This window comes from Thermobia domestica, chromosome 12 (genome assembly GCF_964235325.1).
Source record: "Thermobia domestica chromosome 12, izTheDome1.hap1.1, whole genome shotgun sequence".
NCBI classification, from domain to species: Eukaryota; Metazoa; Arthropoda; class Insecta; order Zygentoma; family Lepismatidae; genus Thermobia; species Thermobia domestica.
The window spans coordinates 30,862,159-31,006,337 of record NC_137465.1 but is presented as its reverse complement, the minus strand read 5'-3'; the positions used below and the strand labels follow the sequence as shown (position 1 = coordinate 31,006,337).

General features: G+C 36.6%; 2 protein-coding genes across 3 annotated transcripts; one reads left to right on the top strand and one right to left on the bottom strand.

Annotated features, from left to right (window-relative positions):
* Positions 1 to 4,342: 4,342 nt before the first annotated feature.
* Positions 4,343 to 5,041, bottom strand: LOC145665918 (uncharacterized). The gene has a single exon (XM_081733023.1). It carries the CDS (start codon positions 5,039 to 5,041, stop codon positions 4,343 to 4,345), a length of 699 nt encoding a protein of 232 aa, XP_081589149.1.
* Positions 5,042 to 52,313: 47,272 nt separating this feature from the next.
* On the top strand, positions 52,314 to 140,738 carry Impbeta11 (importin beta11). Of its 2 annotated transcripts, none has more exons than XM_081733588.1 (20): positions 52,314 to 52,465; positions 62,716 to 62,857; positions 67,410 to 67,510; positions 68,765 to 68,878; positions 72,131 to 72,362; positions 79,670 to 79,835; positions 80,496 to 80,759; positions 81,361 to 81,516; positions 86,885 to 86,925; positions 89,059 to 89,241; positions 91,913 to 92,245; positions 97,651 to 97,815; positions 99,104 to 99,296; positions 103,115 to 103,194; positions 105,497 to 105,654; positions 107,562 to 107,658; positions 115,571 to 115,728; positions 119,061 to 119,153; positions 135,128 to 135,269; positions 140,580 to 140,738. In XM_081733588.1, exons 2-20 carry the CDS (start codon positions 62,720 to 62,722, stop codon positions 140,682 to 140,684), a joined length of 2,919 nt encoding a protein of 972 aa, XP_081589714.1. In that variant the 5' UTR covers positions 52,314 to 52,465; positions 62,716 to 62,719; the 3' UTR covers positions 140,685 to 140,738. The 2 variants fall into 2 exon arrangements, with proteins under 2 accessions (XP_081589714.1, XP_081589713.1); XM_081733587.1 differs by having other exon boundaries at positions 52,316 to 52,470.
* The last annotated feature ends 3,441 nt before the right edge of the window (positions 140,739 to 144,179 follow it).

Genomic DNA, 144,179 nt, shown 5'->3' with positions numbered 1-144,179 from the left:
AGAAACTCCAGCCTCCACACTCCGCATAGTTGGCCTTGTTCTCTTCCGTTTCTGTTTTTCTTTTTTCAATTTTCTTTCCAAAGGAATGTAAATTTACAAACATATGCATCAGGCCGATATTGATTAGGCCTACATATTACACAAAATGTGAAGTTACAAACGAACGTGTGTAGTATACAGAGTACTTAAGATATGAAAAAAATACAGATTATATCCTTACACATTATAATATCAATTACACAGCATTATAATATTGCCTATAGTAATAAACAGTTCATACATGATTTTACTGATTATTAAAAAAAATACACACACACACACACTTTTGCTGGTGCAGTTGTTAAATGCAACACATTTAGAAATTTGTTTTAATCCTTTCTCGCATAGTTTTCTTCTCATTGATCTGCATATCCTTCTTGTTGCCTCCACAGTTTAATTTTCTTCTCTTCTTCCTCCAGCTCCTTTAGTTGTTGCTGAATCTTCCGTTTCTCTCTCCTCTTCTCGTCCCCAGCATTTATTTTTCTTTTCTTTTCCAAATACACCTGATATTATCTCATTGAACTTCTCACTGAATTTATCATACCTCCGATGATCCATATATTCTCGTCACAGAATCATATATGATCCGTTGAGCCACCAGAGATTCTTCTTGTAAATTGTCAACAATGAGAATTTTATTTATTGTGAAACCACTTTCAAAAAATGCGTTTCCGTGAAAGAAAACAAAACACAATTTCATAACTGACCATAAGTCAACGAAGTTCTTCCCATTTCCTAAGACTAAGTAAAAAACTCATCAAGTTCAATACCATCTCAATCATTGGCTATGAATTCATTCGAGTGTTCCTTAAATTCTTCAGTCTGAGTTTTCACTGTGAGCTGGGATTATATTTCTTCGCGTTCTCAGCCACTTGTCCAGATATCCTCGTGACACCATGCAGTTCTTCTAGAACAGCGTCTACTCTTTTGAGCAAATATGCCAGGATGCAGTTAGATATGCTTTTTCCCCAGAAAATTAGTTTCAACAACTATATCAGAGAACACTGCCTCTCTCAATATCATCATTGAGAACACTACATTTTGCATCCAGTAACATGAAAGAAATCAACCCTATTTCATAAAATAAGTAATTGAACAATGGACCTAAATCGATTTTTCCCTGACTTTCCCTGACCAATCTGCCATTTTCCTGACTTCACCTGACACATTTTTTTCCTTGACCTATCCCTGACTTTCACTTATTTTCTAGAATGTGGACACCCTGGTAAAGGTTTTGTATGTATTACTGTTTCATAGGGAAAAAATGATGCCATATATTTGCCGTTGCGTGAGTACGTATTGGATATTTGTCTTCCCGTGGAGTTACGAAAGCTACAGGAATTGCGTTTTAATTGCAATTCAAAGCAATTAATATTCCAATTGCATATTTCCTTAAATGTCATAGCATATGCTTGCAGTACTTACTGTATTTCATTTTCTAAGAGTAAAAATATTCATTTAATGGCATGTGTGGAATTAAAAGTATAAGTTGTTCGTTAATTCCCAGTTTCAATGTAACTTCTGCAAAACAAGCATCATTATTCATTACTATGATTAATATTATCCTCTCTATTTATTTGTTTTGCAAATCTATTAAATAATCTGATCACACAATTTTCCAGACAGAATTTTAAGATGTTCATGAGCAAGAACTCAAATCTCTTCTTACACTTTCCTTGTTTAAGAATATAAAGGGCTACCTACATGTATTGCTCTTACGAATTTACTTAATAAAATAGAAATACGATATACGACATTTTAACTGAAAAAGATAGTATCCTATTAGGTATGCAACCTTTCGTCAAACATTGTTAGAAACAACCAGAAAATCTAACATTGATATACAATTGTTAAGATCATGTCTTGTCCCCCCACTTTTAACGTCCAACCGCCGCCACTGCGCAACACACACACATAAACAAAGCGAAAGAGAGAGAGAGAGAGAGAGAGAGAGAGAGAGAGATGAATATACAAAAGCATATTCAACGTATTCGAATGAGACTCTAAGTAACGACATTCCGTTCTAAAGAGAGTTTGTGTTTCTTCCCGTGACGTTAAGGGGATCGGGAAAAGTTATGTGTCTTGAAGCAGGATACGACTTTGGATACTCTGTTTATACACTTTCTATATCCGTAGGAATATATTGTATTTTACGAATGTAAATGACATGCTGTAATGAGAATATTGAGAAGTTACATCTGTATGACAAATAGATGCAAATAAATACACTACATAACTTATTTATTGCTATTAAATGATTTTCCTAACTTGTATTTACATCCTCATATATACCGACCTACTGTGAAAATTATCTCAGATGTTATATTTTAAACATAATAATTACTATGTTTTTCAATGATTATGTTATATATACAGAACTTATGTATTCTAATGTAATTATTTTATATAATTTTTCATGCATTGCGGAAAATATAATTTAAAAAAAAAGGATTGACCTAGGCAGGATTCGAACTCTCAACCTTATGATTTGAAATCCGACAGCTTACCAATGAGCTAACACAAGGACTTCTAGAACTATGCTTCTAGCGATGTATAACGGATCTCAAGATAATTATGACATTCATATCCATTACAAACGCTGTTTCTGTTCTATTTTGACTTTTATTTTAGTACTCAGGCGATAATTATGTTCTATTTCTTAACTTTGAGCATTCTTTTACATATGGAAAGATTCTTTAACGTATTTAAATGTTCCATTACGTATGGAGAGCTAAATGACAAACAAGCATGTGCTGACATAAAAAAAAAAAAAAGGTTTCGAAATATTGTATCATTAAGTATTTCAATCAATGTTGCTTTTTTTAAACACTTGGTAACAAGTCTTATTATATTTAAAAGAAGAAAAACAAATCTGCAAACTTTTTCCCGATTGCAAAGGCTGGTTTGGAGGTTCGAACCTTGCTTACTTTTTCCCGAAGATACCCGAAGCTGGACTTAGAAAATTTTTGCCTCAAAACACCAATAAAGAATGCGCTCAACCTTTTTGAGACAAGGTGTACATGTTCAAATATTTTAGGAACGTTTTGAACCTCTTCAGTTGCAGCATCAACTCTGGAGACGAGATCTTCTTCGGAGCCAATGGGGCTATCGTACATGGTACTCTTCAAATGCCCTGATTAATGAAAATTAATGATTGTAAAATTTAAATGTGTGATTGTTAAATTTCTCTACTTTCCCACCAGGAGTCTAACCTGGGTCACGTACACTAATAGCACACACACTAGGTACTAGACCAGTGGAGAGGATAGGATACCATATACGTGCCTGTTCAAGCAACGAGGTCCAATCAAGTAATGTCATACTGTCCCTGACCACATATTAATAGAACATCTTTGCTGGTGCTCGTAGCCATGTGGTTTTAAATGCTCCCACACGCAAGTGTTGTTATTGTTAAACAGTTTCTCCCGTGTAAGTGTACTTTCATTCGTGAATAACATGTTTAAAAAAAAGTGAAGCTGTAGAGTAATTTGTTGCAGGTACCAACGAACGAAATCTCTATGATCAGGTTACTCATCCACTCTCAGCGCCTGCACACTACAACTAAATGAGATGGATGCTCTCGTTGTCCCATTTATGTGAATGTCTTAGACTTACGCTACCGGAAGTAGCTCTCGTGCTTGTGAGTGGATATCCCTGAACAGCACGTAACATATTTTGTTCTACCCCAGAAATTCTGGTTGTTTGCGCCGACCGGCCCACATTTCGTCTAATAGCACCGACAAATCCACTTTTGCAAAGTTGCCGGTGCACTTGTTTGAATATTTACTGATTTGGTAGTTGTCTATTCGGGAGAAGTTGCCCTTGTAATCGTTGATGTTCGCTCCCCATATCTGATGGATGTCAGCACTCTTGGAATTCGTGTAGTGATTTATATTGGTGGAGTGTCAGCAGGGACTGACGCCTCACGTCACTGGCAGCTAGTATCGACTTTCACAGTATCATCTACCAGCGTTTAAATGCGGAATTTCTGATGGTACTGTTGGTGATAACTTCGTCGATTATGTGTTTAAACAAGACAAACAGCTTGTTACATTGCATTTGATCTTTCCCATCTATCTTCGCCACCAGCGGTTAAACGCGACATTTTTTCAGACCCACTTCTATGGTAGTAAATGTTTATTTTGGAGCCCTCTATCACCTCTTATAATTGGACCAGATACAGGGTGGCGCACGAAATGATCCACCATTTTTTTAAATAAAAACTTTATTCACAATCAGAACAGAAAGAAATGCGTCACAAGAAAGAGTGTACTGTGGAGAAATGTTCTAATTCGAAACATGTTCAATGTGACCACCATTGTTGATCTGAACTGCATTTAATCGAATACAGGCTATTCACTACTCGACGACACATGTTTTCATCAATTTCACTGCAAGCCTGAACAAGAAGTCGTCTGAGCTCTACCAAATTTTTGGGATGTTTCGGAAAAATCTTTTCCTTCAAATACCCCCACAGAAAGTAATCACATGGGTTGAGATCAGGAGTATGAGGTGGCCAAGATTGTCCAGCATGAAACCGGTCTGAAAACCGATCAGAAATAACGCGCATGTGAAAAAATTCGTGTAAGAAATCCACAACAACATTCGCAGTGTGCGGTTTGGCTCCATCTTGCATGAACCACTGCGTGTTGATGGGCAAAGCAGTAGCAAGCAACTGCGGGACAAAGTTATTCCGGAGCATAGTCAAGTACCGCTCACTGTTTACTGTTTCTTCGAAGAAGAATGGCCCAATCAATCCATGACTGGAAATGGCAACCCACACTGTAATCCTAGGAGCGTGGTGTTGTTTTTCATGAATCAACCGTGGATTTTCATTGGCCCAAAAACGCACATTTTGTTTGTTGACCACTCCGTGCAAATGGAAATGCGCCTCGTCAGAAAACCAAACGTTGTGAAGGATTCGTTGCTTACCCTCTGCCCATTGCGCGAATACTAATCTCTGCTGCTTGTGATCATTTGTGAGTCGTTGCACAACGGTCATTTTGTATGGATAAAAATGGAGGTCACTCTTCAGAATTCGTTGAACCGAACGTCTTGATATGCCAAGTTGCACTGCTGCCTTTCTTGTCGACTTCCCGGGACTCCTCTGCATTGCAACTCTTAATAGTTTCAATATTCTGACGTGAACACACAGGCTTCTGTCGAGGACGCTTCGGCTCCAATATTGTACTTTCCCTCTGAAAGTTTTCATATAGTCTGTGGATGGTTTTGTTGGAGGGAGCCGATCGGGTATTAAACCTCATTCGAAACCGTCTTTGAGCAACAATAACACTTTTTGATTCATGGAACAAAAGCACGATTCTTGAGCGCTGCTCTGTGCTCAGTCTGCTCTTGTCAGCCATCTTGAAAACTAGCCCTCTAGCGGCGGCAGGGTGAGTTAGGTGTCAATTTCTTCCTAAACTGTTTCTCCAAACTGTACTGCTACTGCTGTAAAAGTGTACATTGCGATTTCTTGTTCCTCTGAAACGATAAAAAAAAATTAAAAAATGGATCATTTCGTGCGCCACTCTGTACTTTAAATTTAATTGCAATTGAACTTTACAATTTATAGATTTTGCGATATAGTCATGTTATTCCTGTTTAGTTAAAATTTTACCTAGTCCTTATTTATCAGTTTAGAAGACCGTAATATTCCATATTTTATGAAAATAATGTTAAAACTTTACAATGAAGATTAACATACAGTGTAGCATAGGAAAATTACAATGAAGCCACCGTAAATATTGTAGGAGGTTACTACAATTTCCTCGGCTGCTCAGAAAAGAAGAGAAATTGTTGAAATGAAGAAATGTTCCCAGAACTATTTCTGAATGGAAACAGTTTCTTTTCTGAAATCCGAAAATCTTTTACAGGAAAACGTCTCGGAAATCACATACCTTAAAGTTAAAACAAAATGAAAATCCATAAAATAAAAATTATGGAGAAGAGAGAGATTTTTGATTGTTACACATTCTTGTTTCGTTTACGTGAATATAGATAAATAAGTGTCTTTTTTTCTCTTTTCGAATAATACAATCTTTATTTATAAATCGATCCATTAATCAAACGAAAAGCGTTTTATAAATGGGCATAAAATCAACAAATATCTTATCAACTACTGAAACGTTTATAGGAAGAAAATATTAAAAGTTTCAAATTTTCAAAAGTATTCAAATTTTACTTTAATGTTGTGACTAGCGTTTTATGGGAGAAAAGAAAATAATCAATAATGCAAATTTTGAAGATTTGTAATTAAAGGTTTGACAGCCTATTAATACTTGGAGAATACAAGTGATCTTTTTGTTTTTGCATCATGTATAATAACAATTACAATTGTGACATCAAGAAATATCAAACTGCTATTCATTCAAAAGAAAAGTACGATATATATATGAACTTGTATTAAACACAAATATATAAAATATACAATGAAGATAACACATTTTTTAATACAAGTTCTTATTTCCAACTACACGTTTGAAGTCACAAGAATACGAGTAATATATATTTATATTTGTTAGCATCGTGTTTATTCATACAGTTATTTTATAAATTTTGCCAAAGCATCGTCAGTTCTACATACTCCCAATACTTCTATAAGTCAAGAACGTTTTTCAGTTTATTGAGGCTGAAAATTTCGCAATAATTCTTCCTTTTTTTTTTTTTTTTTCGGAGTACAGTTGAAAACTTCAATGTTCTTTAGGCTTTGACAACCAATGGGACGTCCAAAGAATAGCTGAATTATGGGTAATGCATTTTACATAAAATGGTCCAGCAAACGTGTCAAAGAACTTGTGCGACAACTGCTTGATAGCAAACAAGAGGGGTGGATCAACACCAAATCTGAAGACTTCATAATCACTTCCTTTCCCGTTAATTTAATCTTACTTCTCTCCTTCGTGCGTAACCGAATATCAACATGGATATGTCCATTTTGTGAATCAGCTGAGCTTGCATCCTGTGGCCAGGAGTGTTACTTGTACTCTTCTGTCGCTGAATGAGGTAAAAATATTTCTGCAGGCGCTCGCTGTACGGCTTCCTATCACACCTCCCTTGGGTCTCACAATCACCAGATGTGACCATCATTGAGCCATTGTGGTCTGAGTTAGAAAGGCGTGTTCGGTCTCATTACCCTCCACCAGCATCCCTTAAGGAACTGGAGCATGTTTTGGAGGAACAATGGTACAAAAATTCCATACACCCGATTCAGGAGCTGTATACGTCCATTCCACGTTGGATCCAAGCTGTTTTGGAGGCAAAAGGAGGCCCCACACCATACTAGGTATAATTTTTACACTTTTGCAAACGTTTCAGATTTTTTGCCCAACCTCGATATATATACAGGGTGACCGCGTGACTATGTTACAAAATTTAAGGGATGATTCCTGACACGGAAACAAGGAAAAAAGTTCAAATAAACTTTTGTCCAACGTACATAATTTCGGAGCTACAAGGTGCCGAAAGCGTGGGAAACTGACATTCAAAGCTCTATAGCTCGACTATGGTGAATGATAGAGCTAATGCGGCATGGTCACGTCAAAGACACCGAAGCTGCTGTATTCAAAAATGCTTAGGTCGAGATCGTGCAATTCGTGCACAAGGGATTCCCCAAAGGAGCGTAGGGATTCCCGGATAATCTGTCAAGAAAGATGGGTCGAAAAGGATACGGATGAACAGCTGTCCCAACTGCTAGCAATACTGCGTCTGTACTAAGTCGATATCTCGCACAAGCACAAAATGGCGAACAGTTTTATACGTGCCATGTGTGGTTGCATAACGCGCACTAAATAAGAATGGGAAACATAAAAGGAAAATGTGAATAATTTAGTACAAATGTTAAATACATGATATTACGCTGTCCTATCATTGAACATACGCATTTAATAAAAGGCAATAGTCATGAAACGTTCTAAAATGTTGTAAAAGGATCACACTATTAGTCTTTCTTCCATGTAGTTTTGTCATTGAAAACAAATAAACAAAACAGCGAAACAACCATAATGCAAAAGAGGTTGTTTCCTAAAAACAAAAGTCACAAGAATGGGAATAATGTCTTCAATCAACATTTTACAGCAGGATTGAATGCAGCCAAGAACATCATCAATTACCTCTAAACGAGACAAATCTCCCAATTATCCTACAATAGGTGATGGACATGGCGTCCCTCTACTTCAACACAGGCGTTACAGCGTCGCAGTAAGATCTGACGCATCCGCTGTAACAACCCAGGATCTGTTCTTATAGTATCACAGACAGCGAGTATTCGTGCTAAGTTCTTCTGCGTTGTCTATAGACGTTTCATAGACAAGTGTTTTGACATGACCCCACAAGAAAAAATTAAGTGGATGCAAATCTGGGGAACGTGCATGCCAATTACAAGGACTGCCTCTTCCAATCCATCTGTCACGAAACGTTTGATTCAAATACTCTCGAGCACTAGCTGAAAAGTGGGCTGGGGCGCCATCATGTTGAAACCACATCCGTTGACGAACACCGAGAGGGACATCCTCTAATAACTCTGGAAGTATGTCTCGCAGGAATCTCGTATACACTGGTGCAGTTAATCGTGGTGGTAGTAAATATGGACCTATTATCTGATCACTGATAATACCCGCCCACATATTTATGGCGAATCGGTCTTAGTGGCCCCTTTCCACAATTGCATAAGGATTTTCGTCTGCCCATACATGAGTATTGTGACTATTAAATATCCCGTCTTTCGTAAAACAAGCTTCGTCGGTGAAAAGCAGGTAGGAAGCAAACTGTGGATCAATTACAGAGCGTTGGAGAAACCACTCTCAAAACCGAACGCGAGGTTGAAAGTCAGTTGGACGTATGGCCTGAACCCTCTGCGGGTGATAGGGGTGTAACTGTTGCTCGTGTACTACTTTCCAAACAGTATCTTGTGCTACTCCCCTTTCACGTGCTACTTTCCGGGTACTTACTGTTGGGTCTTGGGTGAAACGGTCAAGCACTTGTTCTTCAAAGTTCGGAGTACTTGTGGTTCTTCGTCTTCCTTGGTCGTAGTATTGAGGTTGTAAATTCCCCGTGTCTCGTAAGCGTTGAAAAAGTCTGGCAAACATAGTATGGGCTGGATGTCTTCTTTCTGGACACTTCAGTCGATATAACCTATTAGCTTGTCGACTGTTGCCATTTGCTTGACCGTATACAAATATCATGTGCGCAAGTTCTGCTATCGAATACTCCATTTGATCTCACATTCGAACAAGCAAAGCACAAACTGCACTAAGGAACTCGTACGCTACGAAGAAAACCACATGAAGAATGACCTTCCACCTTCCACAACACCTTCTAGTAGGGTTGTCTTATACTTTCCTTACCTTCGATTGTTTTCTACGACAGAAGGAAGAACAAATGCTTGTGATCGAACCTGCAAACTGTGGTGTACTTCAGGTGATAGCACCGTCTGTGAAAACAAAATATCTTCTAAACGATAACAATACGACATGTTAAGCATTCTAGACAAAATCTCGGAATTAGTCCTGCAAAACATCGGAAGCAGCGACTAAAACAAACGTCCTGATAAATTGTTTTTCCTTGTTCTTTTTCAATGTTCGGGTAACGCACATTACGGCTAATGATAAGAAACGGATATTTTACTGTTGTTCTCTGGCAGTGGTCAAATTAACATGGGATGGCGGAAAAATCCCCCTCTCGTAAAAAGTATCCTCGGCTCGTATCATCAAATGAAATAAAGTTTCTGCCTGGAAGAAAGCACCCATATCCCCCGGTTTTTCCCCTTAGTTTTACTTGCTTTCAATGACAAAACTACATGAAAGAAAACAATGATAGTGTGATGTTTGTACAACATTTTAGTACGTTTCATGACTATTGCCTTTTATTAAATGCGTATGTTCAATGATAGGACAGCGTAATATCATGTATTTAACATTTGTACTAAATTATTCACATTTTCCTTTTATGTTTCCCATTCTTATTTAGTGCGCGTTATGCAACCACACATGGCACGTATAAAACTGTTCGCCATTTTGTGCTTGTGCGAGATATCGACTTAGTACAGACGCAGTATTGCTAGCAGTTGGGACAGCTGTTCATCCGTATCCTTTTCGACCCATCTTTCTTGACAGATTATCCGGGAATCCCTACGCTCCTTTGGGGAATCCCTTGTGCACGAATTGCACGATCTCGACCTAAGCATTTTTGAATACAGCAGCTTCGGTGTCTTTGACGTGACCATGCCGCATTAGCTCTATCATTCACCATAGTCGAGCTATAGAGCTTTGAATGTCAGTTTCCCACGCTTTCGGCACCTTGTAGCTCCGAAATTATGTACGTTGGACAAAAGTTTATTTGAACTTTTTTTCTTGTTTCCGTGTCAGGAATCATCCCTTAAATTTTGTAACATAGTCACGCGGTCACCCTGTATATAATATCTTGGTCTGCCGGCAAGTATATAATCATTAAGTTTCTCTATAATCTAATTAAAAATATCCATTTTTAATATCGGTTGAGGGGCTTTTCGGAAAATAATCCTTGTCAAAACAAAATTTCTCTCAAGAATGAAGAGAGAGCTTTCTCCAGTAGACACTATGAAAAACTGCAAATATGTTTCTTTATACGTGTCTCTGATACCTTCTAAAACATGCACAAATATGTAGCTTTCTATTAATTTTTCTGAAAAAAAAATCTTGTTTCGACAAGGGTTGTTTTTGCTACAAGTCCTTCGATTTATGTACTACAATGATACTGAGCGAAATAGAGCAGAAACAGGTGCATTTCGCCAGCCCCCCCCCCTACCTTGGAGCTTCGAAACAAAACCTATGCCAATCGTTTGTGCTACGTTTGTGCCGGAATGTACCGCAAAAATTTTCGTTTGTACCACTTCCGGTACGAAGTTATAAGAGTTTTAAAGTGGGGGGCTGGGAAAACGGCAGCCCCGCACCTAAGAATTCGAAATGAAACCTATGCCCACCGTTTGTGGTACGTTTGTGCCGCAATGTACCGCAAAACTCTTTTCTGTACCACTTCCGGTAAAAAGATACGAGAGTTTCAAAGTACGGGGCTGCCGTTTTCAAAACCCCCTCGGAATTTCGAAACGAAACCTATGCCAATCTTTTAACAACATTTGTATCGGAATGTATCGCAAACATTTTTGTTTGTATCACTTCCAGTACAAAAGTATGACAGTTTTAACTAGGGGGCTGCCGTTTCCAGAACCCCCCACCTTGAAATTTCGAGATAAGACTATGTCAATCGTTTGTGGTACGTTTTTACCGGAATGTACCGCAAAAGAAAAAAAAACGTGCCTGAAGGTGGCCCCCCACCTCTCCCAAATTACACCAATCGTTGCACATCGTTAGTGCATTTAGAACTAACGTTAGTGCTATCAGCGTTTACGAGATATTGAAGATTTTGGTGGGTGGCAACTTCATATGAAGTTAGCTCCCCACCCATCTTTATGCAGACAGATTTTCACAAAACTTAGTGCATCGTTAGTGCACTTAAACACACTAAGCACTACCGTAAGTGCTACCATATTTTGGGATTTATTCAAGATTTTCGGTGGGGGGCCAACTTCAGAAATATCAAATTCTATACCAATAGAGGTAGAAACATGAGGTTAACGGCAATCGTTAGTGCACTTAAAAGCACTAAGCTCTAACGTTAGTGCTACCAAAATTTGGGATTTATTCAAGATTTTTGGTGGAGGCCAACTTCAGAAATATCAAATTCTATACAAATAAAGGTAGAAATATGGGGTTAACGGCGATCGTTAGTGCACATAAAAGCACTACGCACTAACATTAGTGCTACTATATTTTGGGATTTATTCAAGATTTTTGGTGGAGGGGCCAACTTCAGAAACATAGTGTTAATGGCAATCGTTAGTGTACTTAAACGCACTAAGGACTAATGTCAGTTCTACAATATTTTGGTATTTATTCAAGATTTTTGGTTAGGAGTCAACGTCAGAAATATCAAATTCCATACAATTGATGTATAAATATGGGGTTAACGGCAATCGTTAGTGCATTGTTAGTGCACTTAAATGCAATAAACACTAACGTTAGTGCTACCAAATTTTGGGATTTATTCAAAATTTTTGGTGGGGGCCAACTTCAGAAATATCAAATTCCATACAAAGTGTCAGTATTTTCAGGAAGCAGTAACGAATGCACTAATTACTTTGTTAGTGCTTGAAGAGGGCGCAAATTCATGCTGACCAGAAAAGATATTTTACTTGTAGCACCTACACTAATTAAGCACTAACGTTAGGGGTTGGTGCACGAAGAAGGACTAAGGATTGTACTAGAAGTGATCATTAGTGCTTTTTAATTTGGCAGAAATTTGACACAGTGAAAAACTTAAATTTCTTATGTGAGTTTCCTGAGATGTAACTGGCCATAACTACACTAATAGTGAAGCACTAACGAAAACGGCTCTATTTTTTTTCGTTATTGGTTGAAGTGGGGCGCCAAGTTCCTGAAAGCTTCCAATGTTTTTTTTTTTTACTTGTAGGACCTACATTAATGAAGAACTAACGTTAGGTGTTAATGCACTAAGAAGCACTAACGATTTCAGTAGAAGAGGTCATTAGTGCTTTTGATTATGGCGGAAATTTGACGCAATGAAAAATTCCACATGAATCTCTTATGGGATTTTTGTGGCATATAATTGGCCATATCTACATCAATAGTTAAGCATTAACGGAACTATGAGTGTTTTGCAGAAGCGCTAACGATACATTAACGAATGGACTTATTTTTCGTTACTGCTTGAAATGGGAACCAAGTTCACGCTGGCCCGCAAATGTTTCTTACTTGTAGCACCTACACTAATGAAGCACTAAACTTACTAGGAAGCACTAATGGTGTTGGTGCACTAGGAAGCACTAATGTTACAAATAAAAGAGAACTGTAGCGCTAATGTTACAAATCATTTAAGTGCACTAACGATGCAATAACGATTGTCTTGAACTGCATGTTTCTACCTCTATTTGTATAGAATTTGATATTTCTGAAGTTGGCCCCCATCTAAAATCTTGAATAAATCCCAAAATATGGTAGCACTAACGTCAGTGTTTAGTGTTTTTAAGTGCACTAACGATTGCCGTTAACATTATGTTTGTACCTCTATTTCTATAGAATTTGATGTTTCTGAAGTTGGTCCCCCCACCAAAAATCTTGAATAAATCCCAAAATATGGTAGCACTAACATTAGTGCTTAGTGCTTTTAAGTGCATTAACGATGCACTAACGATTGCCGTTAACCTCATGTTTCTACCTCTATTGGTATAGAATTTGATATTTCTGAAGTTGGCCCCCCACCGAAAATCTGGAATAAATCCCAAAATATGGTAGCACTAACGGTAGTGCTTAGTGTGTTTAAGTGCACTAACGATGCGCTAAGTCTATGATGCACTAACGTCATATGAAGTTGGCCCCCCACCAAAAATCTTCAATATCTCGTAAACGCTGATAGCACTAACGTTAGTTCTAAATGCACTAACGTGCACTAACGATGTGCAACGTTTGGTGTAATTTGGGAGAGGTGGGGGGGGGGGGCAACTTCAGGCAAGTAAAAAAATTTCGTTTGTACTAGCTCAGTTACAAAAGTATAAGAGTTGGGCTGTAGAAACGGAAACTCCCACTTTCAATTTAGAAAATTGTAGATTTTCCCAATCGTTTGTACTACGTGTGTAACGGAATGTACTGCAAAACTTTTGCTTTTACCACTTCTGTTAAAAAGACATAGAAGTTTTAACTAGGGAGCTGCCGTTTCCACAGCCCGCCATCTTGGAATTTTGAAACAAAACCTATGACAATAGTTTGTACTATGTTATTTCTGGAATGTACCGTAAAAATCTTCGTTTGTACCAATTCCGGTACAAAGATATAAAAGTTGTAAACTAGGAAGCTGCCGTTTCCACGCCCCACCCCCCATTGAATTAACAAACAAAACTTGTCAATCCCTTTTACCATGTTAGTACCGGAACGTACTGCAAAAAAAAAAAAATCGTTTGTTTCCATTTCGGTACAAAGATAAGGGAGTTTTAATCTATGGGGCTGCCGATTTCACAGGCTCCCACCATTGAATTTCGAAATAAAACATATGCCAATTATTTTTCTACGTTTGTAGCGGAATGCACATGAAAAATTTTCGTTTGTACCACTTCCGGTACAAAGATATAAAAGTTTTAAACTAGAAGGATGCAGTCTCCACAGCTCCATATTTTAAAACTTCTATACCTTTTTAACGGAAGCGGTACAACCAAAAAATTTTCCTGTACATTCCGGCACAAATGTAGCACAAACAATTGGAATAGGTTTTGCTTTGAAATTCCAAGGTTGTTGGCTGCCGTTTCCCCAGCCCCCACTTTAAAACTTTTATAACTCCATACCGGAAGTGGTACAAACGAAAATTCTTGCGGTACATTTCGGCACAAACGTAGCACTAATGATTGGCATAGGTTTTGTTTCGAAATTCCAAGGTTGGATGGAGGCTGCCGTTTCTCCAGCCCCCACTTTAAAACTCTTATAACGTTGCACCGGAAGTGGTAAAAACGAAAATTTTTGCGGTACATTTCGGCACAAACGTAGCACAAACGATTGGCATAGGTTTTGTTTCGAAATTCCAAGGTTGGAGGCTGCCGTTTCTCCAGCCCAACCACTTTAAAACCCTTATAACTTCGTACCGGAAGTGGTACAAACGAGAATGTTTGCGGTACATTCCGGCACAAACGATTGCAATAGGTTTTGTTTCGAAATTCCAAGGTTGGAGGCTGCCGTTTCTCCAGCCCAGTGTTGGGTAAGTTACTTGTAAAAATGTAACGCGTTACAAGTTACTTTACTTTCTCTTAAAATGTAACGCGTTAGTAACGCGTTACTTGCCCCCAAAAAGTAACTGTTACTTTACTTCGAAAGTAACGCGTTACTAACGCGTTACTTTTAGGTCCGAAACTTTAAAAATGTGAAAAAAATATGGCTTCAATTTTCCGTACTACTATTACTATCGCTATTATTATTATTATTATTATTATTATTATTACTGCGCGTTCTGAATCGCTTTATGTAAATGCAAGGACAAATTTTTACTTGATATATGAACATTTTCATATAATGTAACATTGAAAAATGCCATACTGCGTTACTCGTAGGGATGGACACGAGCGAGTTTTCTTTGACACTCGATTGGATTAGAAACAGACATCTTTGAGCTCGACCCGAGAATTCGACTCGAAAAATTTCCTCCCGCTCGACTTGAATTGGGGTCGAGTTTCGAGTCAACTCGAGCCAAATCCGGTGTGTAGTTTCGAGTACATTCTTCAAGTATATTACATAGACAGTATAATTATTACCAATTACACTACTACTACTACAACTTATTATTATTATTATTATTATTATTATTATTATTATTATTATTATTATTATTATTATTATTATTATTATTATTAATTATAACAACATTGTATATAAAAAGAAAGATAGGCTGTTTGTATTTGAATACTAAAAAACTAGTTGATTGCCAACCTCGGTAGCCATGAAGTCTAGGAGTCAAGGACATTGTTCACGAGCTTCTGAATTTGGGTTGAGGGTTTTGAGTATTCGGGCTCGAGCCAAACACTGTTAAAAGTTATAGGGCACTGGCCAAATATCTTCAAAACTGCTCGGCCTGGGTTTAGAATTGTCAATGACTCGAGCAGCTCGGCTCACAGCTCATTCACTATCGACCCGAACCGAGAAGTGAGCCGATCCAACAGCTCACAAAACCGACTCAGCTAGAGCCTTAGGCTCAGTTGAGCCGAACCGAGCAAATGGCTCATCCCTACCAAGCCAGCTCGAGCCGATGGTTCACCCCAAGTGAGCCGGCTCGAGCCATCTTCTCAGTTGAGCCGAGCTGAGCTGAGCTTGTTATAAAAAATCTCTTATGGTCTCGCTATCGAGACGAGACAAGATGCAAGCAGTGTCCCCTCTCGTGAACAACACTAAAAGTATTCCATATTACTGTTTAGCTTACATTTCTCATGGCTTTCGTTTTCCAGTATAATCAGGCCATGATTTCAAGACGACTTAAAACGAACGAGCCATTTATCAAACTCGACTGGACTCGAAACTCGATGCGAAAACTGAATCGGCTCGGAACTCGACTCGAGGATATTACCCTTGACTTGACTCGAAACTCGACTTGAATTCGAGTCGAGTCGAGTTTTAGCTTGACTAGTGCTCATCCCTTAGCGTTAGAAAAAAATAGTTGCTTATTATTATTCTGCTAAACTAATTATATAATAATAGCAATGTTGTTATGTAAAATTAAAAATAAAGAATATAGAGGAACATTACACTAGTCTATAATCAACGGGACTCTAGGATAAGCAAACTGATATGAAAGTCTCCAATATTACATACCATCAGCAAACTATTTTCAAGTAATAAAGTAGGCCTGCTCATCAGAACACAGCTTATTCATATTAACCCCTTACTGTAAATCGTTAATGATGGCACCCTAGTCAGTAAGTACGCCAGAAATTTTTACTTGGGGGGGTGTTCTCAGAATAGTGATATAATTTTTAAACAAACTCAAACAAGAAAACAGTATATTTTGTTACGCAACTATTGCAACACCCCCACCACCACTACTACTACTACTACTACTACTACTACTACTACTACTACTACTAATAATAATAATAATAATAATAATAATAATAATAATAATAATATCAGCTCTTCGCACTGGTAGGTTCAATAAAGTAAGTTCACACATTTCAGCATTTATTATTATTGTGAAACTAAGTAATACAGTGAAACCTCTCAAAATGGACATCGGTGGAACACCATTATTTGCCCGTAAATGAGGGGTGTCCCTAAAAGGAAGGGTTCTCTTTTCACCCCAGCAAGTTTTAGTGGGTGATTTTTTTCAAAAATATTAATTAGGAAAAATTCCCTCATCCCATGATGAAATCACATTCGTTTAGTAATTTATACCGTACATAGTTCCAATTTCATTATTTTAATATTCTAACGCTGTTGTTAACGTTAATTGTTGTAATATTATTTGATCTCTTAATGTCCGTTCCTGCCCCTTCCTGGCTGCGTTATGGCTCTGAATATCTTTCATAGGAAAATTATTCATTGATTTAGTTGTTTTCCAGAAATCCAGTTTTTCAATTTACAAATATTTTGTATCTTTCTGTTTTGTCTTCTTTAATATACCCTAATTTTAAAAATCCCAGGGCTCATAGTGGTCTGGTCTCTTGTAAATATTTGAAAAGACCAAAAATGGGCAAAGCACACGAAAAAATGACCAAAATTTCATCATGCCCCTTTTTTGTTTTGTCAATTTCTCCATCACCTCTCTCTCTTTGTTTGTTTTGTTTCTTCTTTCCTTCTTCTTTTTGAGCTTCCTCCTTTCTTAGGTTTTCAGAGTAAGCTTTGTAGTTATGTGGTAAGCAGACTATAAGCACAGGTAAAAAGCTCCTGAGTAAGTGGAACCAGTTCTGGCCTATTTCCGAATTTCTTCGTCTCAGACATTATCGTTCCTCTCAAAAAAGTATCTTTTAGTGACAATTTTTTTTAAAAAAAGTAACTTTTAGTGACCAACTTCAAAAAAAAGTAAATTTTAGTTAAAAAAGTGACTCGTTATGAGCTCTGTTCCACTCAATCAATTTACGTGAACAAAAATATACTTTACAAAAATTAAGCTAGCGCCAAATGCGTTCCTGCATAACACTAGACTCAGTCTAAAATATATATATAATTCTTAATTCGATCGATCTCCTCATTTCTAAAAACGTTTTGGCTACACCCTTCTAACGTCCGCCCGTTGATACACCACTTACAGAGCAGGCTCAAAACCAGCCACAGAGCTTTGGGGAGCCACGAATATGTTAGGAGGGGCCAAGTCATTAAAACTTTTATTTTCAAATATCTAAATTGTGCATGTTGTATTGAGGTCTGGAGGGGACATGAAAAATTAAGGGAGAGCCGGGCCCTCCATAGCCCCCTCTGGTTGCGAGCCTGTTACAGAGTAGTACTTACCAACTGAATCTGGTATAGGCTTATTACTATATTGTCACATTTTTCCTTGTTGAGGAGAAGGTAGGTGAATGACCTCTCAAGACGTTGCCAATTTCAGTCATCTGCATCTGTACACCAATCTCTTTTCTCGGAAACGACCGCGGAGCCCAGGAGGGTAGGTATAAAGCGGGTCTGTTTTGTCAATTGTTTTGATCGAAACACCGCCCGAAACAATGAGGTCATGTGGTTCTTGAAGCCCGTACATGAGAACGAGGTCGTTTCATATTTTGAAGTGAAATAAATAAATAAGAATATTGCCTTCTTTCCTAAACGCTAAACCTTTTTTAACTTGATGTAATAAATAACCTATATGATACTGATTGATACAATTGGATTTGGGGGAGTATTCCTTTTCCATCCAGGGGTGTGTGTAAAGAAATTTGGAGGGGTGTTAGGGGGGTGTTGGGGGGTGTAGATTACTCCCTGACCCTAGTTGTTGATAAATATTTTCCGCCGGGGCACTTCAGACACTTTACTTTTAAATTCTGTCCACCATCATCCTCAGCTCTTAAGAAAAAAGCATTCTTAAGAGCTGAGTAAAATGTTCGAACGATAAAATATTTTCGTTCTCCATCTTTATAAAAACAACACCAATCAAAGTAAAATAGACTACCGGTATCATTGCACTCCTAGTTCACTCACTGAATGTATTGATTTGGAGCTGTCAAAATCTACGACAAAATCTTCCGGGTGCTTGCAATCAGTACACGTGATTTCCCTAAGGTTGTCCTCATCTTCAAAAAACAGCAAGTGGCATTACGAACATATCTGTTTCTCTGTGTGTCTGTGACCGTTGGTCACTGACATACGTAGTTCCTGCTCGATTGTTTCATTCTGAGAAATTCACTTACAGGAAAGAAACATTTGTTTCCGAAAAAAAAAAATATATACATATATTGTAGTTACTCATCCGAAATGTAACGCGAAAAAAGTAACGCAAACTAGGTACGTTACTTAAAAATTTGTAACGCGTTACCGTTACAGTTACTTTGGAAAAAATGTAACGCGTTACTAGGAAACGTTACTTAAAAAGTAACGCGTTACTTGCGTTACGTTACTTCCCAACACTGCTCCAGCCCCCACATTAAAACTAGTGCTGTTGAATTTTTGTGACATTTGCGGTTTTCGGTTTCTGAGAAAACCGGTTTTCTGAAAACCGAAAACCGCAAATGCGGTTTTCAAAACCGAAACCGCAAATGCGGTTTTCAAAACCGAAACCGCAAAAGCGGTTTTCAAAACCGAAACCGCAAATGCGGTTTTCAAAACCGAAACCGCAAATGCAGTTTTCAAAACCGAAACCGCAAATGCGGTTTTTAAAACCGAAACCAATGTTTTTAATTACACCTTTCAACAATTGTGAAAGCATCTATCGATCGAGACAATTATATTGATTTATGTCTGTGTTTCAACTTTTTTTATTTGCTCCCGTTTCCTCCCACTTTCTTACGGTTTAGAACTCTGTAAGTACTGATGTGAACTTATGTGTTACAAATACTGACCTGGGATCATTTGCACTTTTTTTAAGTTACTTCTTTGATGACACTTCCAAGCTACTTTTCGGTTGCAGGGAAGTAAACTGGACCCCACCTGATTTTTATATATTTTGTAAAGTAGAGCACGAGGAACACGAATCTTAAGGAATTTTGACATTCCGACTTCCCGAACTCGAGATACTAGAACTTATACAGTAGTTTTACATAGTATGTATAAAATTAATGAAGAAAGTTCTGTCGCTTTTTGACCTATCACCTTAGAACATCGATATGTCACCTAAGACCAGGGGTGTAGCCAGCAGGTTTCTGTAGGAGGGGCCCGTCGTTTTTGAAGGGGGGCAGCTACAATCGAAAAAAATGTGTTACAGCTAGTGTTTTTGAAGCCTGAAAAAAAAAAACTGGAAAATTTTGGTTTCCTTCCGGAAAACTAAAAACATTGTTTTAGCTTATTATTATTATTATTATTATTATTATTATTATTATTATTATTATTATTATTATTATTATTATTATTATTATTATTAATAGTAATAATAATAATAATTTCATAAATTATATTACAGATAGTTTGTATTATGTTTAACCAAGAACTACTGCCCCCGACCAAACATTATACCTTTGTGCATAACTATTTCAATACACAGAACCGATCTATATAGGTAAACAAGAAAGTTCTTTCGCTTTCTCACCCACCACCTCCGGACATTCATATGTCACCTAACACGTATCTGGAAGATCAAGAATAGATCGACAACCTTCTGCAAACGTTCTGGAAGGCCATTTATTCCATCGCGGTAGAGGTTGGTGTTCCGTGAAGTGAAGAAGTTATCAAGTGCATTTTGCACCTCTATTTGGGATTTGAGCTGGCATCCTTTAAAGTGATTGTCCAAGGAAGGGAACAGATGATAATCGGACGGTGCAATGTCCAGGGAGTATGGCGGATGCAATAGTGTTTCCTATCCAAGGCGTAAAATGGTGTCCCGGGTCATCCTAGCCACGAGGGGCTTAGCGTTGTCCTGCAACATAAGGACCCCTTTGGGATTCAGAAATGCTGGCTCCAGAGTTTTGAGTTTCTCTTGAACACGGCTCAACTGCTGACAGTACGCAGTTGGATTGATGCGATGACCAGCTGGTAGCAGTTCCCGATGCACGATGCCACGAGCAGTTCATCAACACACAGGAGGACTTTCTTCTGGTGTAGTACTGGTTTCGGCTGTCTTGGAACCGTTCATGGGATGCTAACCAATTATGGCGGCGCCATGGAACTTCGTACAGGACCCATTTCTCATCACATGGCAACACCTTGTCCAGAAATGGCTCCTTCCTCAGACGAGACAGCAAAGAAACACAGGTGTCTGCTTGCGTTGCCTTTTGACCCGGAATCAAGTTAGGTGGGACCCATGGACCCAACTTCTAGTGTTTCCTCAGTTGATGAAGGTGCTGCTGAATGGTTTCGCCACTCACACTGAATTGTCCCCATGCCGTAAGCGTCGGTGGACCACAAATGGGCAATTAGCGACATCACGCCAAACATTGGCGGCGCCGCAGCGACGATCCCCGGTGGCCCCTCTACCGTTTTGAAAATTATGCCACCAGCGGCAGAGATGCGACAAAACGGCAATGAACCACAAAATTACTCCCCCAAAATGTTAAATTGGCTATATGTGTGATTTAGTTACATTAAGGTGAGTCTAAAAAACACTTTTAAAAAGTACCAAAAAATTACCCCGAAGGGGACTCAAACCACCAACCTTATGATTACTAGGCAAGTGTTCTTCCTACTTTGCTACGATAGCGATGAAGGAAACGTCGCTTGTAAAGGGATAAATCGTTAAGATCTTTTTAATTTGGTCAATCACAGTGCTCCTTTAACAGTGTATATTCGACGATAACTGTTTGGAATTAGATAAAATGTGTTCGCCATGTAATTTTGTAACAAAATGACGCGTGTCTATTTACTTTATTTCATAGTTCTCGCATACTAACTTTCTAATGATCGACGACAGTTGTCATCTAAATTCATACAATTATCGCACTTATCTCAAGATTTTTCACGTCATGATGTTGAGGCAGAGGTTATTCTTGACCCTCGGAGCTCACTTTAGGAACAATTCGTCAGCAAAAAATAAAATATAATAATAACCGCATGCACATGACTGGCGATAGTTCGTGTTGGTCCCTTCACGATTCTCCGCGAAGAATCTAAGAAGTGCGGACCAAAACAAAGTTCTCGCTGGTCGCTGCTACGCGGTGGTAACTTCAACACCCCGACGCGAGATATATGTTTCGACTCGACGAAACCCGGCCGCCAGTGAGGGCCAACTATCGCAGACCTACGCAAAAAGCGACAGAACTTTCTTGGTTACTTTTATGCATAAGACTGATTTTCTTTGAAATTGCACTTAATTTATTTTAAGATTTTCTGAAAAAAATGTTTATTTATTATTCGTGACTAAAAAGACATAATTATTTTATTAACAGCTATATCTCACTTCCTGTTTTACATGAAATAGCATTTTAAAAAGCGAATGAAATCCAAACTGAAAAACTGAATAAAAACGTTGCTTTTCACCAAATTTTCCATCTGATAAAAAGTTTTCTTGAAACACTAATTACAGCATATAAATAATATAATGTACTTACGATTTAGTATAGTACCATTGTTTTATGATAGAATCTATAGTGGGAGCGCGGTGGCTCAGTGGTAGAGCGTTCACCTCCGGTGCTTGGGGTCCCTGGTTCGATCCCAGCTCGCGCCGTGTGGACTTTGTGGTGGACAAACACCGTGCTCATGGATTTTCTCGGGGTTCCGTTTCCTCCCACTTTCTTCACTCCACTATTTCATTCATTTCTCATAATCACCGTCTCCTTTGGCCTAACCGGCATAGGCGTGGGACGTTAAACTCAAAGATTTCATTTCATTTCATAGAATTTATAGTACCTTGTCAAAACGTTTGTCTTCAAACTGTCAAATACAAATCGCCGTAAATTGTGTAATCTACTGTCACAAAAAGTATACCATATTATTTTCGGATCGCTATAAGGAAGAAATACCATACTATTTTGTGATCGGTATGGTAAAATACTATTTTTCCATACTATTTTACCGTAAATTATTAATTATATGTAAACATTGTTATTTTTAAATGACTGAAGCGAAGTAATCTCACGATGATGTTTTAACATCTGGTCATTAGGGGGGCCAGGAAATCATTTGGGGAGCCTTGCCCCGATGGGTCCCCCGTGGCTACACCCCTGCCTAAGACGTACCTGGAAGATCAAAAATAGTACCCATCAGTATCAACGACCTTCTGAAAACGTTCGGGATGGGCATGGATTACTTCGCGGTAGAACTTGGTTTGCCGTGAAGCAAAGAAGGTATCAAGTGCATTTTGCACCTCTACTACGGAGTTGAACTTTAGTTCTCTAATGTGAGTGTCCAAGAAATGGTTCAGGGATAATCGGACGGTGCATTGTCCAGGGAGTATGGCGGTTGCAATAGTGTTTCCCATTTAAGGCGTAGGATGGTGTCCCGGGTCACTCTAATCATGTGGGGCTTAGCGTTGTCCCGTAACGGGAGAACCCCTTAGCGATTGAGAAGTGCTGGCTCCAGGGTTTTGAGTTTTTCTTGAACACGGCTCAACTGCTGACAGTAGACAGTTGCATTAATGTTCTGCTCTGACCAGCCGGTAGCAGTTCCCGATGCACGATGTCGCGAGCAGTCCACCAAACACACAGCAGGACTTTCTGCTGCATTACTGGTTTCAGCTGTTTTGGAACCAGTTCATGGGATTTTAACCAATGATGACGACGCCATGGAGCTTCTCATCACATGTCAACATCCTGTCCAGAAATGGCTCCTTCCTCAGACGAGACAGCAAAGAAACACAGGTGTCTGTACGCGTAGTCTTCTGGCCCGGAGTTAATTCATGTGGGACCAATAGACTCAAATTGTAGTGTTTCCCAAGTTGATGGAGGTGCTGCCGGATGGTTTCTCCACTCACATTGAATGTTAGCCCCAGTTCCTCACAGGTCTCTCCACTGTTCGCCTCAATTGCTACCTGAATATCTTCATTTTGTACATGTGTTGGTCTTCCGGCACGTGGTGCGTCTTTCGTGAGTGTTTTGTCACCGTCCTTAAACTTTCTAAACCACCCTTGCACTGTCTGCGTAATCACGACACCCTCACGAAAGGCCTGAGATATCTTCCGCCCCACTGCAGTGGCGTTTGATCCAAGTTTGAACTCGTACAGCATACACGCCCTTATGACGCTCTGTGGAGGTTCCATATTCAGTATGTCCTCACACAAGTTCATGTTGTAACTGAGCTGCCACAAGCAGGTAGAATGTTGGATATACCCACACCAACATCTGACCTTCGCCTTTTCTCCATTCGCATTCAACTCACGGTGTAAGGATCAATTGAACACATACCTCCACAAAAAGCGACAGAACTTTCTTGGTTACCTTTATATATCTCACAGGACATAATATGTTTCGTATAGAGAATATATCTATGTTAAACTTAGTTTTAATATCTCGAGCTCCGGAAGTCGGAATGTCAAAACTCCAGATTCGTGTTCCTCGTGATCTAGTTTACAAAATATATAAAAATCAGGCGGGGTCCACTTTGCTTCCCTGCAGCCTACTTTTCAAACGAAACTAAGTTTTCCAGAGTGTACATTTTGCTTCAAACTGAGTTCTGCCTTGGCGAACATACATAAATTCGCTTCTATAAGTGTCGTTAAAGTTACACTTGAAATTGTCGTTCGGCATTCTTGTAGCTTATGAAGGCATGAATAATTCAAGTATGTTTGTCACATCTACAAAAGAATATTCATTCGTATAGAACCTCCAATACATTACATTAAAAACACATGAACTACACAAAGAAAACTATTGTGCATTAGAGCAGATCTCTTATTAGCGAATGGCCCTACACCCGCGCACTGCTCAGATAGCTCACAGCCTGAGCCTGAGCGCGAGTCCAAATTTAACTCAATCGCGATTAAGATTGTCAAAGGTATAGCGGTTTACGTTGAATATACCAACACTTTATTCACTAAGTCGTCTTAGATTTTTCTCCAATCCCCAAAAGCGGGTGGTTTTTCGTGATTAAGATAGCGAGGGACGAATATAGAACCTGACAATCGGGTGGTACCCGCAAAAATCGGGTAATATGACAACACTAAGCTAAATAGAAAATAAGGTATATCCCTATTTAAGATCACTACACCTGCAACTCATGAAATCCAATTTGAAATCTCATCCACTTAGACTGAGATCTTTTATATTATCATTACTCTTTCACTTTGTTTCTAAATAAAACTGCCACTCTTTCTTTTGTTAACAAAAAAACACCACCTCCCTTTCTTAAAAAAAAAAAGAAAAAAATTTAGATCGCAATACACAATTTTATTGTTGATTTGTTGCCACTCCGATAAATGTGAATGTTGTGGTTTTGCATGTGTTGACTGGTTTCTTATCGCAAGTCCCAGACACCTGCAATAGTTCATACATGAAGGGAACACCGATCATATTTTATTCTATATCTTTTTACTTCCCAATAACGATAGCTGTGCCTCTTTGTGAGAAACTGCAACTTATTTTTTTTTTATTCTGCCAATTGTAAAAGAATACTAAACAAGAATTTCCCTACACGTTAAGACATTTTAAGAAAAAATATCTTCTGTCACCTCTGCAAATTTTGAGCATTTTTTCCCTACGCCGGGGGAAATTTCCCTCCATCTGGCAACTGTGAGCCGAAGATGGGAAGATTCTTTGCTGTTTCCTCGTCGTTACTTGATATTAGTGCTGTCGATTTTTGTGACTTCTGCAGTTTTCGTTTTTTTTTTTTAGAAAATCGGTTTTCAAAACCGAAACCGCAGATGCGGTTTTCAAAACCGAAATCGCAAAAGCGGTTTTCAAAACCGAAACCGCAAATGCGGTTTTCAAAACCGAAACCGCAAAAGCGGTTTTCAAAACCGAAACCTCAAATGCGGTTTTCAAAACCGAAACCGCAGATGCGGTTTTCAAAACCGAAACCGCAAAAGCGGTTTTCAAAACCGAAACCGCAAAAGCGGTTTTCAAAACCGAAACCGCAAGAGCGGTTTTCAAAACCGAAACCGCAAAAGCGGTTTTCAAAACCGAAACCGCAAAAGCGGTTTTCAAAACCGAAACCGCAAAAGCAGTTTTCAAAACCGAAACCGCAAATGCGGTTTTCAAAACCGACATTTCGGTTTTATGAAATTTCACTTTTTTCAAAAACCGGTTTTCGGTTTTTTCAAAAACCGATTTCGACAGCACTAATTAAAACCCTTATAAGTTCGTACCGGAAGTGGTACAAACGAAACTTTTTGCGGTACATTCTGGCACAAACGTAGCACAAACGATTGGCATAGGTTTCGTTTCGAAATTCCAAGGTAGGGGTTGCCGTTTCAACAGCCCCCACTTTAAAACCCTTATAACTTCGTACCGGAAGTGGTACAAACGAAAATTTTTGCGGTACATTCCGGCACAAACGTAGCACAAACGATTGGCATAGGTTTTTTTTGAAATTCCAAGGTGGGGGCTGCTGTTTCCCCATCCCCCCACTTTAAAACCCTTAGACCTATAACTTCGTACCGGAAGTGGTACAAACGAAAATTTTTGCGGTACATTCCGGCACCAACGTAGCAAAAACGAATGGCATAGGTTTCGTTTTGAAATTCCAAGGGGAGGGGCTGCCGTTTCCCCAGCCCCCGCACTTTAAAACTCTTATAACTTTGTATCTTAAGTGGTACAGCGGTGGACACTTCTAAATGGTACACCTTAGCCGTAAATTTCCATATGGCTGTACCATTTAGAAGTGTCCACCGCTGTACAAACGAAAATTTTGCAGTACATTCCGGCACAAACGTAGCACAAACGATTGGCATAGGTTTTGCTTCGAAACTCCAAGGTGGGGGGGGGGGGGGGCTGGCGAAATGCACCTAGCAGAAACCAGATTTCAAAATTACCTTCAAGAGAGAATCATGAACAATTTGCCATCCACGTTTTTTTATATATATTACCGCCTTTCACTCTTAATACTTATTGTAACGGTAAGAAAAAAGGAAAAAATAAGATATGCATAACATTTTATAAATGATCAGTTTTTACTCTGTTAAATCTTATTTACAGAAGAAGCATTTGCCTATTATTAAGATTGTGTACAGTTGCTATGATAGAATAAATCTATAATAAGAAACGTTATAGAAGGAAACTATATACTTAAGAAATCTCTACACATGAGAACAAATTATTTGATTTCTAGAATTAGTTCTCAATAATATGATGTCACTCTTATATAAAGGTAACGAAGAAAGTTCTGTCACTTTTTCACCCACCACGTTTGAACATCGAAATGTCTCCTAAGACGTACCTGGAAGATCAAGAATAGTCCCCATCAGTATCGACGACCTGCCAACGTTCTGGAACGCCATTGATTCCATCACCGTAGAAATTGTTGGGCCTGATGTGAAGAAGGTATCAAGTGCATTTTGCACCTCCACTAGGGATTTGAACTGGCACCCTCTAAGGTGATTTTCCAAGGAATGTAACAGCTAATAATCGGACGGTGCAATGTCCAAGCAGTATTGCGGATGCAATAGTGTTTCCCATCCAAGGCGTAGAATAGTATACCGGGTCATCCTAGCCACGTAGGGCTTAGCGTTGACCTGTAACAGGAGGACCTCTTTGCGATTCAGAAGCGCTGGCTCCAGAGTGTTGAGTTATTCTTGAACACGGCTCAATTGCTAACAGTACGCAGTGGCAGGGGCGGAACTGAGATTTTCGAATTAAAAGTTTCAACTTGTCAAACTAAAAAGTTTATAACTTGAAAATTTCGAATTACAAATTTCGAACCAAAAAAGTTGAAACCAAATTTTAGAACTAGAAAGTTGAAACTAAAATTTTCGAAAAAAAAATGAAATCAAGATTATTTCAAACAAAAAAATCAAACTGAAATTTTCGAATTAAAAGATTCAACATGTGTCAAACTAAAAAATTATAACGAAATTTACAAATCAAATTTTTTAACCTAAAATTTTAAACCAAAATTTTCGAACTGAAAGTTTAAAGTTTCGGCCAAAAAATAATTCGAAATTTTCATACAAACTTTTTGAAAAAAAAATTAAGCAGAGGTTTGAAAGTGATCACTTAATTAGATTCAGGTCCCAGGTTCGATTCAAGGTGTTGAAAATATGCGTTTATGTTTGTTCAGTGGTAGGGATTCAGGTTTTTCACGTAGCGTAACGCCTATAACCGTTCTAAGAAGCTTTGCGTGCTTTCAAGATGATACGGAAAAGAAGTCCGATTATGGCTGCCAACTAGCTCATCACATCGACGTTATTCTGAAACAAATAAATGTTACAGTACACTAAAACGGTTCGTAAGTTAGAGCTGCTGATGAGATAAAGCTTGATTCAACTTCATTTCAAGCAATATCAATGTATCGGTCCGGTTATGGCTTACCAAACGGTTCATCGTCTCAAAAACTTAGTCCCAAATATTTCTTCAAGACAATTAAAATTTTAAAATCAGTAAACGGCTATGGTTATGCCTTATGAAATGAGTTATGACCAAACAGATCATTCCTATTTTTTTTAATTTTATGGAGATTTCTCGTCATCTGAAATGATAAACTTTTATGACTATAAAACTTGAATAGAGGATAGTTATTGATGAAAAGTTACCTTTGCCCAAAATTAATTAATCCATAACTTAACTTCTAGTTCGACCTTGAAATCCATTCATTAATTTTACACTTTGAATTTTAAGATTGCAAATGTAGTCGAAAACGTTCATTTGTTGTAAACCGTTTATTTCTAAGGTGTAATCTAATTAAGTGATCACTTTCAAACCTCTGCTTAATTTTTTTAAAAAAGTTTGTATGAAAATTTCGAATTATTTTTTGTTCGAAACTTTAAACTTTCAGTTCGAAAATTTTGGTTTAAAAATTTTAGGTTCAAAAATTTGATTTGTAAATTTCGTTATAATTTTTTAGTTTGACATATGTTGAATCTTTTAATTCGAAAATTTCAGTTTGATTTTTTCGTTTGAAATAATCTTGATTTCATTTTTTCCCGAAAATTTTAGTTTCAACTTTCTAGTTCTAAAATTTGGTTTCAACTTTTTTGGTTCGAAATTTGTAATTCGAAATTTTCAAGTTATAAAATTTTTAGTTTGACAGGTTGAAACTTTTAATTCGAAAATCTCAATTCGAATTTTTCGTTTGAAAAATCATTTCATTTTTCAAAAATTTTAGTTTCAACTTTTTGGTCTAAAAAATTGGTTTCAACTTCTTTTGGTTCGAATATTTTGATTTCATGTTTCGAAAATGTGTTTACATTTCTAGTTCGAAAATTTCAGTGTGAAATTGTTTGATTTGAAAAATTTGAAATCGAAATTTCTTTTCATCTTTTTTGTTAGAAAATTCATAGTTTTCCAAAATTTGTTTCGAAAACTTTTAATTCTAAAATTTCAGTTTGATTTTTTCTTTGATTTGAAATTTCGAATTTAAAAATTTTATTTCAATTTTGTTTTTGTTCGAAAATTTTAGTTTCAACTTTTTATTTCTAAAATTTGGTTTCAACTTTTTTAGTTCGAAAATTGTGATTTGAAAATTTCAAGTTATAAAATTTTTAGTTTGACAGGTTGAAACTTTTAATTCGAAAATTTCAGTTCAAATTTTTTGAGTTTAAACTTTTGTTCTAGAAATTTTAGTTTCAAATTTTTCACTTGAACTTTTGAAATAACTGGAAATTAGTGGACTCAAAATTTAATCGAATAGTTAAAAACCGTTTATTTGTTAATCGAATAGTTAAAACCCTTTATTTGTTAATCGAATAGTTAAAAACCGTTTATGTTAATCGAACAGTTAAAACCCTTTATTTGTTAATCGAATAGTTAAAAAACCGTTTATTTGTTAATCGAATATTTAAAAACCGGATAAGGTTTGACGGTTAACCGTGAAACAATTCCCTCTTTGCACTCACTGAAAAAGTTTGGCTAAAATATTTTGAGATGATGATTTTAACTAAACTGTCAATGTTATTTAAGATATAAATTACACGAACTAACACCAAGACCAAGAATGTAAACTTAAAATATCGTGGTTCTCTCTTATCAAAAAGCTTAAGAGGAGTGCATTAAGGTACGCATATCCTCATTATATGTAAATAAAGTGACAGTAAACTCTACTTTGAAGAGCTCACACAACGTCTATGTAGAGCATAAATCCAAAGCAGCACAAAAATTTGTTAATATCAGTCATATAAGCCATCATCGAGAATCAAACTCATGGCCTTCGGAAACTAAATCTAGACTGTGCATGCCTATAACGTAATAAAGAGAATACATGAGGTTAGAATCCTTCCCAAATTATATCTTCAACAATTTTAGGTGATCAAATACTAAAATTAGTTCTGGAGACCATGACTTTGGTTCTGCCAAATTAACCCACCAATCATGAAATTTTAGTGTTCGTTCATGTACCCATGCCCTATAAAAACCTATACTCATGACGTCATTATTATTTATCCACGAACGGAAACGAAAGGTAGTAACTAGGTTCAGCTCATCACTTCCCTCTTTTACCTTCTCTAGGAATGAATGTATTCTTTCAAAGTAAACCATTACACATATATGTTCTTGTTTTGTCATAAGAAATAACCCCTCAATGTTATCTCGTTACAGAAGTATGATTAATCGTCATTACAATGAACCAATCAGATTTAAACAAAACGTAAATGTGACGTCACAGACGAAAACAAGAGGTACTAACTAGGTCCAAAATAACATCATCTCATCCCTTTTCTCCTTCTCAAAGAATGAATATATCTTTTCAAAGTAAACCATTACACACTATTTGACAATTAAACACAGTACTTGTTCGAACAAAGAATGCAAAAATACCGTGACAACGAATACGTAAGCATATGTAACACGATATAGTTGACGATTCTTTTTCAACATATGATTATAAGTCAATGCAGAAAGAAGCTTTTTAAATCTTCCAACAGTTTTATTTAATCCACAAACGAATACAATATAAATTATTATTGTTAACCAAATCCGGGATCGCCCCTCTTTTATGCGTCTCAGATAAATGTATGCTTTCCTGGACACACTTTTTGCCAATTGAATATCGTGGTTCGAGTCCCATAAGTCCCGTGAATGAAAACTATACCTTAACCAAAAATCAAGTATTCCTCCCAAAGTTTTCGAGCTGAGTTTAACGTCCCGTTCAGCAGCGAGGATAGAACCTACTAATTAACGTGAAATCCAAACCGCTTAAACTCCTTCCGGGAATCGAACCCTGGTCTCCCACGTTAAAGATGCATACGCTAACCGACTAGCCACGGAGGAACTCCAAAATTTTCGAGTTTCATATTAATACTAATACTAATTTATACTATTACTGAGTCTACTAATTCATAATGTAATAGGTCATCAAGTTGACTTGAGTTGATTTTAGTTTAGCGTCCCTTTCAGCAGCGAGGCTATATGAGACGTGGACCTACTGATTAACGTGGAATCCGAACCACATGAGCTCCCGCCGGGAATCGAACCCGGGTCTCCCACGCCAAAGGCGCGTACGCTAACCGCTTAGCCACGGAGGAGCTCAATAGGTCATCAAGAAAGAGATCAAACCTTGTTTTAGTAATTATATAACCATAAAACTGAACGAAACAAGCCATCATAACTTCCAAGCTAAAAGTCCCAGTTCAGTGACGTCACACGAACACATTAGCTCGAACCAAATACCTCTAATCCATTCTCACCAGAAGTGACGCTGAAGCTCAGTGATAAAGCGCCACCTCTGCTGTATGGGGGTCCTTGGTTCAAACCCCGCGAAAGTAGTTTTGTGGTGGGCAACATTATGCTCGGGATACTCCAATTTTCTCCCACACTTTCATTCATTTCTCATCGTCACCGTCTCCTTTAGCCTAAACGGCATAACCGTGGGACGTAAAACTAAAGATTTCATTTGCACCAGTGTTAGTCCATCTCATCAAAGGGATAACAATCTCCAAATTTTATGCCATAAAAGGGAACGAAAAAATAAAAAAGCATTCGTAAATCCTGTACTATTTCATAACGTAATGAATCATCAAGACCATATTTTTAGTAATTTTAAAGAATCATCATAACATCTGATCCAAAACTCCCAATTCAATGACGTCATAGCCGGGCCAAGGTACCTCTGACTCATTCGCACCAGCGTGCATGGCCCCTGAATAAGCATAAGCAAAATTTCAATAGGTGACGCAATCCCGGGTCAAAGCATCCCTGATTCATTCACTACGGTCCATGAGGCCCCAATAATCAAAATTGAGATCAGGTGGGGCAAGTACTACTAGATGGCACCAACAGGGCTTAGTTGTAATATGTCCAGCTCAAAATGCGTTTGCGTTTTTTGCAGCCTGTGAACAGCTTGTTCTGCATATCGAACAAACACGTTTCTTAAAGTTTCTGTACGTGACAAACGTAACATTAACAGCGTAAACGTAACACATTTAACAGTGAGAGCACGAGTCTTCCAAAATACATCAGACCGGTGTGGATGCCTACATATCTAATAAAAGAGAATATAGTGTTAAGAAACTACTTCCTCATGAACAGATTAAGGTTGAGAAAAACAGATAGGTAATGTAACGAGTTCTTAAAGTGCTGAAACTCATTGGTAAAAGAGGGCTCGCTTACAGAGGAAAAGGAAACGTAGCAACCTATAGACTGGAAGACACAGCTATAGATCATGGAAACTTTTTGGATATTATTCTTTTGTTAAGCAAATTTGACCTTTCGCTTAAAAGTAATTTAAAAACGATCATCGAGAAGAGTAAACTAAGTCATGTACGAGGAAGTAAGCAGGGTAGTATTCACATAACTTTTAAACAACACGGTGAATTATGTTTTGGATGCTATCAGTACACTTATCAGAGAAGATATTTCGAGAGAAGTCTCTCAAGCTGGAATGTTTTCTGTTCTATTACACAGTACTTCAGATATAATAGTTTCAGCTAGTGCTCTGTTGTTTTACGGTATGTTGTAAACTGTTATTAAAGAAAGAATTGTTGCCATTGTAAAATGCATATCTGCCACAGGTTAGTATCTTTGCGGTTTACTACTGGAAATTCTGCAGAAGTTGAACCTTGATATTAAGAAGTGTATTAGAAATTCAACCAATGACGCAACTAAAATGGAAGGACAATATTCGGACTTTTCAAAACACCTATGTATGATCAGTTACCTGTGTGGTGTTACGCTCATATACTGAATCTTGTCATATGTGATCTGAGAAAAAATGCATTGATTCTTTGTCGTTTTTTTCCTGATAAATGACTGTGCGATATTTATACGTGTCTTATCTGCGAATGGACATTTAGAAAATCAAATGTCAACAAAGGATTCTTATTGTGAAAACAAGACGGTGGACCAAACACACTGTTTTGCAGAAAAACTTTGGTCATTTTTCGAACCCAGAAAATGCTTTATACATAAAATTGAGCATAACAATGAAGACAATTGCTTCTATAGAAAATATCGAATTAGAAGCTAGCTGTAAAGGGAAAGGATATCTAAAAGATCTTTTCAAGTTCAAAACAATTCTGACAGCACAAGTGTTCCTGAGAATATTTCAAGTGACGATCCCTCTGTCAAACTATCTCCAAATACAGAGTGCTGGTGTATTATAGTCGTATCGGATGGTGAAGACTACTCTGTCCCAACTGAAATGGCAGAGAGCTCATTTTGAATCCGTTGAAAATGCAGTGCAGAATGGGCCAATAACAAATCTGAAGACTTTAGACTCAAGACTTAGACTTTGAAGACAGGGGCGTCATTTCAAACTTCGCTTGGGGGGGGCAAGAGCACCACCGACATAAGACTTTCACGTTTTGTACTATTATATTAGTAGACAATCTATTAAAGTATATGTATTCCTCAAACTCTTGGGGGGGGCAATTGCCCCCTCCTGCTCCCCCTAAATGACGCCCCTGTTTGAAGACCTGACCTGTCGACAATTCACCTTCGGAGATGGAAAAGGATTTTTCCCTATGAATGTAAATAAAGATGAATCTGCTTCTGATCCAACGACCAAGTACAGCAACGAAACATTCAAAACAACACTGGATACGGTAATTTCGAGTATTTCTTCAAGATTCAAGAAGCAATATACTTTATCGATTGTTTGGACTCTAGACACTTTGACTAAGTAATAGAACTTCCAGACACTGTTTCGATAAACTTATACATCTTAAAATATTCAGTAAAGAAGTTTTTGGAGATTCTATAAATGTCTTCTCCTGGTATTTTCAAGGAAGTGGGAATCCTTGAAAGTCTGTTTTGGTGACGAGTACAGTGCAGGAAAAAATGACTGCTGATGGCGCAAGTGATTCAGAATTAGGAGAAAATACATTTCTTCACAAGGAAAGCGAGTGCAAAACGTGTTGGAAAAATTGTCCAACGTGTTGGTTTTTAATTTTGCAGAGTTGTAATTTGTGGAGTAACACTTATCCAGGTTTGCTATTAGCATAAAAATTTTATTGACTTTGTCCGTAACTCAAGTAACATGTGAAAGAAGTTTTTCAAACTGAAATACATTAAAAATAGGTTAAGGAGTACATTATGCACTGAAACACATAAAAGTAGGATAATGACAACTGCCAATGCAACCGTAATCAGTTTGTACATTCTGGAAGATATAAAGTAACTTTTTAAAGTACTATTGTTAATAACATGTTTATGTAAACAGTACAGATAGATGTAAATTCCGGTTGCAGCAAAATAATGAATATAGCAATTTAAAAATCGCAGTCAAGGGAATAATCATAATCAGAATTTGTTGCATCCGTTCATCGTCATAGAACGAAATTGGACATGTCAGTTGTATATATACCAGTATACATAAACATACATACTATTATTACATATGGATTCTTATAGATTCACTAATTTACTTACTATACATATAATTTTACGCATACGAATTATTTTGTACATATTCTTCAACCGAGTAAAAGCATTGTTCTATCAAGTACATTTTAAGTTTGGATCTAAAACTATTTACAGAGACCTGATTTTTTTTATATATAATGGAAGTAGATTGTATAATAGAGTACCTTTGTGCGTAACTGATTTATTGTATATATTTGTTCTATGTGCATGCAAGTGAATGTCATCTTAACTTCTTGTGTTGTACCTGTGAATGTCTTTGTTAACAATAAATTCTCTATGTTTTTTCAGATACATAAATATTTCGAATAAATACATTGAGGGAAGAGTCATTATTCCAAGTTCCTTAAAAATATTTCTACAAGAAGAGCTCCATTCTACCCCTGCAAGTATTCTTACCACTTTCTTCTGTAGCCTAAAGATAACAATACTTTTAGGTGCATTTCCCCAGAAAATCGAGCCATATTTTGTAACAGGGGCGCATCCAGGGGGGGCGATCGGGGCGATCGTTCCCCCCAGAAGAGGAAACTTTTTAATTTTATATATAAATAAAATATATAGTTTATTTTTGACGCTCTTAAAAGTAGCTCCAAATAGCAGTATTACAACCCACCGCCCCACCAGAAGTCCGTCCTGGATCCGCCCCTGTTTTATTATAGAATGAAAATTTCAGTAATATATACACTTAGCTGTTTTTACATTAATCTTATCTCTTACGCATCTAATTACCCAACATAGCTTGCTTAACTTACTTCTTACATGTTCTATATGTGGTTCCCAGTTGAAATCATTAGATATTTTAACTCCAAGAAAGGTAGCAGTTTCTACATATTTAACTGTTTTATTATTTATTCTTATTATTGTATTCGCTTGATTACTTTTACCATTGTGAAAATTTAAGGCACATGTTTTGTTTGCATTCATAATTAGGTCATTTTTAATCATCCAACTTGAAAGTTGGTTCATTGCCTTTTGGCAGTTTGAAACTAATTCGCATTCGTCTTTCTCACTAACTATTGTTTGTATCATCTGCATATAAAGTCATACATGAACTGTTAATACTTTCAGAAAGATCATTTATATAAAGAAGAATAGTTAGAAGAAGAATAGTGGCCCTAGAATTGATCCTTGTGGTACTCCACGATTAATAATTTCTTCACTTGATACACATTTTTTGAATTTTATTATTAACTATTCCTGTGATTTAAATTACTTGCTTCCGATCTTTAAGGTATGATTCAAGCCATTTATTTGCTAAGCCTCTAATACCATAGCAACTAAGTTTTTCTAGCAATATATTATGATTTACTAATCTACTAAATCGAAGGCTTTTGTTAGATCTAAAGATATTCCTATAGATAATTCCTTCTCATCCAGCAACTTTCTGCAGGTTTCTAGAAAATGGAAAATTGCTATCTCTGTGGATTTACCTTTCAAGAAACCATGTTGTGTGTTGGATATAAAGGAATATTTATTAATGAAACCCATTACCCGATTGAACATTATTTTTTTTTTCAGAATTTTACCTATAATGGGTAGCAATGATATCGGTCTATAGTTTTCTATTTCATTGAGTTTACCTTTTTTGTGTAAAGGTTTAACTTGAGCAACTTTTAGTTTATCAGGAAAAATTCCTGTGGCGATTGAAAAATTTGAGAGATAACATAATAGTTTAACTAAATATTTGTAACAACATTTTATCAGATTGTTAGATACAATGAGGGAGTTCAGTAGAAATCTAAAAAGTTTTCAGGTAAGAAGTTCTTTTCGTGTCTTACAAGTGTTTGCGTAGAGGTAATAATTCGTTAGGGGTCTTGGAGAAGGAATGTAAATTCAAGATCGTGGCTGGCAGTTAATAGCCGGTATTCAGCTGTAACATTTGGCGAGTGGCATTTTGACAAGTTGAGGGAATTTGTTATTGTGCGGTAAAAAAAAAAAAAAAAAAAACAACAACTTCATATTAGAGGAGATAAGTCAGGGATGAATTTACGCCATCCGCCTGGGTGCGTTGGGGAGTTTAGCGCCCTCTTCAGCAGGGAGGCTATATAGACACAGGACCTATAGCTTAAAGTAACATCCAAATCACTATCGGTTTGAATCCGAGGACTCCCAGTACGGTTTGAACCCGAAACCAGACGCGCCGAAGGCGAGCGCTGTATCTATGAGACTACGGCGTAGCCCACAAAAGTAACAATTTGTTAATGTAGTTTGATTTTGAAGAAGAGATATCTTCAATAGAAATAAGTAAATAGCTGTTTAAATCATTGGTTCTTAACTTAAACTTTTTTTTAGTATCTATTAAAGCAACTGATCTCGAATTCTTATTTGTACAATGTAAAGAAGAATTTCATGTATACTTTGATATGAATTGTACTATACAAAGAAAATTTAATGAATTGTTACTTCTCTTATCAATTTCATTTCGAGAAAGAAGGTAACTGCGCTAGAACAGGGAAATTTTTTGGAGTTATTTCTTATTTGAATGCTCGAGTACCAAAACATAACAGATTAATTTTACTTAAACATGACTTTAGTAGCAATCGTCCTAAATGATTGTTGATAGTATGTTCCAAAGAGTCTAGACCAGTGGTTTTCAAACTGGAGTCCGCGTGATCTGGCTACGGGGCCCGCGACGTTTAAAAATTGAAATGTGTTGTGATAAAATGGAACTCACAGCTGTTATGCAAAAAGTATTTTTTCAGTTACTAAAAAGAAAGCAATTAGAAATTATACCTACGTTTGTAAATTTGAATATTTTCTTTACTAAATTTCTGCCCTGAAGCCGGTCAACCGTTATATAGGACTACTTCAGGTGAGAGGAATTCCTTCTTTGTTAGGACATTTTTTCAAAAGGAGTTGTACATTAACTGCACCGTGCCCATCTTGTTTTGTTGAGTTACAACAAGGACATTACCGGAAACCTCGATCTGTACACAATTGTTCTAAGATTGGCAGCATCCAAAACGAGGAGACTTATACTGTGATTGTGTTGTTAGTGATTGTTCAAATGTTCAACTTGTTTCTACTATAGTGTGCCAACATGAGGAGTGTATATATATGCGTGTTGTGTTTGTGTTTCTTAATCTTATAAAATTTATAAATCTGTAGATAGCAAAAACCCATAAACATATCATTATTTTTTTTGAACATCACTATAAAAAACTGATCAAAAAATGTTTAGAAGTACAAGTGTAAAATAAAGCGCGTGATATTTGAAGAAATATAAAGTTTCATATCTAAGGAGATGTAAATAATAATACAGGTAAGATGTTAATTTCAGTTTTCCAATATGCATATATTTGTTTAGGCTACATGTATTTCAAAATATTGATTTAAGATTTTGAGACCCTTCTCTATAGAATCTCTTTGAAGATAGTATTAAATCTCATTACTTTCTAGATGTTTTTGAGTTTCACAAATATTTTTTCAGTCCATCAAAAATTTAAAAACGTATTTCCTGTACTAATTCTTTGGAAATTTAATGATTGGTTCGTTCGGCCAACTATTTTTTTAACAAAATATTTTTTTATTTCCTTGAAGATGAGAAAACGAAAGAAATATATTGTTGCCATAACAAATAAATAAAAAGGAAACGCATAGTATTCTAGCTTTCAGGTACAGTTGTACTAACGCTACAGGGGAAAATTTTAATAATAATTCCTTCACGCTGTAGTTTTAGTTTTAAGAGCATAAGAAATTATTCATCATCACGCACAGAGACAGACATTATATAAATATATATAATGTCTGTCTCTGTGTGTGTGCCCACCCAAATTTACATTTAGTCCCCCCCCCCCAAATTTCGAGGCTGGCTACGGACCTGGTTAGCAGTGACTTGGGTTTAGAAGTAAATGCAGAGAAAACTAAATACATGGAAGTGCGTCGGGACTGTAATACGGCAAATTATGGATGCGTTAAAATATTAAATTATACTTTTGACAAAGTGGATAGTTTCAAATATCTAGGATCAATATTAACAGACGAAAATCATATTCACGAAGAAATTAAATGTCGACTAAAACCAGGAAATTCGTGTTATTATTCAGTTCAAAATCTCTTGTCATCGCGAATTCTGTCGAGGAATTTGAAGCTTAAAATATACAAAACGACAATTATGCCTGTTGTTCTGTATGGTTGCGAAACATGGTCGCTTACTCTGAGGGAAGAACATAGACTGAAAGTATTTGAGAACAAGATCCTAAGGCAAATATTCAGGCCCAAGAGGAACGGGAATGGGGAATGGCGGAAACTTCATAACGAGGTACTACATAATTTATATGGTTTACCCAACATTGTTAGGGTCGTCAAGTCTAGGAGGCTTAGGTGGGATGGAAGAAAGTAGAAACGCTTTCAAAGTCTTGGCTGGAAGACCAATCGGAAAACGACCATTAGGAAGACCTAGGCGCAGATGGGAAGACAATATTAAGATGAATCTCGCATAAATAGGAATACAAATATAGGAGGCACACATATAGCTGTTCTATTTAGAATTTTTTTTTTTATTTCACGCGAAATTTTTGCATAATATTAGAATAATTTACATATTTGTATGTTAATTAAGAGTATGTAAGTTAGTTTAGGATAGAAGTATTTTTCTTTTCACGTATTCTTGGAATTATGCATAGGATTATATATATATATATATATATATATATATATATATATATATATATATATATATATATATATATATATATATATATATATATATATTGACAACCTGCTCAATTCGTGCCTGAATTGGGGATGCAAAAGTTGAATTGAGCAGATCACCTTCCACTCACCATCTAGAATGAGTGGGCAAGTATCTGTTTTATAAGCGAGAGGTTTCGAATTAAGCACATTTCTATTGGGGATTAAGTCGTAATGATAACACATAAATTCAATTATTAAACAACAATTATATTTCTTATTAAAAGAGTGTAGCTAGTGTAAAATGTCGTGGTTTAGAACGGATATTTAGAATCTTTGCCAGACGAGTAGTGCATATCGAGCATTGAGCATTTGTACCCTGAATTTAAAATCACACATACCTTTTACTGTTGTCTTCAGGTGACGTTCTCTGTTGATGATCTCTGGGGTTGCTACGTTGATTTCGATATCGCCAGGTTGATACCGATACGGACAGGCGTCGCTGGTCAATAGATGGTTTGCATTGGATATGGCCTCTCGAACCAATGCTCCGGTTTAACTAACGTTGGCTGTTAGTCGTTTGAAGATCGGATTACCGATGTTGTGATTAACTCCGTACTATGAATCACATTAGAAACTTTACATCGATGAACTCAAAACTACTTCGACGAAAGACGTAGAACTTCTGTCTCTAAAGCCGTAAGACGTCTCTCTCCAAAGCCGTAGGACTTCTCCCTCCAAAGCCGTAGGACTTCTCCCTAAAGACTTCCTGTCCCTTGGTTTTGTTTGGATCTCGACTCCCGGAATTCTGCGTCGTCGTCTGCTGTCAGGCACGTGTGACCTCCTTTCTTTCGGAAAGCAAATTCTTTCCTTGTTTCAAGAACAAAAACTGCAACACTCGACATGCTCTGATTTCCCGATTCTAGGCAATTTCTACATATCCGTGAATGTGTCAGATGTTCACAAACATGTTACAACTGTAACTCTAATTTTTACAGAATGTTATAAATATTATAGCCAACGCATTTCATGAATTTCCTTCCTGCATTCGCAGACTACCAATTATGTGTTTTGTTTATTTTATCTGCTGACGGCAAAAATAATACAATTTTACCAACTTGCATTAACCTCAATTGTAACAGTGTTTTCCTTCACCAAATAATTTTAATATTTTCCAAAAACCAATATCCTCAAAAATAAAGTTCATCGTTAAATTAAGAATTCTGATAAATAAAATACGGGCTCTGCCACAATATATATATATATATATATATATATATATATATATATATATATATATATGTAATGTTAGGTTAATTAGTATATAGAATAGGTGAATTAAACATTGTCATTTGAAATATAAAAATATATGTAGGAAAGAAAACATAACTTGGAAAAGCTCCACTGAGTTAAAAGAAAAAAGAAAATGTTCCGTAGCAGTTAAAAGCTGTGTACGTGCACCCAGGATTGCTATCTAAAGTTAAAGAAGAATTGTGGTATGAGAGAAATTTTATCTAGGTCATATATTTAAATCATACTTCTAACTTAGTTAGGTAGAAGTGAGCAGAGTTGCTAACGTTGCTGCAGATAGTGCCCTGGCGACATAGATCCTATCCCATTACCTTTGTGTATTTCTGCTCAGATATTTTAGCAAGTGGGTTAGAATTCTTGGGAACAATAAGGCGTTAGATTTTCGTCAAGTGACCATTTTTCACACTAGAAACTTCGATAGCTTGGGTTAGATCCCGACAGCAAAATCAGCCTATATTTTTTTTCTTCAAAGCGCGGTTTTGACAGTGAAGAGCTCCTGCTCTTCCTGCGAGTGGGTTTTCCCCCCATTGAAAATTATGAATGCAGTCATATCCTAGCATTATTACATATTTAGAATTGTAGAAATGTAAGATAATATGTAATTTTGGTCAGAAAAGATTTTTTGTTGTTACCTTAACTTTAAAACAAAAGCTTATTACTTTACTGTGCTTGATGTTGACATTGCTGTAATTGAGACGACAGCGATATGCAGTACCGTGAATGTCATAGCAGCCGATATGTGTATATTTATTGATTATTAATTCTAAATTGAATGTCACTGCTGGAATCCTATGTAAATATAATCAGAGGAATATTAGGTACAATGTAATATAGAATATATTGTTGATTCATGATAATTATTGTGAAAAGAAAGTGAAAAACCAAGAACAAGTGTGTGTGTGGAGGTTGCGAGAGATCACCGCTAGAGTACTCTGGCAAGGTAAAGAAACGCACGTGGACTGGGTTCGGCAAGGAAGGTTGTTTACAAAGAAAATGTACAGTGACGCCGGGGAAAACAATACGAAAACAAGTATTTAACATTTGAATAACAAAGTGTATGATACACCGTTTTAAAGTTTAGTATTTCCTCTATCCGGTGGTCAAACTCAATACAGATGACAAGCAATAATAATCTAAGAATAAATGAAAGATTACATGAAAGTGTAGTACCCAGACATTTTGGCGACAAAACCATTAGGGTCCGCGAAAAGGGTCTATACATTGAATTTTGGGTAGGTCAGGAGCGAGCCTTTGAAAATCGTGTTGTTTCCTCTAAAAGAAAACTGTTTGACAGGGAAGGAGCAAGTTAGTTGGTGTTAAGACGCGATATACAAAGGTCATCCTCTGTAATAGTTAGTGCAAGACTCATCGTGACAATGGTCTGTTTTGTGAGATAGGCACATTTTAAATAGCCGAATTGCGACGTTACTCGAGATTAAGTTTTTTTCTTGATCTGAAATATCAACAGTAGTAAGTCTGTCTCAGAACTTAACGTCATCTCAGAACTTAACTGTGCTTTACGGGAAACACATGTTGCGAGACGAGATGTTTAAAAAAAGGAGAGTTAGAATATTTTTTATAGATGCAGAGACTGAGTTTTGAATCTGCAGCTAGGACAATGAATACTAGCATATAACTCTCGTATGTAGTTTGCTGTGTGATATATGTATAAAATTCGAAAAGTAAAATTTTAAGTGCGTCATATGTGTCCGAAGTAGTGAGAACTTTGAAACTGGACCGTAGAATCAGTACATTTCCAGTGTCTTTTGAGGCAATACAGATGAGAATTATCCAGTAACACTGCATAAACCAGATGTCTTCAAATGGATCCAAAGATACTAAGAGAGAGACACCAGTGCAGCGAAGAAACAACCAGAACAGCCATCAGTAGCAGCAATTGATATCATCTAGGAGGTTCTAGGATGCCGAGTGAACTTCAGTGAGAAGAGAGAGGACTGAAGGAAGAAGACAATGAAGAACACGTCAAAACAATACGTGCACGAACTATGAACAGAAATATATAATGGCCAAATTTTCTTTATCGACCGGTCACTTCAATTTAATATTCGTGTGAATATAAAATAATTTTTTTATATATGTGTGTGAATATCAGTGTTTAAAATCTGTATGATTTCTGTGGAGGAGTGGAGTGTTTTTTTATCAACATTAAAAATTCGACAAAATAACATGGAAGTCTTTCTTGTACGGATTCTAGACATCAATTAAGGTATGTGGAAAATTTCGCATATGCTTTTCTTTTACAGCATGGCAAGAACATGAACAGAGAAGGGTGTATGGTTGTAATCTGACAATTTCAATGGAGCATCTGAGTTGAAGTAAAGCCACTGATTACCTGAGTTAAAGAGTATTTTGTATATTTCAAATCACTTAATTTTTAAAAAAAAGCTCTACCGAATATTTCTTTTATATCTTTAATATTTTAAGTAATCACAAGTATTTCATATAATTCATTTACATAACTTCTGTTAATTACTTAATTTAAATACTTCTTGGGACTGTCCATTCAGGGCACTCCACCATTGTGGTGCAAATATTTAAGTATTTTAATTTCAAAATTGGCTATGCCCAACACGTTCACCTTAGCCCACCACAAAATCTGGCTTACCCAGCGTAAGGCGAGATCACTTCAGTGTCACGGGTTGTAATATTTAAAAAAAAAGAAGTGGATGCTGTCAATGAAATGTTCAGGGCCATACACCAACAATGAAGTAATAAGCTTTGTGTCCGGCAACATTTTATTTACGAATTTTGTTTCTTTGTTTCCTTGTTTATTTCGAAAAAAACAGCCAAAATTACATGTTTTATTTGTAAGAATTTAGTTATTCTGATTAGAGTATTTCCATGTGTGCCTGTCGGAAAATTTAAGAGGGGGATAACATTTTTTTGCGTGTTATTTTTATAAGATACAGAAATTAGCATATCTTAGGAAGTTAGAGAGTTAGAGTATTTCTATTAAGTTGATGGTGGTCACTAGACTACAGAAAAAGAAAATGGAAGAAGACCTGGTTAACTTTCCGCAGAATCAGCTCGGCGAGTTAGAGTTAGAGGAGAGAATGGCGAATATAGAAAGCCAGGGAGAAGTTAGTAACGGAAACGGAAATCAGGGAAGTCAGGAAAACGAAAAGGATTCGATCCCTGGACCATCCAGTGTTGTGAACATGGAGACAATGGATCCATCTATGAATCCACTGTTTGTAATGTTACAACAGCTGGTAAAGAGCACTGTGAAAGAACTCGTTGACAAACAGGAAAGGTCAGTAAAGGAACTAGTTGATAAGCAGGAAAAAATTGCACAACAGCAGGAAAAGTCAGTACAGGAATTAGTGAAAAGGCAGGAAGTAAATAGCAGTAAATTAATGAACAGTATAGCTGAACTGAGTACTCGGCTGGATGCAACAGCTGAATCGTTCAATGAGCGATTAGCTGGAGCATGCAACGAGTTACGAGGTTCAATAAGATCGAATGATGAGAGGGTACAGCAGCTCGAGGCGAGTAACAATAGAAAATTAGATGAAATACAATTAACTTTAGGACAAGACATTGTGAGAGTAGACAACCAGGTAGAAAGCGTCAGGACTTGTGTAGAACAGGTGACAAGTAGGTTGGAAAGCGTTGAGGGTCAATTGCTCAAGCGGAGAATAATATACAGCGTGAAAAAATACAGTGGAGAGAAGAAATGGGTCGATTACGCGAAGAAATTGGTCACGAAAACCAGCTTGAAGAGGTGCGGAGCGAATATCGGGATGGTATGCAAGAGATACAACAGAATATTACTTCTGTTTGCACCAAATTAGAGAAAGAACTTGCTTCTTTAAAGAAATCGGTTCGAGAAATTGATGACAGAGGTGAAAGAATAAACAATAACCAACCTGGTACCTCTCGAGATGCTCCTTGTTTTGTCTTTCGAGACGAGACAGAATCCCGTGCATCGTCAAACGCTCAGCCGCCTGTCTCTACGTGCCAGCTAGCATCAGCTGTGGGACTGATTCATCGTGATCTGTCTCTTCCTATATTCTCTGGTTTAGAAAGTGAAGTGCAGGCTCATAATTTTCTTGTCGAGCTCGATAATTATTTTGATCTCACGGGAGTACCGGTAGATCGAAAGCTACAATTTGTCTCGAAATGCTTTAGAAATACATCACTGCAATGGGCTCAAGTAACTCTAATTAAGTGCAAGACGTATCAAGATTTTATAATGCATTTCAAACGGACCTATCTGAGCGAAGAGAAGTTGGCGAACTTACGTGCGACCATTCTAACGGCTCGGTTTGATAGCCATTCAAACAGGCTTCCCACGGAGTACCTTTTAGACTTGCTGCATAAAAATAGTATTTTATCGCCGCCATTAGAACCGCAAGTACTTTTAAAGATACTGCCAAGACAACTGCCATCTTGGATTTACAGGTCTCTGATATCATCCAAACCTAAAACAATCGAAGAATTGGTTGATCTTGTGGCAGAATTGCAAGTGACGTATCAAAATAATAGCGGAAACAATAACATTAGAATGGGGATTAATATGATGTCAATAGAAGAAAGCGATAATGAAAGAGCTAGCAGTACATCGTATAGACACCGCCCATATTCCCCACGAAAGAATCGCAATAATCAGAATCGTTGTGGAAATACACAGAGAGGTAGAGGGAACACGAGTAGGCAATTTGGCAACCATGGAACGACATGGTCACCAAGGGATAGAAATGGTGAGAATAATAACAATGAAAGGTCTCAGGGTCGTTCAAACAACCGAGGTTCCTTCAGGGACAGGAATAATCCCAGAGGTCGGAGGAGATCATACTCTGGTGAAGAGCAGGTTAACAATATGGAATTCAGTAGGGGTAACGGTTCTTCTAATGAAAGTGAAAACCAAAGATCTAGGTCACAGAGCCCCCGGAATATGAGACAAACAGTTTCTAGACAGTAAGAAACGTACGCACGCTGTCTAGGAGCTACAGATAACTGTTCTCTATCTGATAGTGCTAAATTTTTACCTAGTAGTGTGCGTAATGAGGATAGTTCTTATCATGCTGAACATAATAAGGGAGAATGCGAAACTCTTGTCAATTAGTTAGAAATCATGGGATTGGAACGTAATAGCCGAGATTGCATACAATGTGACAAAATTATTAATAAACAATATTTTTCGGATGATAAAAGTGCCAAAGGTAAAGATAAAGAATTATGTTTGCTTTTGAGAAGTGGAAAAAATATTAAATTAAATAAAGGTCTTTTTGATGAATCAAATGCCATTTTTCGAGATTTATTGGAAACAGATGAAAGGGAGAATGCACATACCAACAATGTTATAACGTTACCAGAAGTAGAAACTTGTTTATTTGGTAAAAAAGTATGTGCTCTTCTTGACAGCGGAGCATCTATTAGCGCAATTAGTAGTGACTTATGGGCACAGGTAAAGAATATCACCCCGCCCCTGCATTCCTAAAAGCAAACAATATAAAGGTTAGTTCGGCTTTTGGAAAATCTATAGCCAAAATCCTTGGTCAAGTGATGCTAGTAATGACATTTAGTAATCAAGAATTCTATACTGTGGAATTAATTGTACAAGGATTAAATCATCCCTTGATTATTGGGTCACAGTTCTTTGCTGAGAGCAAGGCTGTGCTAGATTATAACGTAGGAGTTTTGAGACTAAATTCACCAACTGAGGTTCAGGTTAGTTTTCAAGATGTAGAAATCGAAGAGAGTGAGTTAGTGGTCAGGAGTTTGACTTTAGAGTTTGAAGATGAAGAGAGATTTTTATATTCTTTTCCCATAGGCGAAGTGGGCGAAATAGGCGAAACGGGTATAGAATCCATCTATGCATTTCAGATGGAAGATGTAAGAAATAGAGAAGGGCATAGTAAAGAGATGACTTCTCTCAGATCCCATCTGGATGGGAGCTACTGAACTTGCCAATGTAGTGTACAGCCCGCATGAATGGAATAAAGTACAAGCTAAAGTCACACCAGCTGAGATTTCTAGCCTCGTAGAAGGGTACACCGACCTCAGTGTGGTTGAAAAGCAAAAATTAAGAAAAGTTTTAATGAAGCATAGAGAAGTGTTCGATTTAAAACCAGGGTGTATAAAGGGATATGAACCTGGGCATTTTTAAGCTACCTTTTTGTATCCAAATGGATACCCAGGCCCAGCACTTGGATACCCAGGCCCAGCAGTTTGGATACCCAGTTTACTTCATAAATCTTTAAATTACTGGAAGAGTACTTAAACAATAAATTACTTGAATTACTGTAAGTTTAAAATCACTTCAATATACTTTGGTTTTGTGTCTATATGTAATGGCTTGTATTCTGTGGGTAGGTATAAAATTGGAGAGCTTCATTCTTGAAATTTTAGATCCTTTTTCCTTCGTTTCGTGTACTCATTTATCTATTCGAGATGCTAATACTTTCATTCTACTCTAATACAGAGAAAATTAATAGACCGACTAAATAGATAGAAAGGTTGAAGCAGAACTCTCACACATAACGGTCCAAATGACGTTTGGCTTATATATCTTTTGAATAGTCTCTGAGAGAAAATAACAGAAAACAACTTGCTATTTGGATATTTAATTTTTATGAAGTGAATTTTTTACTTATTTTTAGCTTACAACACTGTTTTGGTTCGTTACAATTGAAACTCATTATTTCTGATAAAAAATTGTAAAAAGAACTTTTATCCTTTAGGGGAACACCTTGCGTTGCGACGATAGCCAGTTCTGACCTAGCAACTTTAGATAGAAAACGGCAAGATTTAGAGCAAGGAGCTGCTGATTCAGAGTGTCGATGCCGACATCCTTACTGTTTGGTGTGTTTACCACAGATCTGATCCTGGAATGGAGGACATGTTGGACTTTGTTCCTGAAATAACATATTGACTGTCAAGTTTGAAAAATGTTACAATGTATTTCAGAACATTGAAAATAAAAGCAAAAATGCTGCACCACCGCCCGCTGGACGGTAGGTTCGCTCCCATCCAGCGGGCGGTGTGCTGCACAAAACAATGGCTAATTTCCATACTTTTCTTGCCTACTTCAAGGTTACGGTTTAGTGAACACTTGCATACATTCATTGTCGCCGTACTCCACAACTTTCCTCGATGCAAGATGGTTTGGGAGGCAATTGTCAGGGAAGGGGAGAAAAAGGATTGAGCTGCTGCCAACGGAATGTTAGACGCGTGGGCCGAAAATTCCATACAGTTTAAGCTAACAGTTCTCATGCATGACATCATTAGTATCTTCCAGAAGATGCAGAATATTCTTTAACGGTCTGATTTTCTACTGATTGATGTTCTTACAGGAGGGATATAGCATTAAGGAAACTGACCTTAATGTTGGAGAATCCCTTTCCCGGTGGAAAGGAGGACTGTGTAGCTAGCGACAACGTGAGGGACGATGAACAGAAGCTACAATGTCGTACAAATCATAATGTGCATGCGACTCGTCGAAACAGAAACTGGGAAGCTGTTCGAAGAGAAACAGTGCAATCTTGCTTAAACTTCCTTGGTGTTTGACTGAACATAGAAGATGACAGCATTCTCAGCTCCAATCAGACTACTTTGTCCGAATCTCAGCATAGTCTATGGTAAATGCTGTTCGTCCATTAGCAAGAAGCAATATTTGGAAAAGAAGAAGTACATACTTTTGCCTCAAATGTATGCGACAGCTGGCTAGGAATTCAGGAAGTACCTTACTAGTGGATAGTGCTGATGTAGAAATGAAATATTTTGTGAGACTCAAGAGACTATTACCAGTCTTTGGAATGCTGCAGAAACTTCCTGGAATGCTGTCATTTACGTCCTGGAATTTACTTACAATATCACCTCACAGCATTTCAGTTGAACGAGCTGTTTCACACTATAACCAGCTTCGAAGTGATCATCGTTTGTCGATGTGTGAAAACACGACTAATGATCGACTTCTAATACCGCTAAATAGAACAGGTACTGCGAACTACGACGTAAGATCGCTGTAGCGGAGTTCTTGAAGCAAAAGGACAGATGGGAGAGCAGGCCTGATCGTGGTATCTATAAGACAAGGGAGTTTGTGAAAAGGTTTTTCAGAGTTGAACAATCTGTTATATTCAAAGTCAACATATTTGTGTCACATAGGCATTTGTTGCGATGTTATCAGCCAGTGTCCTTAATTTGGTGATAGTAGATCATGTATCAATTGCCGTGATAGTAATACAGGTGTTAAGACTGCTGATGATTTTAACGGCTCTGTTAAACCTATGGTAACTAGATGAGCAACTTACTCAATTATATTCTAAACATATAAGAAACCAAATAACGCAGAACACATTCAGATGCAGAGTGTAAAAATAATAGCAGGAGTATAACTAATAACAACTGGGATAACACGGCTTTAAAGTACTTGTGGAACCAAACAACGTGAAACAACTTCAGCTTTAAAGTGTGAAAATAATAGCAAAAGTATAATCATTAACAAATAGCCTAAAATGCTTTAATGCAGATAAGAAACCAAATAATATGGGACATTTTAAAATTTGAAGTGTGAAAATAATTGTAGAAATTAACCAGTTACAAGTGGAGTAACACGCTTTAAAAGAGGCGAAAAACCAAACAATGTGAAACAGATTGATATTTAAAGTGTAAAAATGATAGCAGAAGTGGAACCACTAACAAAAAGGCTTACATACTATGATTTAAACCATTGATAATATTTAAACCATAAAGATAAATTTTTAATACATTGTTTCTTTAAAAAATAAATTAGTAATAATATTTAACATTAAATACATGCATATATACATAAAATGATTCCGTTAGGGAAATGTTTAGTCAAGTTTACGTATTATTTACTTGCTAAGCAGTTTGTGTCTTGTATTGTGTGCTTTGTATCCTCTCCATCTGTATTAGTCGCGTTTCTTTGTCCTTGTCCTGTCTATGTCAAATTTAAAAATATGGTTATAAAAATAAATAAATAAATAAATAAATAAATAAATAAATAAATAAATAAAGGAAAATATCCAATTATGGTTTTATGTTTAAGTACCGGCCTGAAGGAGGATCTGAGCCAAAATGTAAAAAAGATATGTCCGCTCCTGTATTGATGGCAATGTGTTGAATCGGAAATGAAACGGTTTAACAGAAGTGTGACGAATACCTCATTTTGTATGTCATTATTTCAAAAGTGTACATTATCCAAAAATGCACTTTAAAACATCTCTGTGTGTTTGAATTTTGCTATGTGTGTGTCAAGGCCCCCTTTTGTACCTGGATACCCAGTAGCGATTTCTTAAAAAAATGCACTGACCCACACACGTACGTAAAAGAAAAACTACATTCCAAATCATTCGTCTTGGTTGTAAGGAATGCACGATGAACACAATATACTTCCACACGAGGCGAAACAAGGTTTATTAGTGATACGTTCTGGAAAGCATACTTTGAAAGCCACCAGAGGATCAGCATCAGGCCGGTAGCCAGCCCAAAAATCTAGGGGGAGGCCCGGCTCAACCATATCATAGTTCATCACGATATTATAGTTCATTTGCAAGCCTACCATGAAAATTTTAGGGGGGTGGCGTCCCACCCTAGCCCCCCGTGGATACGGGCCGGATCAGCATGTAACAGAAGCTAAACAGCACTGCCAGTTCTACACCCCCAAACTGGGAGGGGTCAAATACGTCTATGTAATATCGAATCAGTCTTATTCTGCACCCGAAAAGAAGATAAGTAATTAATTACTGTCACCTATATTTTTAGAAATCAAAATGATAGAACGATTATTTTTATAAGAAAAGAAAGTATATGATGAGTATAGTAAAATAAAATATTTAGCCTAACTAACTAACTAACTCTATGGCCTATGGTGTCCGGAGGTTCAACGCCGCGTTCACAAAAGCTCTCTACTGACTTCTATCCTTAGCTAACTGCATCCAGTTTCTACTTTCTATTCCTATCTCTGCGAGATCCATCTTAATATTGTCCTCCCATCTGCGCCTAGGTCTTCCTAATGGTCGTTTTCCGATTGATCTTCCACTCAAGACTTTGAAAGCGTTTCTACTTTCTTCCATCCCACCTAAGCCTCCTAGACTAGATGATCCTAACAATGTTGGGTAAACCGTATAAATTATGTAGTTCCTCGGATCGACGGATCCCTTATGTAGATCGACGGATCCCTTTTGAACAGTAATGGGGCGTTTACACTTGGTCGATTTAGTCGCACGACTACATCGATTCGCTGCATTTGTCACTAAATCGAAGCAACTAGGCCGAATCAGATCGATGAATGTGTTCAATTATTTCAACCACAGAAAATAGAACGTCTTTCAATTCAGTTGCCAGTTGATTAGTCGCTTTCGATCAACAGGCGATTAAGTTGAATTCCCGTTTACACGGTCGATTAAGTTGAAAGTGACGTCAATTCAACTGAATCGAACGCAAATCGACTAAGTGTAAACGCCCGATAAGTTTCTTATCATATAGTATTGGTGTTGAAAGTAAATCCTAAAACTCTAATCAATCGGAAAATTTTGGGGATTGTTCTCTATCAGGAGCCTCATTACATATATGTATTTGCAAAATTTGCAATCGTTACACAAAATGTTCATAAAGATTTTTTTTTTTTTAGATGAGTCGAAGAAAATTGTTGGAAATGACAATTTGCATCAATACACGGATGATCGAAAATTAAAAACTTATAGGCCTATCTTGCGTTATTGCAGTTGTATCGCAAATTCACAAAATTGATATGCCATTCAAATTATTGCAAACGAAAAAGCAAAGTTTGTATTGTTATGATGCGTAGAAAAATGGGACAAACAAATGCGTACTCATAATACCATCAAGAATGCCTTTTAAATCACTTCCCTTCTCCCTGGTTTTCTACCCACATAACCGTAACAGCTTATGTAAAATTTGATGCACGGTTGTCACGACAAGGGGATAATTCCTCACCAGTCTTCGTGAAATATTGCTTGCAATAACGATACGCGTAAACAGAGTACAATAAGTCATTATTACGTTTATTCCGATTTTCGCAAACTAAATTGCAAATCTTGTGTTGCATTGACTCAAACGTGTACGGATCTAAACCTAAGTTAATAAACTTGTCTGTAGAATGTATGACAAGTCTGTAAGATTGTATCAATGTAGATTCAAGAAAACTACACTCTGGTCAAAATGAGAAACGAATTGGGAAGCACGTGTTACCCTGTTGCCATGTCGTGAGCATTCCGCTTAGGTGTCCTCTGTTGGACGCGGTGGCTTAATGTAGAGCTTTCACCTCTGCGCCAAGTGAAATTTGTAGTGGACAAATACCGTATGCGTGGGTTTTCTCAGGGTTCTCCCGTTCCTCTCACTTTCTTCATTCCACCATTTCATTCTTCTCATCACCACCATCTCTTTCGCCTAGCCGCCATAAACGTGGGACGTAAATGTTGAAAAACATTTGTGAGTGTCTGAATAAGGGCTACAACAAGGTGCCAACATTGTAATATTGTTGTCCCTTTCTACAGAAATCCACAGTTTGCAATACCAACACGACGTCGATTGACATCTCTCTCATTGACTTGAATAACCCCCTGACTTAGCTTCCTTTTTCTTAGCATAAATTTCCACATGTGTTTTCAACTGTCATATCTGTTCTAATTTTGATCCTTTATAGTTATCATATAGCAAGCATAGCTCTTTTTCTTGTTATTTTACCAATGTTGGCTACTAAACTTGATATTTTAGTAAATAAATAAAGCATTTCCACAATGGTATTCTTTAAGTCGGAACATAGTGTAATTTTTAGTTTTTAAAATTAAAATAGCAATAATGTTATTGTAATTTAGCCAAATTAGTAAGGTTATTTATTCCACATAACATAAGGGTTTTTAAATATTTTGATGGTGAGGGTGATAACACTTCTTTTAAAGAAGAAGAAGAAAGGATACGGAGGAAATATTGGTGGAATTCATGGTAAGGTAAATTACGTATTTATGTCATTATTTTCTGCGTGTCGTTAATAAATGATAGAATGTTTAAATAAATCTGCAATCGTTTTAGAAAAAGATCTTTGTTATTTATTGGTTTTGGAAGAGGTATATAGGGATTTCTATGTGATCTTGTTATAGGGTGCGTCAGCTGCCAGTCATAGCCGGCAATACGTTGTGCTCTTCATTCAAAATTTCTTTAACAGAGAAACGATTGCATATCATTTGTTTACGTAATAAAAAAGTAAGTTTTTTAAATCCCATTTGAACAATTTTTGTCAAATATGTTATAACAATTTGTTTTCAAACTTTAACCTTTTTGACTAAATATCCCTTGTACTTTTCAATCTAGTTAGGAGTACTTCAAAAATTTAATATTTGACTCTAATTAATATAGGTAAAACTTGCGTTGATTTGAGAATACGAACTACCAAATGAGAGTTACGTATTCGTAATGTCAATTTCAGTTTAGCGCTGTTCATGCTTAAATTATTACTGAGTTCGTTAAAGACTTTTTCGTGTAGTGTACCATCGAACTTAAAGCTGATACGGTACTCATAACAGGGTGTGCTCCATTGTAACTATGTAGTTAGGATATGCGTCTTTGGCGCAGGACACTTGGGTTCGAATCCCGGCGGGAGTTATTGTTCGGATCCCACGTTAAGTTGTAGGTCCAAGACCCTCGCCAGCAGCCTCGCTGCTGAAAAGGACGGTAATCTCACTCACAAATGATAAGTCAGAAAAAACATGTCACAGAAATGTATAACTGAATATGAAATGTGATAAATATGTTCATTCTTAACCAGTGATGGGCGGGGAACATACTATATGTAACTGCTCTAAAGGATTCGATAATGCATCGGCACCATCAGGGACTCATTCGATCGCCAGCCTTTCCGAATTTTTGTTTTATCTTATAGAGGATTATGAATTAAATTTTCCTGTTTTTCTGTATATTAATGAAAGGGTCAAAATGTGCGTTGTTTCTGTGTCTTCTTCGCCGTATAACAAGTAAGACCAATATAACCGTTCATAACATTTGCAAAAATCAGTCCTTCGTTGACGACTTCGAATTGTTTTGGAATTTACCCTCTTTCGCTCTCATCACATTTAGCTCTGATTCCCGGACCTCTTCGAAATGTATTTTCAAAATGTAAGTGCATAAATAATAATAATAATAATAATAATAATAATAATAATAATAATAAACTAGGTTTACATGGCACACTCCAATTCGCCTTCATGCTTATCGAAAAGAAGAGTGGTTTAGAACTATTGGTTTAGTTTGTTGGTGTCCCGAGGTGGACTGTCTCCAAAGTAGTTCGGTGCCGCTGGTGTGTTACGTTGTCATTTTTAAATTGTTGGCCGGAGTTAAATATTCATTATAATGTTATTGATATTTAGGGGTAAAGTTCGGTAGTTGGTGTCCCGATAAAATATATAAAATCTGAAATAATTATCTGCATAGGGGGTCCGTGGTGGCTCAGTGGTACAGCGTTCACCTCTGGTACATGGGGTTCTTGTTTCGATCCCAGCTCCTGCCAAGTAAGCATTGTGGTAGACAAACGCCGTGTGCCGGGGTTTTCCCTAAGTTGTCCCGTTTCCTTCCACTTTCTTCATTTCATTCATTTCTCATCATCATCTCCCCCTTTAGCCTAGCCGGTATAACGTGGAACGTAAAACTTAAAAGATTCATTCTTTTCAGTTATCCGGATAGGCATAGTTAATTAGTGGGGATTTACTTAACCCACATTTCAGATAGAAAATCGCCAAAATTTAAAGTAGAAAGGAAAAGAAACGAATAAGTGCAATGCAAAGATTATAACACGGCTATGACGTAATACTCCTTTCTCATTTTTATCAATTTCCTTCCAAAAGTATAATTAAAACAGCACTGTTTCAATGTCCAAATAATCAATTCCAACTCATGCACGTTACGAAAAAAATAATTAAAGGATATTAGTATACATGAAGCTGCATCAGTTCCCGAAGGAGCAGGACGCTCATACTTTTAGGGATTATTCATTGAGTATGTACGAACTTACAAAGGGGGGCAACAAAGCGACTTTTATTTACTTATCGACTGATACGAAAATAAAAAAGAACGTACCTGTACTTTATATTTGCATGTGTAGTGCCCTTGTACTTTATCTATGACTATGTGTGTGTGGGGGGGGGGGATTTGACGCATATCGCATGTCTTGTGCAGATGGATACTTCTTACTATTGCACTACGTAGAAAATTTATGGTATTTCATGTAGAAGTGGTAATAGAACACAGAAGAAACGCAGATCAGGGGGTTCTCATGTATACTATTACCCAATTAAAAAATGACTCAAAATTTTAACAACGACATTTGACAAACAATAAAAGAAAAACTGTGTGCTAATCATTTTGCAACAGTTATTTTGTTATATATTGGTGTGTGCTTTTTAAACCTTGTTTACGGCAGTCTATGATTTTGAGAAGTCGTGTTGATTGTGACGGGCACAAATAGCCTCGATGCATATGTCCCCATTAAAATTCAAGAAATTAATCGACGAAAACAAAACGTAGTATTTCATAGTACGCGTGAACGTCAGTAAAAAAAACATTCTCAGTGGAGTGAGCGAAACAGTACAAATTAATGAAAAACAACAAAACTCAGCTGAACAAGTGGGAACAAGTGAAACAGTAGACATCGATGACAAGGTAAGACAGGACTTGATATAAAGTAAGTAGTTTAGACATTGAAGGGGGATAAGCCCCCCGAAACACAAACTGTTTTTAACAATTTATTTTGCAGTAGAGGGTATTATTTAGTTTCTTCCTGAAATCACCTGGTAGTGACTCTGACTCACTTGGTGGTGATTACGGTTTGTTCTTTGTAATTGTGATGAGTGTAAATACAGTATGGACACATTTCATAAAAACTACAGTGCATAAAACACGAACCAACTTGTGCTAGATAGCCACTAAAAGCACGAATGCTATTTAACCGAGTCGGCAGGAGCGCAGCATAGGAAACCTGAGTGGTATCGACGGGGTGCGTCCGTAGGGGGTACGCGCGTCAGTGATGGTGAGTATACGCATAAACAAGGTCACCACAAGTCCCAGTACCGGCTCCGGTGCCGCCGATAGATTTTGGAAAGTTACTAAATGCCATCTGCGGAACATAACGAGTTATGTATGTTAATGAACCATGCACTATACAATTATGGCGACAAGTGCGAAAACGCACAAACTTGTGCTAGGTAGTCACTAGAAGCTAGTGTTATATCTAATCCTCGTCAAGGCAAGAGAGAACAGGAGGGTTCGCGAGAACGCGTTACTGAAGGTGGGTGTGCACATGGCTATTTATTATTTCCTAATAATGCTAATTTATTCCCATGTTTGAAAGCAGGATGGATGGAAGCCTTTGAATGGAGCGGTTGCAATATCAAATGCATGTGTGCACACTTAAGCGCGCTCGCTGGTCCTGAGTGTTCCTTTAATACTTACAAAATACAGACAGAATTTTATTATCATTTACACTTATTATTGTTACTGTAATATTCAGTTTCTATTCATTAATAAACAATTACTGCTTATCGTAAATTTAAGAGTTATTTCTAAACCAAGGCTTGATATAGATCTTACTAATGAGGGCACGGTTGTGCAATGGTAGAGAGCTTACGTTTGGTGCATGAGGTGCCTGGCTCGATCCCTGGCGAAGTAAGTTTGTGGTGGACAGCATCGTGCTCGTGGGTTTTCTCGCGGTACTTCCGTTTCCTACCACTTTCTTATTCCACCAATTCTTCCATCGCCATTCATTTGCTTTAATCATTATTTCCCTTGGCCTAACAGACATAATCGTGGGACGTTAAACTCAAAGATTTCTTTTTTTTTTTTTCGGTCTTAAAATGAAATAAAGTATAATAATGTGTGCTACAAATTCCAAACTGGAATGACTTACTATTTTCGAAAATTTTTATGGTTGGGGGCAGAGCGTACCTCATCTGAAATTTGTAACACCGTATATTTAGACAACTCGAGGATGAATTTAACTAATCTTCGTAGGATAAGAAATGAAATAATCAATTTCTTTTGGATATTTTCGACATCACACCACAAGGTATCAGGACTCGAAATGGTTTTAACTATAAAGATCTACTAAATCGTAATGGCACAGAAACTTAACTATTATGACCATCCAACATCGTTAATAGATGTAATACTCACAGGTAGTTCAGCTTTGATAATCTCCAATAGATGTCTTTTCACTATGCAATCTTGATTACAACTCTCCAGTCCACTCTCCGTACTCAACCAGCACAGCCCCTTTCCGGGATACAGATGCCTCCTGGTTATAGCGTAGAGCTTAGCTCTGGTCTCCTTACTTATGAAATGCCTTACTTTGTTATTTCCGCATAGGAAAACTTCCTATAACTGTGGTGTGATGCCTACGTTATTTGTTTTTATTTTCCTGAACAAATAGTTTGAATATCGCTTCCTTGTTTTACAATAAACAAAATAAATTTACAAAATACATGTAAGGATTTTCGGTACTTTACTTTACCCCTACCTCGAAATTTTGAACATGAGCCTGTGTGCCAAAAGAAGAAGAAGGAAAAATAAAGGATTACTGTCCACCTGTATATACATGAAAAGAAAATAATAATTAAATTCGTCCATTAATCTTTGAACACTCTGTATATGTAAAGTTTTCTTTTGACTCGTATGTATGTATATATGTTCCACCACCAGCATTGTCCGTCACCAGTAACATGAATATATGTTGTTTGTATCACATGAGTATTCTGCTGACAAAGTAATATTATAATAAATATAGGTTAATGTCACTGCATCCTGTCTGTAAGAAAGGAAGAAAAAGAAAAGAACATTGTCACAAAACACTTGGCACTCTGAATGAAGCAAAACACTGCACTTAAGTTTATTTCACTAGTTATGTGTGAGGTTGTGTCGTTTGTAGTCTGTTCCTTGCTATACTGGAATACATGTTACTTGGAGGTATGTATTCTGTTATATGTATTTAATTGTCATTATTACTGAAGTCCTCACTTCGATAACTGGTAATAATATTTAATACTCTGCAAGCATAGATTCCTCAGGATCCTGTTGTTCGGCTCAGTCCACATGGTCCATTATTGATATCTAACAGACATAAACTCAAAGATTTAATTTTTTTCGGTCTTACTAAATGAAATAAAGTATAATATAACAGCAACTAAACCTGAATATGTTTCTCTTTATGTATATTTTACCCGATAATTCCAATGCTTCCCATGGGTACTCTTCTTGGGGATAAAACTGAAGACTGTTCTCTGTGCTGATCGTCACATAGGGCTACTTACGTTGTGTGGGAAAAAACATACATGCATCAAAATTGTCTTTTGATAAAGATCAAAGTTTTTGATTATTAACTACTCAAACACTTGAAAGACATTCTTTGAGGTTAGGTAAAAAGGTGGTTGGAGAACCATTTATCGTGCAACATCGGTTGCGCTTGGTTGATAGTAATAAATGGGCATGCAGTTATATTCAGTTGCTCAGGAGAATTGGAATTGTTAATTCGTCTGGAGTGTTCAAAATTCGTACAACTAAATATGATTTTCTTGTCATTATTCATGTCAAGATGTATACTGATACTTGAAATACTGAAAATCATTGTGTAATAGTGGGGTAATGTAAAAAATCCCTTTGAGATCTTTCAAGATGGGAATTCCATCATGTTGATATGGATAGTAACTGGCCAACCTCTGAAAAATTTGCCGTTGATGAGATCAGAAAACTGAAACTAAAACTTAAAGCTGTGCTTCAACGTGGAAAAGAGGCATCAGAAACTTTGGAAACAAAAATGGACAGCTTGAGAAAAACAGTCAAATCATATCCTGAAAATGTTATCTTTTAACTGATTTTTGTATGGAGTTTGTATTCATTTAATATTTGTGCAGTGTAAAGACAGTAAGCCTAGCACATCTAAATGTGAAAGCATAGACATTAAACATGTTACTATTTGATATTTGTAATTAATTGCTCTTCTGTTTAACAGATTTTCGTACGAAATATAGTACGACTGTAAAGAAAAGTCTGAATATATGTAATACTGTGATCCATGTGAGAAAAATGTTGACTGTGATTGGAGGCAAAAAACAAAAAAAGGATAAGAATACATTACGACAGACATTCTGGGAGAAATAACAACTAAAAAAAAAAACTCTTATTTTAATTTTATTTTAATCCTATTACTTTCTCTGTGTTCTTGCTACAGGAATATTGAAGAAGATTGGTTTTTCAACATACAGTATTTTACAGGCTGAAAAATATCACCATACAGTCGTATATGGCTCGCTTTTTTTATTTTTATTTTTTTAGTTCACCATAGTATACTGGAAAATTTTCAGGTAGGACACTGCTAATATACTCGAAATATCAAAGTCAGCTCTAGTAGACACCCGGTATAATGATACTAATTGCAACGGACATTGGCCTCCTATATTTATGTATAATGAAATGTTCGGGTTCTGTTGTAACTATGTATATACTTACAGGGTGTCTATCGGTCACGAAAAAGTCAAGAAATCAGAAAATGGTCATGAAAGTCACGAAATTTAGCTTTTGGGTCACTATTTTTTTTTAACTGTTCAAATGTAAGTACAGGTTGGAAAATTTTGTTCTATAAAAAGTCAAAGTTCACCACCAAAAATGTGTATGGTCGGCTTTAGACGCTACGAAATCGCAAGCAAAATACGTTTCTATCGCATGGATGAAAATTCGGCCTAATTCGCACCCAAATTCGCTCTTGAAAATATTAGGAAATTTTATGATTTGGTAAAGAAAAGGTCACGAAATTTCATTTTGAAATTTTAGTAGACACCCTGACTTACCATCGGGTTCTGTTGTAACTATGTATATACTTACCATCGGTGTTACGGGCCTCCCTTTAACGGATACCGAAAGCAACGGACAAAATCTGGAGCAGCCATTTCAGTTTCAAGAGTCTTATTTTTAATCTTAACTTCTAACATGGTCGCACAAGTGTTATGCACGAGAAAGGAGCCTCTGAATTTTTCAGTCCATTCATAGACACTTCTTTGCGACAAGACACTGTTCCTGTATTGTGCCGAAAGTCTGTGATGGATTGCGGCCTGTGATACATCTTCCGACCACAAAAACCGGATCAAAGCTCGTTATTTCTCTTTGGTGCAGACTTCTAACGGAGCAGCCATGCTCTATCTGCAACAAAAGGAAGACAAATTGAGAAATTAGGATCAAACTTTCATAGCATGACCATAACGGCGTAACAATAAAATACACGAGGACAGAAGTCAGTATGAGCATTGTCAGAAGAGTTATGTTAAAATTGCGGATAACTTTTTACTTATTCAGAGTATCAAGACTGTTCCGTCTCTACGTATACAGCAGAAAATGTAAAAGGTAGCGGATAACTGTTTTCTTATATGGATTCATGAACGTAAGAATAGATTTCACCTTATTCGTATTTCACCTCGTATTCTATTAGAACCGAAAATGATGAAAATTAGTACGAGTTTCGGTTTCAATAAAGTATATAGAGCAAAACAGGTAGTAGCAAGAAACTGTTTTTGGTATGAATTCAGCGGTCTAAGAATAGGTTCCGTCTGTTTGATCTGGAAGTGGCAGAAATTTATCAGTTTAGGTTTCAGCAGCCGCAAGTAAAATTTATAGTTGGAAGTGGTTGTTGAATATGGATTCAGCATCCTAAGGATATGTTCCATTTCTGCCTTATCCGTCTATTGAAATGAAATCTGATAGAAATTACTAGCACGTCTGGTTTTTAATGTTGATTTCCATAGAACAAAAACTGTAACATACAGTGAAAAACTGTTTGTGGTATGGCTGGAGCGTCCCAACTGTAGATTCTATCTCCTTCCTTATCTTTCTACTAAAACTCATAGATCCATATAATGTAAAAGTGTACTTTAGTTTCCAGATGTGATGCGAAACCCATTTATGTTAAAATTTATATCCTCCTATATACCTTTTTGGCAAAAGTAAACAGTTCGATTCATCAATTACGTACTATATTTATGTTCTGTACATAATCTATTTGGAAGAAGTGCAACGTAGGGAATGTGCAAATTAGAGTAAAGCCCGTCTCACACGGATCTGAAATAAGGCCTCAACCCAGGCTACAACTTAACAGTGTTGCTTAACTCAAACTTCCATACAATTTCTTTTATCTTGAGGTGATGTAGGGGTCTCAGACGACCAGCAGAGACTCTCCTGGTCGCTGTGTTACGCAAATCGTAAATATTATTGTTTTTCTGTTTCACGATATGAGTTCATCTGAAGAGAATGAAATAGCCATATCAGCGATATCTGCTCTGTTGCTGACACAAAATCCGCCCTCCCTTCCCCCAAAAAATCAAGAGAGAGAGAGCGAGAGAGAGAAATAAAGAGTAAAGAGGAGCTAGTGGACCAGGGAGTGAATTCTTCGCCGCAATAATGCACAGGAAAGCACCGTAGTTTCAATGGTGAATAATAAACCACTTACAAATCCTCGTTCCTACCAAAAAAAAAAAAAAAGATTATTCAGTTCCATACCCTATTGAAATTAGTAACTCCGAAAATTCAGCAGCAAGATACGAACATGAGGGAGTCTGTATCAGCTGAAAAGTGGTCCGTAGATCCTTGGATCCACCAGATTGTAAAACTGAAAATCAAATGATTTGTCCAAATATGTAAATGAGGGCAGTTATCAGGCGCGGAAAGCTAAAATAAAGAAGAAAAAGCAATTTTCTAGTATAGGTACTGAGTGCATCCTCTCAGCTCAGTACTCACAAAAAATGCCCACATAGCTCATAAAGTAAACATATACCCACCGGGAACCCATCTCATGCACTACACCTGGAATTTTTGTATTGTGCCAGCATTGTAGAACTTTCCCTAAAATTTCACAAAAGCCAAATAATACTGATGACAATTAACTCTCATTGTTTCTGTTTTTGGCGCTGGTTTACTTTTGCCGCATCACATCTTAATTTTATGTTTACAAGTGTAGGATTACTAGTCTAAAATTATTACAAGTGCTTTACGACGGGTAAAATAAATGAGTTGATATGAAAGATGCCTGTATAGAAACTATTTTCCACCGGCGATGAATTTCTGCACAGTTTACAGAAGTTGTATTTTGTTGACAAATGGAATGCTACTAGTATGAAACCATGAAAAATACTATTGAAACTCGTATCATTGTCAAAACCCATTCGTTTTCACTACCCTCGCTTATGCGGATACCCACCTTCGCTAACGCGCCTGTTCCATTCAGACGCATCACCTCGGTAACTCTCGGGCCCTACAGTTTCGCTCTGCGATGACTCGGTTAGATAGCATTCGTGCTTTTTAGCGGCGACCTAGCCCAGGTTGTTTTGTGCTTTTTGGTCTGTAGTTTTTATGCATGCATCCGGACGCTGTATTTATACGCAAATCGTAAAAGAATTATAATTTTTCAACAATTGCTTATGATACCCCCTTGAATTTTAACTATGCCATGTGGATATTTTCATGTCACGCAGCATAAATCATTTAGAAAACAATAAGAAGGTAATTAGTGAAAGAATTCTAATTTTTGAACAATTATTTCGAGTAGTGCGCCAAAAGTAAACCTGCACGCTTTTTTTTTTTAACATGTTACATTTCTTTGGTATACAAATTGCACAATAATAATCTATTTTTATTCTTTTAAAAGATGTAATTACATTTGTTCACAGCTGTAGTGTTCGGGCGGATACCTTCACTGCATACCTCCTCTAAGGACTTTATTCTTGCATTTTTTAAATAATATAAATCGTGCTACAAAAAATCATATTTTTCGTATGACTCTATTAATACTATTTGTGCTTTTCTTGTCCAGGTAGCATTGTTTTGAAATTACTACGAGAAATAAAGTTGAATGTCGTCAGGCGGTACTCTTTTCTGATTGGTAGTTGTATGCAAGTCCAGATGAAAATAGAAACTGCTTCTATTTCTTCCAAGTCAGGATCCAAATAAGGACAGCAGAAACTTTCAACCTGAACTAGGAGCAAGTTATTTCTCACACGATCGTTAAGTAAGGTTGTGAGTTTTAGATCGTGAATCGCAGCCTTACTTCAGTCCCGTCTGAGACAAGCTTAAGTAACACGCATTGTCCTCAAATTATAGGATGCAGCACATCATTGTTTTAAACCATTGTCTGTGTACTTCAATATATAGTAACTTTGTTATTCTCTTTGAAGGAGTATGGACATTGGAGAGGCTCATACACTGGTTTTAGAAGTTCTTCACAGAGCAGCCAGTCAGGAAGCAGCGGTCCTCAAACCTGCTGAAGCGAAACTTAAAGAATGGGAAACAGTACCTGGATTTTATTCTATTTTGGTTGTAAGTACCTTCACTTTAGGTGGTAATAAATAAAATGTTTAGATATACAAATATGGAAGTAAGCTTGAAGAAAAATAAAGCCAATGTACAGAAATGCTGATAGAGAAATAGTTTAGTGCATTGATCTAATTGCTACGGCAATTGCTATCTAGTGTGAACAAATTTAGGAAGAGAAGTTAGTTTCACATTTAGACTTCCATCATGCTGGGTAGTTGCAACGTACCACTTTAGTGTCATGCAATAAGTTCTTAATTAATAAGCTTTTCAGTGGAACTTCTCATTGTATGAGTATATCCACATGTCTTCCTAGACCTTCAAACTTGCTTACGTAATTAACATATTCTGTTATATTGCCGTGTGCAAATAAATTCAGTGAGTTGCAGTGGTGCATTTTTAACAACCGGTTCTGATATATATATATATATATATATATATATATATATATATATATATATATATGCAGGGAGAGAGAGAGCAGATGGATAGGTACGTAGATATAACTCTCTTAGGAGGCAAATTATACAAGGTAGAAAAAAGCAAATCTTTTACTGAATACTACAAGTGACAAGTAGAAACCTATACAGCATCCTAATACAAAGAGGTATGATGAAGTTAGAAGCACTGCAAATATCTTGGAAACGAATTATTCAGTAGATAGTTGTCAAAAAGTAGTGGAAAGACTTAAATCCAGGAATGGATCGACAATTATTGATAATGGTATGTATGTGTTTAAAATATAAATAACCCTCACCACTACACTTATGTGAACCCAATTTTCTTTCAGGATATCTGAGCATTTGAGATTAAGAAATAAACACTTATATTTTGTTTTGAGATATATGTTTAACTCTGTAGCTGTAAGAATTTCTAAAAACAAAGATAGTTAAACTAAAATTCACTCTTCCTGGCTATAACTGGGTAAAATTTTTCTGGTTATGTCTGTGTATAACAAATAGTTCTGCGAATTCGAAATATTTTATCAACCGGTTGTTGCGAACCGGCTGAATAGCATCACTGGATAGTCGAATGTAGCAATCTTTTCCTACGTGTAGAAATTTAGATCTGAAAGAGAAGTGGGTAATATGTTCCTTTTATCTTCACTGTACCTTCTCGATTCTTTTTGGAGTGCTTGTAATGCAGTATATTGGTTTAAAATGTTAATTCGTCTGAAGTAGCGAATATTTCAATATTCTAAACCGTAGTGTTTGTGAATAATTTGGCAGGCATTCATTTGTTGTGATGGGTTGAAAGTGTTCAAAGTATATTTCATTAGGATTCCCAGATGTGCAGATATTAATTTACCTTTTCTATTCACTTGTTGTAATGTTACCTCTTATTTTGTACTAAGAAAACTAGTTGAAATGCCATTTCTTCGCTTACGATATGTATTTGAATCAAAATGAGATAAAAAAATATCATCTCGACCCCCAAGTGCTAGGTTCAAAAATGTATTTCATACGGTGAAGCCATTGTTCTTTGCGAGAAATTTTAAGATTCTCTTCCCAACTTAGGATTTTTTTTAAAATTGAAGTGAACTGATAAGATATCAGGTGAACCCAAGTGCTAATTATGTTTAGCAACTCACTTTAAACAGTTCGGACTTTTCTTCATTTCGGGCATTTTATGCATATAAAATAGAAAATTTAAATATTTTAGTAATTGTTCCGTAACACCTTTAGAAGCGGAATTTTTGAAATTGCTGGGGCGCGTGACTGTTTACTTTTAATAAGGAGTTGATGTACGAAGTTTGATATTCCTAACATGAGAGGCTTGTAAGGTACTCAATATTTGGTACAAATTTAATTCATACTTCCCATTCAGGATATGCATTTTAATGAAAGTAACATGATTAAAGCACAGCTTGGTCCAAGTCTAACTATGTTCCGAAATTCGTTTTGCGAAACAGACAACGTCGAAAATGTTACAGAAAATGGTTCCCTGTCCTATTCTCTCCTTAGAAGTAGAATTTTCGAAAATAGTGGGGAAACGTGACCACTTCTTGTAATAAGGAGTATATGTACTGAGTTTCTTCTCCGTAACATGAGAGCTTATATAATATCCGATTTTCGGCATACATGTTTAACTTCTTTTCATCCTTAGGATATGAATTTTAATGAAAATGACTTGAAAACCTGACTTGAGCCAACTGTGCTGAAAAGTTAATTTCAAACGATTCAACAGTTTTTCCATGATGATGAGACAGACATCAATGGCAATTTTATATCTTGAGAAAAAATTATACGTATTACTCTCTTCCCCTCTTGGAAGTGGAATTTCCGAAATCTGCGGCACGCGTCCACTTGCTTTTAAATAAGGGATTTATGTATCAAATTTCATCTCTCTTACATGAGAGGCCCATGCGATTTTGTATTTTTTGGCACATATTTTAAACTCTATTTCCCTCTTTGGGTGCGCATTTTAATGGAAGTGACGTGATAAAAACTTGGCTTTAGAATAGCCCTAAACAGTGCTCGAAAAAAATTTCTTGTGACCTAGACGCCAGTTTTCAAAACTTGGCTCGATAATAATATAAATTCAATTTGATAGACAGTCCTGCATATTTTGATCTTAAATTATGTAGTCACCACTCGTATTTCCAATCGCTGTGTCTTGATTTCGTAGCTATTTCCCCGTATAATGATACAGGCACGTGGATGTCAATGTCGGAAAAAGACTCCTCCTCCTCCTCCCCTTAAAGGGAATTTCTGAACTAAAATACGTATTCTATTATTTTTAGATAATTGTTTACATAACCTGAATTTTGCATCTCAAGCGAATTCATCTGACCGTATCTGAATAAACAGTGGAAAATTTTAATAGTATGGAAACTACTCCCATTCCCCACTTGGGAGCGGAATCTTCGAAAACTGAAATACGTATTTCACTGTTTTTTGTTAAAAGTTCAGATGCAGAATTCCACTCCTTCAACTTAAATTGAGTGGTCTTTCCTGAAAAAATACTGAAAATATTTGAAACAAAACTGTTATTCCTTCCATGGTAAAACAACACAAAATCATGCAGAGAAAGGACTGCTTCCGAAGCGTTCAGTATTCTCATGAAAGAACTAAAATTAACTGGGGAACAGGAAAATAGAATTATTGTTATTATTCAGGGAACATGGCGAAGTCGTATAATATTGAAAGTGTGATAATTGTATAAAAGTTGAAAGTCAAGTAGACGTTTTGCAAACAATAAAATTAACCTTGTCGTATCAGTTTTATACATTCAGGTTTCCTTTAAATTTTAAACGTAAATGATAAATGTGTTAAGAATAATGTGAACAAATTCTAGTTTTGCCAAAGAACAAACACACGTAAAATTTCTGATGTTCAACCTTTGGATTGTCTTCGTAAATTTAAAGAACCGAAAAGAAATGTATTAATTGCAATCACGGTTGGCTGGTTTAAACCAATGTGGTTTAAACCTTGGTTTTAACCAGCTGTGTGTGTATTTAAAAAAAAAAAAAAAAGTTTAAACCAAAAAACGAAAAATGTTCATAAAAGTGTAAGTGTTCTTAAAATCTTGATGAAACACATTTGTGGTTATCACATTTCATTTCCGTATATAATTCGTATTATATTCAGACCTAAATTCCCCATTCCTTACTCAGAGGGATTATACTACAAAAGCAACTTCTGTTTTTTTTTTTTTTTTTTTTTTTTTATAAGTTTATGAATGTTTCTTTTCTGATTTTTTATAGTTATTATTTTTATCCAACTGCAATCAAAGAAAAATTCTAAATATTGTTTCGTTTTAATCATGTTTGCTATTGATAAAATACATGAAAATGCCGTACTTTTGGGGGGGGAGGGGGTCATACAAACCGCCACGAGTGGCATTTATGGAAATCAAATGTATCTTTGGTATCTATTTATGTATAAGTGGATCAGAGCCAAAGTGGACTCAAATAATTCGTATCTTTACTCCTTTTCTTACTTATATGCTTTTATATATATATATATATATATATATATATATATAACTTGGACTAATAAAAGTCATAGTGAACTAACTTGGACTAACTTAGTTCTTCAGTACTCTGCAGTATTTTGAAATTGTCCTTATGTAATTCTATATAATGATTTCACTTGGGCAACAGTTTATCTTTCTGTCCTTCTGAAATGACTGTTGACATTTATATTAACAAGTATGTAAAGATCAATACAACGTATTTTTATCAGGAGTCCTTCGTGAGTAAGTCAGCAGACGTATAGCATTTGTGGCCAAATAGTCCCGGTTTCGAGTTCAAATGGAGGACAATTTCTTCCGGATGTAAGCCGAGAAGCGGTTTGGATTCCGCATTAAGCTTATGTGACCCCTTCCAGCATAACCCGGTTGTTGCATAATACCACCAAAGCGGAACGAACTTATTTCTGTCCATATGTGATATAAATACATAGTGCAAGTTATTTAAACAAAAAAAAAGTTTTTTTTTTTGTTTTTTCAATAAAAATCATGGTTTTTGCCAACCCTGATTGCAATTAATTTTTGTGTAAAACATGTTTTTTTACTGTTGTGTTCATAAAGGTTTATTCATTTTTTTGTTTTTCAGAAAATATTTTCTGATCATAGTATTGTTGTCAATGTTAGATGGCTGGCTGTTCTATATTTTAAGAATGGAGTTGATCGATACTGGAGAAAGACTGCACCCAAGTAAGTTAGTAGAATGAAACCTGTGACCAACTTAGGTGACCAATGTACAGAAAATAAGTGTGTTTGGTGTATTTGTAGAATAGGATTTCTAGTATTACTTGATTCTAAAATTTTAATAAGCAATGGCATGACAGCTACTTTTAAATAATGTATATAGAGTAATCATAACAATATACAGTACTAGAAAAAAATACTACAATATGTTTAATATATGTACCTTTCTCTTTATGGAAACTAGTCTGGTATACTGGATTATTCGGACTGAAAACACAATAACAAAAACAACTATAAAATATAAACATATGTACGCAGTTTATTGAAATTGATAATTGAGTTATTCAGATTGAAAACAAGAAAAGCAAAATTATAAATAGAACAATTTATATGCAGTTTGTATGGCTTTTTTCAATAGTGACAAATATTTTCTGTAGGTATCTTTCGAAAAGTAGCGAATCAGTTAGTAATAACTAATTTCTTCATGGTGGTTCATTGTAGACGTATTTATTTCTTTTATTCTTTTTAACACTGCACATTCTAATTTTGTAGTTAATTATTTCTTGTTAATGAGTTACAAGTGTTTCTCTCGGAGCAAAAGATGTTTTGAGAAAATCTAAAGGGAATTTATATCTCAAAATCCCCACAACCTTTCGACAAGCCGTCAGGTGCCAATAGTTGACAATTAAGATGGTTAGTTTTAACCTTGAGAGAATTTTCCTGAATTACTAAAGCTCCCCACTGATGAAAGGAGCCGATATAGCTAATAGTTTTACCAAAACAGGCAGGGTAAACAAATACGTATAACCATTTCCAGAATTCCTGTACGTGTTTTTTCTTATTCACATGTTCCTTCTCCACCCCTTTATTAGGTTATTGTTGTGGCCATTGACCTCCAAGAACAGATAAGAAATCCATGTTTCTTTGTCTCCGGCAATAAATACAGAACATCTGCTTCTCATATTTGAATACGGAAGAGTTATAAGAAAAATAACAAAACAGTATTTTATGTGGCCAAGATACGCAGGTAAATTTATCATTATCATCATAGGGTAAACATTGCTTCAATGCGGCCAACTTCCAAGAGAGGCAGTTGGCCAACTTCCAGAGTAATAAGTAACGAATGTCTTACGGGAAAATGCAGGTTCAAGACGAACCAGGACAAGATGAGCAGGTGGCCAAGTTAACAGGTTTTACTGTATTTGTTTCTTTAAAGTATCTACTTTGATGTTACTAATGGTACCCTGTGTCTTATTTCAGTGCAATTTCTGAAGCTGAAAAAAATTCGATTCGTCAGGTGCTTATATCCAGTTTTACGGAACCAGTGAATCCCATTGCCACTCAATTGGCTGTCCTGATTTCCAAAATCGCAAGGTATGTCGTTTTAATGTATCGGACAGGCAATTTCTTTAATTATGTTTGTTCAGTTTATTCGTATAGTGGTTCCTTAACCCTATTACATTTTTTTTTTTTTTAAAGGTAAATTATAGATTTTCGGTCAAGCAGCTGGAGCATCCCTATTTATCCTAGGATCATGGTTCGTACCCCATTCTCTTCAGAGTAGAACAGCCGTTCAAACGGTATTATCTCATTTCCCTACCATGTCTCTGAGGCAGGAAATTTTCAGACAAACAGGATTTTTCTTTTAAAAAATCCAAATTTAGGGCCCCTCTTGACCCTGCCCCCTCGTGTTAACACACAGGTCTCAAAATCGCCTGAAAAATAGTAAGGGGTTACCAAATTTCAAGCTTCTGTCTTGAATAGTAAGGGCTGGAAAAATATTTACCAGTGACTCCATTATGCCCCTGATTACCCCAAAAGACCCGGATGTAATATAAAAATTTCCTGAGACATCCCTAATTATCCTAGGGTCATGGTGGTTCGTACATCATTCTGTTTAGAATAGAACAAACTTGCAAACGGTACCATTCTGGTGTCCATCTTGTATCTGAGGAAATCGCGAAAAAAGGGTTTTTCGTTAAAAAATATTCTTTTTAACCTTTTTGTCCCCCTGGATTTCCCTTTAACACAGAAATCTGAAAAAAATTGAAAAATACTAAGGGGTACACTGAACGTATAGCCGCTGAATGTATGTGCAGAATTTCAATCTTGTAGGTGGAAAATTAAGCCCGCAAATAATAATAGAAATAGGCATAAACAAAATATTTTTTTAAAAGTTATTACGTCATCACACACTATGTCTCGACGCAGAAAGGCGTGAAACCGTACGTAACGTGTTCTACAATACTTCCAGGCTTTAAAAACAATGAAAAAGATTTATTGTTTCTTTTTTAATCGAATATTAAAAACACTGCCCAATATATTAAAAATAGTGTGTATATATAACTTAAAAGGGTTAAACAACGTGTATCTATATAAATATAATACTAGTCATCAGGGTGGAAAAAAATCATTATTTTTTTAAAAAAAATAATTTTTGTTTTTTTTTATTTAAATCGATTTTTTTGATTTAAATCAAATCTTTTTCTTCGTATAATACAAGTCGCGAACTGAAGAAGAAACATTAGGACTTAGTATTAAATATTAATTATGTCATTTAAGTGAAAGTATTGAGTTTCAATTTTGAATTAATTCCCAGTCGTTAACCTATTTCAATCTCAAACAATGTTTCTTAAGCATTAAGGAAAAAGTACAGCAATGTATATCAACATGACACTTTTCTTTTCACGAAAGTTACTGATATTTGGCAGGGGCATATTTTTAAACAATTGGAACTAGCTACCGGCACGAAATACATATAAAGTACATAAATTTCGCCTAAAATTAACTAACTCACTCTATGACCTATGGAACCCGGAGGTTCAATGCCATGTTCACAAAAGCTCTCCTGACTTCTATCCTTAGTCAACTGAATACAGTTTCTATTTTGTATTCTTATTTCTGCGAGATCCGTCTTAATATTGTCCTCCCATCTGCGCCTAGGTCTTCCTAATGGTCGTTTTCCGATTGGACTTCCAGTTAAAACTTTGAAAGCGTTCCTACTTTCTTCCATTCTCGCTACATGTCCTGCCCACCTGAGCCTCCAAGATTTGATTACCCTAACAATGTTTGGTGAACGGTATAAATTATGCAGTTCCTCATCATGAAGTTGTCGCCATTCCTCATGTTCCGAATATTCGTTTCAGGATTTTGTTCTCAAATACTTTCACTCTGCGTTCTTCCCTCAGCGTAAGCGACCATGTTTCACAACCATACAGCACAACAGGCATAACTATCGTTTTATATATTTTAAAGCTTCAAATTCCTCGACACAATTCGCGACGATAAGAGATTTTGAACTGAATAATAACACGAATTCCCTGCAGGAATTTTCTGCATGAATTCCAAAATAAAAAAATCAAGATGATCAGTTCCAGAAGAAGAAACATTTGTGATTGTTAAAAATATGCTTTATGTGACTGAAAAACAGATCAAATGCGAGTTCTCCGTGCATTTAAGACATCTATACATAGCAGGCACGTTTTTATACTTTTCTGTTTGCTATTTTATTTCCTCTGACATTTTTTCCTGCCCAGGCGCGGCAAATTTTCTGCGATCACATGGTAGATCGCGGCATGTTCTGCAATGGGGACAAATATCCACTTTATCAGAAGTATTATTCGATATTTTAACGCATCCAAAGTTTGTCGAATTACGATCCTGAGGAACTTCTGTGTATTTAGTACATAAATTTCGCCCAAAATTTTAAAATCTAATTTTTTTTTTTTTTTTTTTTTTTTGTTTCGGAGAGGGGATCTGACCCCTCTAAATATGCCCCCATTATCTGTAAACAAACAAATAGACGTGGACACAAAAGAGTTTTCATCTTAAATGTCCATGGTGATTTCCCCGTTGGAATAGAAATTTTAAAACCCTGTGTTGCAAAGAGAAGAAAGCAGGGTTCACCCGTAACCCGTTCAAACGGGATTTTCCCTGATCGTTCCCTACATGATACTCGTTTTCATACTGTGCTTACATACATTTGAGTCTCATTGTATTATGAGTATTATCTTCCATAATCGAAATAACAGAAGAGAAACGGGATTTTACTTACTTTCACTTTAAATTAATTCATTTCGGAATTTGATTTAAATCAACGATTTTTATTTAAAAAATCAAGTGATTTAAATCTTGATTAAAATCGTGATTTAAATCAATCCACCCTGCTAGTCATTATGGTATGTGAATTGAGTAAGTTGGCCACAAATCCACAGACAAGAAAAGAGATTGAGGTTTGCGAAAAATATTTTTAATAGATGGGTGTTTTTTTGAAGTGTACTGACGTGAATGCTGTGAAAAATTCTGGTGCAGTAACAGTACGTATAAAGTTTTGTTTGCTGTAATTTATGACCTAGTACAATGTTAATAGATTTGAAACTGTTTGTTTTAAAATAAGAAGATAGCCGATGCTTTCTGTTCATCACATATTTTTCATTGTACATGTAAGTTCTGAGAGGATGAAAAAAAAAGTGTATACATTTATAATATCGTAAAAAAAAAAAAAAAAAAAGTACAAGACAGATCACAGTCAACAATGTTTGCTCTCTTGTATGTATGTAAAATCATAGTTATTAAATAGAAATTCATAATATTTCTCTTACTCTTTGACTTTGTATACACTTTTAGATATGATTGTCCAAGGGAGTGGCCAGAGCTAATACCTACACTTCTAAATGCAGTGAAAAGTGATCATAATATAACCCAACACCGAGCGCTGTTAACACTTCATCATGTCATCAAATCGTTGTCATCGAAACGCTTGGCAGGTGATAGGAAGCTTTTTCAAGAACTTACGGATAACATTTTTCGTTTTGCATTAGATTTATGGAATCACCATGTGCAGAACTTCCTAGAACAGGTATGTAATATTTTCGTATAATCTAATTTACTTATGGAAGGTACTATTTGGTAGTTTTCATAATATAATTTGAGTATTGCTCATTTTAGCTTTGAAACTACGTATAACTTAAGTAAAAATAAAATCTGGCCGAACAAAACACTTAGTATTATTAATCTCTTCCTCATTTGCGACAACATATCATTCTCTTTATCAGACACATTGCCAAAACTGTAATAATAAGTGTTTGTTTTGGTAGTTTTCATAATACCTTTCTTAATTGACATTGTTTGCTTTGTAATGATGGTTACATCTAGTAGAGTACAGTAGTAGAGCTCGGTAGTAGAGTACACACATCTGGTGCTCTCAAAATCTAAGGTACTATCTTAAACCTGCTAGTTGAGTTTTCATAATCAAACCCTTTTTATTTTCTCTCTTTCGCACTGTTTCATTAAATACCATTGAAAATGAAATGAAATCTTTCAGTTTAACGTCCCACGATTATACCCTTTAGGCTAGGGGAGACGATGATTAAGGCAAGTAAATGATGGAAGAATTGGTGGAATGAGAAAGTGGGAAGAAACGGGAGTATCCGGAGAAAACTCCCAATCACGATATTGTCCACCACATACTTAGCCGGGGGTCGAACCAGGGGCCCCCGCTCTAGAGGTAAGCGCTTAACCACTAAGCCACCGTGCCCCCTTAAATACCATTGAATTTATCATTGCCTTCCTTTAGATACAACGAAAAGTTTCGGAACATTAAATTAAATATTTTGTTTGATATTACTACACGAACAAAATTATGCTCGTGTCTTATATTTAGGGTCATGCTTATTTCTTAGCTCTATTCACTGGACAGCAATGGTCTACTTGGATTGGATTCCCGTGTAAGTATATCGTGTGAGATTCGGATACTTTAAACAATGGGACCATATCTCATATCATCTCGCTACTGTGAAGAAACATCAAACTAATTAATGGATTCATTATAAGATTGCTCATGTATAGAACATATAGACGTGAGTATGGCCCGAAGTTCACCATATGGTGGTGAATAAATACCTTAAAAATATTTTCGTTAAGTCTGCCTTCCATTTCGATCTTTATTAATGCGAGTGGAGATAAGCATTTATCATAGCTGAAATATTGAAACACGATGGTTTATCTAGTTCTATTGTTAACTTTCATGTTGAAGCAAAGTTAGCCTATCATCGTGAAGGACTTTTGCAAAATGATGCAGCCTGTGTGCGTTGAATTGTAACCATTCCTGCAGCTTGCCTCGCTATCGAGGCCAGATATACGACCGATGTACAGCACGTCCTCGCTTTATACGCATGGTTGGTAGTTCCTACCAACGAGTCCCTTCTCGGACACATTTGTGTGGCCTTCTCTTTCATTGCTACACGTTTGTACTATTCCACCATATCTGCCAAGGTTCGAGCTTCGATTATCATCACACATTAAACAGCACCCAGATACGTAGAAATATATTCAAGAACTCGGAGCGTTGTTAGTACAGTGCCACAATTTTAATGTTATTTTATGCAGACAGTTCCAAGAGTGAGAATTCTGTTGGCCGTGTCTTAGTCACGGACAAGGACAGCTAAGAATTTAGTTTGCATCGCCTGTGTACAGTGTTCAGTTCTGAACTAACAGCATTTAAGCATGCCCTCGACCATGCGCTTCAACTTTTACCACGTCGTATGCTTATAGACACTGATTTGCAAAGCGTTGTTATAAACTTACGGATGTCTTTTAGTAAAAACCTCGTGCAAAATATTCTTGTGAGATGCCATCAGCTGCAGCAACAGGTCTGTGTCGTCGTTTCTGCTGGCTGCCGGAACATGTCAGCATTCATTGAAACAGCAGCCAAAAACACGGCATTGGCAGATATACTCGGGTCTCTGAAGTTATTTTCTCCAGCGAATGCGCTTTCATTGGCAAGTGGATTGGAACCAAACCAAGTAAATCATATTTCAGACAATTGGCAGATGTCACTACTGGTCGTCAAGATGAAGTGATCTTTGAACGTTTTCTTATTGAGCACTCTGATCTCACATATAGTACGTGACATCAACCGTCCGTATTGTGGAGACTGTATTGTTCTCAGGAGTATTCGGCAGATTCTCTAGAATGTCCGGAATACTCAGACCTTAAGAGAACGTTTAGGACTACTTAACAATATTAGTCACGTTTGTTAGATAACTCTGTTTCTAGTGGCCGTTTCCTCACCTTTGTTCAAGTGCACTGGCCCAAATCCCGGGGGGATGAGGGGGATATGTGTTCTCCAATCTTGGAACTGGGGGGACTGTCCCCCGAATAATTCGATTTGGAATGTGCTTTTTGGGGGAAAATGTGATCGCCACAAAGGAAAGTGAGATGAAATTGATGTTCCCCCAGAATAAGTCTCAAATCTGACCGCCTCCCAATGTTGAAGGCAACTCTGCTTCCTGATCAGGAGCGGATAGGGATCATTAGAGGGGCGCGGGCACTTTTTCTCACAAGGGCCACCAGCATCTCAATGTCACAAATCAAGGTGCAGGGGGCGCGGTGGCTCAGTGGTAGAGCGTTCACCTCTGGTGCTTGGGGTCCCGGGTTCGATCCCAGCCCCCGCCAAGTGAACTTTGTGGTGGACAAACACCGTGCTCGTGGGTTTTCTCGGGGTTCTCCCGTTTTCCTCCCACTTTCTTCATTCCACCATTTCACTCATCTCTCATCTTCACCGTCTCCTTTAGCCTAAACGGCATAACCGTGGGACGTAAAACTTAAAGATTTTGTTTTCATTTTACAAATCAAGGTGCACAGTTTTCTTTCTACAGTAAGCCAATAGTATTAACAATTAAAATCCTATATTCTTACATCAGTATATTATTCTGAATTGTTCAAAGTATTACATGAAGTTCAAGGAGTACGGATACTATATTACAAAATTAATAGATGTTTTAGTGTATTGGTTTTGGATGCTACTGTATCACTTTTTCATTAGAAATATTTTTTAATAAATCGTTTTCAATAGACATCAACATAAATGTTCCCAAATGTTCCTGAGACATGGTACTCCTTAACCTATTTTTAATGTATTTCAGTTTGGAAAACTTCTTTCACATGTTACTTGAGTTACAGACAAAGTCAATAGAATTTTTATGCTAGTAGCAAACCTGGATAAGTATTACTGCACAAATTTCAACTCTGCAAAATTAAAAAGTAACACATTGAACAATTTTCACAACACGTTTTGCACTCGCTTTCTTTGTGAAGAAATGTATTTTCTCCAATTCTGAATCACTTGCGCCATCAGCAGTCATTTTTTTCTGGGCTGTACTCGTCACCAAAACTGACTTTCAAGGATTCCTACTTCCTTGAAAAGTCCAGGAGAAGACATTTATAGAATCCTCGAAAACTCCTTTACTGAATATTTTAAGAAGATGTATAAGTTTATCGAAAGCAGTGTCTGGAAGTTCTATTACTTAGTTGAAGTGTCTAGGGTCCAAACAATCCATAAGTATATTGCTTCTTGGATCTTGAAGAAATACTCGAAATTATCGTTTCCAATTTTGTGTTGAATGTTTCGATGCTGTACTTGTTCGCTGGATCAGAAGCAGATTCATCTTTGTTTACGTTCATAGGGAAAAATCCTTTTCTACCTCCGAAGGCGAATTGTCAAATGGTCAGGTCTTCGAAGCCTAAGTCTTGGGTCTAAAGTCTTCAGATTTGTTATTGGCCCATTCTGCACTGCATTTTTAACGGATTTAAAATGAGTTCTCTGGTCTTTCAGTTGGGACAGAGTAGTCTTCACCATCCGAAACGACTATAATACACCAGCACTCTGTATTAGGAGATAGTTTGACAAAGGGGTCGTAATTTGAAATATTCTCAGGAACACTTGTGCTGTCAGAATTGTTTTGAACTTGAAAGGATCTTTTAGATATCCTTTCGCTTTACACCTAGCTTCTAATTCGATATTTTCTGTAGAAGCAATTTTCTTCATTGTTATGCTCAATTCTATGTATAAAGCATTCTCTGGGTTCGAAAAATGACCAAACTTTTTCTGAAAAACAGTGTGTTTGGTCCACCATCTTGTTTCCACAATAAGAAGCCTTTGCTGACATTTGATCTTCCAAATGTCCATTCGCAGATAAAACACGTATAAATATCGTACAGTCATTTATCAGAAAAAAATGACAAAGAATCAATGCAATGTTTTTTGTCAGATCACATATGACAAGATTAAGTATATGAGCGTAACACCACACGGGTAACTGATCATACGTAGGTGTTTTGAAAAGTCCGAATATTGTCCTTCCGTTTTACTTGCGTCAGCGGTTGAATTTCTGATACACTTCTTAATATCAAGGTTCAACTTCTGCAAGAATTTCCAGTAGTAAACCGCAAAGATACTAACCTGTGGCAGATATGCATTTTACAATGGCAACAATTCTTTCTTTAACAACAGTTTACAACATACCGTAAAACGACAGAGCACTAGCTAAAACTATTATATCTTAATAGTGTCTAATAGAACAGAAAGCTTCCAGCTTGAGAGACTTCTTTTGAAATATCTTCTCTGATAAGTGTACTGATAACATCCAAAACATAATTCACCGTTTTGTTTAAAAGTTATGTGAATACTACCTTGCTTACTTCCTCGTACATGACTTAGTTTGCTTTTCTCGATTATCTTTTTAAAATTACTTTTAAGCGAAAGGTCAAATTTGCTTAACAAAAGAATATTATCCAAAAAGTTTCCATGATCTATAGCTGTCTTCCAGTCTATAGGTTGCTACGTTTCCTTTTCCTCTGTAAGCGAGCCCTCTTTTACCAATGAGTTTCAGCATTTTAAGAACTCGTTACATTACCTGTCTGTTTTTCTCAACCTCAATCTGTTCATGAGGAAGTAGTTTCTTAACACTATATTCTCGTTTGTTAGATATGTAGGCATCCACACTGGTCTGATGTATTTTGGAAGACTCGTGCTCTCACTGTTAAATGTGTTGCGTTTACGCTGTTAATGTTATGTTTGTCACGTACAGAAACTTTAAGAAACGTGTTTGTTCGATATGCAGAGCAAGCTGTTCACAGGCTGCAAAAAACGCAGACGCATTTTGAGCTGGACATATGACAACTAAGCCCTGTTGATGCCATCTACTCGTTTATAAGCAAACACAGGATTAAAGGGTATACTATATTTTGATTGATGAGGATGGAACTCAAAAACTTGAGAATATCATTCTCTCGTGGACGTATGAAATAATGCATTGCTTTATTCTCTGCTGAATAATGCTTTTCAAAGTTTTACTGACTTCCGAATCGGCATCACTTGAACGGAAGCTTTTCTGTTCATTTCCTTCTTTGAGAGTAACAATCGTAGCTAATGTTGGAAGTGCACTAATTTTAAAACTCATGGAAGTGGAACCTTGTTCATTTTCCGCTCTGACAGTGATATTCGTAGCTGATGTGGTGGGAGCGTTAATTTCAGCATTCATGAAACTAGAATTTTCCACTGTGACAGTAGCATTCATAGCAAATGAGGGATCGCAAACTTCAATACTGTGTTCAGTCTGTTGACAGTCAGTCGTTGATAATCTTGAAGGTTTTGAGGCACTAAATAGGTATGTGATCCTTTTGCAAGCGTCAGTATCAGCTTCTAATATCCTTGCCTTCTTTCCACGAGGTCGCATCGATATTCACGACTTAAAGCTAGGTCCATTCAGTCTCAAAGTTTCCTTTATATATATTGCATCTTGGGGAGCTTCGTTGAGGGGGCGCACCGGGCGCCGTCCGGTAACCCGGTGGCTCTATCCGCCCCTGTCCCTGATCCTCCATAGGATTATTTTTAAATTTCACAAATATTTTGAGCATCGCTTAACAATAATAATAATAATAATAACAAAAAAAGGAAACGGGTCTTACTTGTCTCTCTCAATGTTGAGGACAGATTTACGCCGCTATTCAAGTGATTGAAATACTGAGCGTTTTCTAAGTCTTCTATGGTGTTTTTAGCCTTTACTTGCTTTCTTTTATTGTTAATATTACTTTTCAGTTATTTTCTTATTATTATTTTTCTAATTGTTATTTATTTTAGCTTTAGTTTTATTTTTATATTTTGATATTTATTTTTTGTTATGTTCGAACTTCTTTCTGACTTTTCTATTTTTTTTTTTTTTTCGTTTTTAGAAGTCTTGCTTTAGCTACTTATTTTTATGTTAGAAACCTTTTTGTACAGTATTTTTTAAAATTTATTTTCATCATTTCATTGATTTTTTGTTGACAGGATAATTAGGTTGACGCTGATACCACTTTTAAATCCACAGTAATTATTCAATGAATTCTGTCGATTAGTACTTAGCCATATCGGAGAAATAACCTTTGAAGAATGAATCTTTTTTATCTTTCAGTGTAATTCTTTCTGAATTTAATTCATGTACATACATCAATATATGCATTTGTCTGTACTAACTCATGTGAAAGAGAGCAAGTATTGTGACCTGTATGGTGCGTCTTGCGGTATTATTCTTATACAATATTCCACCAACCTCGCTGTTCGTTTACTCATGTAGTCTCTGAATTACTTCTTCAACTTCTTAATTCATGCTTTGGGGCCGCGGTGGCTCAGTGGTAAACCGTTCACCTGTGGTGCACGGGGTCCTTGATTCGATCTCAACTCGCGTCAAGTGAACTTGATGGTGAACAAATACCGGGTGCATGGGTTTTCTCCGGGTTGTCCCGTTTCCTCCCACTTTCTTCATTCCGCCATTTCCTTCATTTCTCATCACCGTCTCCTTTAGCCTAGCCGACATAATCGTGGGACGTAAAACTGATAGATTTCATTTCATTAATTCATTTTTTCTTTTTTGCGTTCGGGAGAAAGGATAACTTTAGTACTTAGGTCGAAGTTTTACTAGATTTGTATGCCTTATTCCTCCTCTTAGAATCGATAATTGTACACTAATCATTTGATTGAATCTATCATCTTCCCATTGTGAAACAACAGTATGTCCATATCCATTAATATCGTACTAAATAAACATTTTGTGAAAATGCAATGGAAATTTCGATACAATTAACAGTACACCTAAGATGTTACTGTTTGTTGTAATTTATGATGTCCCATTGCTTATCTACTAAATTTCGACAGTAAACACAACACACAGGTAACAATATTTACTCTCATTTGTACATAATTCACATTTTTATGTAAATTAGCTGGAAAAAGTACAAAGTACTGGTGTTGAGGAAGAAATTTATTGCCATAATAACGTTATCATCACTGTTAATTTTTTGGTAAAGTTATAATTTGCAAAGCTGTATATAAATGTTTATTTCTAGGCTCATCAAAACGATGAAATGCTCACTGCTCTGGAAAAAGCCCTGTTATCCCTTAAAGTGTTGCGGAAACTAGTGGTTTATGGTTTTAAGAAACCTCATGAATCAGAAGACGCTGTCAATTTTATAAGGCTCATCTTTGATAGGGCGCGGACTATGTTAGAATGTAGTAAGTTTTAATTACATTTATTTCCTCATGAATGTATGTGAATGTAAATTTACTTTGTTTTCTAACCAGTACATCAAGAAAAATAAATATTTCATCAAACGAAAGCATGTATAAGGAGTGACTGTTATAATCTGATGATTTTGTCTTTACACGTAAGTGCAAATTTCATAAATATATTTGTGACAATGTGTAAAGTCAAAGTAAATATAATTTTCTAAAATACGGATACAGCAAAGATAGGAAACATACAGACAGAGGTTATATATAGTGTATCATATCATACAATGTCACTGTTCATGCAATGTTTTTGGGACTTTTCTACCTCTTCAGTTTTGAATTGAAAGCAAAAACTGAGACAGTACCTTCAATTAATACCCAGGAGCCGAATGCATTCTTGTTTTAATTGAAATTGCATTGGTTCATGTGACCCACAAGAAGCCATGAGAAAATAATGAAAGTTTTTCCAAATTATAATTTAAAATGTAAAAAGATAAAAAAAAGTTTTTAAAGTCCTGTTTATTGATCTGCGTTTTTATTCTTTGCTACTTTCGTTCTTCGTCTGTTGTTGTTTTTGAAACGTTAATGGCATGATAAATTGAAACTTATTCTGTTCTTTTATATATCTAATATTTATAAATGCTTTTTTTCTTTTTTCTCCAGGAAAATCCATGTACGATACATCTACTATACGAAAAGTCTGTGAGAAGTTTATTATTCACTTGACAAAAGTGCTTGTGGACGTGTTGGAATTTCACCCGTTTTCGTATTTACAGTTTATTCAAACGACCTTAGAATTTACTGTTCACTACGTTTTTATCAATGAGGACAAAAGTGTTATCTTTGTAAGATTCGTTATTCAGTGCCTGAACCTTATCAAAGGAATTCTGCTGTGTGCGGAGTACAAAGTGTCCAAAGCTATTCACGGTAAGAGGAAGAGAAAATTTGGAAAACTCGGTAAAGTTATACGTTAGTGTCTTATAGATATTTCTGTTGAACATAAAGATGATTCCAGAGAAACTTCTGTTGGTACATATTTGTGCATACAAGATTGATTTAGTTTTCCATCTTCTTAACGGCGTTAACTGAAAACGTTCATACAATGCAACTTCAGTCACCTTTCTGTACTAATCTTAAAGATGGAATAACGTTTGTTCTAGAAACATTTGAATTTCACTATTCCCCAAGAGCGTCATATGTAAAATTTCAGATATTCTTTCTAATGAATTAATTTTCCATTTCATTCCCCCCTCCCCCCCGATTGTTAAAGAAAGGAAAAAAGATAAAATTTGATTGCTTTTGTCTAACTAACATATCATTTCTAATGGTAGCTATAGGATACATATTTAATAATATTAGTAATGTATTAAATGGTATGTAATGCATCAAAGGTTTAATGTATGCGTAATATATATATATTAAATTATCTACGGCGTCAGTTCGTAGTGATTAAACCATATTAACTGCTGATACGCGACAGTGTTATTCTATTTACAATAAAACAATTGTGATGTGATTTTTATTTCAGAGACGAAAAACCCTGAAACCCTGCAAGCGCATGAGATCAAAATGAAGTTCTTTGATCAGTCAACTCTAACGGGAATGTGCCGAAAATTAGTCAATGACTATTTTCTCCTAACCGCAAGTGATCTTAAGTTGTGGGATGATAATCCTGAAAATTTTGGTAAGTCTTCTGAAGAGTTGATAGATTATGTACCCTGTGTGAACTTTTATTGTTTAGAAACTGGTAATAGTTTTGCTTGGTAACAGCGATCGTAAGTTCATCTTTAATATTCACAGTATTAAATTGATTGTAGAAACGAATTATATATATATATATATATATATATATATATATATATATATATATATATATATATATATAAATGAATATAATTAAAATTGATTTTTAACGGTGTAATAGATAAAGTGTATTAGTATATTACAATAATGAAACGGGTAGTATAGTGGGATTATAGTTATAGTGTATTGTCTGTTACATGGAGTCCATTATCCAAATGATTTATGACATTTTATTCAGATGTGATAGGTAGTAGAATAGAAGAGATTGAATAAAAGTAATAAGAAGAATGTATAATGCAATTAATTAATATTTAGGATAAAAGAAGCAATTATATATAAGTTAAATGCATAAACAATAAATTAAATTACAAATGCACTAATATATTAAAATTAACTAAATATTACGTTATAATTTGTTATAAAAAACATTATTTTTTAATTTACACAAACTTATACTCAAATTATTTTTATTTTTAAATGTTTTATCTATTCTCTCACCTTCCATATACCAAATATTTACACTAAAAATATTATTTTAATTGTTTATTTTATATTAATAAAAAAACTTTATACACTATTAAATAATAATTTACTTATTATATAGTATATATATATATATATATATATATATATATATATATAATATGAGCGTAGTAGCAATTCTTATGTGGTAATGAACTTACTGTATATCTGGCAGAAAAGCTTACGGAGGAACCACTTTAATCAAAGTGATTCACAGAATACTATGTTTTATATGGGAGGAAGAGCAAATTCGTAAGGAATGAAAAAAATGTAATAGTTCCTATATTTAAGCGAAATGACAAAACAGACTGCATTAACTGTTGAGGAGTGTCACTAGTACCAAGATGCTACAAGATCTTGTCAAACATTCTTACAGTTACCTCTGTACGTAGATTAAGCGATTAGATATCATCCGTGTGACTTGAGATATTAACCCATATAAGCCAGTATTAAGCCTTATATTGTATATCAAACAGATACTAGAGAAAAAGTAAGAATATGATGGTCAGCTTATCAACTATCAACAGAATAGATAAAACATTTAAAAATAAAAATAATTTGAGCATAGTCTTTTTAAAGTCCTATAATTCTATTGAGGTGGCCACAAAGTCCCCTTACCCGTTCAGAACCGGTTTGTTCGTCTCGTGGAGGAGCACGGAATCAAGGAGACAGGTTTTCAGCATGATGGGGCACCTGCCCATTGTGCCCTCACCGTACGCGAATATCTTACGGAGGTCTTTTCTTTGCGTTGGATTGGTCGTGGTAGTCCCGATCTGCCCGCACCACTTGCGTGGCCAGCACGAAGTCCAGAGCTCACCACCTGTGATAATGCGCTATGGGGCTTCATAAAGTGCATCATTGTACAAAACCGTTACTATACCATTGTCGAATTGGTAGAAGCTGTGAAACAAGCTTTCAGTCAAGCTACACATGCAGTGCTTCGCAAAATATCGCACAGAACCTGGCGGCGTATTATCCTTTGTCATGAGAATGACGGTCGACAGACTGATCCTTTGGATTCTTTAATGTTTCTTATATCAATAAAAATTCTTGAAAAGCATTGTTCTTCATGTCATTCAGTTCTTTCCGTGCAGTTATTTACGTACGTTTAGTGGTTTATGTTTTCAGGGATAACGGGATTTTGTAGTCACACTATATGTGATATCTTGGCAGAATTAGGGATTCCGAAGAGTGGTAAAGGCATAACAATAAAATAAGCAAGAAGGTGCGAATAAGAAGAAAGTTCCTTGATTCTTCCGGAATGTATAATGGTCTGAAACAGGAGAGCATGCATTTCGCTTTAGAATATTCGATTAGGCTTTTTTTGCTTGTTTGTTTGTTTGTTTAACGTCCTCTTACACGGTATTTGTCCATAAATCCACTTAACGAAAACTGGGATCGAACTAGGAATCCCATGCACCAGAGGTGAGTGCTGTACTACTGAGCCACAGTTATACCTCTTGTATTCGTGGACGATGGAAAATCGGTAGAAGATTTAGAATCAATGCAAGAAGGTGCAGATATCTTTTTAAGTGTAAAGAAATTGATCTTAAATTATACGAAGTGCATAGTGACAAGCCAGAACCTGTGGATGGAAGTTCGTTAGCAGTACTAATAATATATGGACAATAAATAAAATATTGAAAACACTTTCGCATAGTAGTAACAAATAAAAACGAAGTCAACGAGGGAATAATAAATAATAAGGAAAAGTACATGATTACGTACTTCGTATGAAAACGTTTTAATACCGCGACTAATACCGAAAAGCATCATTTTGCGTGCTGTATTATATGTGAAAGATGTCTCTAACACGCAGAGAAGAATAGAAGCCTTCGAAAATATTGTTGAGAGAACATCACGAAAAGTACAAACAGATAAATGTAGAAAATGACATAATACTGAATAACCTTTACAATAGCTACAGGACACATTATCATACAAGTAATGTAGTCCAGACGTCAAAGATAAACAGGGCATGTTTTTCGCGTGAGTAATACGCGTGGGGTGAATAGATTTCTTATCTAAAATCCTAGAAAAAAAACATAGAATATATCCAGAAGGCGTTAGAATAATAAAAAGCAAAACTTAGATTTTAGGTAATAATCTAGACTGAATTGACTCGGCTCCAGGGCCGTGCCGTAGAAAATCAGCGCCCGGGGCGAGAGTATACGACGGCGCCCCCATACATATATTCCAAGCAATTTTTCCTATCCTTTTTCCTTTTTTCTCCCGAATTTTTTCGCCCCCTTACTTCGGCGCCCGGGGCCGTCGCCCCGCTCGCCCTCCCCCCACGGCGGGCGCGGTGGCTCAGTGGTAGAGCGTTCACCTCCGGTGCTTGGGGTCCCTGGTTCGATCCCAGCTCGCGCCGTGTGGACTTTGTGGTGGACAAACACCGTGCACGTGGGTTTTCTCGGGGTTCTCCCGTTTCCTCCCACTTTCTTCATTCCACCATTTCATTCATTTCTCATCATCACCGTCTCTAGCCTAACTTCATTTCCCTCCCCCCACGGCACGGCTCTGCTCGGTTCAGTATAGTATACAGTATGGCGAGGCTTTCTTTCTGCAGCATTGAATCTCCGGCTCCAAGGAAATATTTACAAAATGGTAGTGAAAGCTGCCATATTGTACGGACCGGAATGTTAGACGACGAAGAAGAGAGAGAAACAGAAGTTACATGCTACTATGGATGTGTAGAATGACGCGGAAGGATAGAATTAAGAATGAAGTGATCCGATTAACAGTAAAGGTGAGATCAATGGTAGTAAAATTGCAAGAAAGTAGACTTCATTGGTCTGGGCATATAAGGAGAAGATGTTCGCGGAATACGTAGCTCACTGAATGAATGTGGGAAACGAGCGCGAGACCAACCAAAGAAAAAGTGGATAAATTGTATGAAGAACGATATGGTACAGTGTGGTGTCACATGGATATGACACAAGATAGCAGCGGGTGGAGGACAGCGATACGAAATGCCAATCCCAGCTAACTGGAAACAAGGTTTAGAAGAGGAGGAATCTCTTATACACGTTCCTCTTCGTATTTATTTTTGTTGATCAGCTTGCTTCCAAAAATACCCAAGGGGACACTGAGGTTTTTAGACCTTGCTTCTTGAGGATAATCAAAGGAATCATAAACCTCACAATATAGCTCTTAAAAAAAGAGAAAAAAGTATTTAGTTAACGTCGCCCACTTGCGACGTGAGAAAGAGGATGATAAATACAAATAAATGGTGATAGAAGAATTAGTAGAATGACGATAGAGGGAGGAAACGGGAGAACTCCGAAAAAATTAATACCAGGTTATCATAAAATAAGTATCGCTGTTCATAGAACTTTGAAGACGTAACCACTCGTCAGAATGCTACCAAACTTGGTAGGAATGTATTTGGGAACATGCAGAAGCGATTGATGTAGAAAACAAAGTTAGCTCCAATTTTCACCACTAGAGGTAATTATGGCACTGTACAACGCCAAGTGCAGCGTGGAAGAAAAACGACACTGGTGATGCTAAATGATAAGAAAAGCTGTAATTGCCTCTCAGGTTGCTTACTCACGCCTGCATGTATTTCAGTTATACGAGTTTGAGAGCCACTATGTGCCAGAAGTGAATTCATGATGATCCAATGTTTGCTTTTTTCTTTCCACATTCTGTCTTGCGATCCAGGGGTCCCGGGTTCGATTTCCGGTGAAGACACACGTGAGTTGGATTCCATGTTAACCTGTAGTTTGCGTCCTTAGAACGACATCATCATTTCATACGGTACTAGTCACCATAGATTTTTCTTGCCCAGGACCCTCACGTCAAAGACCTGCCTTTGGGCAGAACCTCACATCACCATCATCGCCTATAGCACATCACTACACCACGGGAATATTAATAGGAGTACAAATAAATGCCACGTGTCACACGGAGGCATAATTACGGCCTTTTTACATTGAATAGCAATAATATCATTTGTCTTCCATACAACAGTTACCATACTTAACACTAAACAGAAACACAATATTCTCTGGAGGCGAGATTTGACACTGATTTTATCGTGGAACTTTAGGGGGAGCTTGCAGTTTATGAGGAGAGGAAGAACTAACATTTAACTTCGTTTTTGTAAGATATCCAAGAATTTTAAAGGAGTGTTTCAGCTCAGTAACCCCCTTCTCCCTTAAATCTGCCACTGACAACGGGGTGGTATGAATAGCATTGGTAATCAATGCCACGATACCCACAGGAGATGTAATTACAGTCTTTCTTATCATTTAGCATCACCAGTGTCATTTTTCTTCCACGCTGCATTTACTTGGTGTTGGTGTTTCACAATTACCTCTAGTGGTGAAAATTGGAACTAATTTTATTTTCTACATCAACAGCTACTGCATGCTCCCAAATATACTCCTACCAGGTTTGGTTGCGTTCTGTCAAGTGGTTACGTCTCCAGAGTTCTCTGAACAGCGATACTTATTTTGTGATAACCCGGTACAATGTTGTCCCTCATCAACACACATCACCGGGAAGCGTATTAATGATCTGTCGTATCAGAGGTAAGCATTATACTACTAAATATAAGTACTCTTGTTATACATGTAAGGACGTAATGACAGGTCTTACACTGGGATGCATGTATGCGCCAGCAGATACCAAATTTAGACAAGTCATTGTGTACAAATATGTGTGTAGGTGTTTAAGGTGGAGCATATACTATAGTTAATAATTTTATTCTTATATTTCAGCTACTGATGAGGGTGGGGAATCCTGGAAATATAGTCTTCGGGTAAGTAATAATTATGTTTAATTGTAGCATTCTAATGAATCATTGCCATCTGAATGTTCTTTCAATAGTTGGATTGGACACTTTTTTGATTGGAAGGTTTAATTTGTTGTTCAAGTCATGACACATGTCATTTCCAGAAATAGAAAAAAAAAAGAAAAAAAATGAAATTTTAACAACAGAAGTAAGGTGAAGATATAATAAATCCTCCTCGCTACCACTTAGCTATGGTTATCATGTTGATACTTAAAGTGAAAGAAAATGTTATTGCATATTTATTCAATAGACAACTTCTGCAAAGGAAGCAAAGAAAGAATAAAGCGGGGAGTTCCAGTTTCTGCACTGCAACTGAATGCTCTTCCCGATGCTTTACATTGTTTAGTCGACTAATGTCAGTGCTACGTAACTATGGAGTCAGATCACGAGAGACTTGCTAGTGCAAGGGCGTCGCTGTGTGAATATAAATAATTACAAAATAGCGTAATTACCATGCATAATAAGTAGCACTTGTGCATTTTCGCCCAGACTCACTGTATGTAAGTTTGCGTTATATGTAAAGAAATTATTAAACAGAAGTGTTTGTGTTATTTGTAGAAATACAAAATTTCGTAAGCAAGAATAGTGCAGAGTTAATGTTTGAGCTAAAACTTAATGGATCTTATGCAGAATCGTTTTGACGTATGATTAGTGTCATACTAAAGGCCTGACTACTGTAGGAAATATGTGAGTCGATCTCTTTAGTATGGCACTAATCATGCGTCAGAACGACTCTGCGCAAGGCCCAATATGTTTTTGGAAAATTCTTCAGTCTAGCAAAGCAAAACAATACTTGATTAAATTATTAGGCAGTAATTATTCTATCCATAGCTGAAAACTTACCAAATTATTTTAAATTCTGCATGAGTTCTCGCGCTTAAATGGCTAGTTTTGATTTTGATTTGATTTTTAGGTTAACGTGGCATCTCAACTACACAAGCCCTCACCGGAAATCAAACTCGGGTCTCCCACACCAAAGACGCGTACGCTAACTGCTTAACACAAAGGAACTCGTTAAATGGTTAGCGTATGAAACATCTTGAGCGCTGGAGACCTGGCTTCGATTTTGGATTTGGTTCTTACTTTAAGCTGTAGGTCCACATTTCACATGCCTAGGTGCTCAAAGAGGTGTTAAATTCAAAACCAACCAGATTTCTCACAGTTTTTTTTTTTTTTTTTTTTTAATCGATTAAAAATAAACTGAGCTTAGGTTTGAGAGGTGACTATTCAGATGCAGCATAGAAGTTTAATAATCGCGGGACGAAACAAATCTGGGTTTCAGGTGTTTGATCTGTAATTTAAAAAGTGTAATCGATACAGTAGTGTTTTGGAATGGTTAATGCGTAATCAGTTACTTAAAGGAGTAGAGAATACCTTATTTCACTCTTTGTTTTTCAATAATTTAGGTTTTGAAAACTCTCGTTTAACCTGTTTCTTCTCTGACCATCATTAGTGATCGAAATTTTTATCGACAATTTAGTACATGTAGCGTGTAGCGAACGAAACTATTTTGCAACCAAAGTTCATTAGAACTTCTTTGATGTTTGTAACAAGGCGTCTTCTAAAGTGTAATTGTAATGTTATTCAGTATGCTACATGTAAACAATATTGTAGACTTCTAAATTGCTCAGGTTTGGGTCCTGTAATCAGCATTTCTGAAGGCAAGACAGGGTGTAGCTCAGTGGTAGAGCATTTACTTCTGGTGCTTAGGGTCCCTAGTTCGACCCCAGCTCGCGCCAGAAACACATATGCGTGGGTTTTCTCGGGGTTTTCCCGTTTCCTCCTATTTTATTCATTCCACCATTGCATTCATGTCTCATTATCGCCGTCTCCTTTAGCCTAGGTCGGCATAAACATGGGACGTAAAACTTAGAAAATTTCGAGACGAGACAGTATGATGGAAAGATTCTGCTTTGTACGGAATGAGGCGAGATGGTAGTGTCTGCACTGCCAACTACACTTGATTCAAGTCCCAACGTAGTTCAGAGCCCACGTAAAGTTCATAACGGCGGTATTGTGTTAGGACGTAGAAAAGAATAAATCTATTTAAAATTCGTACATGATGGATTTTACATAAAAACTGATCATACTTTTTTTTAGCCTTGCACGGAATCCTTGTTCCTGACGTTATTCCATGAGTTTAGGCACACGTTATCACCTATTCTCCTGCAGATGATTCAAGAACATCACAACCTAGTTCCACCTTCGGATCTGAATGCAATTTTACGAAAAGACGCTGTTTATAATGCTGTTGGTTTGGCTGCCTTTGACTTGTATGACGAGGTATGTTCATAAGTTGTGTTTATCTAAATATTATTAAATTAAAATTCTTGTATATGGAATTATGAATTTCCGTATGCTTAGTTTTCATATTAATGATCAAAGGGTATATAATTATACGCTAATAGTTTGACGAGTTTTGAATTTCTGTAATTGAAAAAAAAAGTAGTGAATTTATTACAATTTTCGTTTTGTTGATACTACTAAACATATAAAGAGCTTATTGTATATGATTTAAGTCTGTGCTTGTGCTTGAAGAAGAATGCCGGAGTGTAGCATTCAAAATATTGAATATAACAATTGATAGGGATACAAGTAGATGAGTATGGTAATTCGTTATACAGAATGTTTCAAAACAGCGCCAACGGCATTTGGGAGGTGATTCCTAACACCAAGATAAGACAAAAAGTATAGACCAATTTGGGTGCAGAAGTATTTCCTTTCGGAGTTACATGCTACCGAAAACATGAAAAAATGAAATTTAAAAGTTCATAGCTCCAAAACTATGGGACCTACCATTGTTGAGTCAAAACTTCACTTAGGAACTAATATGTTTGCTATCCAGAATTACATGTTTCAGACTCCTAAGGTACCCACGCAACAATTTTTACAGAGGTAGTTTGGCTACGAGCATATAGTTTAAAGTATTCACCAACTATCTCTATAAAAATTGTTGCGGAAATACTGCAGGATTCTGAAACATAGATATTTGGATAGAGCACATACTAGTTCCTAAATAAAGTCTTGACCCGACTATGGTCGGCTCCATAATATTAAAGCTATGGATCTTTAAAGTTCATTTTTTCATGTTTTCGGCAGCCTATAACTCCGGAAAGAAGCATTTATGCACCAAGGTTGATCTATACTTTTCGTCTTATCTTGGTGTCAAGAATTACCTCCCAAACTTTGTTGATGTTGTTTTGAAACACCCTGTATAATAGTGTTCCATATGCTCCATATGTAACTACAATTTATTACCTTTTACTAATCGTTATTAGCTAGGGATTATTTTGAAGAAAGAAAAAAGTAAATTTAAGAAAATGAAAGTTATTCTTTACAATACAAATAATAACTGCAAGGAAAGTCTTTATGAGGAAAAAAGCCATAATTTCTGTTTGATATCTTTCTTTAATTTAAAGAAGTTTGAATATGAAATGTGTATCAAGATACGTAAAAGCATTTCATTTTATTTTATTTTTACTTTGAACCGCTTCGGGTTATATTTTTGCTTGGTTCTATCAATTTTCAACCATCTATTTGTGGAGTAAACACTTTAAAAGTACTTCTCATAATATAAAAAATTACTCATTTTTATATCTTCTGAAAGCATAATTTATTTCCGCATGGCCTAATGAATAGCGCACTTTCTTTCAATCTATGAAATATATATAAAAATTCAACTTTAACTTAAAAAAAATCGAACAATGTGTTGCATGAATCGTGATTGCACTGCCGAAATAAAATAAATAAATAAATATTTTAAAAAAAACAGTTGAATTTTCAAAATCGAGTAAATTCATTATTTAAGAAAAAAAAACTTTCATTTACCGATTTCAAATGAGGATTCTTAACATTATTTTTCGTCTATTACATCATATTATATTTCTAATCACATATTTATTATACTAGTACATATGTTGAGAGTTAAAAAAAAAAGAAACCATGAAGGAAACACTTATAGACATTTTCAATAGAAGAAAGCTAAGATATATAAACAAGTTATAATATACACTTTTAGAATTACTCCTTCCGTGGCAGTGGCTAGCGCGTGCATTTTTGGTGCACGACATTCCGTGTTCGATTCCCAGTGGGGGAGCCTTAAAATTGGAACACATTACGGTAGTTCAGTTTCCACCTTAAACTACGTCCACATCTCATATAGTGATTTCTGGAAAGGGTGATAAACTCCAATATACTGTATACTGTAAAGTATGGTAGAGACGGTATACTGGTTATTTCTTTTTCCTCGCCTTTTTATTACAAAGAGTTCTATACGAGTTCTATTTACACTATGGTACAAATAAATATTTTCCTCTAAGTAATAGTCCTTCCTCTATGGGGTTGGACCTTCTGCACGTAGCAGCGCGAAGTTGGGATAGTGTCTCCTGCCCAGTGCAGCGCAGGGACGACAGGAACCGGTAGGAGGTAATGCGGAGATATGATAGGAACCTCTTGCCCAGAGTAACGTTAGAGATAAGGGAGTCTCTCCTGCCCAGAGCAGCGTTAAGAGAAAGGTAGGAATGATCAGCTGGAACTGATGTCTTCTGTTCGTAGAGGTGCTTTTTTAATTTTTTAGCCGATTTTGGGGGCGGGGCCTGTAGAGGGGTTGTAGGGGTTCTTCGTTGCTCTCCGTGTCCTCCTTCGTACTTCTTTGTAGGTGGCTTCTGTCGACTGCTTGATGATCCTCAGAGAAGTGCATGCTGTTGTTTACAAATATGAGTAGATACGCATACAAACATTATTTTTCGTAAATTTAACACTTCTTGTTTGTTACAGATTAAACATATATGCATTTCTGTACGTATAATACAGAAACAAAATGATATAACTTCATATCTTGTTCCATAGAAGATGACATTGTTCAAAACTCCGTAAATAAAGATTAACAAGTTGCAGAATTAGTGTACACATTATGCTTATGGAAAAAGAAAATAATCAAATGTTTTTCTTTCAGGTAAATTTTGACCAGTGGTTTTCAACAACGTTAATAGAAGAATTGAAAGTGAAGGACCCGAACTACCGAATAATTCGGCGAAGAGTGATTTGGCTAATTGGCCAGTGGACTGGAGTGAAACTTTCACCCGAGTTGAGACCAGCTCTCTACTCTGTAATATTAAGTCTTCTTCAAAATGATGAAGATATGGTTGTAAGACTGACTGCATCAAATACGCTAAAGTTAGCTATTGACGACTTTGAGTTTAACACAGATCAGTTTGTTAGCTTCCTTGAACCCGCTTTTACATTGTTATTCTCTTTGTTAAAGGAGGCCCATGAATGTGATACCAAGGTAGGTCAATGGAATTTAAAACTGAGAAAAAAATCATTGAATGTCTTTCAGTGTTTACCTCTTTTACATGTTGTTTCAAATTTTTTTTCTTTTTTTTTTTTAAATACAAAGTTCAATTTGTATCACAAATTGTAAATTTTGTATCCCATTTTCTGTAGTACAGAGTAATTATAGAATAATTATAGAGAGTCCCTTTGGTCAGCATGTGTTTTGAGTTAGGTTCGTGGCATCTCGTAAGGTGACATCTTGCAAATACTGCATGTTAGTTTTCACAAGGGCCATAAGTGGGCATCCCGTACATCGGCCGTACATCGTAGTCGGTATATCAGTATTTCAAATGAAAAGCGAAAAGAAAAGAGAGAGAAAGACGAATGTATTTTTCTATATTTTCGGCGCTGAAGAATGTTACTGTTTCAATGATCTACTGTACGAACTTCTGCGTTTTAGTAACCACATCCAAGCCTCATTCATGCTACAGCATGTATCGGCTAGGTCCAATATAGTTTGAACTTGTTTTCTCTGCTGCCAACGCACCTTTTCTTAAGGGACTTTTTTTATTATTACGTATTCAGAAACAAGGATAGGATGACCCGAAACATGAGAAGGTCTGAAAGATGACCTACTAGCAACAAACCGACAAAGGGAACGAAAAACAGAGTGGAAAACAGTTTTGTAACCCAAAGTGAGGGCATGTTTTTCTTGCAGCAACTAACCCTTCGTACAAAAGTTTCTTTATTTTAGCTTCCGTGGTAATAATGAAAGATGCAAAGATGCATCGCAATTTGCGATAAATTTTTGAATTTGTATCGCATTTCCATGTTTCTGTATCGTAATCTGCAATGCGATACCGCTTTAAAAAATGCTGAAATAAATATATAATATATGTAAAACTACATGAGAAAATGAAATATTGCTATAATCATAACAAAAATTCAGTACTAACCGAAATATGCAAATAACAATGCGTACGCAAATGTTTCAGCGACAAGTTTTTACCATTTTTAGTGCATATCCCTTAAAAAGGTGTACGCTGTTTGAAGAATTGCACTTTTTGATTAATTCCGTTCACTATAGAAATAATGTATAAGGCTCTTGAAGTATTGCTAGTAAATTTTCTTGTAACTCTTCTTATTACCTTTAACCGAACTCGAAGCGAGTGAACATATTACTCTGTAGAAATAATTATTAATGATTATTTAAACATTGCTTTTAAGTTTCCTAGTTTTTTAACCCATATTCTCCTCATGGATAAATAGCATGTTCAGAGGATAGCATGTTCAAGAATGTAATTTTTTCAAGCATCAAAATTTGTAAGGGATACGAATTGAAGGTAGCGAGAACATGTCGCTGAAGTCTTTGTATTCTGATTGCTATTTGGATGCTTAGGTGAATACTCAGTTTTTGTTACGATTATTACTATGCATCCTATTGCTTCTTTATACATTTTCTCGGTTTATTAAATTTAAAATTATGTGGTTGGAACAAAGAAACCCAAAAGCGACTATGAGAAACAGTTAGTAGGAATTAGTTGAAGTACCATCAAAACCCAAAATAAGAAACGTAAGCTTTTTATTAGCTCTTCGTCACAGAGGTAGGGAAAAAAAAAAAGAAAAGTTTTAGTTTCCAGTTTTCTTGCTTTTTCTCCTCTCCCTCTAAGAACGCATCAGTAAAAGTGTTTACAGCATACTTTTTCTCTAGTTACGTTTTATGATAGCATTTAACTAATTTCTGATAATAATTTAGTTTCGAAAGTGTTGGTCAGCCCTGCTCACAAATAACATGTTTAAAAAATGAATGTAAAATTAGAGAAATGAACTGAGAAGAATATTCTGTACAGAATAAAATGTAATAATAATAATAATAATAATCTAATATTAAAAAGCTAGGTTTATATGTTTGTCTCCAGAGAAAAGTTTGTATGTTTGTCTCCAGTCCTTTCGACAATGAGATCTCGAAAACCACAAGTGCCGTTTTCGCTGGTCGATTCCAAATTTTGTGTAGATTGTCCAGTTCTAATTGAATATTTAAAAAACGTGACCGTTATTTCTTTATTGCATTTTTAGGGGTACACTGGAAGTGTTAAAATTTTAAAAAAGTAATGCATCATATCCTATGAGTTATACATTTCAACACAACATAATTGTATACTGGGGTTGCATCTCTCTCAGGCGTTTGCGTCATGGCCAAATTATAATAAAAAACGAAGGATAACCATTTCTTTAGGCTAAGATTAATCTTTATTGTTTGGAGTGTTTGGCCAATGAACACCATATACCACTGACATTATAATTAATTGTGTATGTAATGTATTTGCTTATTACATACTGCATACAAGAAGAAAGAAAACACTGCTCATACATGAATTCGAAACTTTAACCGAAAGTAGGCTCTAATCTTGCAAACGGTGCGAGATATTGAAAAAAATAATCGAAAAAATCTTCCGTTTGTGATACTCCTTACCGATTTTTTTTTATCAAGCCGTCTTTCACTTGTGTCTGTAAAGGGACATGTACACTCATGTCCAAATTTATTGTCGCATTTCTATAAATATGTTGTTGTAGGAATATAATTTGATAACGAATTTGCCCAGTATTTCTTATAATGTTAGTATCTATATAATTGGCAAAGACATGTATGTGACAAATTTCGTGTCAAAAGAACAGTAAATAAGAACAATAAAACGAAAATAAAACTTTCGTGTCCATTTAGCAACATTTTGTTTTATTCAGTCTAATTTTCGTATTTATAATTCTTTTCCTATGAAATTTACCACAACTATACATTTCCCGATTATGCACATAGTATCAGTATTAAAAGTATCCTGCAAATTATATTCTTACAAGAAGACAGTTATAGATATGCGACAATCATTTTGGACATGAGTGTACATATGTTGTGAGGAATGACAGGGAGATTCATACTCATATGTAAATGCTGCGCTTTGTAGAAAGCACAGGTTCAGCTAGTCTATATATTAAAATGCTAGAAAAGTTTATATGTTTGTGGCCAATCTTTTCGACAATGAGATCTCGAAAACCATAATTGCTAGAAATGTGCCGTTTTCGCTGGTCGATTCCAGATTTTGTGTAGATTTGCCAGTTCTCATTCAAATTTTCAAAAAAAAATTGTCTTTATTTTTCTATTCCACATTTTAGGCGCCGTTTTGGCTCTATTAGTTTAATATTGCGACTAGGTTGATACCCTTGTGAAAGGCAACCAGTACAGGAGCTACTTCTAGCGAGTTGATGGACATTTCAGGCGCTTTGCTTTCATCTTAATGACAAAACCCATTGCAAGCTGGCAACTTCTAAGGCTTGTGGACCCACAATGAGGCGTACTCGGATATGGAATTATAAAAAATGTGCATTTGTTGTAATCTGATAGCCTTCCTGTCCTTTACTTGTGTTCGTAAAGGGACTTGCACTGATATAGTGAGAAGTGGAAAGGAGATTCACGCTCATATTAGAATGTGCGCCGTGTAAATAGATCAGCTTCAGCTATTAATAATAATAATAATAATAATAATAATAATAATAATAATAATGCAGGATCAATAGCAGAATTCATGGAAGCCTTCTTGACAGGTAATTCGGCTTTTCAGTAGTGCCACCATCTTCCCTAGTTTTGGTGTGCGTTGGAATTGTCTGATAAATGACCCGGGATGTTGGTTAGCACGGCAGAGATGGGAAAATGGAGATTCAGAAAAATTCTTCTGCTTTGTTTTGAGGAGCAGGTATAAAAAGTAGTCCTGCTCGGCAAGAGAGTGAATCAAGAAACACACACACTTTTCTGTAACTTTTTGCAGTTGCGTATATCAGTTTCAGTTAACCCAAGCTCCGTAACATAGTTTATAACTACTTTCGACTAACGCATTGAGAAAGGCAGCCTTGGTACAGTCCGCAGCAAAAAACCTGCAACATGAGCATGTAAGTTTATTGTGAAACTACGCCTAGCAGTCCAGGGAATCACCATAACGTCTAAGTGGCACGAATCACGCCAGGAGAAGAACAGGTTGTAAAAGTCTTCACTAATCTTCTGATTCCATAGGTATCTGTGAAGTCTCGTGTACATTTCAAAACATTTATATAAGACGTGACGAAAAGTAATATACAGACTAGACTGAAAGAAATTATATTCGTGGCACCAAATACAATGATTCCACAACTGCAGTTTTTGAAAACACAGCAAGACAGACATCGGAGACCTTTTTCATTCGAACAAAGGGTTCAAAATTTAAATCCAACATGGCACTCTGGACATAAGTTGGAAAAACATCATTGACACTTTCTCAATTGATATCAAAGGGGCCGCGGTGGCTCAGTGGTAGAGCGTTCACCTCTGGTGCTTGGGGTTCCGGGTTCGATCCCAGCCCCTGCCAAGTGAACTTTGTGGTGGACAAACACCGTGCTCATGGGTTTTTTCTCAGGGTTCTCCCGTTTCCTCCCACTTTCTTCATTCCACCATTTCATTCATTACTCATCATTACCGTCTCCTTTAGCCTAACCGGCATAACCGTGGGACATAAAACTCAAAGATTATTTTAACTGATATCAACCACATAAAGAACACAAAAGATTTAAGAATCGTGCAGTGTCAGGCCTCGGGTGGTTATTATTTACTAGTATAAATATGTTATTGGTTTCAGTTATTTCTTACGTAATTTATTCCCAATCATCCTAAAACCTTTTTTCTTAACTTCGTCTTACAATGCTAACAACAGTCAGCGAAAATTCGGCTTTAAATGTGAATTTTTTAACAAATCCATGGTAGAATATTGAAGAGCAAAGTGAATACTTATTGAATTTGTTTGTAAGATTGCTCTTCAAATGAATTGTAGTAACAGTGGATTAACACAGATTAATTTCTTAGCTTCGTTGAGCCCGCTTTTACCTTTTCATTTAGTGGGACCTATGAATGTGATACAAAGTAGTAAACATTGTAACTGCTTGTAATTTTAACTGCCTCCGTTAACCGTCTTTCTTGTTTGAATGAAAGCTAATCTCGTTTTGTGTTCTGAAATGTAAATGTGGTAATTAGGGATAACGCTGCCTTCTCGCAGAATGTAGTTGAAACTGAGTTTTGGAACGTAAAATATTATTAAAGCTATACACATATTGGGAGCATCAGAAATGAAAACGTGATTTCTACTAATGTACACTACTTTCACTGAACGACACACACAAATAATAATAATAATAATAATAATAATAATAATAATAATAATAATAATAATAATAATAATAAAAGTACTGATTGTTGATAAAAATTAAATAATTCTCTTTTATTAAAAACAAAGATTAAATTTCTTTAATTTATTAAATCCTATTTTACGCCTAAAGTGAACATTTTGTTTTAATGAAAAGTTTTCCGTCAACTTTTAATTGTTAATTCTCTTTTTATTTCAGATGCATGTGTTATATGTATTATCTTTCATTATCGAAAGAGTGGGTGCAGCTATTAGGCCGTATACTGTAGCGTTAGTTCAGTATCTTCCTATGTTATGGGAAGAATCAAGGGATCATAATATGCTTAGGTGTGCAATTGTATCAACATTGGTGCATCTAGTACAAGTAAGTAATTCAATATGCTTGTTTTAATGTACATGGTATGTGTGTATGAATTGGTGGTATTTAAATATATTTGCTACATTGACCGTTCATCAGCTGCTGTGAAGAGGTTTCTCAAGAGAAAGTGGGAAACTCGTTTATTTTTTGATTGTAAATCGTTTACATAACAGCTATTTACCTCAGAGTGTATGTTCTAGCCCTAAAGCAGAACAACAGGCGACGGTACAACAATGCTGCAGAAAGAATATGCGGGCTGCAGAAAGAGTGGCTAACTTTGACGAAAATTATTGCCTCAGGTTGTCTCCTCTGTAATAAAAATTACGGTTGCAGGAAGAGGTAGAACAAATCAACGTTTAATGTGATAAATACCGATAAACTTGAGAGGCGCGAAAGGGAAAAGTACGCGATATGTAGTCGCTAGTGCTACAGTCGTTGAGACTAGCAGACAGCTATCCGGTGTCGAGATGCTTGCTGAGACATTGCGCATTCCATGATGGTTCTGCCGTCGTGATTGTAAGGTGATTTTGATACCCAGAAAACGACTACCTTAGGTTGATATGTGAAAACTGAAGATCTTATGACTAAACGTCCCGCAGCCAGTAATTTTTCATTTGAAGAGATTGACACATCTAATATGTTGGCTTACATCCAGATAAATGGACGATGTGCTGGTTACAAGGGAAATAGGAAATTCCTGAAAATGGTTTTGTCAGAAGTCACTCAGTACCAGAGTCATTTCAGTCATATTTCTGGAGGTAAATTAATGTCTAAAGAGGTGACATTCGGAGTTGTAAGAAGGATTCAAGGAGACTTTAATGATTCTTCGCCATGTTTGAAGGTGTAAATGAGAGAAAAAGAAAAAAAGTAACTACCTTTAATTCTTTTTAAGTAAATATATGTAGGGATCTCTTGATTGGTTACTTATTCAGTTATTATACAGCCCTGTAAGTTCTTTGTATATTTCTTCATAAATAAATACCTATAAGTAAAAAAGTTTAGAAAAATAGGATTGTAAAAATGTTTTTGCTTTTATGTGCTTCAGAATTTTATGTTATAATTTTACTACACCATTACTAACATGCTTACAGAAAGTTCTTGGATTTTTCGTAAGTCGTCCCAGAAAGTTGAAAATCATTCTGCTTTGGGGTGGCCTACTACCCAGTGATATGAGTTTTCATTTTTATTTCGCTGATTGTTTTAAAAGTAAAAGTATCTTGCGAATTCATCTTACTCTGTAGTTACGTTAAGAAACACTGTGTTGTACTTATTCAATATTTATTTTTTTCTTTAGGCGTTGGGTGTTATGAATGAAATGCTGCTACCATTCCTATTACATGTGATTCAGCTGAGTACAGATATCAAAGAGGATAGCCACGTCTACCTTCTAGAGGATGGATTGGAACTGTGGTTGGCTGTACTAGAAAACACCGTTAACATTAGCCCTTCGTTGTTGCAACTTTTTATTAACATGCCTCCATTATTGGGTAAATATTTTCTCACAAATACGTATTATTATAACGATAATCCAAGTAAATAGAATATTCAGTACTTTACAAAAGAAGTAAAAAGTAATAATTATCGAACAATACTTGTCTAAATTTGTAAGAAGAGCATGCTCCAGTTAACTCTATGTGACGATGAATTTGTGGAACAAATGTGTATTTAATGATAAGTCGTCTATATACCTAATAAAAAATAAGTAAAAATGTGTACGTACTCGATTTGCTTTTGTCGTACAGCACAAAATAGTGAGGGTGGTATTAAAGTGTTTTATCTATTTCCTGGGGAGTACTTCGTTCTCCACGTCCGCTTACTTCTCAGGAAATAAGGAAAACATTTTAACACAGAATACAGTCTTGTTATATATACATATATATAAAACTGGACACCACTTCTTTTTGAAAAGCCGTGTACTCTAATACGTAGTCCGGAATTAAATTAATGTTGATTTTATAATACACAGAGAGTGAAAAAGTGCATGACTGGACCGAGACTCGATCTCGGGATATTAGGCGTACTGTGCGATGCGTTAACCACTACGCCACCCAATTCGCTCCCAGAACAGCCGTACGCTCTCTCACTCTTCAGTGTTCTTTCACTCAGACCAAATGAATTTAAATAGGTTGCTTCCTCCTTTCATTAATATAATAATAATACAACCGTTAGCAGTGTTCTAAATGTGGACACTGGTTTGTTCAAACACAACAGTTAGGTTGTGGTACAAGCCACGTAGTCTGAAGGAAAGAAGAGTGAAGAGTGAGAGGGTGTACGGCTGTTCTGGGAGCGAAATGGATGGTGTAGTGGTTAACGCACTGGCACGGTACGCCTAAAATCTCGAGTACTGGTTCCGGTTTAGTCATGCATTTTTGTCTAATACTGAATTCGCACCCACAGAGGACTTGGTATGTAAAAGTGAGTTTAAATCATTTGTTTCCTCCTTTCCTTAATAAGATGTAATTTTCTTTTTCTAATTGAGATATTCATTTAGAAAAAGACTGTCATAAATGTTTTCTCTAAACATATCATTGAATGAGGGAAAAAAAAGAAAGAAAAAAAAAAACAGTAGAGAAGTAGATGTGATTGTCCAGATGAGTGCTATCTTAAAATACACTAACATCATAATGTTCCCCAGAGTTATGGCAGAACGCATTGCCAAGATTGCCCAGAGTTAAGCAAATAAGAACTCCACCACTGTAGGCATTAACTACTCAGATTTCTGGTTCGAATCCCTGTAGTAACAATGTATTGAAGATCTTAGAAAAAGGATTTCGCAGTGCCTCAGTGGTAGAGCGTTCACCTCTGGTGCATGGGATCCTCGGTTAGATCCCAGCTTGCACAAATGAACTTTGTGGTGGACAAATACAATGTGCGTCTCGGGGTTCTTCCACTCTTCTTATTCCACGATTTAATTCATTTCTCATCATCACCGTCTCCTTTAGCCTAGCTGTCATAAGCATGGGACGTAAAGCATAAAAGATTTCATTTTTATTTTCATTTATTTGAAAAAGGATTCCATCAGTGATTTACATAGCCAACCAGGGGCCTATTCCACCATTGAACTTTTTAACTTTTCACTTTGCAATTTGCAGCAAGGTTTATGTTCCACGAAAAAAATATTTCTACAAAGTGAAAAGCGCAAAGTAGAAAGCGAAAACTTGCAAAGACTTTGCAGAAATTTCTGACTTTTGTTCCACCATTATCTTAAAAATGCAAAGGAATAGTTTGCAAAGTTGTGTCATATTTTGCAAAGAGAAGTTTCGCTTTGCGTGAATGAATGACTAAGGGTTATTATCGTTTTAAAATGTTTCGGAGATTATTATATTCATCAAGTGATGAATCAAGTGAGGATGAGGTTTCTATGAAAGTGTATAAAAGCACAATCAACTTCCACAGCATGAATTTATTTCAGTTTAAAGAATGCTTTCGTTTGACAAGTGAGCAAGTAGAATTCGTATTGGAGCACATTTGAGAAAATTAACAAAGTTAATACTATAATTACCTAGATGTACACTTGGTAATCATAAGGGAAAACACGCTCCAAGTCCATAGTACAGGACAAATGAACCAAAATCCAGAATGAGATAATTTTATATTTCTATTTTTAATTAACTGATTTGTATATATTTTATTATAGAACAATAATTGAGACCCAACTAAACTCATAATTTATTATGTTTGTTGGAAAACACGATACCAACTACGGAAATGTAAAATAAATAAATTCTTGTATAAAATGCATTCAATAAACATACCCCTTTTAAGTTATTCTGTACTTGTTCATAATAAACTCATGTGCGTCATGAAAGCGATTGTGAAATAACCTACTTGCAGAAATACTTGCTTAAGAACAAACATGACTCAAAATAAATAACATTTATGAAACCGGTACCATAGCACTTCATAGTAACAATTACCACTAACTTGTTAAATACTGGACGTAAAAGAACTCAGTCTAAATGAAATAATAGGAACACATTTACTTTACTGGAACACATGAATTAACTCAATCAATTACTACTTCGCAACAGAAACGTTAGTTATTCATTACACACGGATTTTAATCTGAGCATTTATGTCATGTTTGTCGTTTATAAAGAGCCTAATCATACTCTAAAATAAAATTCCTACTATACACTGTAATGTGTGACTCTATACCCTGTTCTTCACCTTTCAATTAGATTCATATCTCGAAACTCTTTCTGTTCATGAGTAAATAATATTGCAAAGACTTTGCAACTTTGCAGTTGCAGAACATCAAGTTGCAAATTTCTTCAAAAATAATAGTGGAACTCAGAAACTTTTCACTTTGCAAATTTTGCAAAGTGAAAAGTGGAAAGTGAAAGGTTACAAAGTTCAATGGTGGAATGGACCTCAAGTCTGTCGAACAATCGTGAAGAGTATTGTCGTCACATAGAGTTCAACCGGTGGTGGAGGGACAGACTATCTTATGTGACTGAACACTACAAAGTCATCTATATGGAAGCCTGTCATCATATGTAATGCTAGAGTGCGTGTATTTGGTGCGCGAGGTCCCGGGTTCAATTCTCGGTGGACGAGTATCGATCACACTACAGGGATTCCACTTTAAACTATGGTTCCCGTCCTAAATAACCTCGCTGCTAACAAAGCACGCAAATATAAAGTAATCAATCAGTCAAATTTTGAAATACACGCCTTGATAGGAGCAAACATCCATGACTCCGATTTCAGTGGAACTCTTATATTCAAGTTCGTAACTATATCGTGCCCCATTATTTTGCTAACTAGTTGTTGCGCCCAAACCTTTGACATGCTGTACACTATGGGGTAAAATCGTGATTAGTTAGGAGCTGTAATATATTATTATTATTATTATTATTATTATTATTATTATTATTATTATTATTATTATTATTATTATTATTATTATTATTATTTTCCCCACCAACTAATTCTAAATATAGCTATGCTCCTTATTTTAATAATACACACCAAAACATGTTTAAATTCATTTCCGTCACTATCCATTTTAAAATAATTACAATTGAAATAATAGAAACAGTACAGTGTAGATTGCAAATTTAAATCATCACATATTATTACTGGAGAAATATATAGATGTTAATGCTCAAATTTAAATATATCACCATTCATTTCATCATGATCATTTATGTTTTATGATTTCCTTTAGCCTGAAGAGCAGAGACATGCGACGCAAAACTGAAATAAAATAAAATTATTTATTTTGTTAGAATGCATGAGAAGTATTTTTCATTATTAGATAAACGTAGTAATATTTATTATTGTGCTCTCTTTGTTCCAGAGTATACATCAGAAAACCTGCGGACGTGTTTTTATATTGTCCAGGCTTACGTTTTGCTAGCCCCCGAAGAATTTTTACAGGTAACTATTGCTTGCTACTATAATATACGTGGCTCTTTGTGAAGGTTGCCACATTAAGGAGGAATGATGAAAGTACACCCAAACTCACAAAATTTGTTTAGTAGAATATGCGGTACAAACTGTTACAATTTTAGCGGGTTGGTGCATGCGTAAACCCAATTGCACCGTCAGACCGATGTATGTAATAGTATCAAGAGAGGGTAGTTTACTGGAGCTTGTATAAGCGAAGAACATGTATGGGCAATTGTCACTAGGCAATTGTCGGCGTCAAAGGGCATAGTATTAATAGACAACTCTGTTCGAATAGGGCCGCACATCGGCCTACAGGATGAGGCTTACTGAACCATGTACAGAGTATGCCACCACAATAGTGGTGCCTATGTGGAAGCAAGGAACAGAACAGAAAAACATACAGCGATGATCGGGAAGTGGACGACGCAGTGTGATCACACTACAGAATGACAGATATCTTATCCACATGGCCGGGGCGGATCGTGTTAGGTCGACGCTAAAGCACGGTAACGGGTGTAGACATGGCTGGGTCAATAGTGATATCTGCTAAACGCTAAACTGGTAGCATGCGTGTCTTTGCGTTGGCTGTCATTGATCCAGAACCACAACCGTCTCAGGTTACTATGGGCGCGTGAAGAGCGTCGCTGGTTTGTCGAGTGTCAGACGGTATTGTTCTCGAATAAATCCTTTTTAAAGAGTTTGGTTTACCAAAATTCTTGTATATATTTGCGCTGTCTGTCCGTCCGACCATCAGACAAAATATCCGAAGAATTACTTGATGAATCACTGTTAATTTTGGCCAGTGTGTAGAGACAAGAATTAGAAATCTAGTGCATTTACGAAGGTGATCCATCCACCGGAAGTGGTAAAAATCAGCCATTTCTGGTCTTAACATTGCTCAATATAGAGCAAAAACGGTAATAGATATTAAGAAGCGGTTTCTTGCAATCTATTAGGCGTCTCAGAAATACGTGTCATCTCCATCCTTAACTCGACTAAAACCTAAAGTAGTAGAAATGCACTATAATTTCCAGTTTCAATATTGATTTACATAGAGCAAAAACGATCGGAGATAGCGGAAGCTGTTTCTTGGAACTAACATGGCGTTCTAAGAATAGGTACCATCTTTTTTCTTAACTTTCTATTCAAACTGGAAGTCATAGAAATCAAGTACGTACGGTTTTAACGTGAACCGCTATAAAATAAAAACAGTAGTAATGAGAAGCGTTTCTAGAATACGTTTTATTTCTATTCTAATCTCTCTACTGAGATTGGGGTTTTAGAAGTCTATTACATTTCCGGTTTTAGTATTGAGAAAATATCATGGCATTTAAATCAAACTCCTTCATGTGGTATACACGTTAGACGCTATATGGTAAGCGCATTCTACCAGTGTGTATGGTGCACCATGGGGCGCAAGACGGGATCTTGGTTGCTATATTATTGAAGATATCATCTGGACTCACTTCTTTAGCTCCTTCCGCCCATTGTTAAGGGATAGACCTTATTCATTTCTCCCGGCCTTAAGACGATCGATCCGCGCGTCGCTTCTTCGGTACGCCCTAGCCTTTTTCTTACACACACCCGTTTCTCGATCCATATTTGATTTGGCAGTTGTTTTTACGACAGCTACCAACCTGACGTCAACCCTTAACCTGAAGGACCAGGATTTTCTGTCGAGGTTTTTTCCCGTAGCCTTGATTGTCCGTCACTGCTTATTCATCACGAACACCTGCTTATTTTGCCGGTAACCTCCATATCTGAAAGTCGTTTCAGCAACATGCGGACGCGCTCGGTTGTAGTCGGCACATGCGTTGTCCTTAGATAAGAGGTATTTACATGATTTATAGAAAGCACTTATATTGAGATGTGTAGCTTTCAAACTTCGAACTGCCGTAATACTGTTCTTTGTATTTTCGTTATTTTTATTTATTTGCATATTATTATTCTATAGAAGCCTCACAATATGAAAGTTTCTCTTATAGTATTTCATTCAAGATGTTCATATAATAGATCCTTTATACTTTATCAGTAGTAAAGCAAAACATATAAGTAAATTATTATGGTAAAAAAAAAAAAAAAAAAAAAAAAAAAAAAAAAAAAAAAAAAAAAAGGAGGGAGAAAATTAATTTTACGGTAAGTGAGGTGGTTTCGCAATTCGTTAGCGTCTAACTTGGAACAAACAGAAATAGAAATTCAGTCAATACCGTAAGCTATAGATCTGATATCAAAAAGATATTATTAAATATCAGAAGTAATTGTATGACAATGTATTTCTGTGCCTTTGCAGGCTTATGGAGCAACGGTGATGAATGCTATAAATGAAATGATGGCTGACATGAGATCTGAAGCTATTGTGATGACAATGAGGCTTTTGGAAACGTGTCTTCGAGCACATCCAGCAGCATCCTCTGAGCTCTTAAAGCCTGTACTACCCAGGATATTCGAGTAAGTACTGTTAATGTCAGTTGTAATGCTTTGAATATGAATAAAAATAATATGTTGTTAGTCGATGTAGAATCTATAGATATTGTTGATATTGTTGATAATGGTTGAAGTGTTATAGCATACATTATCATTTCAGGAAATTAAACTAATCAATATTTGCACGAGTATTTATGGTCAGGAAGATAAAAGAAAAATGCACGTCAAAATAGGTGGCATAGAAAACATTGATAATAACACTACCTCGTTCGGTAGCTCCATAACATTACAAACGATCTAGGCATAACACCATACCACTGACATTCGGTGGCTCCATGGCATTGCAGACGAGTTACGCATACATCATGCCACTGCAGACGAGTTAGGCATACACCATACCACTGTCGTTCAGTGGCTTCATGCCATTGCAGACGAGTTAGGCATACACCATACCACTGTCATTCGGTGTCTCCATGAAATTGTAGACGAGATAGGCGTATACCATACCACTGTCGTTCGATGGTTCCATGAGGCATACACCATACCACTGTCATTCGGTGGCTTCATGGCATTGCAGACACGTTAGGCATACACCATGCCACTGACCTTCTTCAGCTCCGTACAATCGGTAAAGTGAAAAAGTTGGACTAATTAGTGCTACATAAGCTGACACCGACCAACAAGAAACCCCGTCTGAAGGTGTGCAGTTCTCTTGGGTGTAAGAAATAACTGACGAAGTTTCCTGCATAGGATTGTCACTTCAGATGAAAAGTGGATTTGCTATGACAATCGTAAACAGTCAGGACAAAGACAAGATCATTACCAATGTTCCGGATAGTTTTCTAAACCACCTCTGCACCCACAGAAGGTGTTATTGCTGGCGTTGGTCTGTTGGTCTGTAGTGGGAGTGATCCATCATGTGGCGAGGTGAAACCATCAATGCAGGTCGTTACAGTGCTGAACTCCATGAAATGCACCGCCAACTTGTTTGCGATTATCCATTTATTTTAAACAGACATAGTTTTCTTATGTTGTACGACAATGTTTTTGCGCAGAAGATGGTGCAGGTTTTGCGTTGCAGAGAAGTCATTGAATCATTTCAAGGCAAATGATTCATACTGCAACTCTTCCTCACCCACCGTATTCTTATGATATTTCTCCCAGTTACTACTACCTCTTCCAGCATCTTGGTCACTTCTTGGGAGGAAAGATATGCTCTGATGATCGGGTTGTGCAACGTGCGGTTGATGACTTCTTCGCAACACATGGACCGCGGTGACTCAGTGGTAGAGCTTTCACCTCTGGTGCTTGGGGGTCCCTGATTCGATCCCAGCTCGCGCCAAGTGGACTTTATGATGAACAAACACCGTGTGCGTGGGTTTTCTAGGAGTTTTCCCTTTTTTCACTTTTTTCATTCCACCATTTCATTTCTCATCATCACAGTCTCCTTTAGCCCGCACGGCATAAGCATGGGACGTAAAACTCAAAGATTTCATTTTTCTTTGGAACACAGCGTCCAGTCGTTTTCCGCCACATAATTCAATCTTTGGCTGAGTGATGGCGATAATGTGTGTTTGCGACGGCGACTATTTTGATTAACAAAGTATTGCAGTTTCTATGTTCTTTTTTACCCGGGGAAATACACACATGGGGCGACTATTTCATTCGCACAAAGTCAGTGGCTCATTAAAATAAACAAAAAACACGGTTCTTAAAACTAAAGTTTCCATTTTTTTAAGTTGGAACTTTGAAAAAAATGAAGACCCTGGGTTATCTTTTGATGATATTTTCTTTCGCGAGTAGCAAAACTTGCTTGAATCAAATTGCTCTACTTAGGGAAGTGATAGAGCATATGGTGTAATGTAGATAATGTTGGTATATACGACTCCAACTAAAGATAAATGACTCGTCTTCCTTTCATTTGATGTTAGGGCTGTGTATAAGGACGAGGAGTACCCAATGGTGATGTCTATGTACCTGTCTGTGATGTCAAGAATTCTTCTTTGCTCAAGAGATGTGTTCGGTGAGGTTAGTACATGTTTTTAATTATTATTTTTGTTATTATTGTTATTTATTGTTAGATGTTCTTTAGTATTCTACAAATCATCTTTAATATTTCTTAACATTCGACAGAAATATTGGTTGCTTGTTGGTAACTGTAACTAAATGAAGATTTAAAACGTTAAAGTTTTCATTTTCTTTTACATACTTGTGTATTCATGTATAATAAAGTAAAATAAAATATTTGCTTTCGTTCGTTGTTATTTTATTCCACTCTCAATAATATTTCAGGAACTGTTTGATTTTTGTTCCCCAAGAAATGTGGATTCGACAAAAATGGGAACTTCAGCCATGATTTCACTCTTGTTGTTTTCCTGAACTTCTTGTCTAATTCCTTGGGGAGCAGGGTGACTCAGTGGTAGAGCACTTATCTCTGGTGCTTGGGGTCCCTGGTTCGATATCCAGCCAAGTAAGTTTGTGGTGGACAACATCGTGCTCGTGGTACTCATGTTTCCTCCTACTTTCTCATTCCGTTAATTCTTTCATCGCCATTCACTTGCTGTAATCATCGTCTCCCTTAACGTAAAGTGCATAAACGTGGGACGTTCCACTCAAAAGATTTCGTACCTATGTAGACTAGCGATTCTTTTTCTCCAATCTTGTATAATCTGACGTCTTGTGAAGTATTTTCACCTCGTTTATGGAATGTTTCGTAAATTGAAACGATTACGTTTGAATCCTATTTTATTAGAATCATAAGTTTAGAATTAAACCAAGATAATGGTATATTAAACCATTACCGAAAAAGTCCAAACCTTTTTTGATTGCCGACACATTTTTACTGAACATCTACAACGTCACGACACATTTGTTCGAATTATTTTATTATAAACTATAAGAGTGTAAGCTAATAAATTCCTGTGTAAAGTAGTGACTGTGTAGTATTGAGCATTGTTGCAAGTTGATTGGTACAATCTGTTTCGAAATTGATTTTTAACTAATTATTAAATGCTTGTTGATTTTTAAATTGTAAAATATTTGCGACACACATCGTTTGGATTCACTGATATAAACAGTGGGATAGTATAATTTAAAACTATAAATGTCGTCATTAAGTAACTTCAAAAATTCAAATCTAACACACTAACATTTCTTAGAGACTTCTCTACGCATTAAAAAAGAAATAAGACTGACCTAGAGATTAACAGAACTGAAACAACATGGATGCGACTAAAGGAAGTTGTAAATACTGAATGTTTCTGCAGAAACCTTAATATTACTTTTTCATATAATTTGTGCTGAATTTTTACAGACACATATATGAGGAACATTCAAATCAAACCTGGTTAGTGCGTCTAACTTTGACTTACATGTAAGGTGGCACCACGTAACTGCGGGTATAGTGGCGCCATCGATTGGTAGAGAGACTGACGCGTGCGCACCGTTTGACGTTGCATAGAGCCAGTGTGGTTTCACGCTGAAGAAAAGGTGGTCACACAAGTTATCGTCCACTACCGAACATGCAGGCGAGTAAGCAGGAACAACGAGAAGTGATTCAATTTTTGGCGGCGGAGGGAGTAGGAGGCTGTGAAATGTATCGACGGATGAAGGCTGTGTACGGTGAGTACAGTCTGAGTCGTGCAAGTATTATTGAATGGCGCGAAAGACTCCTTGAGAGGCGCGAGTCACTGGAAGACGATGCTCGTTCTGGACAGGCTCATCGTGTCATCCCACCGGAAATGATTGCAGAAGTGAATGCTTTAGTCTTGGACAACCGCAGAATCACCGTGGACGAGAACCATCTGTTACTGGGTATTAGCGTGGGCACCGCCCACACCATAATGCATCAACACTTGAACTTTCGAAAAAATTGTGCGCAATTGGTTCCCCACCAACTGACCGCCAAACAGCGCAATACGCGAATGGCGCTGTCTTTGAGTCATCTGCAACGTTATCATGAGGAGGAATACGGATTTCTGTTGCGTATTGTCACAGGGAACGAAACATGGTGTCACCATGTTGAACCGGAAAGCAAGCGTCAGAGCAAGCAGTGGAAACATGCGACTTCACCACCTCCAAAGAAATCAAAGGCCGTGCGCACCAGTTCTGATAAGCTTATGATGTCCTTCGTTTTTGTCAACAAGTGCCCACTACTTATCGAGTTCCTGGAACGGGGTACCACCATAATGCCCAGCGTTATCAAGCCACTTTACAGAATCTTAGACAAGCCATCAAGTCGAAACGCCCAGGCATGTTGTCTAATGGCGTTATCCTTCTGCATGATAACGCCCACCCACACACGGCCAATGCGGTGAAGACGACATTGCAGCAGTTTCGGTGGGAAACGCTGGAAGATCCACCGTACAGTCCCCGACCTTTCACCGTGTGATTTTCATGTGTTTGGACCTCTAAAACAAGCTATTCGCGGACATCGATTCGCAACGGACGACGAAATGTGCGACTTGGTCCAGGCCTGGATCCAACAGCAGCCTAGTAGTTTCTTCAAGGATGGAATCGACCGGCTAGTGTCACAGTGGGATAAATATGCCAACAGTTTTGGCGACTATTTTTGAGCATGTGTACTGTGTATCACTACATGTGTGATTATGTGTACTGTGTATAACTACATTTTTGAGTTAATACAATCGTTACCGTTACTTTACACTAGTGACGGGATTTCATTTGAATGTCCCTTATATAAGATCAATGAATTGAGTCGTTAGTGTACGTAGAGAGAAAAAAAAAAGGGAAAATATGAAATACAGGAATTGGACAAGGAGTTTCGGAAAAATAGCAGAAATGTAATGACAGATGAGGCTCGTGAGTTTTCGCCGAATTCATGATCCTTGAAAGTGTAACAGCCAAATATTTATTGAAATATTGGCTAACAAGGAAATGAGATAACAACGTACGAAAATAAATATCAGGTAATCTAAAAAAGTAGTGAGTCTTTTCCACACAAAATGGCGTTAGTGTCTCAGATCTTACGGTATATGAGTCGCAACGTCAGACCTAACGTCTGGCAACTTATTGCGCAGCGAAAATGAATGAGCTTTCCGTAAAACCGCCTTGAAGAAATTTGCGCTGTGTATGGACAGGATACGTTATCAAAAGCAACAGCCAAAATATGGTTCAGTCACTTTCGTTTTGGAAATTTCGATGTCAAAGATTCTCCTCGCAGTGAACGATCAATTGCAGCAAAAGTGGATGATATTCTGGCAAAAGTCGAGTAAATCATGATATCGCCAATGACTTAAACATTTATCACCAAACAGTGTTAAACTGTTTGGAAAAAGCTGACTGGAAAAGAAAGTCGGCGTTTGAGGGTGACATAATCTGACTCAACAGCATTACTTGTTCCAATTTCTATCAGCGAATCTCTACTGAAACATATTGAGGCATTTCTGAAGTAGTTGATCATGAGTGATGATGAAAAATGGATAACCGACGATGACATTGTGCAAAAAAAAAGATCTTAGCTAGAAACAGCTCCACAGTTTGTGACAAAGCCGACACTGACGCTTAGGAAGGGTAATGCTGTGCATTGCATTTGGTGGGATTGGAAGGGCTTCGTGCATCGACAATTAGTACGAATGCACTTAACAATTCAAAATAAACAGCCGGAACTGGTCAGCGGAAAAGGATGTTATATACCAGGCTAGACCACATACATCTTAAATGACCTGTCAGAAACTGAGATAACTTAGCTGGGAGGTTTTGGTGCATCTATTCTATAGCCCAGACCTGGCACCATTAGACTATCATGTGTTTCAATCTTTGCAGAAATCCCTGAATGGTGTTAAGTTAGTTTGAAAATGAGGCCTGTAAAAATCACGTCACAATTTTTCCACCAGAAACCATAGAAGTACGGTACTGCAGCGATAGAATTATGATGTTGCCGGAGAAATGGCAGAAAGTGATCGAACAAATTAGGTCATATGTGGTTTCAAAATGTTAAGTTTTAAACAACAATAAATGTATTCTCAATTTTGACCTCCAAAGGTTCAATTTTAGACAACCTTATATTTTATACAAGTTTACTATGCAAAAATGAAGATTTGTTCCTTAGCTTGCGTAAATTTTCTTAAAGAAGCGTAGGGGGGCCGCGGTGGCTCAGTGGTAGAGCGTTCACCTCTGGTGCTTGAGGTTCCGGGTTCGATCCCAGTCCCCGCCAAATGAACTTTGTGGTGGACAAACACCGTGTGCGTGGGTTTTCTCGGGGTTCTCCCGTTTCCTCCCACTTTCTTCATTCCACCATTTCATTCATTATTCATCATCACCGTCTCCTTTAGTCTAACCGGCATAACCGTGGGACGTAAAACTCAAAGATTTCATTTCATTTTTTTAAAGAAGCGTAACAGAGAAAGTATCACAGATTAAATAAAATGTAATAGAGCTTAAGTAAAATGTTATGGAACAAAATTTAGATCCTGCAGATGTTATATCCCATGTCGGTGAATAGTTAGCGCACATGCCTGCGGAGTGCACGTGGCTCTGTTTTCGATCGGAGTGCTGTGTTTGCGATTCTCAGCGTTTAATTAACGTTTGGTATTGACCATCATGAAGGATTTGAGAAACTTCTTGAAGTAAGAGGTGGCAATCTTCAGACTAGAAAGTCAGAAATGACGCTGATGAGAGCTGATTCTCTTACCGCACATCACCCAATAAAAAGTCGTCTAGCCGGAAATAGCTGTAGCGCTGTAGAATGTACAGAGGCTGATTCGTTTTCATTCTAATAAATCGTACACGGCAAGACCTACCAAGCCGGGTTTTACAACAGAGCATTAAAGTTGTACGCACACGTTTATCAGTCTCTTACTTGTATGGCGAAAGAATGGTTTCTAGTAGGCAAAATTGCCAGGAAATAAATTGCTGTTTAATATGATTTTGAGTTTAGCGTCCCTTTCAGCAGCGAGGCTATACTGAACATGGACCTAAACTTAACATGGGATCCAAACCGCATGAGCTCCCGGATAAATCAAATCCGGATCTTCCACGCCAGAAGCGAGTACGCTTACTGTTTAACTACAACAGAGCTCAAATCACTATTTGAAATGATAGTCATTACTCCCATATAGTATTTCCCGCATAGTAGAATAATGTGGAAACAATGCCTTTGCGTTAGGACGGGCCACTGTGAATGTTATAATTGAACGTTGTGCAGAGCAGCCTCTTCCACAGCCGATATCACCAACGAAATCGCTACCAAACAAGGGTCAATTCGTCTCACAAGATCTCTGATAATAATCTGGGATTTGGCGACCTGTGAGAATCTATTATTACAGCTATTATATGTGACCCAAGCAACAGTGGATCGTGAAATTTATCACAAATTAAGCCTGCAAACTGCCTGCAACCCTAATATGCATGCGTTAACACCACGACGTATCGCGGAGCGAAAGAGCAAGGGCGGAAGGCTGTACGAGTGCTGCCAGCTGGTGATCGCTTCAAATTTATGTTAATGGACGAAGTATGGATCTACCTATGTGACTGTAGAAAAGTTCTGGATATCTCATACAAAGGTGTTAATGTAAAAGACCGATGTTACTTACTATGTATGGGATGCAAAGAAAAGTTTCACTGTTATTATTTACTTTTACTCCAAAAGGAAGCTGAAGATTTTTAAGGTCGAGAAAAATGTCAAAATTAATGCTGCTTATTATCAAGAATATATCCTATCCTCCGTTGGCAGAGGCGAAATACTAACACTATATGTCGACGACACTTATCGTACGGACCTGCACCAAGCCTCAGCTTCATTTTATCCTGCCAAACCATCGCTGGCCTTTTACCGACGCATGCGAGCTGAACTAGTGTCCATGCTATTCTGTTCGAGGATATTCCCGTTAAGAGTCGAGGTGATGGTTCCATGGGTTACTGTTCTTTTGGACTTCTCCAACGATACATTTAATTATGTCGGGTTTCCATGGTAAATAACCTGTGAAAAGCCTGTAAGCGTGAGTTGGCCAATATACCGTGATACTGCTGCACTGGAAATTGCAGTTCCGTACAATTGTTCGTACCGGTGGCCATCACACTAAGCGTGATAGACAATGGTAGGGTGAAATATCTTAGATAAGCAGCAACTTCAAAATTGTTTGGATGAAAAGTGATCAGTCGTTTCAGTATAATGAGTATAACGTAGTAGTTGTTTATAATGGAAATTTCCATATTTTTATATGTTACTCAGAAATACAATTTTACCTACTGTCACAGATCAGAACCAAATAGAAATATTGAAGGAATACTATCTACAATAGTGGTATCATTTTCTATCCTGTAATCTGTTAGAGCTCTTACTTTTGGTGTACGTGGTTGTAGGCTCAAATCCTATTCAAAGTACAAAGTTTCTGATAAAACTAAACCTATAATGAAGGATACCTCGACCCTCCTGGAATTTTGAATTGTAGTTTATAAACTATATTTTGGAATGTAACTTCAATTTTTTTTTTCCCCACGCCATATAATGGACAAACCGGGAGGGCTGAAACAATAAATATACGATAACATCTTTTAAAAATAACGAGGGTCATTCAGAAAGTTCTGCAAGTAACATTTCAGAATTCACATAATGTGCTTTACTGAAATATTTACCTTTACTCTGCATCATACTCTATATATCTTTGAAGGCGCTGCAACCACTTATCAAAGGCAACACAGTACTCCGACTGAGGTATTTCAGCAGAGCTCAAATTATGTCTAGAACGGTCTTGCACCCTCTTTAATAGACTTTTAAGCGATATCAGACATCACCGGTAAACCACCAGGACGATCGGATAGATGGATGTTTAACAACCTGGATTATTTCAACCTTCAGCTTCTATGAGCAGATGGATTGTCATGCAAAAGCAGCATATTCAAAATTAATATATATTTTGAATTAAATTATATATATATATATATTCAAATAAATTAAATATACATATATTCAAAATAATAAGACAAATGAAAAAAATAAAAAATAAAAAAAAAGCAATAAATCACAGTCGAATTCAATAATTAATGGTCGAGTTCTGGCATGCAATCAACCACCAGTGGTCCTTCGTAGTGGAAGAAAATTGTGCAAAATGGCTTTCGAGGTCTGAAATCTTGTCGAGGAATAATTGGTCTTGATCATTTTAATCAACCTTACGCAGTTCTGGATTTGGTTTGGATTGGCGTCATAGTAAAACCAATGACCCATCTCCTGTCAGTCGTTTGGACCATTCGTTGGAAATAGAGCGAGCAGTGTTGCCTCACAAACCTTTTTGTTTATGTGTTCACGAGTGAAAGAATAAGGAAACCATTTTAAACAGACTTTCCTCGTATTTAAATAGTGGTGGATTATTGTATCAATGCTACCCAATACTAATGCTATTTTCCGTATTTCACATTTTCATGGTAATATAACTATTGTCTTCCAGTAACTGCCTCACCCTGTTAATTGCTCTTTCGTTCACAGCTTTCGAGATCGGCCAGAGCAAGTATCATCTTGCAGACTCATCCTCCCATGCTCAAATGGTTGAATCCATCTGGCATTGTTATCAAATGAATAAACTTGATCCCCATAATCTGCTTGCAAGTCCCAATGTACTTTTTTTCAACTTTCATCTAGCGTAGTGTAAAATCTGTTGTTTAACCACCATTTGTAAGTAGACTTAACTCTCAAGCCTGCGTCATTCACATTGTGCAGGTTTTAATTTGCATTAATAGAGGTTCTATATGTCAAAGTCCGCTGAATCGAATAGTGATAAAATTCCATATTCATTGTTGTTCAACAGCGTGGCCAGCAATTGCAAAACTGTCTGAATGGTCCACGTAACTAGAGATTCTTCAAACTCAAATTAACAGAGTTCAACTATAATTTATATAATTAAATAATTTCTTTCACATCTAAATATTTTTCACCTCTGCTTTTTACTCCTAATTTACTTTAAATAAATTGTTTTAACCATTGTAGATAGCATCCAGAGTAGCGGCGAAAGTCGAACAGTTACCGGAAATAGTTCTAGGAAAAATTCTAGATGTATGGTGCAATAGGATGGCTCTGGTTACGCAACTAGAACGAAGAAAACTATTGGGGTTGGCGTTAGCGTCACTTCTTACATCACGTTCAAAGTAAGTATATTTAACTTGTACAAAGTAGATGTATAGTAAAGTATTGGAACGGTCACTTTCCCAATCATTATGTGAATTTTCTATTAGTTTTGGCATTAATGAGCGCAAAGGATAAGATTCGTTCGACAAATGTTTATCAATGATTTATATGTCATTTATCAACGTCCATTCGATTGAAAAGTTCTAATAGTGCAACAGCTTTTGTTCTGTTATTAGTAGTAGTATTTTCGTTTATTTTTGGTCCAATTGATGTAGGGAAAAATATCGAGGTATTTTATTATTATTATTCAGAGTGTAGTTATGATTAAACTTAGTTGCCCGAAATATCAGATGTTTGAGTTAGTGTGATTGAAATATCTGAGAAAATAAAGACATGTATGTGTGTCTAGTGGAACTGATTTTTACACTTTTCACATTGATCTAACAAAGCTTGAAGTTGGCAACTTTTTTTTTTTTTTTTTTTTTTTTGTCTTCCTCAGAGATTTGTTTTGTACACTAATGACTGATTGAGATGGCGGAAAAGATAGTAATCACTAGAAAAAGCAAGTCGGAGAAAAATTGAATATTTGAATAGGGTTTGCAAAAGTCTCCATACAGAGGGAATGCCAGATAAAAAACAAGTAATAAAGGAAACATACACAATGAACTCAATATGACAGGCTTTCAGAGCCAAGTACAACTGAATGCTTTCTCTCTAGTGTAAGCGTACTCAGTGCAAAATGTCCAGCAACACATGATAGCGGAGGTTAACAATGAGGATCTGTAAATAAGTGAAATGCGGATTTTCTTACGGCAGGCAAGCGATTTAAGCTGACTTCACAAGAAAAAATCAAATAGTGTAAGGATTGGGGAGCGGGACGGCCGTTTTATTTCCTCGTCGTCCAATCCAGTGGTTGAGAAAGACACTTTCCAGCCATTGGGATGGGATGGAGTAATGAAAGGGATATCCTGAGAGTACTCCAGAAAACCTCCCTCTACATTCAACACCAGCATCATCGCTGTCTCTGCTAGTCAGTGTTCCGTCAATAAAGATTTCTCCCATGAACCTATCTATCACCTCACATAAACTTACACGCATCTTGCAGTTTGGAATCAGCCACTGATTTAAGGCAGTCCTATCGGTTAAGCTCTTTGACTCAAAAGTAACTTATATATAGAAAAAAGGGAAGTCAACGTCAGAGTTCCCACGATGGGTTGGCCTTCATCCATTCGCAGAATAGAACTCCCCCCGTGACTAAATGAGCAATTTCCAACTTTGGTATGGGAATTTTGTGTATATTCTCTGGTTGGCATACATGTGATCGGATTCTGCTTAAGCTGTGGATCCATATATTAAATGCTGAAAATAGTGTGAAACTCCAAATAACAAGTGGTAGAGCGTTCACCTCCGGTGCTTGGGATCCCTGGTTCAATCCCAGCTCGCGTCGTGTGGACTTTGTGGTGGACAAACACCGTACTCGTAGGTTTTCTTGGGGTTCTCCCGTTTCCTCCCACTTTCTTCATTTCACCATTTCATCCATTTCTCATAATCACCGTCTCCTTTAGCCTAGCCGTCATAACGGTGGGACGTAAAACTTAAAGATTTCATTTTTTTTTTCCTTCAAATAAACAAATCAATCATAGAACTCGAGACTACCGTTAGAATTGTATTCACTTAGCTTTTGCGTTAGCTTCCTTTGTAGGAATGCCATTTGCTAGTTTCCATTGTTTGGTGCATGCTCCTTTTGCTGGCACCGAATTTAACGGAAAGGTACTTGATGCCTTTGGAAGGGCTTTTCGATAGTTCTGTAAGCACGTTGATACGATAACACTAGGGCGTTCCGAATAGGATTGATCTCTCACATTCTTAGGATCCTTGAACTTTGCGATGGGTTTGGTTATACAGTGTGTCTATCGGTCACGAAAGTCACGAATGTTACGAAAAAGTCACGAAATCAGAAAACGAACATGAAAGTCACGAAATTTAGCTTTTGGGTCACGATTTTTTTTAATTGTTCAAATGTAAGTACAGATTGGAAAATTTTGTTGTATAAAACATCAGAATTCAACATCAAAAATGTCTATGGTCAGCTTTAGACGCTACCAAATCGCAAGCAAAGTACGTTTGTATCGCATGGATGAAAATTCAGTCTAATTCGCACCCAAATTCGCTCTTGAAAATGTTAGGAAATTTTATGATTTGGTAAAGAAAAGGTCACGAAAAAGTCACGAAATTTCATTGTGGAATTTTAGTAGACACTCTGTTATAGTGTCTTGGGTGATATAGCCTGGGCCATATTTCTAATTGAATTCTGTAACATGCCTAGCTACTTGACCCATCCAGGCGGAAGATGCTGATGCGATCGTCATGAATCAATTACATTCTAGGATTTTATCTGGATGAAAGAAGTATTTGTTTTCCTATGTATGGAAACTTTCAAGATACACAGTGCTAGAGTTCACTGACTCTGCGCATGTTTTGCGCAGTGTGAAGACGAGCAAGATCATTAAACATGGTAATTCATTTATATGTTGAATATTGACTGCGTGAGTTAAAGATGTCAGGGTGTCTACTGATACTGGAAATACTGGAAATACTTGAATTATACTGGAATTTAATTTTAATATTGGAAATACTGGAATTTTGATCCACATACTTTAAAAATAATGAAACTGGTAATTTGTCAACAATTCTTTTTTGTAATGGTTTTAATAGTCTTAGAAACAATTTTGTATTCATTGAGATTGTAAATTTTTCCAAAGCAAGAGTTGTATACATTTTTTAATTAGACATTTACAAGCATAGATGGAGTGAAGGGCTGTGAGGGTAGTTGGGAGGCTCTTTAAAAAATGTTGAAAAATCATTTGTATTTTAAAATAAATCAAGGCCAACTAATTTTATTAAAAATGAAATATTCTTTTGATGGTAAAACAATTACAAGTCTGAAATCATCAAAAGTGTGATTATTCCTAAAGAACTTTTAAAAAATCATTGTATTAGGTACTGGAATTTTGCTGATAGTTATACTGAATATACTGGAATTTTGGAAATGAAACTCAGTAGACACCCTGGATGTGATCTTTTCCTCGCTTTAGCATAAGGATGCTGTTTTGAAATAAAGGGTTGGTTTAGATCGGGTCCCTGAATTAATATTACTGTTATCATGATGAATGTTCATGTTTATCGCACCGAACCAATTTTCCCTGTTCCATTCCATCACATAGCGTTTAGGGAGATTGTAGAATATAATTGAATTGATTTTAGTTATTTAATATTAATAGGATTTGCTGATACTTATCATAAATATATATGTGTGTGTAACTTTTCTTTCTTTCTTTTTTCATTTATACAGTGTTGTTCTTGAGAGGATATGCGGAATATTCCTAAATGTTGTAGAAGCTCTTAATGACATAACGAAAACGGATGATATTGGTGCTCATGTTGAGTAAGTACTTAAGACTTACTATTCAATTTTTCTTGTCCTTTGAAAAACAGCTTTGCAAATAGGTTTAACATTAATTGAATATAGATTCATTGCACTGTTTATATGAGATATGATCGACAAGTTTCTAGCCTAACCAAGAAGAAAATATATAGTCATGAAACCTTTTGTGTTTCAACGTAATCCCCCCTTCTCTTCAATCCCACCCCCTTCGTGACTTCAAGACACTACTTAGAGCCATAAGCGTAAATAAACCACTGAAAAATTCCACAGTTTCAATGTTAACGTCATCCTTTTAAACTTCATGGGAGAACAAAAACATTTAAAGGCACTAAATCCGGATAACATGGTGCTGAGACAACATTATTCAGCCGCATACCTTCGCTGTTTGCTGTGACATATGTGAGTGGCTTATATGTTATTGTAATGCTTCAAGACGATTTTGGACACGAAAAAATCGCACGTATTTATCTTCTTTTTTTTTCACGCAATTATTTTCATAGTTCAGAATAGTACTCTTTGGTGGCCTTAGTATTTTTTGGTAGATAATCCACCATAAGAATCCCCTAGAGTCCCCCCCCCCCAAAAAAGCACTAGCCATCACCTTCCCTTGCATGATTCCATATGATACTCTTTGAAAGTAGGAAAGGAGGGATCTTTCCACTGCTGTGGAGGCTTTTTTGTTATGAGGCCAAAGTAGAACGCGCAAATCTCATCCTGAGACTGTATTCTGTTCATAAAGGTTAATGATCTATTCACAAGCGAGCATTTGTGCTTGCGGTGTTCAATATTCAGAAATTTTGGAGCCCATCTGGCTGATAATCTCCTTGTGCTCAGTACTTCTGTCAGTGTGTTGTATCTTCTCACATGAAATGAGAATCTGTCATTAGTCTCTGCCTAAGGATTACTCTTCGATCGTGCAATACCATGCCATCAATGCTCTCTTGGGTGATCGCTGTTGAGGCTGCTTTGCTGCAAGGTTCTTCTTCGTTCCTTCTCTTTTTAAAATTTGTAATCTAATTTTTCACAGTGAAGGTGGAGAGTTCTCCAAATTTGCCCCACACCAAGATAGTTTTCTTTAGGATTCATTCCCTTTTTGTAGAGATACTCGCTTATTCTTCGGTTTTCGACCCTCTGTTGCTCGGCCGTGACTATACAATTTACCTCCTTTCAGAATCTGTAAACCAAAATCCACAGATGCAACAAACTCGATATTTGACAACAAAGCTTTCAAAGGGTGATACTTACACTGTATTTTAACCTAATGGCAGTATTTGGGGGTGACGCTAGAAACTTGTCAGTCACCTCACGTAGACTTCAGGCTTCAAAGTTAGTTAATAATTAAATAGCCTCAAAAGTGACAACGCCGTATATAGAATCCAAGAAACGATCATTCGTGCAGCCTGATACACACGAATCAGAAGACGTCTTCGCCACACATGGTCTTAGTCTTGAATTTCAGTGAAACTCAAGACTCATTCTGATTAGTTTGATTTCATTTTTTTTTTTTTTTTTTTTTTTCTGATCTATTAACTTATTTTCACATTGAAAACGCTTATACCAGGAAAGCTACTCTTGGACGATATACCGAGTACGCTAAGATTGATACTTAGTGTACTGCCTCAGTTATTATTGACCCCATTGAACGGAGCACTAATCGAAGACTGTTTCAACCGACAGAGTGTTCAAAGAATAGTGATAACATTCAGAATACCTCTCTATCAAAACTGGTGGACCAAATGGGTTACAGTAACCAGTTGGAATGACATTCAACTGGTCATGTTACATTCAGTGAAACATGACTGTAGAAATTCTCTGGATTCAAAGGTTAATTAAAATAAAAATCTCAAATAACAACATAGGAAGATTATCGAAAGTATTGACTGAAACACAGTACAGAACTCCAATTTAGTTTTTAATAAAACTTTACTTCTAAGCCACTTCGAAGCAAAATCTAAAAACCCTGGCTTGTGTTTAAAAAAAAAGAAAAAAAACTGAAAACGTATTACAAATGTTAAATTATAAATGAATGTTCAAAAGTATATTCCTAAATGTCAAATCGATTCAAAATTTGTTTACAAGAAATTCGATTGTAATATATATATATTTTTAAATTATCCTCGAATCTTAAAGGTAAAAAAAAAAAAAAAAAAAAAAGTAAAATCGCAACTAACAAGACGTATTGCGTATTGTTTTAATGAATTTCAGGTATCAGTTTATTAAAATTGGCCATTATTGAATTTAGCATTGAGATTGAAGAGAGATCAGGGTTTTGTCCAATCCATCCTTGTTACTGAAATTAGTTAGTACTAGTCTTAATGTCATTAAAGTACCGTACATAAAATGTACTATATTGTTCCAAAATTAACAATGAATATTCACAGTCTTTATTTTTTTCGTATGATATTACGCAAAAATAATGAAAAACGCTGGAAGCTTTCGAAATGTGGACGTGAAGAAGAATGGAGAGAATTAGCTGGGTCGAGCGACAAACGAATGAGACGGTGTTAAAAATGATGGGTGAGAAAAAAAAACAAATTTCAATATTATTAAGAAGAGAAACTGGTTGGGAACATTAGCTAAGAAGGAAATGTATCATGAGGAACGTGCAAGAGGGTATTGTGGCAGGAAAAAGCAAAAGAGGGCGGAGGAGACTACAATTAATGGATGATATCAAAACAGAAAAGTCGTAAGTGAAAGACAAAGAGGTTAGCGGAAGACGGTAGAGCATGGAAGCTTCTCAGTTGGTGCTAGTAATTGCCAATAATGGGAATAATGGCAGAATACCTATGATAATGATTCCGTTCGAGTGTTAACAAACGAGAGAACATGTCGTAGAGAGAATGGTGATAGGGGATTATTTTTAATGCTGTGGGTAATTTCCCGTTCTGAAGTTCCAAGTGAAATGCACGGTCGACGGAAATTTGCAACAGGAGCGGACGTGACAACCAGATAACTATGTGCTTGTGCTTACATAACCAAATAGTTTGTTCTCGAATCTCATTCTTTTACACTAATTTTTCGCTTCTTTTGTAGTTTTTTTAATTGAGTGGCTCGGGGCAACATAATGGTATGTTACATTTTCTAACTTTTAAGTAAACTAGAAAAGAAGATTCTACATTCCCATGCAGTTCAATGCAAATGACACATACCTCTGCCATCTGCCGGTACATTTTCGCAATTAAGCTACCTATATACTGTTCTGTGGTTCGATCCCATCATATTCCGTCTAATAACTCAATTCCAGCGGAAGCGACGCTTACCATTACGTTCGCCCGAGTCGCTCAATTATAAACAAGCACCCCATTTGCCACATGAAGTCTCTTTGATAACGGTGTAAATATCACATTTACATGCTCAAATTTCGGAGATTACACGATCAAGAGATAAGAGAATTTAACTATTATTGCATGTTTATTGTGAACCGTTGGATATAAAGGCACGTAGTGAGATATTTGGTTTCTTAATATACAGAATACAGAAATCTTATTTAGCTATTTCGGAAATTCTATCTCGAAAATGTGAAGAGAAAGCTATTTACTATCTTATATCTTTTGAACTGTTGGATATGTCACATAACGTAGTATATGGCACTTTTTCATAAACAGAGCATGTACACATCTCATTCACTTCCATATAATTTGAAAATTTCACACTAATAAGCAAAAAAGGGTAATTAAATATAACAAGCACAGAAAGAAATGTTGTGAATCACTAGGTTACGTAGCAACAAGTTTTGCAACCCAGTAACAAGAAGTTTATATTCAGATGTTATTTATAATGTGGCAAACAACGAGCAGTTCAGCTAGCCCAATAATAAAACAATCTTGGATGGCACACTTTCTTAGATGGATTAAAAAAAAAAAATCTTGATTTTTAAATTTTGAAGGTGGTTTAAAATATGGTGGTTCTACGATAGAAACGTTTCCCAGTCATTCCAAACAAATTTCGGAAAATAAAATATATCTATTGCTAATACAACTTGAAAGTGCTTTACATGTTAATAGTTGTACTACATAGAGAGTAGCTGTAAACTGTGGAACGAATGACGTAGATGTCGTTTCATGCGTAATTCAGATCCCTTTAGTTTGATTAATGTTTGTTCAGCGCTGAGTAGGAGAAAGGGGGTTCTGCGGAATGGACATCACGGTCCCCTGGCGTCAATATTACGAGATATCGGCATCGGTATCACATCCGGCAGCGAATAATGACTGCCAAATTGCTCAGGAATCTCAGATGTTGAAAAGAGTTGTAACGCTTAAGGAAATATATTGAGACTGGTGGCAAACATGTACTTCTTGTCTCAAAAAGGTTGAGCGCATTCTTTATTGGTATTTTGAGGCAAAAATTTTCTAAGTCCAGCTTCGGGTATCTTCGGGAAAAAGTAAGCCAGGTTCGAACCTCCAAGCCAGCCTTTGCAATCGGGAAAAAGTTTGCAGATGTGTTTTTCTTCTTTTAAATATAATAAGACTTGTTACCAAGTGTTTAAAAAAGCAACATTGATTGAAATACTTAATGATACAATATTTCGAAACCTTTTTTTTTTTAATGTTAGCACATGCTTGTTTGTCATTTAGCTCTCCATACGTAATGGAACATTTAAATACGTTAAGGAATCTTTCCATATGTAAAAGAATGCTCAAAGTTAAGAAATAGAACATAATTATCGCCTGAGTACTAAAATAAAAGTCAAAGTAGAACAGAAACAGCGTTTGTAATGGATATGAATGTCATAATTATCTTGAGATCCGTTATACCTCGCTAGAAGGTTGTGTTAGCTCATTGGTAAGCTGTGGGATTTCAAATCATAAGGTTGAGGGTTCGAATCCCGTCTAGGCTAATCCTTTTTTTTAAAATTATATTTTCCGCAATGCATGAAAAATTATATAAAATAATTACATTAGAATACATAAGTTGTGTATATATAACATAATCATTGCAGAACATAGTAATTATTATGTTTAAAATATAACATCTGAGATAATTTTCACAGTAGGTCGGTATTATATATGAGGATGTAAATACAAGTTAGGAAAATCATTTAATAGCAATAAATAAGTTATGTAGTGTATTTATTTGCATCTATTTGTCATACAGATGTAACTTCTCAATATTCTCATTACAGCATGTCATTTACATTCGTGAAATACAATATATTCCTACGGATATAGAAAGTGTATAAACAGAGTATCCAAAGTCGTATCCTGCTTCAAGATACATAACTTTTCCCGATCCCCTTAACGTCACGGGAAGAAACACAAATTCTCTTTAGAACGGAATGTCGTTACTTAGAGTCTCATTCGAATACGTTGAATATGCTTTTGTATATTCATCTCTCTCTCTCTCTCTCTCTCTCTCTTTCGCTTTGTTTATGTGCGTGTGTATGTGTGTTGTGGAATATCCCAAGTTGAATACAACATTTGCCAAGTATATGAGGATCATTGTCATCGAATACCAGAAATTGAAAATCGTGTTTCTTCAGATTGGGTTTGCGTGTTCATGTTAGCTCACTGGTAGAGTACGGACTTGCCAATAAAGAGGTCTTGAGTTCAAAGCCTACAGCTAATTATCATTCTTTTGTTGGTAGGATTGCACAGAAATCGGATACAAGGAGTGGTTTACTTCTAGAAATATTTTCAGAAGCGTTTAGGTAGCCCTGAAAAGGGCTGTTTTCGGGAGTTAAGGCTGGGACATTAATATTGTGTCCAAGACCTTTCTGAATTTATTACACGCTCCATTCTTCTGGGCATGGAATCTATTACATGGGTGACAAATCTATCTCCTTCCCCTACCTCCAGCCATGCTTCGGAAACAAGATGCCACAGGTCATCCTGAGTTCTTGGTGGATCTGCCTCAGGCCAACTTTCCCTTAGAGTACGCTTCACTTCTGCCCACATATTTTCCATGAGATTGAGGTCTGCTCCACGAGCGGCCAGTCGATTAAATCAATCTCAGGATGCCCTGCGAACCATTCCTGAATCACACGGGAAGTATGTATTGGCGACTGGTATTGCTGGAACTGAATTACACCATCAGGCTGAAATACTCGTACAGATAGCACCATGATATTACTGATAATGTCTAAGTACTGAGCATTGTCCAGATGTCCTTCAATTCTATGAAGCTGTCCTGCTCCGCGACTGGAAATCCAACCCCAACATAAAATAGATACATGGCCACTGCGATTGCAAGCAGCCACATATCCATGGTCATATCGGGTGCCTCTCGGACGATACACAAAACGGCGTCCCTCCTTTGATGTTGTGAATATGGATTCATCTGAGAAAACTACGTTTTCCCAATTGAGACCCACATTCGCCTGTGCAAACGCGAGACGGTAAATTTTGTGGTCGCCTGAGAGTTTTTCCTTCACGGCAGCAACACGGCCACGTAACCCAGCATGACGAAGCCTTCGCAGAGCTGTATGCTTACTACCAGGAAAGAGAGAAACTTCCCTTAGCTGTCTAGACGTCCTTAGTGGGTCTAACCGGGCTTCGTTTACTAATCTCGCATCTTGGGCTTCGGTTGACACATGCGGACGACCAGGAGATCGTAAATTATCAGTCTGACCTGTAGCACCATATTTCCGAATCCATCGCCTTCCTGTAGAGGCCGGGACACCTACTCGCCTGCTAGCTGCAGTTGCAGAATAACCTTCCAACTCCCATAAAGTAATTACTGCTGTACGTCTATCCATAGTTACCAATGTTCTGAGCTGTGAGAAGGAAGCAATAGGTAAAAGCTAGTACCTGACGTGTGATTGGTTACTTGCACGACACGCCTATTGTGGGGAACAGCGTTGCCAGATCTAGCATAATGATGCTAGATCTAGCATAATTTGCATGTCTCTAGCATCTAGCATCTTGCTTTTAGCATCCTGCCCAAATCTAGCACAATTTCAGCAAGTTTATCAAAAAGCCGTAAAACCTGGAGATGAGAAAGAAGTTGGTCGTGGGAAGAAAAAGAACGGCAGAAATGTATCCTCTTCCATTCATTCATACAGTCGGTAAACCATACAGGCAGTCTTATTTTTCGAAGTAAGTTCGAAACGTCTTTGGGCTTTTTTGTGGCTCCACCCAGGGTTTTCTAATCCTTTAACTCCGACGCATGGGCGGAGCTATGGGGGCCATTCTCCCCCCAACTTTTTGACAACTTCACCATCTTTATTTCTGACTTCATGATCATATTTATTCCTGAAATGACAGCTCCGAGACCGACCAAAAATCTCCCCCCCCCCCCCCCCAGCAGACGATTCCCAACTCCGCTTATGCTGCGAAGTAATTTTCTTTCAAAATATGTAAACAAAAACTTTGCATTTATTTATACGACATATACGCCATTGAATCTGGCAACGACTGCATTAATTTAGTTGAGTTAAAATTTTGGTGCGTGAAGTATTGAGTTCTATCCATGCATTCTTGCTCTCTGTGTATTTTAAGTTACGTTATCGTATCTCAACTTCGTTTTTTTAAACTCCTGAATTAGTAATTATGAGGATCTAGCATAATTTGACCGAATCTAGCATAAGTTCGATCAGGTTTTGGAATAATTTCGAGCTGTGAGTCTGGCAACGCTGGTGGGGAACGACTTGGCCAACGACTCGCGAAAGAAATCTGAAAATGGTGCGCCGTAATAATAATATTAAAAACAGTTTTTATAAAGGAATATTAATACATACGAAAAGCTGTTTAAAGAATGAATGAATTGTTATACTGACTTTACACGTATAAAAACATATACCATATACCAAACAGATTGAGCGATATGATGATAGCTGTTTTGAGACAAACACTTTCGAAGTCCAACTTCGGGTATCTTCGGAAAACAGTAAACTAAAGCTGCTGGTTCGAACCTCCAAAGCCAACCTTAGTAATCGGGAAACGATGTACAGATATGTTTTTCCTTCTGTTAAATATAATAAGACATGTTCAAATGGTATTAAGTGTAGAAAAAAGTAACATTGAAATACTTAATGATACAATATTTCGAGACTATGTATTCACACTCTCGTTTCGTCATTGTGATTTCCATACGGAAAAAAGCATTTACGTATGAGCTCAGTTATATTTCAGAAGCAGCTTCCGAAAAGCGGTCATATTAGCTCAGTGGTACACCACCGAGCGCTTAAATCGTGAGTTCGATACCCGTTCAGGTGAAATTCTTTTATGATATTTTACTTTCCTCAATGCATGAAAATTATGTAAAATAGTTACATTACAATTCATCAGTTGTATATATCAGTTGAATATATATATTCATATCATCAGTTGTATATATCAGTTGAATATATATATTCATATCATTTCACGACATAAGTAATTCTTATCTTTAAAATATAACATCTGAGGTATTGACAGAACGTCGGTGTGTTATGTGTGAATATTGAATACAAATTTAAAAAATCGTGTAATAGCAATAAATAAGTTATGTAATGTATTTATTTGCAGCTACTTTCATCGCAGATAACTTCTCAATATTCGCATTACAGCATTTAGGTAGAGCATATCGAAAATCGGATCGTGGTCCAAGACAAAAAACTAGCTAGCCCCAAACTGTCACGCAAGAAATTCGCGAATCGCAAAAGTAAAGTGAAGAGATTGAGAGCGGCAAAGCCTTAATCGCTCTCTCTCAACTCTCTCTTATCTGCATTTATACACATAAAAGTGTATGTATGTATGTTCCAACATAACTCATGGATGCCTAGAGCAGGGTTTCTCAACCAGGGAGTCGCGGCCCCTAGGGGATCGCGAAGATAGGCGGAAGAGATAAATATAGTTAGAATCTAATACCAGAAATTATTTTTAAATATTATTTTTAATTTTGTTCTGATAAGCATACTTTTATTTTTTATACACACTGTAAAGAACAATAAAAAATAAGTCTACTGAACATTTTCAAAGGGTGTAGAATTCGTGTTACTATTCGGTTCAAAGTCTCTTGTCGTCGCGAATTCTGTCGAGAAATTTGAAGCTTAAAATATACAAAACGATAATCATGCCTGTTGTTCTGTATGGTTGCGAAACATGGTCGCTTACTCTGAGGGAAGAACATAGACTGAAAGTATTTGAGAACAAGATCCTTAGACGAATATTCGGACCCAAGAGGAACGGGAATGGGGAATGGCGGAAACTTCATAACGAGGAACTACATAATTTCACCTGAACATTGTTAGGGTCGCCAAGTCTAGAAGGCTTAGGTGGGCAGGTCATGTAGCTAGAATGGAAGAAAGTAGAAACGCTTTCAAAATCTTGACTGGAAGACCAATCGGAAAACGACCATTAGGAAGACCTAGGCGCAGATGGGAGGACAATATTAAGATGGATCTCGCTGAGATAAGAATACAAAGTAGAAACTGGATCCAATTGGCTAAGGATAGAAGTCAGTGTAGAGCTTTTGTGAACGCGGCATTGAACCTCCGGGTTCCATAGGCCATAGAGTTAGTTAGTTAGTAGAGTTGTTTAAAAATGAATTTAAATCAAAGAGGTATGATATAAAACTAATGAGAACTGTATATAGAAATACTAGAAAAATACACATGCAACAAAACCTGCACATTGAAATACAATTAAAATTAAAACCTAATGAGATACCTAAGCATGGTGTAATTTCACTAGTGCAGCAATGTCCGGTTCAATCTTCATGACGAACATTATCAAACCATTTTCAACTGATAAGCGATTTCTTATCTTTGTTTTAATGTTTACCATAAAAAAAACACACTTTCGCACAAGTACGATATAGCAAATGGAATTATTACTTTTAAAGCAGCAATCCCCAGACCAGGATATTCTTCTCTCCTCATCAGGCAGAACTTGTCCAAGTCTTCGTTACAAAAAACCAGTTGCAAAGACTTGTAGCATGATCATTCTATTATTTGGTCAAGAAGTTGTGGGCTTAGATCGGATACGTTAATGGCCTCTTCAATGAAGGAGTTTAACATCCATCTTGAACCAGCACCTTCGTCATTGGGAATATAGATATTACAGTTACTGTATCCACTGTCAGTGCGGGGCGCCGAAAAAAGGGGCCACACATTTCGGAGGAAGTGTGTTACTCATGTTAGGAAAGTACATGTGCTCATGTGTAAAATAGAAGGAAAAACGTAATAAAATGTGCTCAAAATTAAGGAAAGGTAGGGCTTATTTTGAAAATGTTATTGAGCTTCGTGCCAACCATGGTGGTGCTTCGTAGCTAGTCTGTCGACGTCACTCATATATACGGTGACATCGTACTATACTCTCGCCCCGGGCACTGATTTTCCATGGCACTGTTCACTATAAACAAAAAAATGGATTCTACTATTATAGAAATAGGTATGTTAAAAATCTCACACAAGCTTATTATAAAACAAATTATAAAAGGGTCGCTGGCAAGAGCGTGTGATAAAAGGGGATCGTGATAGGAATTAGATTGAGAACCACTGGTCTAGAGTAATTTTAACCACATTTCTTATAGTTTCAAAAAGATTGCTGTCGGGTTACCTATGGTGAATGGGAGGGGGATACATATAAAAGATTGCTAGAAAATGATCGATATTAGATTCATAGTTTTCGGGGTCGCTTAGATAAATAGTGAGACTTTCAATTTCGCTTAACTCCGATTAAGCTCTCATTAGTAGGGATGGGCACGAACGACTTTTCTTTGAAACTCGACTCGACTCGAAACAGACATCTTTGAGGTCTACTCTTGGACTCGGCGCGAAAAATATCTTCCAACTCGACTCGGATTAGAGTCAAGTCGAACCAAAACGAGCCAAATCCTGTGTGTAGTCCTACCTAGACAATACATAGACAATATTTATTCTATCATCAATTATACTACTGTTACTACAAATAATAATAATAATAATAATAATAATAATAATAATAATAATAATAATAATAATAATAATAATAATAATAATAATAATAATAATAATAATAATAATAATAATTATTATTATTATTATTATTATTATTATTATTATTATTATTATTATTATTATTATTATTATTATTATTATTATTATTATTATTATTATTATTATTATTATTATGACAACACCGTGTACAAACATGAACAATAGATGGTTAGTAAAGGAATACTAAAAACTAGTTGACTGCCGACGTCGGTAGTCATGAACTCTACAAGGCAAAGACATCGTTCATTACTCTAAGCTGTAAGCGTCGGTGGACTACAGATGGTCAACTATTGACCTCTCGCCAGAAATTGGTGGCCCCGCAGCGACGATCCGTGGTGGCCCAAGTTCCATTTTGAAAACTTTACCACCAGCAGCAGAGACGCGATGAAACGCCAACGAACCACAAAATTACTCTCCCAAAATATGTCAAAATGCCTATATGTGTGATTTGTTTATATTTAGGTGAATCAAAAAAACACAAAACAAATACCCGGGGTGGACGCAAACTATCAATATTACGATTACTAGGCACGTGTTCTCCTGACTTCCCCACGGAAACGATCATAAAAGGCTTGGTTGTTGAAGGATAAATCATTGACGTCTTAATTTAGCCAATCAGTCAAACCCCTACATCTCGAGTTCTAGAAGGTGATACCGTGAACCGTTTCAGATTTATTGCTTCCTGGTGGAGTACTATCCATGAGCAAAATTTGAGCATAATAGCCGACATGCATCTTCGGTGCCTCTTACCTTTAGTACAATTTTAACCAGAGATGGTGTGGGTCAATGAAAATTTGATCCACGACCCACCATGACCCACTATCACCCACCACCCAAATGCCCCATTGGCCCACTCTGACCCATCAACCATCGTGATCCACTCTGACCCACCACCAACTATGAACCACTCTGAACCATTGCGACCAACTCCGACCCACCAAAACCCATCGACATCAACTCTGACTGATGGCCCACGTCCTCCTCTCCATTGACTAAAGAGGTTACACTTGTAATAAAACAAGACTGTGAAATTATCACTTATCGGAGTTTGAATTTCTACCGTCAATGGCTCAAGTACCTCTCTGTTACAATACTGGTGGGTCTGACCTTTACGATATATAATGGCAAAGTGTTTCTCATCTTCCAAATTAAAATGAATTTAAATTTATCATATATAATTATTTCTTTGTTGCCTTACAGACACATTTCAGTAGAAAATAGGGTGAAATTTGAAAGTTTCAAATCAAGGAAAAGTAGACCAACGTAAAAAAAAAAAAAAAAAAAAAAGAGAGAGAGAGAGAAACTAATTTTCTATATAATTAAGCATGCCGTACTAATTGAAAATGCCCATGTAATTAAATTTAGAATACAAATTTTATGGCCATTTTTCTCTAACTTTATGGCTTGATTGCCTTATGCTCGGAACGCTCCATACATTAAACACCAGCTTCAGCAATTATAAATAGAAAGCAGTGGTAATAAAATTCAAAAAGAACTTTAGTATGCATTACTCAATTTGTTTCTCAACTAATATCAATCGTTTTCGATTATTTTTACAAATCAACCCACTACCAATTTCCAATATATAGAAAATGCACCCCCGTCCCCCCGCCCATAAAAGATAATTTAAAAAAATGCCAGGACATATTTTCTTTATTTTTAATAAAGAGTTAAATGTTGAATTTCAGCTCTCAGTTGAACGGCTTGTAAGATACTCAATTTTTCGCAAAAATTCGGACTTCTACTCCCCCTAAGGATATGTATTATAATGAAAGTGACACGCGTATGGTAACTTCCCAGTTGGGAATGGAGCCTGATTATATACCAAACGTCAATTCATTTGACTTTGCAATTTGACCGTGATGATTACGCAGACATAGTTACTTTCAATTTTTTATGATACATATCCTTATTTCATATGTTACAGATGATTCAAAAATATTTTTTCAAGCAGTTAGCTCCTCTAGAATCTCACAGGCTGCATCCCAAAATCCAACTCCTACTATCCTATGACAATCCAAAAGTGACTGAACTTTTTTTTATTAGGAACAAATGACAAAAGAAAAATGGAGATCTTGAAAGTAAAATGTAGAAAAGCTCGGTGCCCCCAATAACTACATATTTCTCCACCCCTTCATCCCGAACTTAAAAATAAAACTTAATTCGAATATGGTTAATTAGTGAATTTATTACAGTTAAATTCCACTCACTACATGCTACAGCTACAACTATGTAACAAAAAATAACAACTGTGAAACATGTTCTGAATTACTATTAGATTTCTTACGCTATTATTAAACATATTAGAATAGTAAAAGAGGATTGTTCGTGAAATAGTATATTTGCTCTTGATTTATAACTTTTTCATACGGAAAAAATTAAAATATTATTCAAGTTTTAAACTTTGCACTCTGCAAATATGTTGCCCTCTAGGCAATGGGACTAATGTGAAATGTGGACTAATGTGGACTAATGGGAAATGCTGCACTGTTAGCGGCGCTGAAAACTTACGATTCGATTCTAATATCGAATGATTTCGATATCTTTATGTCGCTACGTAACCACCCTGGGTGCTAATGGAAGCTTAATTGGACTTGAATTGAAAGTAGAACTATTCACCTAAGCGACCACGAAACTATAGATTCGATACTAATATCGACCCGTTTCTAGCATTTTTGATATGTATCCCGACAGTACTCTTTTTCCAGACTGTAAGAAATATAGTTAAAATTGCTCTAGATATATCAGAATTATGTTGAAATACACACATAAATCCACTTTTATATTCTGTATAAATAGAGTGAGCGAGCGAGCGAGCGAGCGAGAGAGGCCGACTCAAGGCATCACCACCTCCACATTGCAAAAGCATATATCAGGAATTGAATTGAAAATCTATGTAAAGACTTTCTGCTGTGGCATGCTTCATAAGGACAATTCCAGTCTGCTCACGTGACCTTTGGGGTTCATGAATTTTTTTTGCGAGCGTTCCGACTTTGGATTCCCTGTTTATACCTTCTGTTTATGCATCGAATAACTTTTCAAGAACATAAATGACATTCTGTATTATGAATGTTGAGGATTACCCTCTATATGACAAATAGCTGCAAATAAATACACTACATGATTTATTTATTGCTATTGAACGAGTTTCTTAACTTGTATTTACATCCTCATATATAATACCGACCTACTGTGAAAATTATCTCAGATGTTATATTTTAAACATAATAATTACTATGTTCTGCAATGATTATGTTATATATACACAACTTATGTATTCTAATGTAATTATTTTATATAATTTTTCATGCATTGCGGAAAGTATAATTTTAAAAAAAGGATTAGCCTAGACGGGATTCGAACCCTCAACCTTATGATTTGAAATCCCACAGCTTACCAATGAGCTAACACAACCTTCTAGCGAGGTATAACGGATCTCAAGATAATTATGACATTCATATCCATTACAAACGCTGTTTCTGTTCTACTTTGACTTTTATTTTAGTACTCAGGCGATAATTATGTTCTATTTCTTAACTTTGAGCATTCTTTTACATATGGAAAGATTCCTTAACGTATTTAAATGTTCCATTACGTATGGAGAGCTAAATGACAAACAAGCATGTGCTAACATTAAAAAAAAGGTTTCGAAATATTGTATCATTAAGTATTTCAATCAATGTTGCTTTTTTAAACACTTGGTAACAAGTCTTATTATATTTAAAAGAAGAAAAACACATCTGCAAACTTTTTCCCGATTGCAAAGGCTGGCTTGGAGGTTCGAACCTGGCTTACTTTTTCCCGAAGATACCCGAAGCTGGACTTAGAAAATTATTGCCTCAAAACACCAGTAAAGAATGCGCTCAACCTTTTTGAGACAAGGTGTACATGGTTTGTAGGCAGTTTAGCTACCCGCATATCTATTTAATTATTGTTTTAGAGCGCCATGAATATTTTTTAAATTAACTTTAATAGTTATCAGCATATATATATATATATATATATATATATATATATATATATATATAAAACGAAGTGCTTAATGAGTTTTTTAAAGATGTTTTAAAAATTACAATCTTTGTCATGAAATATTGCCGTATATTCCTTTTTGCTTTAAGCTTTTATTTTTGATTGAATATTTTACGTATAGATATAGGGTCGTAAGTTGCTAGTGTAATTTTTTTTTTTTAATGAAATGAAATCTTTAAGTTTTACGTCCCACAATTATGCCGGTTAGACTAAAGGAGCGGTGATGATCAGTAATGAATGAAATGGTGGAATGAAGAAGTGGGAGGAAACGGGAGTACCCCGAGAAAACCCACGCACACGGTGTTTGTCCACCACTTTTTTTTAAGTAGTAGTAGTAGTTCATATTACTTTAATGCAGAATATGGTAGCAAATAAATACCCTCAAGAGATTTAGAGTTCAACAATACCTGTCATCTTACTATCATATCTCCAACCTTAATCTTATCATGTCCTGAACAACAATTAAAGTAAAACAGTGACTTTATTATTAGATTGTTAGATTTTTACCTAACAACGCAAGCAATTCACAGCATTTGAATGCAAAATGACTGCCGGATAAGTACTAGGATTTGTAGACTTATATTTACTTTTCTTACTTTAGACAATTTGTATCTTGCTATGATATGTAGTTAAATAATATGTAGTTAAAGTAAAAAAAAAATATCCGGCCCCAGTATCTGTACTTATTTGTAACAGATCAGTAGTTGAAACATTTTAATTTAAAATAGGCAATCCGAACTTATGTCATTTTGGTTGCGGTATGAACTTGAAATTATTTAATACTTAAAAATTTTGATATAACAAACTTAGTAATATAGTTGAATAGGCACTGTGCTGCGACTTTTAAGTATTACAGGTTACATTAGAAGTTACAAGAAGCGGAATACTCGAATGCATATTGTGTAACAAATTAGTATTATTGTGGCTACTAAATGAATCCTTATGTGTATATATAATCTGTACATCCTGTTGATTTACTCTTGTATCTTTTATATATTTTGTCCCAGTTGCATACTGATTTTTTTTTTTTTTTTTTTTTTTTTTTCAGTTCCTTGGTGATAACGGATCACGTGAATCTAATTCAGGGTGATGAGGTAGACTACGAGACTGAACATGACCAACGAAGGAAACAATTGGCATATTCAGATCCCGTTCACACGACTGTGTTAAAAGATTACTTCCAGTCTCAGGTGAAGTTGTCATTTTGTAATCCTTTTATTTTTCCCAAGTACTTTACTCGGAATTATTTCCTGAAGGTACATTTAGATAAGACTTTTCTAGTTTTATAATAATTTTCCGATGTTTGATTTGTTGTACTACTTCCATGATTATGCCATTCAAAACTAATGGAAAGTGATAATTTGTAACGTATTCTCTTATTTATTGTCACAAACCGGCCAGGAAGAAAGAAGAAAAAATTAGTTGTTAAAGTGATTTAAAAACAATTTTTTGATAACAGTTGATTCTGTCAATTAAAATAAGCTTATGAGTTTACACCCCGGAGACTTTATTTTAAGAAAACAACAAAACCAGAACGAAACTAAACTGAACCAAAAATGGCGAGCCAAATTATGACCCCGCATGCTAACACCTAATCTTTGTTAATTGATCATTAAAATAAAATTTGAAACTGTAAATAAACTTAAGTAAAGGATAAACTTTTAAAATAAAAAGGTGGGTGGAAGCAGTGGGGTTTATTTATTCCTTCATCCAGCCATCAATCGCAAACATCTTGCCAAACGAACAACAGAACCAAACTTAGCAACAACTGGATGTGGCGTTTTTATTGTAAGTTGTTTCCCGGTACTATCTATTCACGATATTCGCTGAGCTGTGGTTTGGGTAGCATAATCAATATCCCATGAGGGGATAATCTTTGTACCACTATTCGTTTTGATTTTGTAATCTGTAGGTGTTAATAAATCATTCAGTTAAGTTAATCATGAGGTCTAATGCTATAATTCAATAGCAAACCTCTTTTAAACTTCAAATATCAAAGACCATTTTTACATTTCAGATATTAAAACATTTTAAAGGATCAATTCGTTGTTCACTGACTTCTGTCCTAACTCACGTGAAACTTATCTGTCTCACAAAGAATATTATCTTGCACTATTTCGTGTGCACAGTAAATAATGAGGAGATCATAAAACTTGTTAATATGATAATGTAACTTTCTAGCACGAGAACCCTCTTGTTTCGAAAGTCTTATTTCTATGTCAATAAATAAGAGTACGTTTACAAATTATGAACATGCTCTCCCCTGCTCCAGTGGGTAGCTTGTGTGCTTTTGGTGCATGATATCCCGGGCTTTTGGTCCCGGGTTCTATTCCCTTGGGAGAGCACAAAAATTTAATTTTACAATCATTCACTTTCGTTCATCGTCAGCCTAAAGGGCATAATTGTGCTACGTTGCACTAAAATATAATTTTATCTTCATAAGTTAATCAGTAACCTTAAATAATAATGGAATAATTTCTAGCATGTGCAGAATCAGCTCTAAAGGTCATTCCGTAACAGTTAATTAAAACATACTACTAGTAGTTTTTATTTATTTGTTTTGGGATGGAAGAGATACCAAAATTGAAACAAGTAAGTTTCGTTTCACGGTGTGAAATTACGGTAGATTTCCAAACTAAAAGATATCAATACTCAAACTTCAAGTAGTACATCTATAACTACTGGTTGCAATAGACTAATAAGATCAAAGATAGAACTTGTCCCTCGGGCGCTGAATTCATATCGAAAAGCCATTACTTGCTTTGCTTTACTGTTTTTATTCTATGATGATAAAGGTTGAAACCGGAAATCATTAATTTGTAACCACTTCAGGATTGAGTAAATGGTTAAGAGATTAGATAGAACCTACTCATGGAAAGCTGAATCAATTGCAGCAAAGTGCATCTCGATATCTCTTACCAGGGCCGCGGTGGCTCAGTGGTAGAGCGTTCACCTCTGTTGCTTGGGGTCCCGGGTTCGATCCCAGCCCCCGCCAAGTGGACTTTGTGGTGGACAAACACCGTGTGCGTGAGTTTTCTCGGGGTTCTCCCGTTTCCTCCCACTTTCTTCATTTCACCATTTTCATTCATTTCTCATCATCACCGTCTCCTTTAGCCTAACCGCCATAACCGTGGGACGTAAACTTAAAGATTTCATTTCGATATCTCTTACCGTTTTTGCTCTATGGAAGTCAGTATTGAAACCAGAAGTAGTAGTAAATTTCAGCCACTTCCGGTTTTGGTGGAGTGTTGCAGGTTGTGAGTCTATGTACTCTTAAGACTGAATCGATTGCAGGAAAACGCTGTCGTTATATATTACCATTTTTGTTTTATGGCGATAATTCTTGAAACCGGAAATCGTTACTTTGAGTCACTTGCGCTTTGAATAGAAGGTTAATGGAGAAAGGCGGGAAGCTGAATTAATTGCAAATTACAGCATCTCGATATCTTTTTACCGTTTTTGCTCTATGGAAGTCAGTAGTGAAATCAGAAGTAGTAGTAAATTTCAGTCTTCCGCTTTTGGTAGAATATTATGGGTTATGATGGTGAGTTCTCTTAAGATTCGGAATCGTTTGCAGCCAACCACGTGTCACTGTTTGATACTATATTTGTTCTAGGACAATAAGTGTTGGAACCGAAAATTACTAATTTGAACCACTTCCGGTTTCAATAGAGAGTTAATGAAGGACATGAAACATACTCTTGGTACCATGAATCGATTGCAGAAAACCACATCTCGGTATCTGTTACTGTTTTCGTTCGGTGGAAATCAGTATTGAAACCGAAAGTAGTAATAAATTCAGTCACTTGCGGCTTTGTTAGAGTATTCGGGATAATTACGGTTACTGTGCCTTTTTGTCTTATTTATCTGTCTCTTTGTCTTGAGACACCAATGATTTGAAGAAGAAGAAGAAGAAGGAGGAGGAAAAGGAAAGAAAAAACTTTCCATTGTCTGTTATTGTTGAAACCGGAAATGATTAATTTCAAATACTTCCGGTTTGAGTTAATGGAGATGGAATCTATTCTTGGGACGCTAAATCGATTGTAAAAAAAATTTGTCTCAATATCTCTCACCGTTTTTTCTCTGATACCTGTTGACAGACGGACAAAGCCGTTTTATTAACATAGTGCATTTTTTTTTTTTTTTTTTTTTCAGTTCGCACGTGGTTAAGTGCTTGGAGAACGCTGCAGAGCCTTAACTTCGCCACGTAAAATAAGTCATTAAAAAAAAAAAAATAGTTTGGAAGTCTAAAAACTTGTAATCGTGTTTGATCTTTACACTACACGAAGTAGCTTTTATATCTTTCGTTGCCACTACTGTTTAAATACAATGGTAGGAAGAGTTGATGTAGTTTTGAAAGTTTAGAGAAATTCACGCTAAGATTTAAAGGGGATAAGGGAAAAAAAACACCCTCCCTTCGCCCAACAAAATTTTAAAAATTAGATGCTTTATTCGGTAATTTACAAAAGTAAAAGGATGTCTTACCTTATATTTTACTGCATTTGAAGTCTTACATAATATTAAATGTACTAAACTGTTTCAACAATCCCTGCTATCTTCCTTGGTAGTTCCTGAAGTGAGAATTTCTTGAAAACTAGAATCGTTCGAGTGCAAAGCATTCACACATTGTCAAACTGAGAAGTATTGCATGTGAATTACCTGGAGTTACTGAGTCGAGGATGATAACAGGATTCTTCAATGAGTTTAGTACATTTAATACTTCAGATGAAGTAAAATATAGAGTAACCGATATTCTTATTTTTACAAATCATTACAAATATGGTCAAATGATATCTGTTAACGAATATATATCTACTGATAGAAGCTGTGGGGCACATATTCATAAGAAAGTGTTATATTTTTTTAAAATTAATTTACATATATATATAGCTTGAACAGACTAGCATACATAATCAGGTCGTCTAAGAACTATTGATCGTTTGGGGATCAAAACTAAAAATACATTTATTATGGTTTGAAAATAACATTATGAAGGCACATACCAAAAGGTATACACCATTTTATTTGATGACCCTCTGCCATTTTACCGACAACGCCATAATCCCGTCGCTATAGAAATTATGGGGTTTCTGCTCTGTAAATTGTGACACGTAATTCTCACGGCCTCTGTTGAAACTAATACCATGCAAGAAATCTGCAGAAACCAAAATAAATTATAGTCTGACGGTTCGAGGTCCGGGCTATACGTGAATGCATAAAACAACCTAGCCAAGTTCTCTCAATTTCTGACGAGTCGTTAGAGGTATGCGGTCTGGCGTTGTCAGCGTGGTATACAACGCCCTTTCTGTTGATCGATTTCAGCTGTTTCTTTTGAATTGCTAGGTAGATTCTCGCTAATTGTTGACAATACAAGTCCGAATTTCGTTCTACTCGCCGGCAGCAGCAGCTCGTAGCACGATCCCCTTCCAATCCCATCAAATGCTCAACATAACCTTTCTGGGTGTCAGTGTCGGATTTGTCACATAACTGGAACGTCTCCACGCTTCGACCACGATTATTTTCGTACATTGTTTTAGATTATCCACCTTCTATCATTTGTGATAACCGCTTCAGAAATGGTTTGAGTTCGTTACGTTTCAATAGATTCGCTTATAGAAATCTCATCGAGTGAATGTTGAGTCAGATCATGTGGCACCTAAACGTCATGCTTTTTTGTAACCAGCTTTCTCCAAGTGAAAAAATGAAATGAAGTTTTACGTTCCACGGTTATGCCGGCTAGGCTAAAGGAGAGGGGGATGATGAGAAATGAATGAAATGGTGGAATGGAGAAAGTGGGACGAAACGGAATAACCTCGAGAAAATCCACACATACGGTGTTTGTGTACCACAAAGTTCACTTGGTGCTAGCTGGGATCGAATCAGAGACCCCATGCACCAGAGGTGAACACTCTACCACTGAGCCACCGCGGCCCCAGCTTTCTCCAAATAGTTTAACACTTTGCTTATGGATGGTGATTTATTAGCGATGTTATGACTGCTTGTATGCAGGTCTTACTTGACTTTTGCCAGAATATTGCCTACTTTTGCTCTGATTGGTCGCTTACTGCGAGGAACATCTTGGACTCGAAATCTCCAGTACGAAAGAAACTGAATCATCATTTAGCTGTTGCTTTTGATTACGTATTTGCCCATAAACAGCGTAAATGTTTTAACGGGCTTGCGCAGTACTTTGGCTTTAAAATTGTGGAATGCAGCGGAATTTTGTGGACAGTCACTCACCGTGACGGCGCATTTTCTTATGTTTGATTGTAAGAATTCCAACCCTTTTTTTTGCACATCCACTACCTTCAAATGTCAGCTGTCGAATGACGATAGGCTTGACTCGCTGCGACTCATGTATTCTGTGATTTGGGGACACTAGTACCATCTCGTGTGCAAAAGGCTCAATAGTTTTGAGACTGCCTGATGTATAATATTCACTGTTCTGTACATTCTTGGGTCTGCTAATAATTGTGATATATTTTTTGTTTACTTTTCAGGTAACGGATTTAAAAAATCAAGTTGGACCTGCTCACTTTGAGCAACTAATACAGACTGTTGATATTGAAACGCTGGAACAAGTTAAAGAATATATTATCTTGTAAGACGGTAGCAACATTGTCAATAACGTTATTAATAAAGATTTTGTGTAAACTGAAGTTTTTAATTGGCTTAAGTAGTTGGTTGGTTAGATTATAACTTCCCTTTTAGCACCAAGACTGGTCAAAGTGGGATCCGAACCATGAGTTCTGATCCGAAGCTTGTGCTCTCCGAAGGGATCGAAGCCAGAACAACCCACAAAGAAAGGATTTAAGTAATACTAAAGTAAGAATCAGATTACTGTTTCTGGTAATTACGATAGTATCAAAAATTTGCGGGAAATAAATGCTGAATCACAGCAAAGTAACTTCATGGGTTAAAAGGTTGAAAATTCATCCCAGAAATGAAGTAATCTTGAGGCCATATATTATGTCAAACCAATCTAGGTTAGGTTAGAATTCAGATTACTGGGCTTTCGGCATCTGGCCATTTAGCCCGTCACGTTTGAGCCGTTATGACGTCCCTCGGCAAGCACACTATCCGGGGAAAAGGAACGAAGGAAGCGGCCCAGACGTATAAATTAGGTCTGGCCTGGTGTGAATGAGGAAGACCCAGGAAACCCTCATTCAGGGTGGCTGGCCTGGAAAAGCAGTTTACACTTTTTCGACTGAGTGCCCCCACTGGAAATCGAAGCCGGAACCGCTTGCACCGAAGGCGAGAGCGTTAACGTCAAACCAATCTAGTCAAGCTTATTTTAGTACCTACCTACGATCACACTTCAAAATTATTTTTCTACTTTAAATATTAACTCCATTAGGCGATCGAAAGTGGTAATAGCGGCTAAACAGTATTAGCCGCTTTATCCTCAGCAACTCAAGGAACTACGAACAAAATGTCCTCCTTCTACACCTGCTGTTGGCCCGCTTTTTGCCGTCTATTAAATTTTTTCTTACCAAGACCTTCCCAGCTAGGCTATGCGAGTCAGTGTTCCATGCGAGCTGTGTTTTTCACTAATTTGAGATGCATCGATTCAATCACGTACAATATTCGTTGAGGAGTACATATTGCAAAGATTCTCCTTATTTAACCTCTTTATTTACCTATTTGTTTGCCTTATCTTCCAAAATCCTCAATCTGTCCACAGAGTAGAAGCTTTCCTCACAGAGTAGTGAAGAAGTCTACTTCTTCACTAACTTCAATCGTACCTTCTAGTAAATTAACTTTCACGTGCCGCCAACTAATGTCTGGCACGCTTGGGAGTATCATAGAGAACCCACTTTTCGTCACCAGTGAGCAAGCGATCAAAGATGGGTGTGTCCAGGTGTCGAGTGAGCAAGTATAAATAGGCTGTCATTCGTTGTTCCTTGTTGACTGTCGACAATGTGTGAGGTACCTACTTGCTTAACTTGAATGACTTTCATGTACTTGTAGTCTGAATGTTTTAGCGGAGGCAAGGAAGCTTTCTGCAAGTTCATCACACGTTAGACTACTGTCCTTCTCGATGGCTGCTTTCAGGGCCTCGTCATCCAACATAGTGGTCATCCACTGCGAGATTCATCCGAAAGGAATCTCTAGAATCTTACACATCTCACGAATGGGATTTCTGGAACCAATGCGTAATGGTTCGTTCGTTCACGGTATTCTTCTCAAATGCTTGGCACGTGAGTCGACTTGATGTGGCAGCTGACAGGCCCACTTTAAAGTCATACAACAAACGCAAAACAAGCTGCTTCGACACTGGGCGAGCTATGACTGCTGTATGTGCGCAGCGTGCTTGTATTACTGAAGGTTGATTGTCAGACTAACTCCCGATCGCTTGTCATGCACGTGCGTATTTCGTTTCGTCTTTGTCAGCGCATGATTAATGAGACATCAAACATTGGTAAACATATTTGTTCAATTTGAATTTCCTAATAGATTCTTTAAAAAAAAAAAAAAAAAAAAAAAAAAAAAAAAAAACATTCGGTTACATACCCTTAACTGTGTAAACTGAAGCGAATATAAAAACTAAGTAATGATGTAAAATTAAGTAGCTTAATTTCTCATATATTTATAGTACATATCAACTTGTAAAATAGGAACACGATAAGATTTTCGTGATGGATTGAAATTTAAATATGCATTTGATTTCAAGCGTTTCTAAAGCAAACAAGTAATTTATCCGACCATATATTTTCAGCACTAAAACGTAGACCTATTGTTTAATGTACACAGTCTGTTCAGTGAGAAAGATGACTGATATTTTGTCACAGAACCACCAGTGCCATCTGTGGAGAAGTTTGTGTACTGTGGTGCGACACATTTCGACTATCTGCCGTCAAAGTTGCAAAGAGCTACCGGCGACAGTCGATGCGTACTGGTCTTGAGACTGACAATACCTGCTGAACGTCGGTCGGAAGGGAGCAATAGAACAATGTGCCAACATTGTTCTGTTTCAAATTCGGTGAAAGTGTAACAGAGACTTTTGAAATGGTTTAAACTGTATACAGTAGCGAGGCATTCGGTGTAATAACGTCTTTAAGTGGTAATCAAGATTTCGCGAAAGTCGGGAGAGCATGAAAACGATCCATGACCATGACCAGCAGTGACTGCGTATTGATGGTATTCATTGTACGATAGGATGTCTAAAGGTTCATCGAGAATCTCACTGGAATTCCGAGGTCCCACTGTTCATCTCATTGTAACCAAAAATTTTAGCAAACATAAGATCTGTGCGTGATTTATGCCACACCCCCTCACTCACGAATAAAAACATTGCAGAGTGGAACACTGCAGAGACATAAATCAGGTGATACAATCTGTATCCTGGGTTCATGTCTAACATTGTGACAGACGATGAAATATGGTACTTTCAGTACAAACCACTCACAAAGCGTCACATCTTGGAATGGAAGGATCAAGGCTCTTCAAAAGTCTACAAGTTGTGACTTGTCGGTCCATTGGGAAGAGAGAGAGATTGTGTGTGAAGCTGAATTGCCTTTTACAAGGGTACTGTGTGTAAAGTTTCGTCTCCTACGCCACCCTTACGGGTAAGCTGGCAAACATTCTATTACTTCTAGTACATCTCTTATTGTGTGGTGTACCTAAGTATGAGAAGATGTTTTAAATTACGGAAAATGTTAATACTGACGACAATTTTTATGTGAACATGTTAAGTTTCCCAATACCAGACAAGGAAAAAGTGAGTTTATCTACGAAGATGCTAATCGGTAGATATTTTCCCATTTCTAGGCATTACCAAAATCAAAAGCAAGAAAAAAGGGAAATTGGTTGGAATAGAAAATGAGGACCGCAGCTCAAGCAGTCATGGAGGGTTAAATGTGTGTTAGGTATACAGTATGTCACTTTGTAGTACGAAGAGAAAACAACAAAAGGACTGTTAATAAAAGTAAACATTTTGAAAATATATGACACATGGTCAGACGACATCTTATTCTTAGATTGATCAGACGACTGAATGCATTCGCTTCGAGACAATAGACGAGGAGTGGGAGCGGTCCATTGTGTGTGTGATGGACTCACGTTCCTTGCACAGATGAAGAGAATATTGTGTTTTACAT

What these genes read in the sequence shown, in the direction of transcription:
- LOC145665918 (XM_081733023.1), bottom strand. Translation starts at nt 5,041, where the DNA reads ATGACCGTTGTGCAACGACTCACAAATGATCACAAGCAGCAGAGATTA.
- Impbeta11 (XM_081733587.1), top strand. An exon ending in CCCCCGAAGAATTTTTACAG is followed by an intron (nt 103,195 to 105,496) that starts GTAACTATTGCT and finishes GTGCCTTTGCAG; the next exon opens with GCTTATGGAGCAACGGTGAT. An exon ending in GTACTACCCAGGATATTCGA is followed by an intron (nt 105,655 to 107,561) that starts GTAAGTACTGTT and finishes ATTTGATGTTAG; the next exon opens with GGCTGTGTATAAGGACGAGG.